This window comes from Poecile atricapillus, chromosome Z, assembly GCF_030490865.1.
Source record: "Poecile atricapillus isolate bPoeAtr1 chromosome Z, bPoeAtr1.hap1, whole genome shotgun sequence".
NCBI lineage: Eukaryota > Metazoa > Chordata > Aves > Passeriformes > Paridae > Poecile > Poecile atricapillus.
Genome location: NC_081289.1, coordinates 3,691,772 through 3,835,950, shown reverse-complemented (window position 1 = coordinate 3,835,950; position 144,179 = coordinate 3,691,772). Strand labels below are relative to the sequence as shown.

The window sequence follows — 144,179 nt, the reverse complement described above, 5'->3', positions numbered from 1 at the left end:
CTGAGGTTGTAGCTTCACACCAGCCTAACTCAGGCTGATAATTGGTGGCTGCAAGATATTCCCCTCCCTTCCCTCCTCCAGCTGCCCATTCCTATCCATTCCTTTTGTGCCAGCCCCAGATTTCACCAGGTTCTGCTCCTTGGAGTGAGTATATGAGTGGGATCAAATCTAGTATCACCTTAAAAAGGATTTTTTAAAGAAAGGGGAATATTTTTGGAATGTGACAATTGTTTTTGGAGCACGAGGTTGCCATATAGTCATCCTAGTCTGGTATAAACTCGTGATGAAGCTAAGAAGGTTGTATGATGGCATGACCCTCCAGTTCCCAGCCCTGCCCTCTCCCTTGGGTGGATACTTCTGGTCCTGTAAGCTCATCAGTTTAAACTTGGAGGTAAATTGGGATTTGTCTGACCATACATGCTTCTTATTTGTTAACACAGTCCATAGTGGATTCTTAGCAGAACCTCAGTTTTAGCAACAGTTTGTAAGTGAGGAAGTCTTGAACTTTATTTGGAGAAGGAGACAAATTTAATTCTGTTGCTGAGACAGAAATTTAGACAGAGGTGGCTTAAAACAGAAACCTCTCCATGATTTAAAGGTCACTCTCACACACAATGTTAGAAAACTTGCACAGGCAAAAGGGAAACCACCTACATTACAGTGATGGTTTCCAGGTTCTTCAGAATTTGCACAGAAACTCAGAGTTCCTGCAGGAAGTCAAGTAAGAGGAGCACAGGAGCCACATTACACATTTTAAAGGGTCAAACCCCAACAAGAGTTAGCAGCTCAGCAGATTTTCTTTTAGGCCAACATGAGAAAGACACCTAATTTGAGCAACACAGAACCCTGCAAGCTTTTGCAGGGATGTTTTATCGCATGCTGGTGGGATAACATGGAAAACAGAGTGAGGACTGCAAGTTTAGGGAAGATCCAGGGTGGTAGCAAAGGACAAAGCTGAAGGCATCTTCTTCAGAGAGATGAAGTGTGGGGGTTATTTCCACCTTTGGCCATAGAAAAGTACCCCCAAGCTTCAGGTCTTTTAGGAGGCATGGACCAACTTCTCAGCATTGTGAGTGTTTGGCTAACTTTTAATTTGAATGGCTGTTTTTTCTTAATCTAGCATGAGTCTGTGGAGCAGGGAGCAGGGTGAGGCACTGCTTGCATGCTTGGGTTGGCATCAGTGCATTTACAAGCCATCCATTCTCCCAGAGTGAGATGGAATTCTCCAGGTTTTGGAAATTATTTTTTCTCCTTCCAAACTAGAGGGAGATTGGGTGACTAAACAAATGCCCAGGTTAGATGGGTTAGGTGTACAAAGTTAGGTGAGTCCCAGCCCTAGGAGTTAAGATGCTGTGAGTGGAAGCAATTTTGCTGGGTCCAGCCAGGGAAACAGGACTGGAATGCTGAGGTGATGGCAGCACAGTGAGTTCTGGGTCAGGAATGGAGTTTCCATGGTGCAGTAACAAAAACAGTAACTTGAACAGGAGATAAGTGCCATAAAAACTTCAAAAAAAAAAAAAATTATCTTCAGAGCCTGAATGAGCCTAAAAGCTTAAAAACTGCTCTCATCAGGATTTTTGCCTTAAGGTGAATCACTGTGATCCTCTTCAAATCCATGAGAAGTCAAATGTTTTCTTTAGTAGCCCATAGAAAGGCATTAGTAATAATGACAGTCAATTAAGGGAAATATTTAGCATTTGATAAAGACTACAGATGGTCTTTATCTTAGCTAATTGCTAAAACTTGCAAATATTCAAGCAGAGAAAGACCCAAGCTGGTAATTTCTCAGTCTCCTGTTGCCTGAAGTCCAGAGCCTTGGTATGAGTAAAGACAGCTGGAGACTTCTTTCAGATTTTCTGTATCTCATTAAAAGTTTTAAAATAGAAGTGGAGAGTCTGTGTAGATCCTTCTTCACACCAACTTTGTGCCAAGGTAAGATCTTTAAAAGTAATGGAGTTACTCCTCATTACTGCTAAGAAGCTGAGTGATTTTATTCATTTTAACCTTTTGCTGCGTGTTGGGAGGTGCCATTTCTCTAGGTTTGACCTTTATCTTGATGAGAGTTATGAAAGTTATAGTAAATACATTTTTATAATAAATAATTTAGAAATACCTATTTATTATATAGTTAGAGCCAGGCTGCATGATAGCAACCCAGTGAAATTTTGTCTGTGCTGTCTATTGAGTAATATGCCATATTTACTTCTCCAGACTGTTCAGGATGCAGACTGAGGGAAGGAAAAACAAGTATTTTGTTCTGTTCTATTACACAAGACACAGATCTATCAAAGGTTTCACTCAAACCATGAGATTTTTATTGGAGATTCTGACTGCTGGCCACCAAAACCTCCTGCTAAGTACCTGAGCACCTGGCACTGAGTATCCGGAGAGGCAGCCAGAAGGACATAAATAATAAACTCGGAAGCAAGCAAGCTCTGAAAGTCAGCCTTGAGGCTGTCACATCCCAGACACCACAAGAATCTCTGACGCAGAAATGAAGACCCTGAGTGGGAGGGAAGGCAAGGAGTCCGTTCTGCTCTTCAGGCAGATGCTCAGGCTGAGGAGCATAAAAATAACACTGGGAGTCTCTCTCAGTGCCACTTGGAGAGGGCAGGCAGCAGTGCTGCTTCCTGAAAGGAGCTGAGTGCCAGGTGTGAGCTCGTAACTTATACATTCCAAAAATTATCCTCATCAAGGCTGTTCTGATTTTGTGTTTTTCTTTTAAAAAGTTCTCTTGTGTTGGTAAGAAACACTGAGAAGAAGCGAACACAGTGAGCATTTGGAGTCTTCTGCCTTGTTCCAGTCAAGTAATTCTAGGGAGGCCACATCATGAGAAATTACTTATTTGATTTATGGCTTAGGAGAGTTTGCCAGCTGATTTATCCTAAGGTCTGATAGGAAAATGGGAGCTGGGAAGAATCCATCACTCGTGCTTTAGCTTGAGATGAATCCTCAAAACACCACGAGACTGGCAGAGGTATTCTACAATGGATTTCACCTGGGAGTGTTTTTTTCTGCACAGTGCTGACTTCTTTGAGCTTCCTGCTGGTACCAAACTAGTCTTTCTTGTACTTTCCACCCTGCATAGAAAAGGAATTTAGGGTTCTTTGTCTCTGCAGCACAGAGAACATAGAGCTGAACTATTAGAACAGTCCAGCTCTATGTCCCAAAAGCCACTGACATAATTTTTGGCTACTTGGAAACCTAATTCAAATTTTGGGCTTTCTGCCCTATTTATATTGGAGATGTAGTAAAGAGAGGCAGGAAAGCAGTGAAATTTCCCCAGTGATGATTCTTTGGAGTGCCCAGGGGTGACCTACCCACATGTGGATGCTTTTATATATTGGATGACATTGATCATGGGTCTCATCATAATGTGCAAACCTCTGGTCTGAGTGGGAAACCCTTTCTAGTGAGCAGTGCTCCGTTCATGCTACATCAGGAATTTTACTACACCCTCCCTGTTACCTTTCCTTATCCTACAAAGGATTCACCTGGAGCACCTGCAGCCAGAATTACCCAGCGGGGCACAGTCCACACTGAAGGTTTTAAAAGGAATTCCAAACTGTGAGCTGATGCCTCCCAACAGGGGGGAAATTGTCATGCACAGAGGTCCCTCCCTGGCTCTAAATCATTCTGCTGGGATGCAGGGATCCAGCCACAAATCCTGTTAGCTCGGGAGAAATCAATGCCTAATGTTTCAGTACCTTTAGATTGTACACTGCCATGCAGAGACACACCTTGAAATTGTTTATAAGTGTATTTAGTTATACATATAATTACACAGGTACATGTAACATATGCATGAAGGTATGTGACACACAGAGTCATTAAATCATCCATATTTTATACTTGTAGAAATGCATATATATGTAAGATAAGATATTTCTCCCTCTTTATATATATATATAAAAAAATATACCTATAAAGTATGTTGAAATAAATATAAATTTAAAAATATAAAATATAAAAAATTAAAATAGTTTAAATATATATAATATATATTAGTATATAAATATATAACATATTACATATCATATATAATATCGTATTACATATATAATATTTCTATTTTATATAGTATACATATATAAACATATATAATATAATACATGTCTATTGTAGATATATATCAGTAATAGATATGATTTATAGGCAATCTTGTGGAAATTAACTTCACTATTCTGCTTCATAATTTGATGCTGTTGAATTTCTCAGGTTTGGTTTGTTTGTTTGAGTTTTTTTTACATGAGGGGGTCTGTGGAGAAATTTGAGATCCTTTTGCAGCTGCCCAGATTTAAGTTTTGTATTCTTATGGAGTAGGAAAGTTTGCCAACCCAGGCAGCTTCCCACTAGAAGCACCAGGGAATTCTTAATCATTGTGTGCAAAACCAATGGATTTTTGTAAAGGATGTTTCTCTGGGTCTTGGTTTATCATTTCTGAGCCATCCCAATTAAAGACCTTGTCACCACAAATGATTTGTGTTGAGCTGGTATCTGTGGAAAAGGATCTCTGCAGCTGAATTCAGCAGGGAAGGATGCACAGCCCAGATGCAATTCCCTTCTCCAGAAGCCACACGGTGTGGAGACTTTTTCTAAAAGAATAGCTAACAAGATTATTTTTTCCTTTAGGAAGTTTTTCTGCTGTATAAAGAAGAACAATTGCTTGTTCCTGGTGCTCCCCAGGGTAAGGCTGACACAACAAGGTTCTGCAAAACTTAACTACAGCTGTGGCATATCCACCTGATGTCACAGTGTCAGAAAACACACCAAAGAGTTTCCTCCAGCTTGAAAACTTCTGTTGACACAGGCTTCTCTCTCAAGAGCCTCTTCTGACACCACACCAGTGGTAGCTGCACTACACAAGAATTAAAGCCCAGAATCCTTCTGAAATATTTACCCAAACCTAAACTAGCTAAGCCATTAGTCTCCAAGCAAAATCCTCTTCAGCTCAGACAGGTGAGACTTCACCTTTTTTTGCCTCTAAAGTTAAACCAAATTAAACTCAAAGAATGGACAATATTTCTGTGGCATCAATTTTCTTATGTTCTTTGTCCTCTGATATAATATTATCATAATTATATATAATAATAATAATATTTAATACTATTATAATAATATTATTATATTTGTTCTCTGACACTGGAGTGCAGGAAAGGATGTTAAAGCAGTAGAAAATATTTGAATTTCTGTTAAAGTTTCAAAATCTCACAAGTATTACCCAAATCTGTAATCCTTTCACTGTCCTTGTGCATTCAAGTTTTGATGTATCAAAACAACTGCCTCTGATTTATCCTTTTAACATGTGAATTTTACTCTGTGATCCATGGGTTTATTCTGGTGTGTTAACTGTATAAAAAAGGTTTGTGAAAGGTTATTAGGAAGATCAATGTTATATTTAATTGGCCAGAATTTCGTTTAGATGGGATTGTTCCTGTAGGAAAATATCAGGAGCCTATAAATAATGCAAATAAAAAAGATAAAATCTCTACAAATTATGCAAAATACCTAGCTTGTATTTTCTGCAAGTCCATCCATATCAACAGATCACTTCATAAAATCTCCAATTTATATTCATGTGCAAGAAGGAAAGAAGCAAATTTTAATGGCCACAAGGATCTGCTGTGATCCAAAATACAGTGAAGTAAATGGAATTTCCTTCCACAAAGGCTAACAGAGCCAATGGTGGGCTCAGAGGAAGTTGTGTGAAGTTGAGCATTTAATAAGCTTTGGGTGATTTCACAGGTCCTTCTCAGGAGCAGTGCCCAGGTTTCTGAGGAGCAATCTTGGGATTTGACCTCAGGCACCTGCAGGTTATAAGGATCATAACTCTGCTCAGGCTTCTGGAAGTCCCTTCAGTCCTTCAGGACTAATAATTCTGGATGTGCTAAAATTAGTAATTCTCACTGTTGTGATGATTCTCTGGCTGCTGGGTGCAGCTTCATTCTTTTCCATCCAGCATTTTCAACACATTATTTCCCTCGTTTATTTATTTAATTACTTTTGTCTGACCCTTGCTGAAACACCAGGAAGATATGTTTTGCTAATTGCTTATGGATTATTTAATTGCTATTTAATACCAGAGCGGTGCTGTCCTCCTCCTGTTTCTGAACATGTTGGGTCACAAGCTCAACCTATTTCTATGTTCTGCTGTTTTGAAAAACCCTTCAGGTTAGAAATAGGGGGAGTAACCAGAGTAACTGTATTAACTACACTGCTGTGATGTAGCACAGAAATGTCTGAACAATCCTCTGCAGAAAGAAACAAAAAAGAAAATCAAGGGGATAACAACCGCCTTAACCACCTTTGGGTTTTGCAGCTAGTAATCTTCAACAGTTTATTGAAAAAAAAAATAATAAAAGAAGTTAAACTGTGTCACAAATATTTGGAAGACAAATAAGCCTGTGAGTTTATCATCCACATGCTGGAAGTTCATGGATAAAGAGGCTCACAGGAAAGTCTGTCTGCAGGCTCAGTAAAACCAGTTCAGGAGAAAGCAGGAAACCACCACTATTGGCATTATCTGATACTTTCTTTGTATTTCATGATGATTCTTTATTATGGTGAAAATTGAGCAGTGATGCTGCTTGGTGCAGTAGAAAATGAGTGTAGAGTGAGCAAACTTTTCACATCCAGAAATACATAGAAACACGAGAAACAGCAAACCAGAAAATTGAAAAGATGAGATCCTGCAGAGATGTTAAACACAGTCTTTACTTTGTAGAGATTTATTAGGCAGTTTAAGTTAATACAGCTTTTCCTAAAAGTCAAAAGGTACAATAAATACTTACACTTCCTAACATCCTCTCTAGGTGCAGTTTCTTTTCAGGGATGCCAGTTTACCTAACTGAACCTCTTGATTTTGAAGTAGAATATATAAGTATTCAGCAAGAGAAACATCTCCAATATTTAGCACTGAAATGGGAAGAAAATAGACTGACCATTATGGCAAACCCAGGAAACCTCCCGTTCTTTTAAATTCTATCCTCATGTCAGGCTGGGAGTTATTATCCATGACATGTGTCATTATGTCACATGAGCTTGCCTAGAGTTTTTTTGACACTCAAATAATTAGTTATCTGCTATTCCCAGCTATTTATAGTCACTGTAAATGCCTGTTTTATTGGGTATGTGTGCTCTTTGAATGGTGCACGAGCAGCTGCTTCAGTTGCTTAGCATTTTATGTCTTTATATCATACTAAGATCACTGTCTCGCATGTCACACAAAGCCAGTGAGCGATAAGAGGCAGGAGCAGAATGAGATTAACTCATGAAAAGACAGATTTCCCAGGGATATGGATGGTGTTTCTGTGATGTCACCTGATGGCAAACATGGTCAGTGGTGTGAGGAGGAATCCCTTTCTCTTTAAGGAGGGAATTTTTCAAAAACAAAAGCCATCACCCACAGAAAAGGATTTTCAAGATGCTATGCCAAGGCTGAGCAGTACTCAAAGAAGATGTGGGTTTTGCTGAAAGGATAAATTGATTGGAGAGATAAGAAAGGATGCTGCCAGGAGAAGTGACTGCATCTCTGTCAGCTTTAATTTACACTGCCCTTGCTGGACCTGATCATTTCTTTGAAAATGCTTCTTAACTTACTAGCAAATAAAATGGACCACGGCTGATTTCTGGGTTTCAGGGAATCACAGTGACACCTGAACTCTCTGCTTCTGAACCCAGAATGGGCCAAGTTCTTCTGTGCTGTATCCACACCCTCCTTGGTATGATGTGAGACCTGGTGCAGGAACAAGTCAGAGCTAAAACATCCAAACAATGACTTGATCAGGCCTGAATAATATCCTTGACATTTTTAGTTGACTATCAAATGTAGTCTGAGAGACACAGCCCTGGAAGGTGATGGATGCTGACCTACAAGTTGCAATCCTTTTCATACCCTTCTCTTAGGACATAAATCCATGTGTTTGTGGCCTCTATTGTCCCACTGCATGTTCTGTGCAAGCCCCAAAGTCCAGCTGAGGTCTTTCCTTTGCCCTCTGCAGCTACTAAAGAAAGAGCTTATTCTCAGCAATGGTGAGAAAGTTTTTGGCATTATTCCCAACAGCAGCAGGGTCGTGTATGCTGGAAAAACAAAGAAGACCTAAGTGGCTTTGCTAAGCTATATTTAAAATAATAAGTCAGGCCACAAAAGTTAAAGAGTGATTGCACAGCACCTTCCTTCATCCCAAACATTGCTGCTGCCTCTGGTCCAGTTCCAACAGGGATGGCTGAGTGCCAGGAACATCAAAAAATGCATATTAGCATTGTTTTATAATGAGATTTTTCCTTCATAATAAATTTGCAGGATATTCCACAGCACTTGTCCAAAATGTGATCCCTCAGGTCCATGTGGGAAACAGAACTGAAGGCAGCCCATTCCACCCTGCCTTGTGACCCTAATTAAACAAAAAAATCACAGCATAGGACCAAATTTTTTGCATGCTAATACTATGGATATAGATAACCTGGAGCAGTGTGGAAGCTATTTATTATCCCCAAGGCCGGAAATGGAATTGGATCATCTTCAATCCAACCCAATCTGTATGATCAGGAGAGGAGCAATGCTGTAAAACCTTAAACTGCAGCTGCAAGCCAGCAGTGGAAGCAGGCAGAGCCATCATTCTCTGGAGAGGAGAACTGACAGAAGTTGCATTTTAATACCTCATTTTACACCACTGGTCCTTGTTTAATCAGATCAACACAGATCAGGCTGGTAATACTGGGAAAGGGAAAAAAAAAAAACCACCAGTCAGCCCAGAATAAACACATTTGTTGAAAAACATCAGAGTGTTTGGTAGATTATATAATGTTGCAGTAAGTAACTGCATAGCTTAATTTTATGGTTTCCATGGAAACCATCAAAATGAAAGGTAAGAGTTCAGTGTTCCTGGCTCTGAGGAGCAAATCTCTTCGTTGAGATGTGCATTTCATCTGTCTTGCCTGGCTTTGGAGTGAAGGGAGCCCTTTGGAAGGAGAAGAGATGGTCTGGGAGGTGCTTGAGCCATTCCCAGCCCCAGCTGGGCTGCACAAGTGTCTCAGATGCAGACAGAGCCTCATGAATTTTACATGTGGTGTGACCTGCTGGAGATCCCAGCCGTGCTCCCACAAGCTCTGCCTGTGACAGTGGGCAGCTTGTTTTCCTGTGGAAACTTCTCATTAATGCAAAAACATCCACTCCCACCTCATTCAGAGGGAAAAACCAGAAAACACCAAAGCTTCCAAGGGTCACTGTAGAAGCAAAAGTTTCTGGCTGTTTCTGTTAGTTTTGGGAAAGACCAGAGCCAGTTATGCTCTTCTCTTTGCTGGGGCTTAGCTCTGCAGATCTCAGTGATGCTGACCTTGGTGAGTTGTGGATCTGATGTCCTTGGGAGAGATAGTTTAGGTCTGTAATTATGTTTAATGTTTAATTCAGGGCTGAGAAGGGGCTTGGGCAAGTCAGACCCATCGTCCCATGGCTTTGTCCCTGACACAGACAGAGGGAGAGTGGCAGGTGGATGTAGCGCACTGACCCAGCCTCTCCAGGCAACATGGGCAAGGAGAGGGTCTGTTTCTGTCATTAAATCACATCATTCTTTTGGGTTGGGAGGGATTTTTGTGTTGTCCCATTTCACGCCCCTGCCAAAGGCAGGGACACCTTCCACTGCTCCAAGACCCCCACCTACCTTGTCCTTGAACACTTCCAGGGATCCACAACTTCTCTGGACAACCTGTTCCATCAGTTTGTCATGCCTGGTGCTGTGTCCCTTTCTGCAGTGCCTGTGCCCAGCTCTCCTCTGTTACATGATACTGCACCACTGCCAGCAGTCACTCAAATAAACTGCTTTTCTGGAACTTTGAAACTCACACAAACTATGTACACAGGTGGATATGCAAGGAATTTGGGGTCCAGCTGTCCTTGCCTCAGCTCTGCTGGGAAGTGACAAATGAATAAAGTGGCTCAGGAGTTCTTCTAGAGCCAAGCTCTAAGGGTTAATCCTTCACTCCAAATTGCCATGTGCCTCCTCACTGTGCATTCAGCTCATTTCTTGCTCTACCCTGTTCTCATCAGAGCTGCAAGCAAGCCACAACTTTAACAACTTTTCCTTCCTAAAGAACTGCAATCATGAGGCAATACCACTTATTATTAGGCTGTGTTATTACGTATTTTTCATGGACTCAGGTCCATGAAAATGACAACAGCCAGGGTCTGGGAGCTCCCCAAGCCATGCTGAGTCCTTCCTGGATCTGAAACCTTGGGTTGGAGCCTCTTTGAGTGAACAGAGAAGAGCAGTTGTATCACATTTGTATTCTGCTTTTAACTGTGCTGTGAAGGACCTCACTCCTTGTCAGTCCTGTGCTCTGATATATTTTTCTTGGAGTGTGGGAAGAAGATGCCCAAAACCATCTGAGTGTCTGAGCTGTAATACCTACACTTGTAATTACTATTTCAAAAGGCTGAGAAAATAAGATTGAAGCAGATGTGCAAGTATTTTCATCCTTATTTACATAATATATCTGCCAGTCTATCCCCCTGTGTAACCCTGATAGCTGAGAAGTGAAAATCTTTAAATCTGACACAGGTTTGATCAGGGGTTTTTTGCTCTGAAGACGTCTTGCTTCATCATTCAGTGTTGCTGCGCTCTTGTCTCCTCTTCTGCTGATAGCTCTCCTCTTTTTGCTCTGTTAATGTATTAAAAATCCAGAATGCAGGATGCTCAAGGTTAATGACAACCTGGTGTCAAAGCTTGGATCTTAAATGGACAGATGTGTCCCTGGGCAGCCTCCTGGTCCTGCATGGAGCCTCTGCTCCTTCTCCCATGGATTCATTTAGGTTGGAAAAGATCTCAAAGTTCACCAAGTCCAACCAGCACTATCACAGCTGCCACTTAATCATGTCCCCAAGTGCCACATCCACACAGCTCTTAATTCTCTCCAGGAATGGTGACTCTGGTGCTTGACCATCTTGCAGTGAATGAAATTTTTCCTGATATCCAACCTAAATCTCCCCTGGTGCAACTTGAGCCAGTTTCCTCTTGTCCTGTCCCTTGTTGCCTGGAAGCAAAGCCTGACCCCCACCTGCACCCTCCTGTCAGGGAGCTGTGGAGAGTGTTCCAGTGTGAGCTGGGAGATTCTTTTTATCACCTCTTATGTGGGGTTAATCAAACTTCCTGCTCCATTCCCAGTAAAACCAGCAAGTCTGGTGTTGGATGTAAGCAATAAAGCTATTCCTCGGGGCTGGGCCCTGGCACCATCACATATGTGTGCCAGAATCAAAAACTGCTTCCCTATTTGCATAGAAGAAAACAAAATTAATGGGGAAAAAAATCTGACAGAAACTTGATGGTTCTGTGTACCTGTAGCAAGTGCACTTTGCAGCCAACCCAAAATAAACACTCAAAATGAAGTTGTTTGTAGTGTAGGATGGGTTTCAGTAAGAGGTGGTCACCCACTGGTGCTGTTGAGCACTGGGAACTTTTACTGATCTCCAGAAAAACTCCACAAAGCCGAAGCTTTCAGCAAATTAAACTGGCAGATGCCAGTAGGATCCTAGGAGAGGAGAGATGGGTAGCTCTTCTCAGAATCTGTACCAAGTTCTGCAATATTTTTCTCAGGTGGATGGGGATGCCATAATGTTACATGGGATCAAAAAAGCAGCAGGAAAAACTCGTGGAAGAAAAAGGTATTGAGGGCAGCTAAATATGAAGAGTCTGACTCTGGTTTGTAATACTTTGAGAAGAAAGCTGTTGGGAGGAGAAAGAATAGCTGGGGAGTCACATTTGTGGATTTGTGCTTGACTTAGTGGTGGAGATGAACTGCTGGCTCAGGACAGAATTTGGGCTGTTCTGGAAAAGTCAGTCTTGCACTACCCTACTTCAGGACCAGCTTTGAGATCCTCAGAGCAAAAAATGGTCTAAAATGTACCTGGGCCCTGTAGGGACCAACACCTTAAGCCAGGTGGATTATTTTAGCCAGGTGGGCTCTTCCACTCACTCCTCATTTCAGGAGGCCTCACCAACTCCAAATACTTCGCATTTAAAAAATCCCAAAAGGGACACCACAGATGGTGATGCTGGAAGCAAGTGTTCCTGTCTCTACCTAGTCTTGTTCACTCTTCGACCTGATTTTATGGATGGGAGGGGCTATTGTCTTCCTCAAGAAATTTCACATGCATGATGGACACTTTGCCAGGGAAAATTGGATCATATGTTCACACCATCCTCCATGGAATACACAGCCCTGTTGCAAAACATTTGCTGCCAGATATTAAGGTGGGAGATCTCTTCTGCCAGTGGCATTATGAAACAGCATGGGGAGAGTTTTGCATCCAAAATCCACCTTAATATTGATGTGTTTGTAGGAACAGATGTCTGCTAGCTTCCTGTGCAATGTGTTATCAGATTAGAGATTTTACAGCAACAGCCTTAATTAGAAACATGCTATTATTCAGCACTAAAAGCCTCTTTTGGAGGTGTAAATCCCTACAATAGAGGGATCCAAACCTGCCTCCTCTCCAGTCTACCTACTGTGAGCAAGAGACTTTTGTCAAAACATTTTGCACCTCAGAGATACATTTATTCATATTTTCAAGGTAGGTCTGTGTGCTGGATTGAATCTGAGCTTGGCCAAGATAAGTGAGAAAATCAGTGTACAGCAGAGCAAGGAATTCAGATCCATGACCCAGAAGGGCTTGGAATGCCCTGGGAGTTTCCTGTTATTGAATAAAGTCAACACTAAGTGAGATGCCAATCCTGCACTGTTGGGATGGTAACAGTGGATTCTTCTTTGCAGGTGGGACTGCCCTGACTTTATTCTGTCCTTGCTGTGAGTATTAGAAAGCTGCTCCCTATATTACCTGTTCTTTCAGTCTCTGCAGTTGCTTCTTTGCTTTCTTTCAAGGAACAGTCTCCAGAAGAAAACCTGGCAATGATGCAAATGATGGGGAAAGGGCAGAAGGGAGAGACATTTAACATCAACTAATTCTGTAAGGTAGGGAATACTGTTAGTTTGAGTAAGAAGCCTTTTTTTGTGTGTGCCCCAACTGAAAAGATTTCCAGGCAGGAAAAGTACTTTCCTTTTTTTTCCTACAGCACCCACTAGCCAGTAGCTCTAATGCCATTTAATGCCTCTAGACACAACCAAAATATAAACTTCAAGTCATTTTTGTTTCTCTTTAGAAACATCAGCTTGCCACATGGATACCTAAACATGAGGAAAATTGAAAAAATGCGTCAGGTGACTTGGCAAACTTCTTTTTTGTTCTCTCATTTTTCTGTGGTAAGTTTTGCCAGTTTGTAGCACAGAATTTTTTAAGAAACTGCTTTTAGTTAGAAAGGATTTTAGATGAACATGTGTAAAAGAAGGTTTTATTTCTCAAATGGGTTTTTAGTTCAGATTTCTTGCTCATTTTCTCACGTTCAAAAATGCCATTCCATATAAAAGAAAAAGAAATCCTTTTGACCTTAAGAAGTTTATTTGGTGTTATAAAATACAGCACAACTGAACATCAACAAAACAAAACAAAAACTTAGTTGAGAATGAACATCAAAACTATCAAGAGAAGGAGTCAGGAGAAATATTTCTGGACATGTTCTGCAAAATGTCTTGTTCAAATCTGATATCTGAAACAACCTGGGATCAGCAGAAATTATCTGAGCATTTACCACTCTAAGCTGGTATCAAGAAAAGAGAGTCCAAGCATTGCACGTTGTCTGGGTGAAAAGATGGGGATATTCCTCAGAGGGTGAAAGATTTGCAACCCCACGGGAGCAAACCTTGGTTTGAGGGTAAAAGGTTCCATTAAGTCTGAGGAGGAGAAAAGCCTGGCATGACCTTCAGTCAGAAGGGAAACATCTCAGATATTTCCTGCATGGACCTTTCAGTGCCAGCACATAAAGACCAGGAGCAATCTCCAGTGAAGCATGTGGGACCTCCAGCTGAGAATGAGGCCGTTCCCAGGAGACTGTGATGCTGCAGAGGTCTCTCTTTCCCTGGGATTACATAGGCTTGGTAGAGGCTCTGCTCTTCTGGACCTTGACCAGTGCTCCTGGCACCCATATCGAGGTTCAGGTCCAAGGAATGGCTCCATATGGAACCAGGTGAACCTGGAAAGAGCTCATAGGGAGGTCTGAAGGCTTCATGGAAACACATATCCTGATCCAGGGCTGAACTGGTGGACTGAGCAGAGCCAGCTCTGTTCTCAGGTTTATCTCCACAAGTTATCTCTTGCTGTGATTATCATGACAATCTAGACTTCATTTCTTCACTGGCAAGATTCCAAACCCTGCTGTGTTTTCTTTGGAAACATTAGGATTCAGTGCTTGTATTGGCTGAGTCCTTAGAAGGATGCTGTCTCTCCTCTCAGAAACCATCTAAGACGTGCTGTTTATTTGAATTTCTTTTCTTGTTTTTAATCCAAACTGGTTTCTTATTCCAAATCTCTAAGGACCCTGGTAGCTCCCTTACAAATGCACTGGCACTTTATAAATAGCCCAGAAGGAAACTTGGGTTGTCTTAGACTTTCAGAATAAATTTGTTCATTTGAATAGCATTTAGAATGCATTTGCATTTCCAAAATATCTTCAAATGATTTCACAGATGCCAGAAAAGCATCAGCTGTTTCAACCTTCTTCTGACTCCTGTTCTTCAGGCAGAAGCCGTGAGAGGGGCAGCATCACTTCCCATCATCCTGGAACTAGAGCAAAACTGTAGTTGGTGGTTTCTCTGCTGGCCTCGACTAAACTCTCCTTTCAGAAGTGCTGAATGGCCTCACCTCCCACCAAAGTCAAGGCAAGGTGAAGATGCTCAGCCCCTTTGCTGGATCAACTCCCTGGTTTCCAAGGCAACTGTTCTTGGGTGAGATTTAATGAGAAGGTGAGGACAACCATGAGGCCCTTTGAACAGGCAGGGGAACGCAGAGCTCACAGAAATGATTGTGCTTTTCAAGGGAAAAGGACAGGCAGGTGGACTGAATGGACAATAAATTATCTGACATTTTAACGGGTTAACATGATATTGCAGAAAATGACCTGAATAAAGTGGCTCAATCCCTGTGGAGAAAAGTAAAATAAAATAGGCATAATGGAAAGAAGACCCATAAAAGGCTGAAATGGGGGTTTATTCAAACTGTCTGAATGGAAGTGAAAGGAGCAAGTTACAACCCTTGTTACAGCCTCTTAGCAGCAGTTGGTCTCAAAATGAATTGGAAAAAAAATGTATCTGTGATAACCTGACATAGAAAAGCTGGTTGGGTAAGCTCCATAAAACACAGCCTTTATATTGGTGCCACAAATCAGAACCTATTTGCAAGAGATTTTACAGCACAGGCAACAGGTACTTCTTGTTCTAATGTCAAGCAGTGTCATCTGTTACAAGAAAAAGTGGAATTGTTGCTTGCACCCAAAATGTCTCAGATCATGTTTATGCTGTCTCATGCATTTCTTCACCTTGGAATTTTCCAGGTTTATTATAAGATGAGTAGACTTACCTTTTAACATCAAGAAAGATCTTGTGAAAATAAAGAGCTATCTATCCTGTGTATGATGCAGCAGAGTTAAGGAAATATAGATTTATAATTCTACAAGAAATACTGATATTTTAATCTTTTTCCCATTGTAATAATTCACCTTTCAGGTGAATTTTATCTTTTCAGGATAAAGTCTGAGCCTTTTCAATTTAGTATTAAAAACCTTCTTTATTTAAAGTCAATCTTGACATGAAAGTAGCTCTGTCCACCACATCTCAAAAGGTTTGAGCAAACTGTAAGAGTAATTGATTCTAACCTTAATAATAATGATTCTATGATTTTTAAAACTCTATTTTGGGGAGATAAAGGGAGAAGAGTCATATAAGTTCAGTTTAGAGGGGAAAAAAGAATTTTTTTAAATTAATTAATAGATGTTTCAAGTTAAAACATTTTGCATGGCTAATGGGGCATTTGTAATGATTTTTGTACCACTTTTAAATGAAGCACTGTCATTTTCAGACTTGAAAACGATTCTTTCACAACTAAAAAAGAGGTATATTTACTTTAAGAAATGCTGAAATAAAATGTTCTAACTGGTGCATGGCTGAAAAAAAAAATTTAAAAGGGAATTTTTGACAGAAAGGTCTTCATCTATTCCACCCAATCAGAAATAATTACAGCCCTGTTGTCATCCTCTGCTACTCTGGAGTCGGGTTTCAGTGAATGAAGTGTTTATAGAATTTTAAATAAGATCAGGAGCTTCAACCTCATTACAGAAAGACATGAAACCATTGTAAGGGCAACTACAGAGCCAGTCTGACTGGTGATAACCACAAATTTTGTGGGTAATGGCAAATAAATGCCACCCTGAACCAACAGCAGACTTATCCAACTACAATTTCCACCAAAGAGCCTCAGCCCTGCACAGGTTAAATCTCCAGGTGCTTCCAGGGTGAAATGAGAGCAAAGATGGAGATGAAAAAACAACTTTTTTCTGTTGTTTTGGTGAGTCTGGTACCACTTTGTCTAGGTAGAATGTCACCTCCTCTGCGTCACAGGCAGACCCTGAATCCCTGGAGGCTCCTGCAGGCCTCAGTGCTCTGTCTTTCAATTTGCAGGCCAGGCTTTACCTCCTTGTTTTCAATCTGATGTTTCGTGTATTTTTATGAAGGCTCCTTGTTACCAGTTCCACAGAGGGTGTCGTGCTTTAATACAGTTGTGGCAGGGAGAGAAGTGAGTGAAGAGTTCTCCCTTCAAACACAATCCTGAAGGTCACAATTTTAGCATCTATGAAATCTTTTTTTGACCATGTCAGCATTTTTTTTGCTCATGCTCCTTTATGGATGACTTTAAAATGGTGTCTCCAACCATAAAATTCTACCAGTGTTTAATCTCATCGAATATTTTCTTGGATGCTGTAGCCAAGATCACTTGACTAATTCAGCTTGCAAAGTACTACTGGGAAGGAGTATTTATGGTAGTCCCAGCAAGGACAACCAAATTAGCTGTAGCAAGCAGCCAGCCTGAAGAAGAAATAAAATGAGGGAGCAAGATAATTTGGAACAAAATGTAAAAGACACACAAATCATTTAATAAAGGTTTTCCCCGGAGGAAACTTTCCAAGCAGCTGAACACCAGGACAGCTGAGAGAAATGAGGTCAATTGTGTTTAGACACAATGTGTACATTTTATTTTTTAAAATGATCATCATTTGTCAAACTTTATGGGCCAGGTTCTTTCCTCAGATTAGGTGATACTGGAATTTAACTCATTACAATAAGGTTTTGTCTTTAGTAGACAGGAAGGTGGAGAGAGTGATTTATTTCAAGGAAACTGTAAAATATTCACTGAGGTAGAATGGTATTGTCTAGAACTGGGAAATAGAAATGGAGTATAAACAGGCAGCAGGATGGAACAGCTCTGCTTTCCCAAGGAGAGCAGCAAACAAGCAACAAATACCTGTAATTCTTAAACAGGAGCCTGGGTTAGAGAACTCTCTTGCACAGGTTCAACATTACATATTTTACATTCCTCTCATTGAACTAATAAATCTATGTCCAGACACACATAATAGAAGCATTGGAGTCCAGAGGTACAAGAGGTTAAAGGAACAAATGCCCTCATTCTCAGAATGAAAATGCCTTTTCCATTTGCAGTGGAAAGGCAGAATTTGAAGACTTGCTTTTATACAATGCTTTTATATTGCATTAACCTAATAATAAACTCTGATTAAGAAAAAAAACCCCAACAACCAGAGCTAGGGCTTATTCACCCTCTCTGAAGCTGATATAACACAATCTGCAGCAGAAAGCACAGTGGTATTCATGAGACAGCTCTGCTGTGAGATTCCAGCATGATTTTATCCTTTCTGGTGTGCATCCTCCTCAATTGCCCCTCCTCTAAAACGAAAACAAATCAAATTAATTTTTGCCATCCAGAATATGGGGGATTATATCCATACTCATGCACTGCAACAATCATAGAATGGCCTTGATCAGAAGGGACCTTGAAAATCATCCAGTTCCACCCCCTGCCATGGGCAGGGACATGTCCCACTATCCCAGGTTGCTCCAAGCCCCATCCAACCTGGCCCTGGACACTTCCAGGGATCCAGGGACAGCCACAGCTTCTCTGGGCAACCAGTCCCAAGGCCTCCCCACCCCCACAGGGAAGAAATTCTTTGGTCTTGGCAAGAGACACTTGAGAAGTTTATGACATGGATATATGGATGGACTGGACCCCTCAACACCTACCAGAGGAATCAGACCCTCCAGTGGGATTTGCCCTTCCCAGCAGTAACCTGTTCCTGCACAAGTAGAGACATTTCAGCAAGGGAGTCCTCATGACCCTGGAAATTGTTCAGCAGAGAGAGGAAAAGCTGTGAAATACAGAGCAGACAAAGCCAAAGCATGGCTGGGACTCATTTGCTGCAAGTTTTCCTCTTTTCTGGGCCACCAGGAAACAGCCAATGAGAGTCACGTTAATTAAAGAGGTTTTGCTGGCCATAAATCACATGGACATTACTGGGAAGGGAAAAACTCCTTAAGCAACCAAACCGTGGTTTCTCCTGCCTCCTCTTGGAGCTGCATGGCCAAAGTGACATCAAGGTGAGTCTCTGTTTGGCAGAGGGTGAACTCTGATGGAAATCCATGGAGAAGGGAAGGGAAGAAACAAAACCAAACAGCATCACTCCAAACCCACATCCTCCTGTTATCCTCTTGCCCACTGCCTTGTTGAACACATTGTGTGTGCATTTGTTTCCTCTTTGAGGCCCATTTTTATTTAATGCCACAAAGATGTGCTGCTTGGAGAGAGCACGAATCCTTTGAACGTTTAATTAGGGGTGAGGGAGGCACTCTCTCCCTCTGCCCACAGACTCTCAGCTCACATCTGGGTGTGCCAGCTTCCCCAGGCACTGGGGGAAATAAGGATACCCTTGAGACTGTGAAATGAAAGCAAAGCAATCCAGGCAGCCTCAGATCTGCACCCACACCAAGCTCTGAGAAACAGCAGTTTAGCTATGCCGATTTTTTTTTTTTCTTTTTAATTGACACAGCCCTACATCCTTTGATCTTTGAAGGGCATGTTTATCCAACATTGTTCAGTGCAGCTATACTGCTTCTGGTTACAAATTGTGAGAGTCATGTTCTGTTTCAGTGAAACAATAGGATTTAATTATTAGCAGCCTTCAAAGACAAATGCAGGGCTCAGTCTTCTCTGATTACAAGGTCAGAGCAGCAGAGCAGTGGCTGGGACCAACAGAGTTAACAATACTGTTTACATTATTCTGGGAGAAAAGGCTTCACTTCCTAATTTTACATTCACTTTTCAAATTTTCTGTATTTGTAAAAACAAACAAAAAATTAATAAGTAATCAACACATAAATCTGAATCTTGATTAAATTTCACTTAAAGGTGAAATTTATTAAAGGTTGATTGTCCTTATGAAATGCAGCTCATTCAGTGACATTGAGTTTGGGTGCTAAATACAGGAATAGAGGGGACAGCTGCTGTGTTTTGCTCACAAGGTGAGCAAAATATTTATTCTGGGCTTTAAAGGTGGGGAAAACATTAGTTAAAAACTTGAGAAATTCTGTTTAAAGGGGAATATACTGACATGCTCTATTCAGAGGAGTAATACACCACAAAATTACTGTAGGTATAAAGACACCCACATGTGATGGATTCTCCATTACTGAAATTTTTAAGAACAGGCAAGGTAAAGATCTTCCAGGAGCAGTTTTGTAAGGGACCCTCTACTGTGGGTGTGTGGGTAGAGATTTCTGCAGTGAAGCTTGGCTCAGGTTTCCCAACATAAACAGGTTTTGCATGTCATGATAACCCAAGGAATATCAGCTTTTACTGCTAATAATTGTAGATCCTAATCATTTAGGCATATGTGTCATTCCAAGCACAAGATGTGCTCAGTTTATGGCCCAGTGAGACATTCAATTAAAGATAAATCATCTTAGACATCAGTCTCTGGAGAAGTATGTGTTTTCCCTGTGTCTGCGGCTATTAAAGATAGAGGTAGTCTAGACTAAAATTCACTAAAGAAAGTGAAATGAATCTGAAACTTAGCTTTCAAATTGCTGCTTCCAACTAATTTTTGGCTTGAAAGTTTTCAAAAATAAGCTGTTAATTGCTTTTCATTTATTTTCTTTTTTTCTCTTAATGAAACAAGGCCTGAAGACACCAATCAAGGAGTGCAGAATGTGCGATAAAGCACAGAAAACAAACAAACAAACAAAAAATAAAAGTTCCTTAACTCAGAAAAAGGGCTATTTTAGATTAATATTTTACTTAAATTGAGTTATTGGAATAATTAATTTTGTACTTTGACCATCCTGCTGTGATAATAACACAGGGTAAGGGGAGAGAGGTGTCCTCTCCAGATGTCAGAGTTCATCATCATCTCAGATCCCAGCAAGGATTTTTGTCCATTGGTTCAGGAACCCCATACTAACCTGATTTTCACCACAGAGTGGCACCCAATACTACTCCTTAAAGGATAAGAGAAAAGCAAGGCAAGAAACTTGTCTGGATAAAGCTGATGTAGAGTGTAATCAAAATGGGAAAAATAGGAAAAAAATTAACAGAGTTATGGAAATCAAAGAATTTTCACCTTGTGCAAACCTAAGTTTCTGCACTGGTGACACCAAAGGTGTAAAGAATGGCAAGTATCAGGGAGAGGAAGGTGATAAAGCTTTGAAGTTCATGTGGTCAACTGAGAATTACTGTGTGTTTACACTGTATGCTGAATTGTGTTCTCTCTTTATGAGGTTCAGACTTGATGATGAAGGTTAGACTTGATCTTGGAGGACTTTTCCAACCTTAATGATTCAATGGGTCTATGAAATTTTTGTTTGTTTGTTTTTTTTGGTTTTTTTTTGTTGGTTTTGTTTGGTTGGTTTGTTTTTTGGGTTTTTCTGTTTGTATTTTTTTGTTTTGGTTTTTTGTGGTTTTTTAATTTGGTTTTGGGGAGGGTTGTGTTTTGTTTTTGTGGTTTTGTTTTTGTTTTGTGTTTTTGTGCTTTTGTTTTTGATTTTAATTTCCAGCTGAGAGAAATGAGAAACTGTTGATCTTGCTGCTTTTTTAGTTTGACTGAGAGCATGAACAGAAGTCTGGGCATGAAAGTATTTGGAAGGAACAAGATCTGGTGTATCTTTGGGTCTTCAGGCTGGTAAGTAGCTAGCAAGATGTTATTTCTATATTATCATATCAGGCAAGAGTGTCTAATTTCCACTGAGACAAGCACCTTTCCCCACTTCCTTCCTCATCTCTGGAAATCTTTGGAACTGTTTGAAGATATCACATAGCAGAGTGTCTTGTTCTGGGATTAGTCCCACTGACCTGCTGTGTTAGAGGAAATCAGGTTAAAGTAAATCAGGTAATTAAGACCCCAATCCACTGAGATTCTTTATTCATTAGCTGCCCAAAGCCTGGTCCAGCAATTAACATTGTATTCCCAATACATTCACCAGAGCAAGCCATGCCAGGGATTTTATTTTAACACACTGAGATGGTTCTGCTGGCACACCCAACATCCACATTTCTGTTTCAGGAGGTGAAGTCCTCAAATCAGTATTCATGGCTTGGGCTGCAATTCTGTGGCAGAAGACAGGATAAAACTTGGAGATAAAGCAAAATCCCCAATCGTATTTATTGCCCTGAAACCACAGCTGGACGATGTCTGGGTTTTGCTTGGTCAGGCTTTTCTTTATTGTGTGTTTTGTCTTAGTGGAGTCCTGTGACACAAACCAGCCTCATTCCACAGAGCATCTCTCATAATCCCAGTCCCCAGAGACATTATCATAGTGGAGATTACAGCAACAGGCAGTGTTGCTGTTTCAAACGCTTCCAGTCACTTTCCCACCGTGACTTTTGATGCCTGTTGTTTGTGCTAAGATTGCTCTGCGTGTGTCAGGCTGTGGAATCTCACAGCAGGAATGATTATTCTTAGCTGATTACACCAGTTCACAGATCTGTGTTCAGCTCCTATCACATATTTGCCAAAAAGATCATGGGCAGATGGATCAGCTCTGTTGGCTTTTTTTTTTCAATTACGTAGGTTCCTAAATCTCATTAATTTCAGTGCTCAAAAATATTGTAAAATTTGGGTTTTGGGCACAAAGTACCCTATGGAATTTTAAGCACCTACCTGAGGATATTATTTCTGAAAATCTATGTCTGCTCCTGGAGAAAGCAGGTATTTTCAGAGGGCAGTGCAAACTGCCCAAGAGATCACTGCTCTCTTGGTCTATGAGTGCACTTTGCACAACAGATATGCACCTACAGACTCATAAATAAAGTTAAATGGAAAGAAAATGTGGGGTTTTTCCTCAGAATTCATCCTACTTTTAGATTTCTGAAGGTTCTGGAACACCAGGAGCAGGTGAGGGAGCTGGGGAAGGGGCTCAGCTTGGAGAAAAGGAGGCTCAGGGGGGCCTTGTGTCTCTGCACAACTCCCTGACAGGAGGGGACAGCCGGGGGTGTTGGGCTCTGCTCCCAGGAATAGGGACAGGAGGAGAGGGAATGGCCTCAAGTAGTCCCAGGGAGTTTGGGATGGGATATTAGGAAGAAATTCTTCACTGAAAGGGTTTCCAAGCATTGGAACTGTTCAGGGAAGTGGTGGAGTCACCATCCCTGGAGATTTGGTGCTTAGAGATCTGGATTAGTGGTGGGTTTGGCAGTGCTGGAGAATGGTTGGACTTCAGGATATTAGATGTCTTTTCCAATCTCAATGATTCTATTATTCTGTGAAATGGGAAGGCTGAGACATCACTGATGCCTCTTGCAGTCACTGAGAATGTGGAGGGGAGCTCAGCTCAGCTTGGACACTCATCCCCAACTCCTTTCAGGCAGTGAAGAGAACCCAACCACATGGCAATTAGTGCTTTAATTAGGATCAGCCTGATCAAATACTTAGGCAAAATACACTGCTCTGCCTGAAAGGCTTCAATGTGAGTTGGCATCAATATCAGTGTGCAGAATTGTTTGTGCTGGATCACGGACAAAGTTATCAAGAAGCCAAATTCAAAGGAATGAATGGAGCTGGGCTGGGAGGAGGAAGAAGGCAGTGAGTATTTTTGCAGGATAAAGACGATTGCTTTAATTATACCCACTCAAAAAAAAAAAAAAAGAAAAAAAAAAAAAGAAACGTTGCTGAGAAACACTCTCTTTCAGGCTTCTGTTTTCCAAACCTAAATAATGATTTTCATATTCATTGACAAGCTTCATTAGCTGGAATTAGAGGCTGTTTCTTACGCATTCTCCCATTACCCCATCCCCAGTACATGGTCCATCAAGAAACAAAGGGAGAGATGTTTGAGATTCCTGTGTCAGAATCTCAGTAGGGGAAATAGAAGTGTGTTTTTCCTGGAGAATGAAAACCACGGCAATAACTACAGAAAAAAATAGCAAACACCCAATAAAATGAACTAGAGAGAAGAAAGGAATATCCTGAGATAATTTGGTGTGGGGTGAATTTAGCTCAACAGCAGGAAAAAAAATGACTAAGACCTTTGTCATAACAACGAAATGTGCACTGTGTCTAATTACAGCGACTTTGGGGTTGTTTTAATGGGGCTTTTTTAGCCGGCATCCATCCCCTCGTGCTGACGACAGTTCTCACTATCCCAGCAGCATCTATTTGTGGCAGGGAAGGGATTGCGGTGCCAAACGCTGAGTGAAAGTCTGCTGCCCTCCTGTGTACATCCTCAAAAAGACACGAGGCGAGGATGCCCTGGATTTGTCTCCCGTGCAGCCCCCGGGGGAGCGGCTGCTGTGTATTTACCCCTGGTCTGTGCCCCTGGTTCAGCCAAGAGTTGATGCAGATTCCTGCTAAAGGATGCGGGGCCTCGCTCTGCCGCCATCTGCTTGCTGTGTCCGCCGCTGTGTTTGGATGCCATTTGTTGCTCCATGTGTGCAGTGGGGAAAAAGGGCTGAGAGTGGGAGGAAAGCTGCTCTGGATTGTGCTCTGGGAGAGGGTGGGCTTGGGGCAGCCTCCAGTTGTGCAGAGGGGCTTTTCCCCGGGGGAATGGGCAGCATTTTCCATCAGGACAAAGCACAGAAATCACCTACCCAAGGCAGTTTTGGCCTCTCCACTGCTGGAAAAAAAGCACCTCAAGTCACATTTTCAGGAACCACTTAAACAGAACTTGGCCTTCCCTGGGGAAGCAGGTAGCTCACAGCATCACTGCCCCTCAGCCCTGTTCCCTGAGATTTGTCTAGGATTTACTTGCAACACAATTAAATGGAACCTGAGTGTTCTGTGTGCTCATTTCTGACCGTGAGAACTCTTCACAAAGTTCCCTCCTTACCTAAGCACGGTTCAGGGTTTAGGGTGAGTGCTTTGATGGTGATCATTTGGCATATTACTCTTACCACTGGCTGGCAGTAAGAAAGTAACATGATGTCCAGAAATACTATGCCTTTTAAACTTTTAAACTACAATGCCTTTTAAACCTTTATATATATATATTAATTTTCTGCATCCTTCCAGTGCTTAAATGGGGCTTATGAAAAAGAGGGACAGTGAATTTTGACATGGACAGATATAGGGGGAAGTAAAAGAAGAGAGATTTAGATTAGAAATTAGGAAGAAATTCTTCCCTGTGAGGGTGGTGAGGACCTGGAAGAGGCTGCCCAGAGAAGCTGTGGCTGCCCCTGGATCCCTGGAAGTGTCCAAGGCCAGGTTGGACGGGGCTTGGAGCAACCTGGGATAGTGGGAGGTGTCCCTGCCCATGGCAGCGGGTAGAATTGGGTGATCTTTAAAGGTATTTTCAATCCAAATCATTCCATGATTCCATGATTTTTCTCAGGTTAAACACACATACACTAAAAAAAAAGTTGTATTACACTATGCAAAACAAATTTCTTTGCTCCTTAAGTTTCCCAGAACATGGGGGAAATTTATTTTATTCAAGACACCTCTGCATGGTTTCATCTTTGGAAGGTGAGTGGGTTTTGAAGAGTTAATTATAAACCTCCTGTTTGAGAAGCGTGAGACCAAATCTTGTTCTTAGATGTGCTACCCCCCTTGGTTTCAACTGAGTGATTTCAATAGGAAATCCAGTCATGCAGGTGTAATCATGGAAAAGAAAAGCACAGCCTATAGGGTTCAACAGTCCTAAAATATCCTTAAAAATTATGGCAGGTAAAAAAAAATCCCAAACCAGTAAACCTGGGAACCTAGATTTTCCTGTTTGATACTGTGTGATTGAGATATATTCAAGTGTTTAATCACAAATACATCTAAAATGAAAATAAAACGAAACTTGCACTTTTATTTTATTTTGGTATCAAAATTTGTGGATTAGAGGGATTTCTTTTATAGAATAATCATTTACATGGCAGAGCTCTGCAAAACGCTGAGACCTGGCAGTTTGATCCATGAATTTCCTGAGCTGAAAAGCTTCCCTGTGGAATAAGATCAGGACAGAACAGCATGACATTACACAACTGTCGTGTAGAGTTAAATAAACAGTGTGGGGATTAAATGCCATTTCTCAGATAGGACTAAGCTGTAATGGTTCTGGCTGCTTTCATGTAGGGTTTTTTATGAGTTGTTGGATGGAGAACCCAGCTGACAAGGACAAGTTTCCAGCTCCATCCCATTTCCTATTCAGCTGCTTTGGCTGAGGGAGTGTGCAGGGCTCTGCTGGGGCAGAGTTATGGAGCTGACACTTTCTTGGCTCCATTTCCGGGCAGAGGGAAGGAAAAAAGAAATCAGTTCTGTGCCAAGACTTTGCAATCTTGTCACATCCTACTGGCACTTCTGCCAAGGGTGTCAGGGAGGAGAGGGGTGAACGGAGGGACCAAGGGAAGGCACGGCAGCGCCTGTCCATCTCTTCCAAGAGCTCACCCAGGCTCTGTGATCTCCATGCCCAAGCTGGGGGGTGAGGAGGAACTGTGAAAAGCCTTGAATAAAGCCCCCACTGTTGAGGGAGGTAAAAGGGCAGGTCAGCTCCTCACACTGGCTACAACGCTTGGTCCCTGGAATGTCCTCAGAAGATAAAGTGACACTGCTTTGAGCTCAGAAAGGCACAGGGATTGCCTCTACCTCAGAAGATCTCTGCCTTGGTTTTTTAGGGGGTTTGGTGGAACTGGCTGACAAGGGTCAATATATCCTTCTAGCAGTATCTGCCTGTGTTGAACTTAGAATGCAACTGGGTGAAGCAAGCCTGGAATCTCCAATTTGTTCCTTCCTGCAGCAGTGCTCAAATTGAAATTCTGCTTTGAGGGAACCCATCCTGAAGGAAAACTCTTCTGTGGTCGATGTGCAGACTTGTACAAGGGAAGAATTAAAGTATTGCTTTTCTTCTCCCAAGTACACAAAAATGTCCATAGGGAGTTTTCCATGGAAAATAGCAGTAAGTGAACTCTAAGGCGTAAAATACTGAATTCAATGGGCCAGCATTTGTCATGAAAACCAGAGTTTTCATCAAGACATTAGATGTGGTGGGACTTGAGCCCTCTTCTCTATTTTTCAATCAATTTGAGATAATTCTGAATCAGAATGAGGGGAGTCACATGAGGAATTCGTTAAATGGCTCCAAACTGTTGACATGGCTACAGAAATAAGAAGGCTGTTTGGATTTCAGAAGGATTAAATTCTATTTATTTATCTCCTGCCTCCTCAGGAATGAAACATTTTGGTTCTGTTGCCTTCTCTTGCTCACTCACTGGTCCACTCTTTACTGGAAGGACCTTCCTGTTACTTTTGGGTGTAGTTTAACATCCGCCACATAAAGGACCTCAATCAACATTTCAGGCAAGATTCTACCACCTTGGAAGCGAAGGAGCAAGGACAGGACAGGCTCTTCCACTCAGGGAAGTAGAAGGAGGAGTTGAAAACAGAAATACAGACCCAGGATGAATCCTAAAGGAATGAGTGGCTTCTCTTCTTGTCATGGGCATGATGATTGTTACTGCGGGTGGCCACACTTAAGCAATGGTCACCAGCCCAAAAGTCCTGGCTGTGCCTTCAGCAGTGGCTGCTTTCCTACCTACCTCATCCTAAACAAGTCCTTTTGTCACTTCTGGTTGCCTTTATTTCTGTTGGAGCTGGAAATACATGCATGGGATTCCATCACATCCACTGGGAACGTCCTGTGGGGGTAGGGTATAGCTGAAGGCAATTCAGGTACTCCAAGGATGCTCCAGGCATGAAAATAATTCCACACATATGTTTTCTCAGAGTGACTCCTTCCTCTTCTCTCTCTGCTCTGGTTTGAATAAGAAAAACTTGCTGAACAGGCACCCCAGGGGGTTGATGTATTCCACGACCAATGGAAAACAATCCCAGAATCTTCCCAACAAATGCTTTTTCCTGCACATGCAGCTTTTTCTTCCAGCCACTGGTTGCAAATAGGCTTTATTGCTCAATGGCTGGCTCAAGTAGACATTTAACAGGCTTTAATTCTTCATCAGGCTTCAGATTTTCCACCCAGGAAATCTTCTTCCTTTTTAGCGCCTCTCTTTTCTTTCCCTTTGTTAAAAACAGGACATGACAGCCTGCAGGGTGATGTCTATTGTTGTGAGTTGAAAGATCTAGCACACTCCAGAGTCTGAGAGCATGAATGAATTATTAACATCCTTCCCCACTGCTGTGGGTAATGTATGCAGCACTTGAAAACCTTTTCTTCCCGCTTAAAGCAGCGTAGATGTTTAGCAGCTATTCAAAACAGCCTGGCAGATGCTGTGTTAATATTGCTCAGCCAGGGCCTGACAGGGGTGAATTTTGGATCCTTCTTGCTGAACAGGAGAAGGACCATGGCCCAGGAGTAGAAGCAGCAGCATTCCAGCAATAATTAAACAGCTTGTCCCAACAGCTGTGCTAATTAGTGTGAGAGAAGGAAGGGCTGCACTATGCGGTTTTCAACTATGGCTGCTGCTGTCCAATTTATCTCAGATTAACAGGACAGATTAACCAAGCACAGTCACCTGTAGATCACTCTGTGGTGCAAGTGGTGCTCATTTACAGAATCACAGAACCATGAAATGGTTTGGGTTGGGAGGGACCTTAAAAATCATCTTGTTCCATGGCAGGGACACCTTCCACTATCCCAGGTTGCTCCAAGCCCTATCCAACCTGGCCTTGGACACTTCCAGGGGTGTGGCAGCCACAGCTCCTCTGGGCACCCTGTGCCAGGTCCTCACCACCCTCTTAGCAAAGAGCTTCTTCCTCATAATTAATCTAAACCTACTCTTCTTCAGCTTAAAGCCATTCCCTCTTGTCCAGTCACCACAGGCTGCTCTGCTTCCTGTAAGCCTCCTTTAGGTACTGGAAGGCGAATTAGCTCCAAAAAATTTGTATCATTCTCCAGTTTTATCTGTCCCTCTCCACTGAGAGGGAGTCTCATTGTCACAGCCTCGTCCTCCTTAGTGACCCTCTTGGACCACATCTCCAGCTCCTGCTCTGCTTGAACTGTGGGTGTCCCCTGTGATGCTCCTCTGCTGAGCACCCCTGCCTGTGGGGATGGTGAACCCAGGATTCAGGAGGGAGCCTGAGCTGGGGACCTTTCCTGGAAGCAGTGGGATGAAAGCCAGCAGACTTAGGTTGGTTGATGTCACTCCAATCAGGCTGCCATGCACACCTGCAAGGTTGTCACGTCTCACGTGCTGAGGACAGAGGATTCCAAACATACTTAGAGCACTTTCTAGCACATGTTTTGAAACCAAAACATGGCAATTGTCTCATACATCAAGAAAGGAAAAGGAAAAGATTGAAAAGGCCTACCCTCTGCTACTTTCATTTTCTTCCTGCATCACGTTTTTCTCTGAAATGCCTCAGCTCTCGTCATGTCCATGAGCTATTTAGTCATGGACTGTGGAGAGTGAGTGTGATGGTCAGGGGATGCAATCACAGCAGAAAAGCCAAAGTGTGTTCTTCTCTTGTGTTCTCTTGTGTTCTTCTCTGCCCCCAGCTATAAACACCTGCAGGACTGCTTGGTAGCACCTCTGAGGCTGCTGTCCTGGTGTTAAGCTCAGTTCCACCGTGTTGGTGGTCCCAGAGTTATCAGAGAGGGCTGGCAGCAGATATGTTCTTGACAGGCACTCTGCTCTCAACCACACCTCTGTCAGAGAGAGATTAAAGAAGTTGAATTCCACCCAGTTTGTCTCCTGTGAGAGATGCTGTTAGCTGACCTGCTGGACCAGAAAGTTTTGTTCCTCAGACCTTCAACACTTCACTTAGCCGTCTGGTCAGAATCATTCCTGCTCCCTGGGCTTTCCTTGTACATGGGAATAATTTAAACATTTTCTTGAGAGAAGAGGCTGGGAGTAGGAAAAGAAGAAATCACAAGCCAGAAACATCTGCATTTTTTTTTATGCTGTTTTTCATGCTGAAAACCAAATCTAGCTCTGCAGCAGCTGAGTGTTGACTTGGTCTGTGATTTCACCTTGAGGGCTGAATTTGTCAAGGCTCCATGAGGGTTTAAACCCCCAGGCTGAAAGCTCTTGTGGTACTGAAGGAGGATGGTGTCAGACAGCCCCTGAGCAGGTGATATCTAGAAGATTTCCTATGCCCATGGTGCCATGAAAGAGGGTCTGGTCTGCACTGCCCTGTCCTCTCTCCGGTGGCACAATCAGAACAATCCAGTGTTTCTGGTCACAGACATGTGGGTCAGGATGTCACAGTGAGATGTGTTTGTCCTGCTCCATACTTGATCCAGATCACAGGTGTGAGAAGTACTGGGAGCCTCCCTCAACAAAGCAAAGTTGGGCTCTCCAGTGCTTGCTCATGGCCAAGCAGGCAACCCCAACTCAGATATTCTTACACAGAATTGCTCTTGTCCCTTTCAATGCCCATGAAGGTGCAGCTGCTCTGTGCTGCAGGAGGGTGACACCCGGTGTCACCAGCTTTGTTGTGAGGGACAGTCTGGAGACACAAAGATAGACATAGCTGGTGAGTGGGGACCCTGAAACACTTCCCTTTGGGGACCCGCTGCACACTCTGGAAGTTTGGACTCCGTGCCTCGCTGTGCAGTGCCAAAAGTGTTTCTTTCTCCTTCTAAAGAGGATTTAAAATACCCAGGATAATAGGCAGTTTTGTTCTTCAAACTTTCTCAGCCTTAAGTCCTTGTTTTGAAACAAATTCTCATTCTCCGTACCCTGTGGACTTAAAGCTAATAACATGTATGAGTACCCACTTTGTTAACAAACATCTCACCCAGACTATGCAAACCATCAAGTTTCCTGAAGAAATTTGGATTTTTCCCTCTGCTTCAGGTCAAGGTAAAGCATTTGGTGGACACCAAGAAGGCTCTTTCAGAGTGCCCAGGCTGCATGAGATGGAACAGCATGAAGCTGACTGAGACCAGAGTAAACATCTGCTTAACCAACTTCTGCCTCCAGCAATGTCCAACAGAAAATGTATAAAGGAAGACCAGAAATATCCTGACATCAAGCAGCTCTGAGTCTTCAGCAGCTACCAAGATGATAAGTCCTGAATTATGTTTTCTTGCCAGAATATATTCTATCACTTTTTGAAACCTTCTAGGTGTTCTCATCCCCTTGTCTTTTGGCAAAGTGCATCACAGCTGTACTTCAACCTGCTACAAGAAATATATCTTGTTTTTTCTGAACTCGTCAGACAGAAATGCTATTTGATGTTCCCCTGGGGGTTAGTATTAGGAAAATTAGATACAAGTTCCTGTATTCATTTGTATCAGATGCCCCCTCAGCTACCTTTTTTTCAGACAAATAAGATCCTAGAGTTTGTAATTCTTCATTACAGAGAAACAATTCTATATTTTAACATTTTGTCACATTGGCACTGTTTCCAGTCCCAGGATATTGTGTTCTCAGGTGGGGAGACGGGACAGCAACAATACATAACATCAGCTGAAGGCCATGGAAAGATTTATATAGTAGTGTAATGATGATTTCTGTTATTGTTCTGTTAGCAAAGGCTGCATCACAAAACAAAAATGGCATTTTCCTGATCACAAAATTTTGTCTTAGAAGAATTAAAAAGCCCGAATTACTCTCACATCCATCATGAACCTTGCAGAAGTGCCACAATTAGTGAGCAGGAGATGTGGTTGCCCATGAATTTCACTGGTCTATTTGAGAGTCCTCAGAAACCCAGATGGTTCATTCTCTGCCACAGCAAGAATTCTAGATGAATAGAAGTTCTCAGGCCAGTGCAGCTCTGGAGCCTGTCTTCCCTTCCTCCCAAAGCTAGTATAAAATCTCTTTCTAATAAATAAATAAAAAAAAAAAAGGCATTTTTCATTAAAATACAAGCATCAAGACAGCATGCTGGAGAGCATAGAATTAGAAATCCAGAGGACACATCTCAATACCTAGACACAGATATGCATAAGACAGAAATGATGTGGCTCTATATTTTGTAAATCCCAAGAGCTTCATATTTTTCAGACAATCCCATATTGTTCCTTTTTCTGAAACCTCAAGCTTGTGTCTCATCAGCTAAAATGGCTTCATTTTCAGAGACACTGGGGTAGAATTCATCCCACCTAATGTCACCTCTGTAGGTGTTAGTCACTCTTTCCCCACTTACAATTTAAGAAAAATATGGTCGTTTTTAAGACATGATTCATCCATCCTGATTTCCACATCTATGATTGTCTGAGTTTAATGTGTTCTGGAAGGGCTTGTCTCTCTCAGGATATAAACCCTGAACTGCAGTGGATGCTGAGCACCCATCAAATTCATAGGCTGGCACTTGCATTCCAAATTTGAACATCTGCATCTCTCAGGGTTCCAAAAAGAGATGCATCATCTCCTTTTGCTTTCTGTATTATATCCATTTGCTTTTCCAGGTGGTTTCATCTTATTTCACCAAGATTTCTATGTGAGGGAAACAGTCTTCCCTGAAGCAAAAAAAAAAAACAAAAACAACAAAAAACAAACCCAACTTCCCTCCAATGCCCAGACAGATTCCCTCAGTGCTAATGTGTGTTTTATGTCAGGCAGTAAAACTCTCGTGTGTCACTGTTTACACATCAACACGACGTACAGGATTAGGCTGTAAAAGGAACATGCTGATTTTGGCTCCTTTTGCCAACAGGGATAAATTACTCCATATGTCAAGTGGCAGTGAAGTCTTGGTGTAGAGTATTAGTGGAACTATCCTTTAATACCTGTGGGCCATGGCCAGAAGAGGATAAACATTTGTTTCTTGATCGTCAGGCAACAGCTGGGAATTAACAGAATTAATAGTGCTTGGAGAAAGAAATATTAAAGGAAATCACAGGGATAAAATGAACACAGGGATTTTAACGATATTTTCAGCTTTTTTTTTCTTTCTTTTTTTTTTTTTTTTTTTTTTTTTTTTTATGGGAGGATATAGAATACAGAACAAATCCAAGCAGGAGGTGACATCAATCCCTCCCTGAGACAGCCTGGAGCCACTTCCTCTTATCCACTGCCATTTATACTCTGGTCTAGTTATGAGCCAGGACTAGTTAGGAGTGACTCAGACCCTCCCAGTACAAAGGTTTTTCAATAATTTTGAGCTACTGATGCATTACTCAGGGAACTGGGATAAACAACCACAAATTAGCTATGGTGGAAAATAAGATAAAAGCACAACTTAAACAATCACAGATCCAACATGTGGTTCTGGCTCCAGCATCACTGACATTCATGTTTGAAATTGTCCTTTTCCAATTTGCCAAAACTACAAGTCCACATCTTAGACTTATTTCCACTAGCCATTGGCTCCCCAACAGCCACAGAATTTCTTCTCAAAATCTAAGAATAACTCTGGGAGCCCCTGTTAGGAAGGTTCATCCATCCAGATTGACATGAAGATGATAACCTAAAGGACAAAAAGCTTTGGAACGAAGTGTTCCTCTTGGCCTTCAGGAAAATCAATCTAAGTGAAAGCAAACCACACACATTATTAGCATTCCTTTAAAAAGGAAAACAAAGCTGGCATGTTTTTGAGAAAATAAGGGACACCTAGGGAAAAACATGTTCTCTTTTTCTCACTCTGAAGAGGAGGTGACTTCAGATTTTGATAGTACACTTTTCTGACCTGAAATGCAGCACATCAGATCTGTGGCACAGCTTTCCCTATCAAATTCTCATTTTATAGGATGATCACTAACGTTCCATCAGTTTGCTTGCATTGAAATTAAATATATGGCAATATAAGGGACACAACACCTTTAAACTTATCACAGGCCATGCCTGAGGTTCAGACCTCCCTAGTTCATGTTATCTACTTTTGCTTTCACTTATAAAAGAAAATGTGACTGTGCATCAAGGAATTTACCTACATTGTCTTGATAAACACCTATTTTTTTATTTCTTTTGCTGAAACAGTGAGTGTCTGCAACATAGTTGAATAGATGGAGATAGATGGAGAAAAATCGAGAAGGTGGTCTTAAGAAATGAGTGTTATGTGGGGAGAAAAACTGTTAATGCTCAGTTGAGCCCCACACTGGTGTGAACTTCAAACCTCCTTTTCTTTGGAGACATCACTGGGACACTGCAAGTACAGAGGTGTCCTGTGTGAGGGTAAAAGGAGATGATTCACTAGATCATGTTCTAAGAATGGGAATCTTGTACCCTGACATCCAGAGAAGTGGCTCACACCACAACTACCCCCCCCTCCCCCGGCCCCCGCAGACCTTCATCACCTCCTGGTGTATTTTTGGTTGGAGGCTGGGTCTGCTTTCTCTGTTCACGCCCTGCACTGATCAATCCACATCCCACACCAGTACCAGCCCAAGTATGCAGCCCCCGAGGCCAAAACTGCTTTAGGTAAATCGATTCCTGATGCACCTTTCCTCTCTTCTCTTCTCTTTGTGCCTCCCTGGCATCTCTGGGAATACAAATGCTTCAATTTGCCATGATCCTTTCATCTTTCAGCGGGTGAGGCCCTGCTATTACAACCCTCTGCATGTTGTGTAATTATTGTAACAGCTCCCTTCAGGCTCAAGTCATTAGAGCTGTCATTTGATTAGGTTTTTGTCACGGGTCTTTTAAAGAATGGCTGTACCCTTCACATATAACATATGTTAATTTATTTCCACAAACATGCAAGTGTCTCTCCTCAGCTTGACAGTGACTTGATCAGATTTTGTGTTTCTTTTGCACATATTACTCTCTTTTAAATGCTGACCAGATGGAAAAGACAATCCCATGCTTGATCATATTTTTTGCTTATAATTTCATCTTATCAACAGATCCAACACATGAATTTAACTTACATATGTGAATCAGCATGGGTTCTTCAGACAGCTCTGTAATCATAAGATTAACATTTAACAACTAGTAATTTTCCCATAAAATTTTATTTGTAGGAAGAAGAAATTTCTCTTTCTCTTCCCTAAACTATGTCAGTGTGCTTTTACAGGATGTTTAAGTTTCCACTGGCTTCAGTAAGTGTTTAACTCTTTCAGCTGTAGCTGTCAGCTCTCTGATGAATCCACACCTGAAACATCTGTAATCAAAACACACTCAATTCCTACATTATCATCTACCATGGATGTTCTTGAAGAGCTTCATATGTTTGAGAAACGTTCATTTCTCTTATTCCATCTGGGCAATTATTAACCTACTACACTCTGACCACAATACCAGTCATTTAAAAGTTTTATAATATTCCTTTATCTGTGTTTGAACAGTATTTGTTAGTAAGGTGGTAAATCCTTAAATATCTTAAATAGGATTTATGCTGTCCTGACCTGCAAACTCAAGTTATTGACCTGTGGGGAGAAATTGTTCCTATGTTCTGAGCTGTTGTGGTCATTCAGTTTTATATAACTCTATTCAGGCAGCTGTTGCCCAAAACCAATTTGGATTAGTTTCTCAGTAGAAGAAAAATAAAAGGAACAGAACTAATACCCTCCAGCCATCACTGCTCAGCACCACGACCTTGTGACCATCACAGCCTGGTAAAAAGCTAAACCAGATGGTTTGGATGTCTGGTATCATTTTCACCTAAGGAAAATACAGGACCTTGCAAAGTGACTGAGTGGCTCACAGGGTCAATAACTGTCCTGCCATTAAGAACCTGATGTTTCTGCACAAATGGACAGAATGGATTTGCTGTTTTGGTGTTCTGCAGTGCCAGTGACAACGCCCAGTGTGACAAATACTCATAACTCAGGTGCATCTGCCTTCGGCTCCACGTTGTCCAAGCACACTGTATCAGAAACAGGGACACGCAGCAGGAATTTACAAAATGGTCCCCGCTGAATCTTCAGGCCCCCAAAAGGGTTGAAGAAAAATGGTTCCTTTAACTTTTCTCACTGATGTGGATGGGTGAGGCAGCAGCACTGAGGGTTTTCGTGATCTGTTCAGCTGCAGAACAAAAATTGTGGTGGCTTCCTGGAAAGGAACCGTCTGCTGAGGCAGAACGTGACAATCTGTGCCCACTTCAAATGCTGCACCCTCTCTCCTGCAGCTTTTGTTCCAGACACCCAACAGCAAGTCAGGAGAAAATTTTAGTTTTTTGTTTTTTAAAAAGTGCTAATTTTATTTTCATTGACATATTTAGGAGCAACCCTTGCTGCATACTCATGATCTCAACCACTTATCACTGTTTGCTCTCAAAAGAAAACTTGAAGTATAAGAATTGTCCCTTCTTCTGGGTCCTGAGTCATGTAGAACCCCAATAAGGGAGCCAGTTACAGGAAATAACTTAAAAGAGACCCCAGAAAGCCAGGACAACATAAAAGCAAGGAATTATCAAGGTTGGAAAAACCGTCTTAGGTCATCAATCCAACCATTAACTGCCAAGGCCACTATTAAACCATGGTGCCATGAGCCACCCTAAGTGCCACATGTCCTTTGAACACTTCCAGGAATGGCAATTCCATCACTTCCTTGGGCAGACTGTTCCAGTACAACTTGATGCCATTTTCTCTCCTCCTGTCCCTGTTCCTGGGAGCACAGCCCGACCCCCCCAGTTGTCCCCTCCTGTCAGGGAGTTGTGCAGAGCCACAAGGTCCCCCCTGAGCCTCCGTTTCTCCAGGCTAAGCCCCTTTCCCAGCTCCCTCAGCTCCTCCTGGTGCTCCAGACCCTTCCCAGCTCTGTTCCCTTCTCTGGACACTCTCCAGCCCCTCAGTGTCTTTCTTGTAGTGAGGGGCCCAGATCTGAACTGAACATACAGACCTGTACCTCTAGCAGAGAGAAACAGGTCAGGACACCTTCTCTGCCCATTGACACGGCCTGTCTGGTGTCTAAACCAAGCACGCAAAGCCAGACCAACCCCTCAGGTGCTGGGACAGCATGGAGAACAGCTGTTTGGGTTGGTGAACAGCTCTGCATGGAGCTGGAAGTTAAGGACCATGGTAGAAAGGACGCTCCTCTAATTCATGTGCTGAAATAATTACAGACAGCTCATGCCTGTATAATGTAAACTGATTGTGTGCCAGACCATGCTTATTTTTCTCAAACCTGCTTTGGTTTCACACATTAAAAAAAAAGAAAAAAAAAAAAAGAAAAAAAGAAAGACCAAACAATTCTTTTTCCTAAAAGTACAGTCAGAAAGTCTGATTTTGGGGGAGCTGCTTTGCTCCTGCTGTCTGCCCTGCTTCTCCAGCACCATGGGCTGCACATCAAGGAGGAGAGATGCTTGAAACCCCCAAAGGTGGGAAAGTTTGCAAGTATCCCTCTTCAGGAGGCAAACAGCTGCTTTTGGGTGTTACATTTTTCCACCTCAAACCAGCCCTCGGTGGGCCAAGCAGATAAAGCTCCACCACAAGCTACAGTGCAGCTCATGTGACAATTTTTTCTACTGAAGACTTGAAGGCAAACGTTTGACACATGTCTGGTTTTCTAACCACAGAGACAATATCTCCTTCCTCTGGGCTCCATGGGGAGGCAGGGGCTGGAGAGTTTCTCACTCTTCCCCCAAGTCCCCTGAATCATTCACCCTCAGAGATACCTGAGCAAGAGGAAAATTAACTCAAGAAGAAACCTCAGGGGCAGTTAGTTTGTGGTCTCCCATCCCAATCAGTCCCAGCTAAGTTCTGGGGCCTTGATCCATGGGACTCTGCAGTTTTCCCAGGTGCAAAAGTCCCAAGTCCCAGTGAATCCACAGTATGGATCCATCTGCTGGTTTCCATCTTCCCCTTCACACCATCACCCCAGGGAATAGTAATGCAATGCAGGAGATGCTGTTGGGGTCTGATAGGTGCTACTGAATCATCTTAAACAGGGTCCAAGAAAAACAATAAAAATGTGTTCCCATACTTCTTTTCTTTTGTTTTTACTTACCACAGGAAATAGGCATCAAAGGGCTGCTCTGAGGAGGCAGAGTGAAAGCAGAACTGCTCTTGTAACAAAGGCCCTCTGTGATTCACGTCCTTCTGCTTTTCCTAGAAGGAAAGTAATATATTATGGTACTTGTTTATGAAAAGTTAAAGAGGAATCACCCTCGTGGTGACCTGATCAGAGGATTTGAACCCTGTGGAAAAGTCTGTGACTCAGGGTCTTCAGGCCCAAATTTGCCATAGTCCCACCGTGCCACCAGCTCTTTCATGGTCTCTGCACAAAAACATCAGGTCACAGAATCTCAGAATACCCTGATTTTGAAGGGACCCACAAGACATTTCACTTGGCTCTGGGAATTATACTCCTAAGGGAGTCTTGAAGAGTAAAGAATGGGAGATCATCATCTGAGGACAGGCACTGACTCTTGGTCCCTGGACCAGGTCGCTCCAGACCTCTGCAGCCTCCAAGCCAGGTGGCACCAGTTCAGATTCATGATGAGTGGAACAAGAAGTGGTGACTGAGACTGATGGGGTGGGTTAACAAAAGACATGGAAATGGGCTCTGGCTGATGAGTGGGAGTGTGTGAGGAAGAAAACAAAAAAATTGGGGTGGCCAAAAGAGCACATCAACTTGGGCAGGATTCAACAAAGAAACTCACCTCTAAAAAAGAGGAGTAGAAGTGTTACGATTTTGTATTTCTGCTTCTCTAAAAGTGAAATGTTGGCACTCTGAGCAGCCTGTTTGCTCTGAGAAGTGGAGTTAACTGTGAACACAGACAGGGAGTTAAATACAGGGGAAATAAAAGAAACCACTGAACCTGGCAAGGAACAAAACATTTCAACCTGACTTAAAGAGACCTTCTCTGGGCGGCTTTGTTGATTTCCAAAGAACTCCCCTCAACACCTTCCTTCAATGAAATCACCTCTCACTCCCCACCTGTATTATTTTTTTATTAATTTCATTTACTAAATCCAGACATTTATGAGTGCCCTGCTTCTGTCCACATCTTAACTCAACTTGAACTCCTATTCTTTGTCACTGGAGGGGCATCTGGGAGGTAAAAGCCCTTCTGCACCTCTTAAAAAAAATACAGTTCTGCATATATTCCCTTCCCAGGCTCATCTGTCCATAATACCAACAGAAGAATGACAAGAGTACCTATAGTCAGTACCAACAGAAAGCAGAACTTGAAATTACCTCAGCTGGTCATGGGGATTCATGATGTCAAGTTCAGGCGTCACAGTTATGGCTGTGTCCCCCAGTTCTTCCTTAATGTCTCCTAACCACACTGTCAAGGCTGAATTCTCAATCTGCCAATACTTTTTCTGATGTTTCAGTTCTTGATTACCACCACACTCTGAGCTCCTATCAAGGGACCTAGACTCCCACAAAGCAAGAATTTCTCTTCAATCTTAGATAAGTCATAAAGTCTTCTGTGTTTTCAGCTTCTTTTGATAATAGCTGGTTTAAAGGATCACTCTCACGTCTTGATGTGGAGTGCAGCACTCCTCCCATGCCTGCTTCACGCTTTTGTCGTTAATTTCCTCTGCCTGAGTTAGCTGAAAAACATTAAAAGAATGAAGTGTTTCACAGCCAGCTGCTGTCAGAAATGTTTTCCTTCCATGGCATGCTTACCTAGGTGATACAAAATTAAGCAGTCACTCTCCTCTCTCCCTGAAGATGCAGCTCATTTAGTGCTTATATCCAGGCTCATCTTCCAGGCACTGCATTAGTCATTTACATCACTTTAGTTAACTCCTTACACCATTAAATATTCACTAATCATGCTCAATGGCTGTGCCAGGACTCTGTTTTCTCCAGAGTCTGAGTTTCAGTTATTTCTCACTGTGGAACCAGGATGTTTTCACACTTGAGGATTACTGTACACCATCCTGTTACCATATATTAGCTGCTTCTGATTGATTGCTTGTGTTTCCACATTTTCCAGTTACTGGGAGCTTGCCAAACCAGTGCTCTCCAAATGCAAGGCTCTTTGTTTCCTTTATTTAGAACCACTGAGCTGTCTTGCTTATACCTGGTGGTTTTCAGCTACTGTGATGTGGCTACATGTCCGTGTTCATCCTAGAATATTGATTCCAGGATAAAGGCTCTCATTGTTGGGAAAAACGTGTAAAACTCACTTGGTGTATTGATTGGCTCGTTACTGTCTTGTGAAATGAGATTCATGACCTGACTTCTGCTGCTGCATTCAATACACATGTGAATGAGACTGCTGCTGGAATAAAGTTTGAGCTGCCTGCCAGCCCTGTCAGACAATAAATCAAGGCCAGAAAAGATTTCAAAAGTTTGAAAAGTTGAGAAGAGTTTCAGTCCTTCATTCTCAGTCCTTCAGTCCCTGCAGAGAATCTTCACAAGGACTCTCCTCCAGAACCTCTCCTAAGATCTGATAAGCTGCCAGTGTTTAGGGAAGCTTCATTTTTGGGTCCTCAGCAAAGAATTTTAAGAGAGCCTCATTTTCAGGGCTTGATACCCAGCCTTTTTTGACGCTTATCCCTATCATATACACAAAAACCCATCGACCGCTTCAAAGTATTTCTGAAAGTCCTGTCCTAAGAGGACTGCTTGAGTTCCTACTTTTTGCTTTGACTTCCAGGACTGGAACTCTGGCTCTCCAGACATGTTCAGCAAGAATGAATTTGACTCCAAGTGAACAAGTCTCTGACATTTCATGGTCAATCTATTTCAATGACAATTTCAGTGTGACCTTAGTGCTGCTGACCATGTCTGTTTAATGCTGCTGCTTCCTCTCTAGTGCCCATCTTTCTGAAACAGTACATCACTCATCATAATAAGATCAAAAAGGAGAAACTCTCCCTCATTGTCAGGAGAGAAACTTTATAAAATTCAGAAAGTAAATGAGTCGTTTACATACTGCAGTAGGTTTTTCATGCAGTGTTCCTTTGTCCCATTTAATTTCAGGCAAGTTAAATATAACCAGTTTAAGTATTTTGAACTCAGGATTTACTGCTCACAAGCTAACAGTAAAATTTTGTTACATTAATTGTAATTAAAACTTTTCTTAATTCACCATCCACATGTACAGGCAGTCTGCAAACATCTTTTATTTTCTGTGATGTTGTTTGGTCTGTAACTTGGATGCATAATTTCCATTAAATGTGACTTGGGTTGGAAACTTACGTTGCCCACTGAAACCCACTGAGGTTCCTATCTACAGTAATTGCTCTTATTTGTGCTGTACACAAATATTTACAGAAAAATATAGATCCAAACTCAGGGGTGGTGTGAGTGTGTTCAGAGAAATCACAGAATTGCAGTGAATTAGGATGTGAAGAGATCATGTCTTCCTTCATCTGTCTCAGAGTGGGATCAACCCTACCTGTTCAGTTCTCTATAGCACAGAATCACAAAATGGGATGGGTTGGAAGGGACTTTAAAGACTCTCCAGCTCCACCACCTGCCATGGGCAGGGACAGCTTCCCATGTCCTAGTGTGCTCCAAGCCCCATCCAGCCTGGTCCTGGACACTTCCAGGGATGGGACATCCACAGCTTCTCTGGACAACTTGTGCCAGGGCCTCCCCACCCTCACAGCAAAGGATTTGTTTATGATATCTAATCTAGATCTCCCATTTTCCAGTTTGAAGCTATCCCCCCTTGTCCCAAGCCTTAATTCCCCATTGAAGGAAGTACATATTTCACCTCATTGAAGCTCTTGTTCACATGCAGGTTCACCTGACTTGTTCTTCAGACCTCAGGTGATGGTTCCTCCAACAAACCTGCTCAGACTGTCTTGGTCACCTCTGATGAAACAGCTCCAATGTTTGCCTTAATTCCCCTTTGCTGGAGTTTAAACCCATTACTTCCAGTCCTGTCCATGTCATTGAAGCCAGTGAATGCAGCCCACAGCAAATGTCCTTTGGTGTTTTAGGGTAATAATTGCCTTATTGTGGGTCCTTTTTTACAAAGGAAAAATATATAACAAGGCACCATTTTTTTCTTCCTAAACACTTGCTGTGAAAGAGAGACAGAAAGTGATACTCTGACAGCAAGGTGGTGTGTCATACATTACCCCATATGACTTCTTATTTAATTAATAGCTCCATCCTGAAAATATTTGCACAATTTTATTCCAGTAATCTTGTGGACACATAAATATTGGCAACATTAATTCAAAGAAACATCTTTCTTCATTTTTAGAGATTATGTGCTGCTCATGCTGTTACAAATCAGGCCTGATTTGTAAGTCCAAACAGCTGAAGTCTGAACTGATCCTCATATTTCTGTAGAAGTGTGCTGGAAAACAGCCTTTCCTTGAATTATTGCATTAAAAAACAATTAAAAAGAAAAAGAAGGAGAAGAATATACACATATACAAAACCCTACATGAATAATGAGTTACCAGGATGTGCCATTATCCAGTCAGTTTTAGAGATTGCATCATCTGTTTTATTTTGGCATGTCATGCTGTCAAACAATCTTCAAACTTTCACATTTGAGATCTATCTCAAACATAAATCCTCTTCAAGTGGTGCATTTCAAGAGCCTGTCAAAACCCCCCCAGGATTCAATGTATTTTACTGAAATTCAAAAGAAAGTACACATCCATACACATGCAAACACATGTATATATGTATATGCATATAAATGTGTATATAGATATTTAATTTATGCAGTTTGAAATCCAGATTTAGCCATAAAAACTCAGTTCACTGTTTTTCTCTTTGTATGGGAAAAGATGAGTCAATCATCAACCCAGTGCTTGTGTCTGAATCTCTTCTCTCCAAATCTGGCTCAAACAGAAGTAACACAAATGAATTATTTGGAACTATACCAACATGAAAGTATAGCAATGGAGGAAAGAATAATAACCCTCTGTGCATGAAGCTGAAGAGGTTTATTTTAGTTTCATTTATTCCCAGGCTTTTCAGCTGGGAGTGCTGGGGTTTTTTTAACTTCATATGGTGTAACTTGAGTGTTGTAGTTAGGGCCTTGCGCTGCGGAAGAACTCGGGATGTAACGAGAAAGTTAGAAACCCACCCCTCTCTATTAGGATAGCAGGGCCCCCCTGCAATTAGCCAATAGCACCCAGGTGTGACGTATGCAGATGGGAGTAACACAGTGACCCCCAGGCTATAAAATGTTAAGTTTCCCTGCAATAAATCGCCATATTCGCCATCCATCACATTGATGCAGTGGGATATGGACCGCGCGGCTGAGGATAGCCGCCCGTGCTGGTTCCAGCCAGGGTACCCACCTTGCTTGGACACCCACATATGGTGCCAGAAACCCGGGAGGAAGAAAAGTGGGACAAGAAGAAAGCAAGGATACCCTGAGTCAAGGAACAGCGGTCAAGATAGTGAGTCTATTCTTGACGGAAGAGCCTGGGCCCAGAAGGATGATGGAATCATCGAAAAGGTTAGATTGTAAGTTGTAAATTAAGTTGTAAACCTAATTCGCTTGTTATTACAAGGCTTTGGGTTGTTGAAGTCGTAAATCGGCTTGTAAGGTTTATCCACCCTAAGGTGTGGGACAGATGTACTAAAATGCTTGCCAAAGAGATCTGGGGAACAACAAGGAACTGTATGCTGGCTACCCTGAAATTTAGGGTTAGACCTTTACAGCCCCCAGAAGGGAGAAGCTCAACTGAGCCGGGAGAGGGGCCGGGAGTCCCCTCAGTCCCTAAATTCTTATCTGCTCTCAGAGAAACAGCGAAGAGCAGAAGATTTTTGGAAAAAGTTAACAGAAATAGCCAGAGGTGTGGCAGAAAAAATAAGAAGAAAACATCCCTCCAAAGACATAAAGATGGCGCAGAGAAAGAAGTTGTACCGCGGGAAAAATATGTCTCTAACAAAGAAAGAGGAACGTGGTCGGGGGGATGGGAAAGGAAAAGAATGTGAAGAAGAAAGATAAGGAATGTGAAAGAGATAAGACACGGGAGGCACAGGGATTGGAATGCAGGAGAGGAGAGAGGGGGGAGCAGAAGGTGGAAGGAAAGGTGGGATGGAGGCGGAGTGGAACCAGGGGGGAGGGAACAGCCTGCCCACGGGGGTGGTAGCGAGGCCGGGGCCCAAGAAAAGGCACGGCAAACAGGAAGCAACCGACCAGTTTTGACTTTGACTGAGATACGAGAGGTTCGCACACCCCCCCCCCCCCCCCCCCCCACTCCCTCTCTGAGAAGCGGCGGGACAATACCGAGTTTGTTACAAAGTCATAATTTACTGAGTTTTTAAAAGGTGTTTATGTACCCTTTTGGAGTTAATTTTGTGTTTTAAGTAATTATGAGTTTATGCAGTTGGAGTTTTCAGAGTTTTTCTCAGATTTAAAAAGTAGCCCGGCACGGCCCAGTTCAGGAAAACACACGGCAGTACGCTGTCGCCATGGCAACCACCGCTGAAACAAGTAACAGCTGCTTCAATGAAACCACGGAAAGTAAAACTACAAAACAAAATAAGAACAACAGAAAGCTGGACATTTTTGAGAAGGATAAGAAAAAGAGAGAGTTTTAATTAGACAATTTAAAAATTAGAAGCTTTGTAAATTGTATTGTTTATAAATTAGCAAATTGTTGTAATTAAAATTGAGATTTAAAAATAAGTTTCTATTGAATTAAGTGCCTTTAAAAATAGATTAAAAAGTTTAAATGTTGTATTTTTGCATCCCAAGAAACTTAAAAGATTCTTGTTTTGTTTCAGTAATTTCAAAGTTATGTTAATCATATATCACCCATTTGCTGAGTTTTTGACAATTTTAATAAGGAAATTTTAATGTGAATCTTTTTGTTATATAAAACACATATAACAGCATATATATCAATTCGGATTTTAGATTTTAATTTAAAAATTAGACTTGATGTTTTTGAGAAGTGCTACAAAAGCTAAATGACAACTTGCCCAATCCTGTGTTGTGGCTTTTTTTTAGAGAAGCTGCACTTTAGAATTTTAACTAATTTGAACATATATTAGGCAAATTCTTGTTGTGAATGAGTATTTTTAGTAATATTTGCAGTTATTGTGGGTTATTCTCAAAGCTAGATAACATAGAATTGTAATGTATTTGTTACATTTTTATAATTTTTATAGTGAATCCATGTTACCGTTGGCTTGAATGTTTTTAAGTTAAGCTGTATAACTTGGATATTCTTTTAAAGTTAGGTTTTGTTATTTCCTTTTGTTATAAATAATTATTGTTAAGTTTAAATTTTTGTTTAATTTGAATTGTTTTATGTTTTATTGAAGACACTTGTTTAAATTGCAAAGTATAGTTATTTTTCTAGAAATATGAAGACAGCTACAACTGAAGCAACTGTGATAAACCACTGATGAACACCTGCTTGTGGACAGAAATGAATGCAGACTGTGACACCCTAGACTTCATTGAGAGTTCTATTTAGTTGTTGTAATTTTTGCAGTTTTGTTTGCTATAACTTTTTATTTTTTAGTGTTTTCAAAATTTTAAGATGTACCATTGCTGAAGATCAGCTGCCATTGAATAAGCCTCAGATTAAACCAACTGCTGAATAATTTAATTAGTCTGGTACCTAAAATTTTTAATCATTTGCTTTGTATAAATGCATTTTGACAATTTGCTGTGCTGTAAGCATCTCATAGCTGTTGCTATTGAAAACCTTGTTTTAAAAATGAGTTAAGAGGCATCTTTCCAGTTTAAAGCCAGGCCCTGGCCAAGCCTTGACTTTACCTGGACAGAATGTTTGCCAGCAGATCCAGATGTTTTCTGTCCCAAATCAGTATTTGAGTCACTTTTTGACTTTGCAATTTGACCCTATTAGTACGACAGCTGGATAAATTTTAAAGTGAGCTTGGAGAATCATTTCCGGAGATGATGATCCAATCCTTCACTGATGATTTTTGGTTTTGTTTGTTTATTAACTATGGGATGCTGGTGCAGTGTTTTAATAATTAACAGTACTTTTATATTAATTGATTTTTAACTGTTATAGGTTTTTACTGATTGTGTATAAGGTTTTGTGTTAATGTTGAACAGAAATACAACTCATTTTTATTTTTAGAAAACGGGGGAAATTGATTCCCTAAAAGCAATTTGATTAGTGTAATTCATTAACTTTAAGGAGAGAAGTGCCTGTGTTTTGTTGGCAGGTTCAGAAAAGTCACCTGTTCATCTGACCAGACTGTCTGCCTCTGAACACATGAGATCCAGTGAACAGAGAAGTCATCACACAGCCTTGGTACTCCAGACTTGGATCAGAAGTGGACCTGTCAGGACACAGTTGTGTCTGAACACTATACAGACAGCTGCCAACAGAAATTTTATACTGTTATTATGATGTGGTGTTTCTATTAATTTTTCAGTTGTCCTTTGTTTTAAGATTTAGAAGGGTTTGAGGAACAACTTAAACATCAAAGCCCTCAGTCACCGATCAGCTACCAGCTGACATCATGGGAGCAGTGAACATTCCAGGACTAAATCGTGTTAGAGAAATTCTGTAAAAGATTTGAAAGGTGTAGAGACTCCATCTAACTATATACAAAGCAAATAGTAATTGTGTGTTTATCCTTTTAGCAAATTGTTTTCACGCTTAGACTACATATATACCAGAACACGTATGTTAAAAGTAGTTAGATAATAGTTTAAGGTAAAGTGTTTAGTCTGTATAGTAATTGTTATGTTAGTATAAAATATAAGTATTTTCCTTTAAGAGGTAGTATAAGTATCTTTGAAGGTTCATTTAACGTTAAAGTTTTAGCTGTAAGTTTGTAAGCATGGTGTCATTTACATGGTAAACTGCTTATAGTAATTGTACTGTTTATAGTTATAACACCTGAAGCAGTGAGCCCCAACCTTATGGTATAGGCTGAGAACCCATGATCTAATAGTCAAGCCCTTGCATTTATACCCAAAGCTTTAACTCCTCTGCTGACTTTTGTGTGTATTAGCTGTTATCATCCCCAGAGTTCTGTACCACCTGGATGAAGAGTTGAGCCTGCAAGTGGAGAGACTCACCCGGCTTCAGAAAAGAGAAGTGGTGACAGGTGTAACCATAGCGATGCTGCTTAACCTGAGAGCAACTGGTGCTGCCACAGGTGTCTCTGACATCGTGACCCAACAACAGAGACTGCTTTAGCTACAGATGACTGTAGATGAAGATCTACAGAGAATTGAGAAATCCATATCCTTTCTAGAAAAATCAGTCTCCTCACTCTCTGAAGTTGTTTTACAGAACAGGCGAGGTCTCGACCTTCTATTCATGCAGCAAGGAGGCCTCTGCATCGCCCTGAATGAAGAATGCTGCTTCTACGCTGACCACACCGGGGTAGTGAGAGACACCATGGCAGACCTACAAGACAGGCTGTCTCAACGAAAAGCAGAGAGAGAAGCCCAGCAAAGCTGGTTCCAATCCTGGTTCGATCAGTCTTCGTGGCTAACCACCCTGGTGTCTATCCTGATTGGACCAGTTGTGATGATTTTACTTGTGTTAATCTTTGAACTCAATTTTATATTATCCATTTTTAAAACTTTTATAATATAGATAAGTTAGATGAAGTGTTAAAAATACGTATATAACAAATAACATTAGAATTTTTGAGACTAATATACCTTATGTTTTAGCAAATTAGTTATTCATAGAGAGAGGGGATATGTTGTAGTTAGGGCCTTGCGCTGCGGAAGAACTCGGGATGTAACGAGAAAGTTAGAAACCCACCCCTCTCTATTAGGATAGCAGGGCCCCCCTGCAATTAGCCAATAGCACCCAGGTGTGACGTATGCAGATGGGAGTAACACAGTGACCCCCAGGCTATAAAATGTTAAGTTTCCCTGCAATAAATCGCCATATTCGCCATCCATCACATTGATGCAGTGGGATATGGACCGCGCGGCTGAGGATAGCCGCCCGTGCTGGTTCCAGCCAGGGTACCCACCTTGCTTGGACACCCACACTTGAGGCTGCTGTAAAAACTCCTTTATTCATTTAAATATTCTTTCTTCTTCCTTTGTAGCATCTATAACCCTTGACTCTCTCATGGAAAATGTGTCCCTCAAAGACTCCTCACAAGAGAGATTGACTCAAGGCTGGTTTCATCTTGACTGCATTTTGTAGGACAGGAAATATAAGCAACATTGACCTAATCCTATGACCTGAGGTATGAAAAAACAAATAAATTAAGGGGAAAGATTTGCATTTGGCTGTTTGCTCGTGGGGTCAGTTTTAAGGAGTTAATGGCCCCACCTCCTGCAGGACCTTGGAGCAATATCTACACAACTTTTGCATAAGTCCAGGTCTGACTTATCCAGTTTGGATCCAATGCACCCAGTGCAGATATCCGGAGCTCAGCTCACTCAGCACCCTGCTGTTACCTGGTTCATTAGCAAGTTCCAAAAAATACCCATGTCACCTTCCTCCACTTATATCCCAGCATTGTTTAAGGCCATTCCTGCAATTTCAGACCAAAATGTCTTGTCCTCAGCAGACACAGAGAAGGGATACATCTCTTTCTTTGCTTTTATTGACTATTTTGAAAGAAGCTTGTGTATTATGCTTGCTGCTCACTTCTCTTGACCTGAATATTGTTACATTAATTGTAATTAAAGCCTTTCTTAATTCAACATCCAGTTGTACAGGCAGTCTGCAAACGTCTTTTATTTTCTGTGGTGTTGTTTTGTTGTTTTATGTTCTGTGGTGTTGTTTGGGATTTGGGTGTAGGGAACATGGCAGTAGAAATAAATGGAAGTTATTCCATCTATTTCCATGGCCATGTTCCCTACACCTTAATCCCTGTTACCATCCTCTGGCCTCCTCAAAAAACACATTGGACCCCACCTGGCACTCACTGCAGTCAAAGAGAAGATGACACCTAGATGGTCCAGTCTTTTAATACGGGTTTTCCAGCCTGCATTAAAACAGCAGTTTTTCCTTTCCATGGAGCCTGTTTCAGTGGGATTTGTCCATTATATCCAGCCTGGCTGGATTTTTACTCTTCAAGCTGCAAACTAATCTTTGGTTGAAAGTATTCCCCCAATATTTTGCTTTCCTCTTCTGTTCCTGATCCCCTCATTTATTTTGCTTCATTTACTATCTCAGGATGATTCAGGAACTCACAGGGGCCCAAGGGAATTCCAGCCACCACAACTGACCTGTTGCAGCAGCCCTGGAAGCAGCACAGAGCACCAAGTTGAGTGTTGTGCTGTGTTCCAGATCCTGCCTTCTCTTCCTGCCTGTTGCTCTGTTTCCACCAGATATTCCCATCCCTGGAGCAGAGTTGGTGGAATGAATGGCAGGACGGGTCCTTATCCTGTGACATCACACTCTGAAGTGATGCCATCTATTCTAAAAATCTATTTAGTGAAAGCTGTGGGGTAGGATAGTAAAACCAGATGGAGTTTTTAACTTTTGAAAGGTTTATAATCATAGACTCACAGAAGGGCTTGGGACCTTAAAGGCCATCTAGCTCAAAGCCCCTGCCATGGGCAGGGACATCTTCCACTAGACCAGGTTGCTTCAACCTGGTTGTTTTGATATAGCACACAGTTATAATTCATCTCAAACATCAGAAAAAAATGCCAAAGTGAAATCTCATTCCCAAGGAATGTGCACTTTAAGCAGATTCATACTCTGTGGATCTTCTTATTGTATTTTAAAATGACATTAATTTTATTTGCTTATCTTTTGACATGACATGCTTAGAATATGACATGCATTTATCTCATCACCACTTAATACTCATCAATGCAGATTCACAGGTCCAAATTAGTCAGCATGAGGATGCTACTATGTCACTGTTGAAGGTGCAAAGTGGAATCAACAGAGTAAAATCAGCACAAATTTTGAAATGGACACTTATTTTTATGCAGGTAATCTCTGACAGAGTAAATCCATGAGGAGAGGTTAATGGCAACCCCAAATACATAAGCCTGTCAATGAAAGACATGCACCATCCCAGCAGTTTGCATTGACATGAGTATGAGGTTAATTAGCTTGGTAGCCAACAGCATTGCACAGCTTTTAACCTTTGCATTGAGCACCTTTTCTATGTAAAAAAACAAAACAAAACAAAAAAACAGTGTGGGGAAAGATGTCAAATCTTGTATGGCTATAGTTAGTAACTGGAACATAGATAAGTTCATACTCACAAAAACCATTCTCAAAAGGGTTTTAAGCTGGTATGGTTTAATCTGGCAGGAAGCAGAACAGAGCTGCTCACCCTCAGAGGGATGGGGGAGAGAATCAGAAATAGGGTAAAATTATTGGTTAAGATAAAGACAGTTTAATAGCACAAAAAAAGGAAGGAAAATTAATAAGAATAAGAATAAGAAAATAATAAGAATAAGAATAAGAATAAGAATAAGAATAAGAATAAGAATAAGAATAAGAATAAGAATAAATACGAAACAAGTAATGCACATTGCAATTGTCACCTCTTACTGACTGAGGCCCAGCAAGTGTTGGAGCAGCAGCTGCCACCCCCAGGACAATTCCCCCCTCTTCATTTTCCTGTTCAGAGAGATGCTGTATGGTCTGGAATATCCCTTTGGCCACTTTGGGTCTCCTGTCCTGGCTTTGTCCCCTCCCACTTCCTTTTTTCCCCCAGGCTCCTCACTGCCAGGACAGTATGAGAAGCTGAAAAGTCCTTGACTTAGTGGAAGCACTGCTCAACAATAGCTAAAACATCAATATGTTATTAACTCATCTCATCCTAAATCCAAAATCCAGCCCTGTACCAGCTACTAGAAAGAAAAACAACTCCATCCCATCATAACCCAAGAAATACATCCAAAACTGGGTGGGTTTTTCACCTCTTTAAATCTATCCATTGCTCTAATGAAAACATTACCTCTCTCTACAAACCTCGTGTTACTGATATCCTCAGGATGTCAGGGCTACAGAAACACTTCTAGTAAAAAGTCAAATGAATAATACATTAAGGAGAATTTCTCTGTAAATATGTCTTTCAGGTCTTGTGTTTACTCACTTGAAAAAAAAACATGAAAGAGAGAGCTTTGCTTTACAGCTCAAGAAAGGTGCAGAGAAAGATGACAAAGATGATAAAAAAATAACCTTGGACTCACTTCCAGACTGAGGAGGTGGCTGAGGAGTACAAGAAGGGTCTATCACACTTCTATCCCTCTCCTAAATGTTTTCCCTTGTTTGACATCAGACTGACACACTGCAAGAACTCCCACAGCATCTCCCCTGGCCCTGCAGATGTTGTAAAAATGAAAGAGGGGTGGGGAAAAAGCTCAAGAATGGGTTGCTGCTTGCTAGCTTCATGCCCACCAATATATCCTCACAGTACATCCCAAGGGACAAAACCCTTGTTGACAGGTTCCTGCTGTGGAACCTGCATCAGACTCCACTGTAGTCTGGTTGTTGTGATCTTGGCCTGAAAACAAGACCCTAAAGGGACATCTCAGAACCACAGGAACGTAAGGCATGTGATGGAGAAGAGCCAGACCCAGGTGCAATGCAGTGTGGACATAGCCAGGAGCATTCCCAGGACAGGCACACAGTGCCTGGCTTGGTTAGGTACTAATAAATATTTTTAGTGTTTCTGCACAGAGCAACAACCTCAGCTTCTGGTTGAGACCAGTTTCTGGCCAAAAAAAAAACCAATAAAAAAACAACAAACAACACTCTACAGCAAAAAATACCTTTTATTCCCTTGCCTGTGGGCTGAAGACTCTGTTAGGTGCTGAAGTTGACTCCCAGCTCCTTCTTCCAAGCCTCTGCTATTTCTTAAATGTTACTCTCCTGCGTTTCCAGACACTTCTATGTGTGCTACATTTTGGCCATGCAAACATTGTGCTTCCTTGAGACAGACCCATGGTCCTGGGCATCTGTTTTTTATTTCAGCCTCATAAGGGGACCTATAATACTGCAGCAGTGGAAACAATTCATTACCACAATTAAATCAGTGTTTTATTTCTCAGTTTAATCTGATTTTTCCTGGCCTGCAAAGGCACCTCTGGGATTTATCTCAGTGTTGGACATGGCTGAGGAACATTTCTTTGCTGTGTCCCTGACTTACAGGGCAATAATTCCTCATACTTGGAGCCACACCTCAGCTGCATTCCACATAAAAATAGGGCTTGTAGAGCCATATCTTGTGTGTATAGCTTGCTCCACACCTTTGGGTCAGTTTGAAGATCAGCCTGAGGGCTCTAAGAATTTCACATTTCACAGAAAGATACAGACAGTGGAAGATGGAGATCCATCCCCACCTACAAAGGTTGTAGTAGCAAACACAACCTTTATCAGATCTTGGAGAATCCACACAGACAAAACCTCTGTACTGCTCCTTGCACCTTGCAAGTGGGTGAAAGAAACAAGTTCCCTGCAGAAAATCCACAGGTAATTCATGGAATGACTTCTTCCCTCCTCAAACTGTCACCTCTGAAATAACCCAGCCCACCAATGCATTCTACTTCTGTGGGAAAGGGGGAAATGGGAAACAGGGAAACTGAGGCAAGGATCTTCCTTTGTGCTGTTGAAGGGAAGAAGACCCTAGATTTCCTAAGCTGCATGGTTTATCCCTCACCTCATCCCACTGTGCAACACCTTAGGCTGTACAATTGCCACCTCTGCTTTTGTGGGTCAGAGGAGCAGGGGGTGGTTACAGAGAACAGCCCCAAAAACCCCTTTTGGCAGCTCTTGTGTCATCTGCCTGCACCAAGACAGTTCTCAGCTTCCCCTGTCTGAAACAATTCCCCCACCAACATCAAATATTCATTTCCTTGAGCTGGGGGGAGGCCAGTTAACTTTTGTGGAGAGGAGGAAGGCAGTGCTTGGCTAGAATGTGGGAGAAGGCCAAATATGAAAGATCATGGTAGAAATTATGGGTGAAAACCCAGAAGAAGACAGGATGTCATCTTCACTAGACATAGGTAAGGGCTTTGTTTGAATGTCAAAGAATTGGTCAATCTATTTTTTTGCCATCCAGGAAAATTGTGTGGCAGGATTTTGGTTTATACCTGAGAAAACAAATTTATTTCTAACTGCAGGTGTAAGACTGAGAGGTGTGAGGGACATATGAACCCAAGTGATATCCTGCATATTCATGGAGCATCAGGGAGCCTTTCTGACAGGGAGTTTGTGCCATTCCCTTCCAAGACTCTCTGAGGATCAGTGATGACAGGCTAGAATCAAAAAGTGTGGGGAAGCATCTGGAGATTATAATTTCAATGAAGAACACAGATCATGCTTTAATTGCCTTTTTATTTCTAGATTTCAGTGGAATGCTCCTAAAGCAACCACTGACAAATTGAATTCTCATGAGAAAGAGGCAGGGCTTTATTCACTGACCTAAACTTAGATGCCTGGAACCATCTGAGGATACCTGAGACATTCAGGTGAGGCTGGCTACGTCCAACCTGTGCCTTTTCAGAATTGGCACCCAGGCCCATCTGAAATTGCACCAGACACCCAAAAAGAACAACAGTCTGGCACCCTTGGAGTCCAGGCCCCACAAAATCATCTCCATTTTCTGCCGAGGATGTGACATTTCAGTGTAATGCAGCAAGTGCTGAGCCTCTAAATGCCAAGGAAAGTTAAAGAGCAGTCTGGCACTTCACAGCCAGCCAGCAAATCCCTAAAGCAAAGTATTTTACTAACTTTCATTTTAAGCTTTCCTTTAGCAAACATAGCATGTCTGAATACAAATTATCACAAAGATCAAGATGTTCAGATCTGAAAATACCTCAAAACAACTGTCTGCTTTAACCTTTGCATATTTTACACATTTTTTCCTGATAATCAGATTCCGCCCACTAAAGGATTTCAGAAGCACTGGAAGGCAATGCTTCTATAGACGGCATTTTTTGGGACATAATATCTCCTATAAAATGTAGCTGGGAATTATTAAATAGTGTCCTGAAATAGATGTTCCTCATTAGACCTATGCTAATTTAGAGAGAGAGAATTTAGAGAGAATATACCATTTTTAAACAAGACGGTATATGCAAATAACATCTGTCTCATCTCTAGAAAATGGCTCCAAGCTTAAAAATTTGAGTCTGGATCTAGATATTACACCTCAGGAGCTGTCAAGAGCTCCAGGCTTGGGATCTTGCTGAATAAAAGAAAAAAGAAATAGAGATAATATTAACACAGAGGTCCCAGACACCCAAGGTCCCTGATAAGCCCAGCAAGGAAGGCAGATGTGGAGTCACAAGTACGAGATAAATTCAGTGGTTGGTTCATTCACTGAGTCTTTCTCAGCTGCAGGAATTAATTGCAGATGTGCTGCACCTCTCTACTGGGTTTTTCACCATATAAGTGACATTTCTTCCCAGATTTACCAGAGATGAGGTGCTATGTGGTGAGGACAGCTAGAGGTGGATGACTAAACCTTCCCAGGAATTGAATACCTGGTAAAACCATAGGACTCCAAATCCCTCTCTTTTCTCCCCCCATCAGCTTAAAATAAAGATCAGAAGGTGAGATAAGCCTCTTGTTTGTGATGGGTTTTTTTTTGTACCCATGGAGGGTGAGGTCCAGCCTAAAGCCTGCTCTTTGAGAAAGGAAATGCTGGCACAAACACCTCAGACGCTAAGAAAGCATCACCTACAAGAAAAAGTAGAATGAGTTGGAGCAATTTAGTGTTAAGAGAAGACAAATTCAGTGCAGGAAAGACGGTGTCCAGTCTCTGAAAGTTACTAACACCCAAAGAAATAAGAAAAATTATAATAAGCCAAACACACACATTTTCTTTGATATTTTCTGCCTACAGGAATTTGCATTTCCAGCACTTCCTAAACCAGAGAGAGACTACTGGAATTTAATAACCCTCAATGAATTTTTATCTGTGCATTTGTCTAAGTGCTTTTTGAACCTGCCTAAGTTTTCAGCGGTCACAACATCCTCCAGTGAGAGGTTTCATAACTTAATTACAGGCCTTGCATGCTGCAAGAGGAACTGCATCTGCTGTTTATCTGAACCTATTTCTTTCATATAATTTGATGGTAATTTGGTATTCTTGTGCTAGAAAAGACTGTGGACAATCATATTTTACAAGTTGTCTCGATGGCACTTGTGGTTTCTAGAGGTCTGCATCACAGGATAAGAAGTCAGAGGCTTATCATGATGGATTTGGATTGCATGTTAATGATAAATTGTCTTTTTGTGGTAAAGGGAACAAGGTGGTGAAATAGATTGTATGGTAGGAGGATAAGCTTGATTGCATGTGTCAAGAAGGCAGGCAATCAATGCTGTTCATGATGCAGTTTATCCCATTCTGAAGTAAATGTCCACATTCAGTCAATTAAATTGCACTTTAAATTCCACTGACTATTGACTGGGTCTTCAGTGACAACCATGAAGCTCCAGCAGCCTCACCTACAGAAAGATAACTAAAGTTAGAGGAGAAAAATATCACTCATTTGAGTCTACCCAGGCAAACAGGACTGACAAGCTTTCATCTTAAGCAAAACTGTAGAATTATTGGAAGCTACAAAAATGCCACAATGATGATTTGAGTTATTGCTACAAAAACTAACTTTTCCTGTGTTTTCTTTGCCAGGCTCACAGCACCAGTACAAATCCCATATATTTTGACTTTGCAAATTGTGCAGGGCAGCAGAAAACACTGGCTGAGCTCTGCCAGGTCATGGAGGGGAAGTGAAGCCAAGAAACTGAACTGTGGCAGGAAAAGACGGAATCACTTGAGCTCCTTGTTCTCAGCAAAGCCTGTAACAGGTATTTTTCCCATTGAGAGTTCAGTGCTGTGGCTCTGCACACCAGATGCTCTTTCCTTTCCCAAACCTCCAGACTTGAGGGATCAGGAGTTGATGTTCAATCAAAAGGGCAGGCATTGACTTTGGATGGGCTTAACTCACCCAAAATTATGTCCACGCTGTAAATGACTAAAAGATGACCTTGGCTTTGACAGGCACCACCATCTCAGCTGTGACACAGCCATGGAGATCAGCACCAAGGACTGACCTGGAGTCCACACAAATTCCTTCATATCCACACAAGTATTCGGGTTCCTAAATCAGGGCTACATTCACAGCAACACAAAGGTGAAGCCTCCAGGGTCCACCATGGAGCTGATTCCTCAGTCAGTACCATCACTATAACTAATTCCATCCCAGCTGGTTAATTCACCACCTTTCCACTCCTTCCAGGTGCATTTCATTATCCCTATATCTAATTAGCCAGATCTAAACAAATGCTATTTTTTAATTTTTTTATTTTTTTATTTTTTTTTGTGAATAATGGCCACTCTTAAATCTATGTACCATAATAATGGTAATTAACATGAGCAGGCCATTTAACAACCATTGTATTGAGCTCAGCACAAGCCCAATTGACATGCAGGAGCCTTTTACAACCAGGTACTCTCTGCACTACCATCAATTATCTCCTAATTAAACAACAAAATTCCCTTGAAATGCCCTGGTTAGACATCATTACTAAACATTTTGCCATCACTTAGCAAATTAATGTGTCTAATTAAATAACTTGCAGCGTGGAGGCAGGATCATGGCATGATACTTGAAATGAGGTGTGCAAACCTCTATAAATTGTTTGAAGTCAAAACCTGCTTGGCTTGTATTGACAGAAAGGATTACTTTAAAAATCAATAGCTTTCTTCTGTTGGATTTTTTCTCCATCTGGGTGAATAAAAACAAAGAAACTGCACACAAACTCCAGTGACAAATTGCTACTGGCTTTTCCATGCCCAGAGAATGGCTCATTTGCTCAATGTTTTCAGGGGTGGGAGTCTGAGGATTTTAAAGCAAGGACTTGATAAAATTTTCCAATTAACTTTCCATCAGTGATGAAATCTGAATCTTGAGCTTCACCTATGCACCTTCTGGTATGTAACTCCATACTGGAGCCTAACTTCATCTGTAATTGTGAATTCCTACACTGTTCATATGATACTATGCACACCAGAAAGAATTTGGGGATGATCTTCTCCTGGGAGTGACCAAACCCAGGCTACTACTGCTGTGATCCCAGGAGTATGTCTAGATCCAATCTACTTCCAGGAAACTTGTGGGTTTGCAGGTGCAGCTTCAGCAGCTACCAGCTTTCCAGCTAGTGATACAGACTGTAAAAAAGCTCTTTTAGGATGAGATTACCCTTTGGAGCTGGGGACTATTCACATATTGCATTGACCCTGAGGACAATATTGACCCTCAAATCCATGACAGCAAAGGGCAAACTCAAATCACTCTTCCTCTACCCTAGGAAGCAATAAACCAACAGCCTGTTGGTGAAGAAAAAAAAAAAAAACTGAGAAAAACATGATTAGGTGGTAAGATATTTTCATGTCCTGAAGATGTACAGAGGGTTCAGATTTGTATTCAGATAAAGTGATCACAGTGAAACTGAAACTCCCTGCATGGTAACTACTTCTGACTAATGTCAAGGATGTTGCCTGAATTATTATAAACTCTGAGGCACCTACCAGAAGCAAGTGTGTCCCAGATGCTGTTTGGCTGGATGGGGTCCTGAGCCACCTGCTCTAGTGGAAGGTGTCCCTGCCCAAAGCAGAAAGTTGGAAATAAATGATCTTTAAGGTCCCTTCAAACCCAAAGCATTCTGTGACTCTGTGATTATGTTGTTGGCTGACACTCCAAAAATACAATGCAATGACTTACACACTGTCCACCAGGAGGCAGACATTAAATCCCTTTTAATTTGCAGTTGATGACCTTGAATTTTCACTTAATCTGCCCTGTTGGGTTGAGCAGAAGCTCCTGTGTTCTTATCTTTCTGCCAAACTGAGAGCAGAAGGATTCAAAGTGAAAGTCACACACACACACATATGAAAATGATCCCTTTGGCTTTCCTGTGGTCTGCAGTTTGATCACTGAACTGCTTTGGAAAATTGACTGGCACACGAGTGCACCTCTGGCAGGTTGGGAGGAGATATCCTGGTTATCCCTCTCTGTTCTGCTGTGGTTTTTGTGTGCTCACTGCCCTAGGACACCGCTGCCTGCCCTCAGGCCTGTGTTGTCATAGGTCACATGAATTAGATTCAAACCTACTCATCTCCAAACAAGCACTTCCTGCCTTCCCTTCAGCCTTGCATGTGTCATCATCTTCTGCTTATTATAGTGCCCAGTGCTCCATCACAAGTGATCAGTTCCCCTTTCTCCCCTTGCACTGCAGATACCACACAAAGAGAAAACCAGAGGGGACAAACAGGTCACAGGGAGGCTGCATTTAATTTGGGCAAGGGGTAAAAGCTCTTGCTAGTGAAAGCCTGATGAAAAGCAGGCAAACAAATCTGTACAATGTTCAAAGTGATGCCTCAGAGTTTAGGCTGGAGGAGGCTGTGGCTGCTGAAAGGCTTGGCAGTGTCAGTGGCACAGCTCCTCCAAGGTGTAGGTGACAGCCCTCTCTTTAGTCAGCTGGAGAGACAGTGCCACCTCTGCTGCAAGGAACCTGGAGAATAGAGTGTGAAAGAGAACTGGAGAAGGACTTTTTACTTGTAGTGATAGAACAAGGGACAATGGCTTCAAACTGAAAAGGGAGATATTTTGATGAGATATTAGGAAGAAATTCTTTCTTGTGAGGGTGGTGAGGCCCTGGCACAGGTTGCCCAGAGAAGCTGTGGCTGCACTATCCCTGGAAGTGTTCAGGGCCAGGTTGGATGGGGCTTGGAGCACTTTGGGATAGTGGAAGATGTCCTTGACCATGGCATGGGATTAGAACAGAATGGTGTTTAAACCAAACCATTCTATGTTTGGGGACACTTGGGCTGGTTAGACAGGAGCAGCCACCTCCTCCACAACCCCACAGACCTCAGAAGGAGCAGCAAAAGGTAAATTACATCAACTCTGCTCAAGTGAGAAGGAAATAGCTGTGCAACTCCAACCTGGAATAGAGCTATAGTTGTTGGTCGTCTCCACCTCCTGCTCCACATTGTCTAGATTATCTCCCAAAAGCAGACTCTCACCTTCTGAAGTGTCTCCTACATCATCTCTAGCAGCACATGGCTGTGCTCATTTCTGCATTTTTCTCATTTTCCCTTGTATCCATCAGTCTCCTCAGCTGAGGGACTGGAGCTGACTCAGACACTGTGCTGAGTTACTCGAGCAAGGACTAAGGGTTCAAGCATGGAAAAGCCAGTCCATCCACTTCCACAATTCTTTCACATTAGAGAAGGGGAAGTGTCTGCAGAGGAATAACAGCCTGGATCAGCTTCCATGGCTCTGTTACTGGCATGGCACAGCACATGCCCCTGGCTTCCAATATCTGGAAAATGCATTGAGAAGATTTGCAAAATTAATAGTGAGAGTGCTGGGGAATGCAAATAAACACATGCATAAATACTCACATGGGCAGATGGGACACAAGACTGTTCTGTTCCTGCAATTCTCTTTATTCCCTAACTTGATGTCACCTCCTGCTTGCCCTGCTGCTGCAGGTGACAAGGCCCTCTCCTCGATTTTAGATGCAGTCTAAATTTTTAGATTTTTACTTCTAGATTTTTATGTGGTCATACCCTGGGGTGTCTGGGGGTGTGTATTTGCAGGATCCTCTGATATCCTGTGTAGGTTATGCCCCTGTTACCCCCTTCTAAATCATCTAAACATTTCTGCAGAGTGCGTACGGATATGGCTTGGCAGTGTTAAATTTACAGTTGGACCCCATGATCTAAAAAGTGTTTCACCAACCTAAGTGATTCTATGTAGGAATATGAATTTGCATGCATAAAAACCTTGGGGTTTGTTACTTGTATGCCTCTAGATTAATGCACAATGTTTTCAACATTCTGTTTTCTGACTCCTAAAAAGCATAGTTTTTACTCTTAAATTAAGCTCCTGACCTTAACTCTTAAATTAAGATCTTACTCTTAGTTAAGCTCTTGACTTACTTTCCCAGCAAACCTCAAATACAAACCAGTCCATGTAACTCTTTGCTCCAGCACATTCCTTCTATCCTCAGACTCAAACAAAACAAACCCTTCCACTGACACTGAGCTAAACTCATGCAAGTATTCCTCTTGATCTAGACTTCTAAAATGTTTGGAGATGTTCCTGCTGTGGTTTAAATTAGCACAAACCTCTTCAAGTCAATGAACGTTTTCTGATTTACAAGGAGCTGCCTCTTTGACTTCACCTTGACAAGATGGATCTGAAGCTGACTGAAAGTTCCTCATGGAAGAGAAATTCTACATGAATTTCAGAAGGAAAAGACATAATTCCTAAAAGGAATATACACTGCCTCAGCATCACAGTTATTATTTAGCATTCCTATTTCACCAGCACCTTGGTTAAAAACCCTCATGCTAGGATGTGTTCAGACCTGGAGAAGTGAAGATTGCTGCCCCACAGGGCTCAAAGATCCAAATCAAAAGAAGTGGGGGAAGAAAGGCACACCACTGTAATGAAATTACAAAAATAGAGGCATAGTCTTCATACCCAGTGCTAAGTGTAGTGACATTACAAAAAGTCAAGGCCCCGTGCACCTCATGACCTTCCAATTGCAATACAGAGCTGATTCCCCATTACTGAACGTGCAAGGGCATAAGAAATAACATAAATTAGGAGTTTGTGCAGTGACATTTTTAAACATTCACTGACTTTTAGGGGAAGCCCACAATGAATATTAAACAAGCCCCTGCCTTTCCTAGGGTTGGTGGGTAAGACCCGGCTTTCTCAGTTATGTGCAGTGACCTTTCAAAATCATTTTTGTTGCTGCACTATTCCCCTGTTCCCCTGGTTCTGCAGCCTTAAGTACTCTGGGACTTCAAGAGAATTAAGTCTCTTCCATTGTTAATAAATGGAGCCCTGCATTCCCTCACCTGGAAAAGGACTTTTGACAAATGCTGCTGTGCACAGAAGAGTGCTCACAAATTATAAGAGCATTTGAGTGCAAAGCAGAGGCACCAATGTAAGGAATTGCTGGTTTCAATTGTTACATTTAGTGCTACAACACCTTGATGCCTTGCACAACACCCAGATTAAGTCCAAATCTGCAAGGCTGTACTCAAAGATAAAACACAAAGACTTCTTATCACCAAAGTCCCACTTGAGCCTTCAAAATAGATTTCAAGTACAACTGGAGTGCTGCACTCAACTCCTGTGTGGGACACCCTCTATAATACAGTCATTTAATTTCAGGGCATGTTTGAGCTTTTTCTTATGTATCCTGAAGGAAATCATAGGATCAACCTCTTGGGATCAGAAAGCAAGAAACAGATTGTAGTTTTGTTTTTCCTCTCCATCTTTTGTTCCTCCTCTCATTAGTAGGCACTGCTCAGCAGGCTCCCAGCCACCTAATCCTCTCTGAGAGCTCTCTCTAAGAATCAGACAAAGCTGGAGGTAAAAAAAAAGATTCATACACAGATGTGTTTGTCATTGTCTGAAAAGCAAAATGTTCAAATTCACCAGAGACAAAACAGCCTGAGCTGACACCGTGATGACCTATTTTTAATAATAAATGAAAGTTTCAGGACTTGTGTTTGGGGTAAATGTGTGAGGCCTCTAGAGCACAGCTAGAAGATATCCTACAGGAAGGATGCTGTGGGATATTTCCACTCTTCAGGTCCTGACCTTCTCCAGAAAGAGAAGATAATACAGCATCACCATGGCTTTCATTTGTTACCAACATACAACAAGAGCACTGATGGACAGAGAATCATTAAGACTAGGAAATACCCCCAAAACCATTAAGTCCAACTTTCAGTGAAGCAGCCCAGGATTCTTTTCATGCCAGGGGTCCAGAGTACTTGCAGCCAATTATTAGGTTATCCCAAAGTTGCATTTTCATTGCTGTAGTGACAAGGACCATATACAAAGACTGTGATCCAACGCACAGATATCAGTGATCAACCAGCCCTTCTTCCACATCTGTATTGTCACAGAGCAGCTCCCTGAGCAGCCACAAGAGCTCATTTCAGCTGAGCTCAGCTATTTCTGCACTGCACCGAGGGCAGCAGCACCGGCATCCCCAAATCACCCTGAGTGAGGTGATATCCTTTGTGTTCACACCACAGCAGTGTCCCTGCTGTGTGCTGCCCCAAACCCTCACCTCCTGCACAGGAGCTCTTCCTGTGCCTCCCTCACAACCCTTTGCTCTTCCCAAGGCTTTGACAGGGTACTAAAGGTCACCTGCAGCAATAATCTGTCCTTAATTGCGTTTTTCTTTTCTCCCCCTGGTCTCCTAACAGGAGTGTGGAGCTCTAGGTGCTTCTGTCCACACTGCAATACCTCCTGACCACCATGGACATGTGTCACACCAAGCTAAGTTTCAAAGGGGTTGATGGAGTGGCCTTCAGCCATTTCTAGGAAAATAGTAATGAACAGTGAGCACCACAGCCATGAAATGCTTGGAGATGCCCCATGTATTTTTTATCTTTGCTGAAATCCCATTTCTGCTCCAGCTATCGATGCTGCAGACACTTGGGAACCAGGTGGGTTATGATCAATTGGCTGTGGACAGTGACAGAGAGGATCATAGCTTACGTTATCTTCAGGTACCTTCCAAATCTGGAATTGCTCAGGACATTGCCCCAAGCATGTCCCTCTGAGCCTAGCTGAGAACTCTGGAGCATCTACCTCTGAGGGACAGCTCTCCTGGCAGAGTTGGCCTGAGGCCACTTGGTTTTCTGAGGGAAAAACCATCTGACACCACCTTATTTTGCTCGTTTCCATGCTGCTGAAAATTGACTCCAGTTTATCTCTTTCTGTGTCACAAAGCTGAGATCATTGATGGAAAAAGTATCCTGGACACACAGTGTCTTCCAGGGAACTGAGGTTACTGTGGCAAGTCAACATTTGGAGAATTTTATGGCCATAATAGAAGGGACCACAGAATCACAGAATCACAGAAATCACAGAATCACAGAATCACGGAATCAATTAGGTTGTAAAAGACCTCTGAGATCATCAAGTCCAACCTATGAACAAATACCACCAAAAATCACAGAATTAATTAATGCAGAGTCACAGAATTGATTAAAACGTGTGGCAATGATGTGACAATGGTTCCCTTAACCAAACCCTGACATGTTTCCACCAGCCAGCCCTGATGGTAAATGCACTCACATCAGACATTTTCATAGCACCGAGAAAATGTTTTGACCTTTCACCTTAACCACTAAGAGAAAGCAAGCCAGCAAATCCATTCCTCACCCAAAATATTCACCACACAGAGGTCAGGTCTGAAATGTTACTGTCAGCAGCCTCTCTCACCCTGGCTTACGTTAACTCTGCAGCAGAGAGGGACAATTTCTGGGAAACCTTGAAGGAGCATGCAGACCACAATACCAACTGACTAACTCACTATTAGCAAAATTTCACTGGGAAACAACACTGTCTGGCAGCACCTTTGTTTCTTGTGAACAGGGCACTTCACAAGAACTAATAACTGAGCTTGCCTGAAAAACACAGAATTCAAAGAAACACAACAAGCACCCTCACAGATAATTTTTGGCTCTCAGCTGCCTGTAGTGGGTTACAGAGGAGGGGTAAAACTCACAGAAGGGGCAGGGGTTCAGGTGGCTGGTCCCAGCTGAGGGATGGCACTGGTAAAGCAAGCAGAAGGGGCAGATCAAAGCTCATTTTGCAGCACCAAGAAGGTGCCAGCACGGCCTCAGCACACAGAGGGGAAGCGGGATGGGAGTGGAGCAAGGGGCTGCTGACCACCCTGTGTTGAGCTGGGGGAGACAGAATGGGCTGAGTCAGCTTTAGCACCTTCCAAACTCTGTCTCAGTTTCACAGACCCATTTCCTAAACTAATGATGACTTGTCTCAAAGCCTTTCTTGGAAAAAGCACTACTGAGCATAAAGGCCTCTAATGAGTGCCTGATATAATTTTGGTGAAGGGGTCAGTTTGGTACTTACATCTTCATCAGTGCTGTATGCACATCTACCAGATCCTGCTACATCTCCTCAAGTTTTCCCTTGCTAAATCAGCTCTTCCTTTGACTAAATCTTCACCATCTGCAGCAGTTTCCCTCATTCTTTAAGCAGCAGGTGGTGAGGCCCTGGCACAGGGTGCCCAGAGAAGCTGTCCAGGAAGTGTCCAGGGCCAGGCTGGATGGGGCTTGGAGCAACCTGGGATAGTGGAAGGTGTCCCTGTCCATGGCAGGACAGGGAGATCTTTAAGGTCCTTTCCAAACCAAACCATTATGTCATTAACTTATGCCACACCTCAGGAAAGACTCCCCAGTGGGACAGGTCTCCACCTTTCTCCTGTCAGGCCTGACTTGTCAGTTCTCACCACACGCCTTACAGACATGTGCAAGTGCAAAAGACACCTGGAAATAAAATATCCTGGGACTTACAAGGTGGAGATGTGTGCTTGATTACACAAGATCCAGAAATTGCCCTTCTGTGTCCTGAGGCTTTGATTCCTTGTCTGTAAAAGAGGCAAGGCTGATCCTTTTCAGGATCAGTGAGGATAAATGCATGAAAAACTAGGAGATACTAATATAATGTACGTGGAAACCTTTGGTCCTGCCTTAAACATCTTGTTCTCTCTGTCTTTCCCCATCCAGATTATTTGCTGTTAGAAGCTGGTCCCTTTTAGGACCCAGCACAAGGGGTTTTTGTATTGGACACTCAGCACTTCCCAATTCTGAGTGATAAACTGCTTTGATTTACTACAGTGTACAGCCCAGAACCAAAGTTATCATGCAAAACCTCTCACCTCCTCACCATAATATGAGATGGGCAGGCACCTAAGATCTAAATTTACTATCTTATTGTTCTTTCTGGCCAATTATTTCAACTGTGTTTCTGCTGAAATTGTACAGATTAAACAAAAAGAAAAAAATTTTGGATTTGTGGGAAGAGCTTTCAAACCTGCTGTGAGTGCACACACACTACATCAAATGCAAGAGCCCTTACCAGCTTTTAGTTTGAAGGAGGTGACTCCAAGGACCCCTTGTCCCACCTCTGCAAGCATCAGCAGCATCTTCCAGCCATGATATTCATTTTGGATTTCAGTTATGCTGCAGATTCAATCTTGGCACAGACCTCAGTCACGGGAAGACATCATGGTGTGAGTTGTTGGCAGAAAGGGACAAAATTCATGCAGCCAAATCTAAAACTGAAAATTAAAAAAAATAACATAAAATAAAAAATCAGCTTCACAGTTACCTTTTGAGTACCCTCTAGAGGGGTAAGAAGGATAACAAAGATAGTGGAAATCTTGCTGATCTCTTAACCTCTGTGACCTCCCTGGGCAATGCCTTCTACTGATTCCAAATGAAACTAAAAGGTCTTTTAATTAGCAATACAGGGGTTGTATAAATACACAACAAAAAGAACCCAGTGTGACTCAGATGGACTCTCCATCCTTGGAGACATTCAGAGGCTGTCTGGGCACGGTCCTGGGCACTCAGGTCTCTGTGGCCCTGCTTGAGCAAAGAGGTTGGACAAGGTGACTTCCAGAGGTCACTTCCAAGCTCAGCCATTCTGTGACTCTGTTGATTTCTAAACTGATTTTTGTCTGTTGACTTTGCTTCAGATTCCCTGTGTTATTAGTTAATGTCATCAAAAGGGACAGAAATGGTCCTGCAGCCCTCAGACCAGGGACTTTGTCTCCAAGCATGGTCATGAGTAATGTCCAGTCCAGGCTTGGAGTGGCTTTCCATGATCCCCATTTCAGGAAGAATTCTTGAGGAAGAATTATCTGGGGTGGTGTCTCTGCAGGAGTCAGAGGGAGGATGTTGTTTCCACACAAGCAATAGGAGACTGCTCTCCAGGACAAGAGAGGAGCTTTCAATCACAAGTGACTTAGCATTTTTCCAGCAGTTTCAAAGCAGCTCACCTCTCATGCAGGGTCACCTGCAGTGTACCCTCACACACCATGAACCTTGTGGAAATGTGGAGGTTTTCACCCACTCCCACCCCTCCACCTCTCTCCCCCCATCACTCTGATCACTCAGCCCTTCACTTGGCCATTTCCTGTGAAAATGATGCCTCTTACAGGCAAAAGGTAACACCTATTTTTTTTTGTTTTATTTTGTTTTGTTTTGTGTTTTTTTTGTTGGGTGGTTTGGGTTTTTTTTTCATTTTTCAGTTTTGCTTTGCTTGTGTTTCTTACATCCAGGCTGTTGTGCTGCTCTAGCTGAGAGCACGGTGAGGTGATGGGTTGAGTCAGCAAAGTGAGGGAGCCACAGCCTGGAGTGGGGAGGCAGGAGACAGGCAGGAGCAAGGCAGAGTGTGGAAACCAGCAGGTGAAGGTAGGCAGAGGCTTTGTCTCCCTCAACCTGTGCTCTAAAATTAATTTTATACACCTGCTTAAATTGATTATTTTGAGTGCTGCTGACAAACCAGAGTATTGAGCCCAAAATGGCAGATAAAAAGCTTTGAAACTTTATAAAATCACAAATGAGAAAACTTTATGGGCTGGGAAGACAGTTAGCACCATATGTTCAGTTGATCCTTGGCATGAGACTAATAACCTGATGGATTTTTTTAACACCACCAGTGATAGGACCAGCACCACTGTTGATTTACTTGTCTTTATAGCTTGAAAGGGACAACTCATATCTCCAGTCAAGGAGTTCCAAGGAAGCAAAGTCAGGCTGGACGCTGTAGAAAGATTTAATCAATGTTTTCTGGTGAAGCCTGGGTGATGGGCATGGTCACACAGCATTTTGCAAGTGGTTTGATTTGCTCACTGCACTTCCTGTCCTCTTCTGGGCAGGCCAGGGAACCCCTGAGCTGGAATTGTGTAACCTCCAGCTGGGCAGACTTCTCATGGGAACAGGGGGGTTTGGGAAGTGCTGGACCCTCTGTATGATAAAAGGGATGAAGTGACCTCTGTGCTCCTTTCTAAGACATTTTTGTTGTCACTGCTAGAAGAGACTGAAATGCAAAATAAACCTGATGGTAACATGCAGTGCACACTTATGGAAGAAATAGAAACCTTTGAGGGTGAAAAGAAAATAAACCAAAAATACTCTGAAAATAGCTTGACCTGATATATTTTATTCTTTATTTTTCAAACACATTAATTCATTTATTTCAATGAATTCAAAGCCCAGACCAAGAGGAATACTGAATCTGCTTTCACAGCAGTTATTAAATATGTTCCGTTGTTATTCCCCTACTTCCTCCTCTAAATTAACAATAAATTGCAAACAACAACCCTTAAAAAAACAAACAACAGAAACCAAATATTTTGAGAATGAAACTCTTCAGAAAGGCCCACTACCCAGGCGAAATGCTCAATCAGTTTTGGATTTTTTTATTCTACTTTTTTTTTTCTTACTGAAAATGTGGGTGGTTTTCAAATACAGGAAAGAAAACACGATGACTTGTGGTGATATTTTCCACCAGAAAGATGCAGCTTTAAGGGCTTTTGGTTTCCAGATACCTCCACCCACAGGAGTGGCCTTGTCTGTTGTAGAAAGCGACGCCTGATTAGTTTTAAGAGTCAAGTTAAATGACAATAACAATGCACAGCAGTCACTGTGTGTTTCAGTGGAAGTTCTGTGTCAGCTAGGTAATTATCCTGAGTCTGGGTAATTAATATGGCAGCTGCCTCCCAGACCACAGAGCTTTTAAATACGATAAAAAGTTGCCATGGCAAAAAAAAAATAAAAAAAAAAATAAAAAAAAGAAGTGGAAAATCTGTTCTCTCTATCCCTGGTGGACAGGATGGAGCAGAAGATGATCCTGATCATTGCAGGGGGTGTGGACTTGACAGCTTTCAAAGATCCTTTCCAATCCAAACCTTCCTGTGGTTCTGTGTCCCCGTAAGAGGAAATGGGCTTAAATCCCAGCAAGGAAGGTTTAGGTTACACATGAAGGGCAGTGAAGGACAACTTTGGGACAGGCTGTGGCAGGCAGGTGTGGAACTGTCACTAGAGGTCAGGAGTGACAAGATGGGTGAATGCCCCTTCAGGACGGGCTCATGTTGATTTATTTTCCCTTGCAGCAGGCATTTGAATCCTCAGCTTGTCTGGCCAACAGTTTTCCCTAATCTGAGATCTTGTTGCTGCACAGTCAAATGTTTTGCTGGGGGAGGATGCAGGCTCAAACCTTCTTCTGCTAGGCTGGAGGTAAGTGGCCTGGTGCACTGTTTTGTGTGTGACACATGGACAGTAACCCTGAGCCTAAAAGTTTACACATCTGCCAAGTTCCTACAGGCAAAGTGATGCTCACAGAACCACTTGCTGTGTCATGCTCTGCCCCCCAGATCACAGAGTCACAGAATCCTAGGATGGTTTGGGTTGGAAAGGATTTTAAAAATCATCACATTAAAACCCCCTGCCGTGGTCAGGGAAACCTTCCACTAGACCAGGTTACTCAGAGCCCCATCCAACCTGGTGTTCAACACTTCCAGGGATGGGATCTGACCTATGTGAGTGAAGCAATGGGGTCAGAGAATGGGGGACAGACCATGGGGCTGCATCTCAGCTGTGGATGTGTACACCTCCCAAAGCTTGTGCCCAGCCTAAGTGCAGGTGGACATGGTCCTCTAAACACCAGGTTCCTGTGTAAATTTCAGCAACAGCATCAGCAACCAATAGAGCTGAAAGCTTAAGTTTGGGATGGGAATACACAGAGTTTTAATTATCTACAACTCACCTTCAGTTGGGGTGAAAGATCCTATTCTATATACTTTTGGTATCAACAGCCCAGTATAATGGACTCTGATACAGACAGGAAGGATGGATATGTAAGTTAATGGGGTGTGAGCAATTAAAATCCAAAATCATCTGCCTCATGAAACGTCTTTTTCTCTCCTGCCAGTGATAGGAATAGGTACTACAGCCACCTCAAATTGTCCTAGAAAATAGGAAAGAACCACTCTTTGAAAGCAATTAATTTTCCTGGATTTCCAAAATCCCAGCAGCCTTTCCCTTTGCCTTGCGTCCCTTTTCTTTATTTTAATGCATAATTTACATTTTAGAGATCAGCATCAATGGCAAAATAATCACAATAATATTCAAAGTCCATCCCAGCCTGCTCAAAGTGAATATTTACAGGCCCTAAAATTTTTAGACACCTCATTTGGGTGATCTGAAACAAAACAGATCTCAAATCTCACAGAACTGGCAGGTGTCCTGTTCTGTACATTGGCCTTTTAGAGAAACACTGTTTGAGATCCTTCACTGGAGCTGTAGGAGCCACAGAAGGTGGCTGAACATAGTCCCATATTTTCTGTGGGTACACCAGGGAGCTGAAGGACATCTTTAGATCTCCTTGCTGCAGCTGTGATCATACTGATTTGTCTGTCAGCAAAGCCCACAAGTCTCACAGAGCTGGTGTGGCTCTGGAGGATGGGGGGATTTCCCACTGTCTTCTCCAGAATCCCTTGCCATCACATTTCTGGGGTTTCCTTTCCTTCTTATGGCTCCTCTCCCATGTTCCTGGGCCAGCTTCCTGCTCCAGATCCATCCACCCATGACCGCCAGCATCACAGCTTTTCTGAGAGCACAGGAATTGAGAAGATCTCCTAGGAAATATCCTGAGCACAACTCACTTTTGACACCCTGAAAGGAGTGCACCAACCAGGTACCACCCGTCCTTCCGCACAACAACCTGAAGTTTCTAACGCCTGTGTCCGAGAACACAACACAAAGGGAGACAGGAATGAGGAAAGGACTTCTCTGCAGCCATTCCCTCTGCACCCCTCAGCAATCCCGCTGCTGCCAGCCACAACAACGCCTCGCAGCGTGGAAAAAAACCCAGGTTGTCCTATATCATTATTCTGGGAGAGAGTTTCACTGCAGCCGCTGGTTCCCTGCCGGCAGAGCAGGGTCCTGTGCAGGGCGGCCACCACGCCGGGCTCCCGGGATGCGAGAGGCAAACTCGGGAGGACACCGGGGGCGGGGAGGGGGTGGTGCCGAGGAAGAGGAGGAGGAGGAAGAGGCGGCCGGGGCTGCCCCGCTGGTGGCTGCGGACGGCCCGGAGTGCGCTGCTTCCCTGCGGGGGCGGCGGGAGCGCTGAGCCGGGCTGGGCTGGGCTAAACTGAGCTGAGCTGGGCTGGGCTGGGCTGGGCTGGGCTGTGCCGGGCGGAGCTCAGCTGAGCCGAGCTGTGCCGGGCTGAACCGAGCCGAGCTGTGCCGGGCGGAGCTCAGTTGAGCCGGGCTGAACCGAGCCGGGCAGAGCAGAGCCGGGCTGTGCAGGGAGGGACCGGGCTTAAACCAAGCCGAGCTGAACTGAGACGAACCGGACTGAGCCGAGCCGCGCTGCGCGGGCAGCAGGTACCGCCGGCGGAGCGGAGCGGGATGCGGAGGATGCTCGGGGGATGCTCGAGGGATGCGCGGGGGATGCGGAGGATGCTCGGGGGATGCGCGGAGGATGCCCGGAGATGCCCGGGGATGCGCGGGCAGGGCCGGGCAGGGTGTCCCGCTGCAGGGCGGTGTGCCGGGGCCGGGTGGGACCTCCGGAGGGAGAACCTGTGCAGCAGCACCGGGAAAGTTGAGGGCGCTGCTTGGTGCAGTAGGCATTTCACTGTCCCTGAGCGCTCCGCTGCAGCCATCGGCTCTGCTGGTACGGGATTTTAAAGGTGGCAACTTGACGTCTGTCCAGAGAGTTATGTTTTATTATTTTGCCTTTTTCCCCTTAAATAAGAGTCTAAATTACTTTCTGATGTCTCTAGCGAGTGTTTGTGGTTTCACCATCACATTTTCCTGCCTTTAGAAAGAGCGTTGTTTTCTTCATATAACAGAGAAAAGGAGAAAGCGAGAAATACAATGAAAACCGACTACAAACAGTTTTAGTCAACAGAGTGAACAAACTGGGGAAAATAGAGAGGGAAAACCCTTTCTCCTGCTGGGCTCAGTGACGATTTGGAAGTGTTTCATGGTTACAGCACTATGTGATAAGACAGCCAGCCAGAAGTGTAGTTCTAGATGCGATGTTGTATCTTTGGGCTGCAGTTTGTAATGCTCTAGAAACGAGAGCTGCCATAAGTTTGAGAGCAGATTTGGGCAGTTAAAGAGGCATGAACGGCCTCCTTCCCTCCATCAAACTCCGCCGTGTTTGAACTACATTTCCTTTCGGAGGAGGGGGCTCGAAGCCCAGCCTGGCTGAGCTCCCTGCGGGCAGCTTGGACACGAGTGGAGTTAAACTCGTGGGTGTAATCGCATCCTTCCTAATTGCAGCTACAAGACGAGTAACCAACTTCTCGGCTGCACTTTAATCTCCAGGAGTGTGATACTTTTCAGTATCACAGATACTTTTTTTACAAGCCTTTTTTTTTTTTTTTTTTTTCATTTGCACCGATGAAAGAACAGTAGCAAAAAAAAAACTTCAGCAGCTGAAAGCCACTCAATTGAGTCATGCTAACAGGAGATTATTTAGTAGGGTTACTAGGGCAGGAAGAGATAAAGTTTCACTGAACTGGTTATTAAAAAAAAAAAAAAAAAAAGGCGGGGGGAGCAGCAGAACTATTTGCAGTGAAAAGGGCAACGTTCGAACTTTTGTATTCTTGAACAGCCAAGTCCTTGAGGCCCTGCACACGTGTTTGGTTTTTTTTGTATTTCTCATTTTGTCCTTCTTTTTAATTGAAGAAAAAACTTCACATCCCTGTTGAGGCCACCTGGCATTGTGAGTTTCTAGGGAATGAGCTTTAGGAGCAGAGTTGAGGGACCAGCAAGGAGCACCTGCTCCAGGGAGGTTCTTGTCCCACCTGGTTGTGGTGGAGCAGGACTGCATTCATGTGGGAGTATCAGACGGCCTCCTAAGCTGCTGCTTTCCTGGAGTTCACCATGCCTGAACCCCTGACATCAGAGTTGAATCTGTATCCCAGTGTTGTTGCCTCTGTCTCTTTTTTCCTGTCTCGGCTGAGCATGAGACTTTGGTGTCTGCCAGCCTTTACTTGCCAAGTCTCCCTGAGCCCTGCTGGACCTCTCGTTTTCCTCACATGACTCTTTAGCCAAGCCCTGTGTGGACTTGAGGTGAATTTAGCAAATGATTCTTAGCCTATGCAGGGGTTTTGGCCTGGACAGACTCTCTGCCTTAAGATAATGCCACAGCTGCACTGGCACAGGCAATGCAGAGTTTGGTTAGACTTTCCCCTCTCTTTGACATGTATTTTATGATTTTGTTTTTTAATACCCTATTGAAGATTCAGATCTCCCTCTGCCCTGCAGCTCAGCAGCCCCCTGTACCCAGGCTGGTTTTATACTCATGCTGCTACCCCTGGGAAACCCTATCATTTTTTTTCCACCCTGAGGAGAGCTTGTGAGGGTTATTACGCTGCCATGGCGGAGCTAACTTTTTTTTTCTTTCCTGCCTCAAGTGTGTTTTCTTTCAAAGAAAGTCACTCAGAGCTTCTCACAGAAGCAGCACGTGGCTCAGTATCCCATCAGAGGTGGGGAGCTCAAAGGAAAGAGGGAGAGACAAGGAAGGAAGGATGGAGGGAACAAGAGAAGTGGCTTACCTTTCCCAGTATGCCAAGTTTTTATTTTTCTTCCTTGGGATATTTTCCAGTTTAGCCTCTGTTTATCCTTCCACTTTGTTCTGAAGAAAGTGATATGCTGAATATAACTTCTGATGGCAACTCTTTGGTTTCTTCCTGTATTATCTGAGTTTAATTGCAACGAGCTCTGCTGCAGCCTGGGAGGGGGGTGAAGTATGAAGCACCTTCCAGGGCTTTGCCAGGAAGGCTGTTCTGCTCTTGGCTTTTTTAATGCATATGTTTGTGCATCCAAGTTAAAACACTTGGCTGCAAGTTCTGCTGTTGCTTCCCATTTTGCTGAAGCCAGGATTTGTGTAAACAGAGTGTTGTTCTTTGCCTAAGCTTTGAGAAAGTGACTCTTAAAATAGAAAAGGAAGAGAAAGTCAACACAGGAGTATGAACATCCAAAACCTGTATGTGTGAAACCATGGAAAGGATTAATCAGAGCCTTGAGCCTGTAGTTGCAGGTACCAGGAGCTTTGCACAGCTCCCTCCCAGGGTTGCTCATGTGCCTGTTCTCACACAGAAATGTTCCCTGGATCTTGCTGGTGATTGACATCAGAAGCAGCCTGCAAACACTCACTGACAATGTTTCCATCCCGTGCTGTTCTCTGTTTGCCTCCTTGCCTTGCATGCAGCTCCTGGTTGGGAGGAAAACATTGGCAAAGGCAGTCCAAACTGCAAACCCATCTCTGTAGCAAATTGCACAGTGTTTTTATTGTATCATGGCTTGTTTGTGTCAATTTTGTGATTTATCTGCATTGTTGCTTCTTTGTGTTAATACTGTTATTTATCAGGCCTGTTGGAGATTTTTCATCTCTCACCACCAGCCAGATCACATCCAGCAGCAGAGATAATATTTATTAACTGTGGTGGTGACAGTGGAAGGGACCCAAATTACTTTTCAAACCACTCCCAGCTGTCTTAGCAATGGATAGTTCCTCTGGTTTGTATCGTACCTTTTAGTAACACCATTGCTTTGGAGCAGTTTTCTGGAGCAGAGTGATGACATCCCTTTTGGGGATATTTTTGTCTCCACCTATGCGTAAGAACATGTGCTGTGTTTGCTCCTTTGGGGCAGAAATGCTGAGTGGAGTAAGTGTATGGTTTTAAAGGATGTACCCAGGGTGAGATGAAAAGAAACTGGTGCAGCTTTTGTTAAACTGTGCCCCATCTCTGACACCACAGTGCCACGAGTACTGAGGATGCAGGGCTCTATTATCCCTCAAGTGAATTTCTTGATATTTTATCTGAGCCGTAAAGACCCATGAGATGTCCAGGGGGTAGCCCAACATGACTTATTTCTATTAATGCCTTAATTTCATCTTTTAACCCAAAAAAAAACCCCCAAAAAGTAAAAGAGAGAGAATTGATAGAGGGTGGCAGCAGAATTGTCATAGAACCATCGAATCACAAAATGGTTTGGGTTGGAAGGCTTCTTAAAGATTGTTCCAACCCCCCTGCCATGGTCAAGGACACCTTCCACTAGGCCAGGTTGCTCAGATTCTGGCCTAGAACACTTCTAGGAATGGGGAAGGAGATCACACACACTCACATAAAGCTGGAGTGACTTTCCTGAGCCATGCAAGTGTGTCACATCTTTGCCTTGGTATAAGTGAAGCCCCGATTCAGCTTGGTCTTTTAATGACCACAGGATTTTGTAAATAGCAGGTATCAATCCCCAGGGATACTCAGGGACACCACAGCCAGCAGCAGGATGGCTATCACATTCCCATAGAGGCCAAGATTTGGGATCACCTGGTGCCATAAATCCCCAGGAACCGGACTCCAGATTGTGGAGGAAGCAGAAGCTTTACCTCTCTCTTGTTTCAAATCTAAACTTACACATAATTAATTTTTCACCTGGATCCGAGCATTTTCTTCCGAGGAGGTTTTTGATGTGGTCGTTTCACTTTGCTGTGCAGTTTCTGTGTGCTGGTGAGGCTGCTCCGCTTTCTCACCTAAATCAGCAGCAGAAGCCAGGGACAGCTGAGGTGGGAGGAGAACCCGAGTGAGAGGGGAGGCATTTTGGGGCTGACATGTCAGGAACAGAAAGAACAGAAAGAGCAGCTGAGGCTTATGGAGATCTGCTCTGACTTGTGAATGGGATTTGAACAAGGTGGTGCCCTGCTTATCCACAGAGAACAGAGACAAGTGCAGTTGTGGGAGTCACTGTTGCTTGTCTTGAAGGACTGTGCACGTGTTGAGGGCTGATTTTACCCAGGTTTTCCCCTCCCACCCTTACAGTAACATTTGCTATTTATGTTTTGATTTACAGCAGGGGTGAAATAATAAAAAACGTGCATCCTCCAGCTTCCGTTTTCTGCTCCCCTGTCCCTCCTCCCCCTCGTGCCAGGGGAGGGTGTCAGGACAACTACAGCCATTGTTATTAAAACAATTAAAATATTGTTTAAGTAAATAAAATCTCCTGAAAACAGCTTTTCTTCTCCCTGCCCTCTTCCCCACCCCTCCCATCAAAACAAGGTGATTCTCTGCAATGTATTTTGTAATGAAATTGGAGAGGATGGTGCTTTAACCAAATCTCTCCATTAGAAAATTCAATTATACAGCTTCTGTCAGTTTTCCCAGTTCCTAGTCATTAGCATTGTCCTTCTGCCTTATTTATAGACCAGAGTCAAACGCCGTGGAAAGTAAATAAAGGTTTCAGTGCATTTTGATTCAGTCTGTTGTTGGGAGAGCTGTAAACCATCCTGTCCTCAGCTTATTTGTCCCTGTCTGCAATACCTGTGATAGCTCATGGGGGTTTCAATGCAGAAAAAACACCCATAAGCCGATCTCTGAATTAACTCAGCTTCTGGCAGGTGAGACCCCTCCATGTGGGAGCCATCCCCTCTTGTCTCAGAGGCTCCACCTGAACCAGGTTCCCCCCAGCCGTGGGGGAAGGAGGCATTTGAGGTCACCAGGCATTTGACCCATTTCAGTCAGCGGCATGGAGATAATGGAAATTGAAAACCCAGCAGATCTCTTTCTTTCTGCTGTTTGTGAAGGGGCCCAGGGTGAACAGTCCACATGCAAATGTGTATGGAGGGGGTAGGAGAGCTAATTTCTAAAGCTGGGTGTCAGGAATTGGTTTATTTGGGTGAAGAGGAGTGGGAAGGGGCCTTCAGTGTGTCCCATTTTGGGATTGTGAGTGCACCTGGACATCTGGGTGTGTGACCGAGCTTTTCTCTGGCCAGTGGTCTGTGAGGAGGAGCAGCACATTCCCTGGGCTCTGCTGAGCTGGGACAGTGATGCTGAGGTGAAGCAGATATTGTCTGCATGTTCATGATTTAGCTTTTCTCACAGTGTGAAGATGAATTCATGAAGGTTTGCTTAAGCAGCTATATGGTAATATAAAAAAAAAAAAAAAAAAAACCCAAACCAAAAAGTCCCCAAACCCCAGAAACTAAATTAAAAACTAAAACAACAACAAAACATCCCAAAAACCTGATTCTCACCATTTTGGTCTAAAATTAATATTCTGTCTTTTATATTTCATTCTTCATCCCACTGTGTGTCCTCTATCCCTCCCAGGCAGAGAGACAACTAAGGGCAGAAGCACAGATAGAAACTGGTGGACGAATGATAAAGTTGATGTGAGTGGAATGGGAAGATATGGAGAGGTGAAAAGTCTCCCAGGAATTGATCTGGAACTCCCAGGAACTCTGACACTGAGAATAGGACACCAGACTATAAATGGGAAGGGGACTTTCAGCATAACTAGAGCCAGAGATCCTTTATTTAAGTAGAAGTTCAGTTTTAAATTGGATTTGATTGAAGAAGAGGAAGTGATATATCTGAGTTTATGCAAGTAGGTGGCTGGAGTCCGGAGGCAGTGGGAGTGGGAAAGATGTAGAAGGTGGAGTTGGGATGGTGTTGACAGGAGATGGCACAGATGTGGCACCTGAAATTGATGGAAACAACAACAACAACAAATTGGGGGTGATTGTGGTGAAGCCATGGCAGCAAAAATTGATGGAGCAGAGAATGAAGGCAGAAACTGTAGGTCTGCCAGCATCTGCTGTGCAAAAGAAATATTTCTGATTTTAATATATATTTAAGTAATTATATTTAGCAGAATAAACATGAAACTGCAGAGGTGTGTAAAAGACTAAATTATCTGAGATATCCCTGGTGCTGTTCAGTGTAAAATGTGAGCTGGGCCAGGTGCTCGCAGGAGCAGAGGTTACTGCAGACTTCCTGGGAGGATTTCAGGTGAGGAGGAGGCAGCTCAGGCCTGTGGACCAGAGCTGGGTTCATGGTGTTGGGGTGCCTAAAATGAATTACCTGGGTGGTCAGACATTTTTTGCAGTTCCTGTCTGCTGAGCCTGATAAAAAAATGCCAGTGCTGCAGAGGAGTGAGGAGAAAACAGTGATTCTCTTTAAATAGTGGTGCAAGCTCTGGAGAAACATGAGACAATCCTAGATCAAAATTAGTTTCCTAAAATACATAGAATCATGGAATGGTTTGGGTTGGAAGGGACCTTAAAGACCATCTCATTCCAAGCCCCTGCCATGGGCAGGGACACCTTTCACTATCCCAGGTTGCTCCAAGCCCCATCCAGCCTGACCAACATCTCCAAAGTCATTTTGTCACACAGAAATCAGGTGTGCATGTCCAGTGGGGACTCCAGTTATGATCTGTGACTCCTGTGACAAATCTGCCCACTTTTCTGAGCCCTGTGTGGTGACACCAAGCACAGAAGAAGCTTCAGTGCTGACAGATGGCCAGACAGACACCTCAAGGATGAGGTAGACATGGTCTGCTGGGTGACAGAGAGGTGAGTGAAATGCCCTTTTCCAGCCCAACATTTCTGTAATCCAGGGTCCAAATACCCTGAGCAGATTTCTGGATTAAACAAAAACCTTAAATGCCTGCACTGCTGAATTGGGTTCATCACAGCATGAAACTGCACAAGGAAGGATGTTCATAAATCTGCACACCTCTCTGGGACTTTTCTCTTTCTTTTTAATAGAAAGAAAATAAAAAATAGGTGCAGATGCTGGCACTGGCAGGAAGTCAGCACATTAAAAGACGTCCTGGTACAAAGTGGTGAAGTATTTAAGGAACACTCCACCTGTGTCATTAAAAAAAGCACCAAAAAACCCCCAAAAAGACAGAAAGATATCTGTGAACCTGTGCCAAAATCATGCAGAAATAGAGAAATTGCTGTGCTAATGAACAGGAGGCAAAAGGAAAGGATATATTGTAGCTACATCTCAGTTCAGGATATTTTTTATTTTCCTCATTACATTGAAAAGCTCTTGAAAGGATTTTCTGTTTGGTGTTTGTTAATGTTCTGCCACTTCTAGTCTGGTCTGTATTTGTTAGCAGACAATTAAAACCTGAAAATATAGATGAAAAATTATAAACAGGTATAATAGGGATAATTACTTTGAAAACATTTATTTTGAGCTTGTGTGGTCCAGGTGTTACAGAAATGAAGGGATACAGGAAAATGAATTAACCAGAAGTTTTTCAGGAAAATAGAGAAACAACACTGACAAATTGCTCTTAATACATTGGACCCCAAAAATGCACAAAAAAAGGAGAATGTTTTAGAAAGGGGATTTTTCCAACAGTACAAGTCAGAAAGATTGCTTTGCTTCAGAACCACACGTGAAAAAATTCATTAAATGTGAGGAAAAAAGGGATCTGACCTGCCTTCAGGGACAGGACCTGGAGGGGTTTAATCAAAATAAAGATTTGGTGGATCTGCTCTGCTTCTCTTTCCAGTGTGCACAATTAACAAGGATTTCAGCTTTAAAAGCCCTGCCAAGGTAGATAAATTCAACTGTGTGCTGGAAAACAAAAAGGATGCCTGAGATCCTTCTTTTGGTGTAAGAATTTGTCTCCTTGATGAGCAAATTAAAAAGCGCTCAGGGGTGTTCCTGTGCATTGGACCCTTTTTCCTTTTCTAAGCAGATTCCAGAGTGGATGGTTTTGGTGTGGCCCTCACACAGATGTTTTTCAGTCTCTCCAAGCTGTCATCACCATTAGACATGAATGCATCTGCTCCTGGATCAAACCCTAAAATCTGGGTTCTTTTCACTGTACAGCTGAACATCAGTGCTAGGACTGACCTTGGCCACCTTTATGGAGCAGAAACAGCAGTTCCAGGATAGGTTTGGCTTTATCTGAAATACCCTCTTTAGGATGGGAAGATGCACCCCCTACAAATGTTTCTCTCTCTCTACTGGATGTTCTGGGAGCTAGGCTAGCAGTGCACTGCAGTTGTCTCTGTACATTTCTCTGAATCCACCCTTAATCTCTTCACAGGCAGCCAGGCAAGGATTTCCCACTCTTTATCTCAACCAAAGGGCAGTTGCTGCACAACCCCCCCGCCCCCCCCCCCATATCATCATCATCATCATCATCATCATCATCATCATCATCATCATCATCATCATCATCATCATCATCATCATCATCATCATCACTCCTGCTTAGGACAGGCCCCATGTCCCTGCTGGATCAGTCAGAACAGGGGATGGCTGCAGCTGCAAACTTGGCTGGTCAAGCAGAGAAAAGAGGGGTTGCTTTTAGAGAAATCTGCTCTAGAGAGACATCAGGCTTGACAGGGGATGAAAAGCTGAACAAAATCCTTGGGCATAGGCTGTGTTTAGGTCATGTTGAAGGAATTGTTACGTGGAGAGCCAAGGGGATAGCAAAGCACAAATTGGTTTGAAGGCCCAGCTATAAATGTGTCTCTAGAAAGAGAAGTCCATCCTGGAGTCCATGGGTGGATGTAGTGACCAGTGGCATTCCCAGCACCTATTTCCTGCTATTCCCCAGTGGGATGGACACCAACCCTTCTGCAGGTGTAAATCTGTTCACCTGTGTTAACTCCACTGTGGCTTAATCATGTTTAAGATCTGAAAACAGACCTGAGGCTCTGGTCTTGCCTTGTGCACCACAAATGCAACAAAAGAAAACCCCGGTTCAGCAGAGTCCAGACAGAGTTTGCAGGGTATACACAGGAGCTAGGTACTACCGTACACCACTCACTCAAAACACAGCTTCACAAGACATCCCAGAGAGTTTTAAAGAGAAATGCCCATCCCTGTGCCTGGCACTGGTCCTAAAAAAGCCTGCAAGCCTCATTTCCAGAGGGAATGAAATGCTTTGCTCAGGTCTGCCACATCTGTAAGTGGTGGGAAGGGGTTTGTGTGGGAAACACCACCTCTGTTTTGAAATCAAGTGGTTTCAGGAAGTTTTGGGAGGCTCTTCAGTTGCATGGAGTCTGGTATTGTGCCAATCCCATCAGAGACTGCTGGTCCTGGCTTGCCTCACTCTCTCCCTCCTCAGCTTTTGTGAGATGTTGGAGGTGGGGTGGCTGACTACAAAGAGAGGGAAAATCAAAGGGCTCTGCAAATTCCCTTCCTTTTTCTCCTCTGATCCACATCCCTATCAAAAGAAAGTGGGAGAAATGTTGGATGGCACCCAGAGGGGTTCTGAACTTCCTCCTTCATGAGCAGGCTGGTTTGATCTCCTTTGAAATAACAGCTGATAGAGGCACCCAGAATGAGTCAGGGGAGTTATTTAGAACCCCATTCCCTCCTGCTTGGTCTGTGGGATAGGAGGACTCAGGGGGTGGAGAAAGGGTCTTCAGCCATCACTGCTGCTGTTCAATGTTGCTCTTGAAACCTGCAGGAAGGCCTTGAGGTGTGTAATGCTCATGTGCAGATTTCTACCAGCCTTACAAACAGATCTCTGATGGGTCAGAACCTGCCTCGGGGATGCCTTGGAAAGGGGGTGAAAGAAAGTTCATACCCTCCAGCTATAATTTCTGGATCCTTTCCCTCTTAGTGATGCTGATATGGAGATTATGAACTCATTTTGTAAGCAGCTTTGCACGAAAAAAAAAGGAGAGAGAGCTGGAAATATTCCCTTCGACCTCAAGAAAATGACAGTTTGATGACATTAAGAAATCAGCATCTCAAATCCAGAAATATTTCCCTTTTCAGTTGGCCCTTGTTCAGTAAATTGCCATCTTTACTGTGTCATACATGCATCCTTTTTCAGTCAGTGAAAGGCAAAAGCACAAATCCCATCACAGGCAGCTGTGCTCCATCCAGATCTTCTGCTGGCTGGGAGCAGGAGCTCATTTCTTCCTCTCTACTTAACCACAATTGATTAAGGATATTAAGGAGTTTATTACTTCCTAATATCATCTGGAAATGATTTCCATATGTTACATTATTCTCCAGAGTGGGCAGAGCTCCCTTGTGCCAGCAAAGTGGGGTGCAGCATTGCTGAACCCCAATTACGCTGTGTTTAATGTTTCACTGTAGGAGAGGTTGCAGGTGGCCTCTTACAGAAAGCTGCATTTCATCCTTGGTTTTCAGATTCCTCACAGTATCCTTTCCACTGGGAAATTAAGCAGACACTCTCCATATCCAGTGCAGCTGTTTCTGGTGTTAAATTAAACTGCTGCTATTACAGTGAGCCGTGCTGGAGCTGTGTTGTTGCTTAATTGTTTATGGCCGTGGATGCCAGCCAAGTAGCAGTCCTGTAGTGGCAAACACTGGAAATCTGACCTGGAAAACAGATGTTTGGGCCAAAGCCAAGGTGGTTTCAGGAAAGAGTGGGAGAGAAGCAGGAAACCAGTTATCTGTCTGATTTATTGGGCAGGGTAAAGAAATCCACCCCAGAGCAGAGTGCTCACACGAGGCTGGTATGGCAGTAAACTCTGGTTTTAGCAAGCTTGAGCCAGCCTTTGCAAAGCTTAGAAGGGCAGCTGTTGGTATCAGTGCTGACTCTGGCTGTGCCAAACCCACGTGCTTTGCAGCTGGTGAAAAATTCTCACCTGTTTGCTGGAGGCTGCAGAGCATCTCCTGCAATAAACTGGTTTGTGTGAAGTCCCAGCACAAGTCTTTTAGATTTGATACATTGAAGGGATCCATTGAAATTTTAATGGTTTGAGGAATCAGATCAAAACCAGATCTTGCAGTGAAGGTGCTTCCTGTGAACAGATCATCCCCAGATATTCCCACTGGCTCTCAAAGGAGGGGAATCTCACACAGGTGGTTCCAGCTCAGGATCTGAGGGTGCCAATTCCCCTCTGTTCCACTCTCAGGAGTGCAGGTGACTGCCTGACATGGGGATGCAGATGCTGCAGACATCTGGCTCTTGGTGAGATCTATCCCACTATGTCTTCACAAAACCACGGGCTGTGTCAGCTTTGAAGTGACCTCTCTGTGTCCCACTCTTCCATCCAAACAGGGACACTGGGAGCTGCCCTGGATCCTGCCCAGATGGCTTTTGAATATTTCAGGAGTGAAGATTCCACAACATCTCTGGGATACCTGATCAGGAGGTGCTTGATTGCACAGAGCCAAAATGAAGTGTTGCACTGGAGGGGAGGGAGGGAACATCCAGCACTTAAGATGAAGGAAAATTTTAAATGTCACTGCTTGTGGAACTGATCCACAGACCTGAACAGGTGCTTTGAGCACATCCAAGCAGTAATTTTTGGAGCAGTGGTAGGAGTATTTAGCAGGACAAGATGCTTTCACAGTTCTACCTATGTTGTGAATACATTGATTTAATTGAAGTGTGATGAATTTCAACTCAGACATTTAGTCCTGATTTTATTACTTTAGCACCTGAGTCGATAGTGTCACCACATTTTATTGCTGAGGAGCCATCAAAAGATCTTTGGATTCTTTTAGCAGCACTCATGTTCTTAGATGACCAGCATACTGACTAATAATTCTGACTGGCACTCTGAGCTTTTAAAGGTGAATTTGGAAAGTCCTGGTAAGGGAATGCTTAACCCCTTGCACTTTCTCCTGCTCCTGCTTGTGGAACAACAGGTTCCTAAAGCCAGAGGTGTAGGAATTAGGGATTTGGAAGAAGATCATAATTTTCTCTTGCCCAGCAGTGACCAGAATCGGTGGAGTATGGTAAAGGCAGAGAAGATATTTCGGTTCACACAGAGTTTCAATGAAGATGTTTTACCTTTTGGTTTTAGTCTTTGGCCATTCCACACTGATGCTATAGAATATACAGCTCCTTGAATTTCTTTTCTGCTGCCAGAAACCCTTTGATTTGTTTTTCCTTTAGTCTTTAGACTTCATAGGCTTCTTGTTTTTTGAAACAAAGAAAATGTCTAAGTAATAATAAATGTCTGCATCACACAGAGAGAGAAAATAAACATACATATATTTCTTTCCACTGAAGAGATTTTTCCTTTCTTAATTTGATCAGGTTTCTCTGCTTCTGACAGCTGAGGCAGAACTTCTAGCCTTTTCTTGCCATGGGGCACTCACAAACCACTCACTGTACTTCTCGGTCTCTGCTCAAGGATCTATCTAAATGCAAGTGGCTCTCCAAAGCAGCTTCATCGGGCACTTGGCTAATGTGAAACATCCTTCAGAGATGCTTCCCTCATTCAGAGGAGAACAGGATTGTTCTGATTGCCTATATCCAGCACCACCTGATGCTTTGCCTTCCCCACCAGCTTCTGGGAATTTGCAGAAGCGTGATGTTTTCCTGGTCTAGGGCAATGCCACATGCAGAGATCCATGACCTCTGCATTCCTAGAGATACACAATGGACATGAGTCACAGGACATTTTCCTCTTTCTTTGCTCCATTCTCTCTTCCCCAGAATGATGGTTTTCTTCTCTTTTAAGTGCAGTATCCAAGAGAGTTTGTGACTATTTCTTGTTTTCCTGAAAACTCAGCCTCGTTGTTGGCTAACACATCCAGGAGCTCAAATGGGAATGAGAGTCTTCAGATGCTGTTTATCATATAAATTGGCCTGATGTATAGTAGTAAATTCAGGGAAACCTTCTGGGAAGGCAAATTCTTTGTCAGAGAACATGGACAGTTGGCTTCATGAGCCATCTGTGTCGGAAAATGTTGGAATGTGAGTGCTCAGTGCTTGTGAATACTCAGCCAGAAGATTTGTTGTTCCAGACCAAGCAATAACTGCAACTGTTTGTTTTATAAAACAGGAAGGAAGGAGAAGATCTCATCAGATCCAGGATACAACTGGAACAACAACCTGCTGCAACCTGGCCGTGCGCTGATGAAAAGTTGTTCTGGGTTTTGTAGTAGCCCCAGACTTTTGTACAAGGGGCTGATGGAAACTCATTGCTCCACACTGCTGGGGAGGAGAGAAGACACTCAAGCAAAAGGGTTCCTCTTGGTTCCTCAAGTTTTCCTCTCTCCTTGATGGTCTTGCCTCCTGTGTCCTTGAACAGAGAGGCAGGTTTTGAAGTCAGCCTGGCCAGAGGAGCAGTTATTTCTTCAGCTGAGAAAAACCTTTCCATGCTGTCCACAACAGTGATGAAAAGAGAAGCCCCTCTCAGAGACTGAACTTATCTGTCAGGAGAATACCATTTACAGGTAAGAAAATGCTGTTCCCAGCAAAGAACCTGGAACTTCATCCATGTGAGGCTAGAGAAGCTTCCCTTCAGAAAGATCATTTTTATGTGTAAAATGCAGAAGAGAGTTGGCTGCATCCCACACCACAAGTCATTCATCCTTTTGCTGTTGTGCTTGAACAATGTGTCATTGTCAATATATTTGACAGATAACAGCTGGTGATAGAACTGATGTCTTTTAACTCTGGTGGTCCAAGACAGACATCTGCAGCTGAGTTCAAAGTGCCTCTTGCTCCCCATTGATTGGAAGAGAATCCAGAAATGACAAGCTCAGATGATGAGACAAAAGTTGGGTGGTAAATCCCAATTTTGGGCCCAGATGGTACAATGATGGGCACTAGCTGCAGCAGTTAATAATTTCTGGTTTCACTAAATCTTCTCTCTGAAGGCTTTGAAAGACCAGGCAGAGAAAGTTTTGTAGTGTTTCAAGTCAAAGGTTTTTGTAGTGTTTCCTGGCACCTTGACTGTATTTGTTTCTGTTTTCAGCTGCTTAGAATAAATCCCAAAGTGCTGTTTTTTCTGGTGGGGTATTTTGTTTCACTGTCTATACAACATGGTTCATATGCTCTGAACTTTCTCTTTATAGCTTCACTTGTGAATATGGTTCAGCACCCAGGAATGCCTGAGCTCCTTTCCATGCTGTATATAAATAGTGCACAGTTATTTCACAGTTTCACGTTCAGCTTGCAGGCTTCCAGCAGTATTCCTAAACCCCTCTCTGTTCCCATAGCATTCAGGCTCTTGATGTGACTCAACATAAATTACAGCAGAGGTTTATCCCAAGCCAAGAAAGCTCTGATTTGTGACTCCTGTGCATTGTCATCCTCGTTCCCGACGGTCAGTGTGAAGTCATCAGTGCTCAGAGCTGCTCCTGTGGGTTTTTCCAGTCCTGTGATGAGTTCAGCTCCGTGGTTAAGCCGGCAGCTGAGTTTCAGTACCTTGGGCACATCCAGCAGGGCCGGGTCAGTCGGTGGAAGGAAGTCAGAGAGGCTCCAGCTGGATGGATAACTAGCGGCCGGCGTCCCGCTGTCCGACGGAGATAAGGGGCTGGCTAAAACCAGGGCAATTTTTAGACTGTCTCCCAAGTGTTGCCTGTCTTTTGTTTGGCACAGGACTTGTCATGTCTCCCTTCCTGCGTATTGGTTTGTCCAACTATGACAGCGGCCCTTACCTGCCGTCCCAGGGGGAGGTGATTAACCCCTACTGTGCTGTGATGGTTAAAGAAGCCGTGGAGTCAGGTGAGTGGGGAAGGGTGAAGTGTGGATGGGGGCTTTTATAAGTCATGTCTGTGCTTTTCTGTCATTTCCTGTGTGTGGGTAACGCACTGGTAAATGATAGAATGAACCATAAAATAGGTTGGCTTGGAAGAGACCTCAAAGATCATCCATTTCTAACCCCACGTTAAAAAGATTTGTGAAGCCCTTTGTGGGTCCCAGCACAGTGCAAGTTTGGGTTTGGTGTGGTCTATAAGGCAATCTGACTTTAAGATGATGCCAAACAAATCTGTGTCTTCAATCTGAGGATATTATCAGCCGCATTACAAGCCCCAGCATGTGACAGAGCAGATGAGCTGTATTTGGTTTCACCCTTCCACGAGCAGTTGTTGGTTTGACAGTGGTACAAACCAGACAGGTGAAATCTGAATGTGCTAAAATATTCTGGCAGGGCCATCTTTGTTAATCTTTGTTTTTTGGGGGAAACTGACAGACCCATCCACTTCCATAATTAATTAAAAAAAAAAAAAAAAAAAAAAAAAAAGAAGACACTCAAACAGCCCAGTCTCTGCAGAGAGAGTTAATTTCTTTGTGTAATTGCTGTGCTGTGTAAAAGGTTGGAAAATGAAACCTCATGAAAAGCTGTTTGCTGTGTCTGGATCTACGGATTGTTGCACATTTATCCTGATTGAACAACACTGATGAGTCCTCCTTTGGAAAACATTTATCATATGTCTTATGCATGAGAATAACTCCAGTGGAAGGATGAAAAGTTCTCTGGTTGTGCTTTTGAAGAATCATGAAGAGCAAGACCTTCAGTGTTAGAGAATTACTCTATTGGCTGATATTTAGCTTATATCTTTGATAAATTTCTAATTTGACTGCTGTGATACTTTGAAAAATAAAATCCACTCAGAAATCCCTATTTATTGAGAATCCCTATGACTGTAATCCCCAGAGGATGTTAAAGTAGTTAAAAAAAATTAGAATTTTAAAATAGTTCAATATTTCACCAGGGTTCATTTTTTGTTTAAGAGTCAGGATTTATCACATTGAACTTTGTCTTGCCTTAAATGATACTTTAAATAATAATGGAAGATGTGGTGAATAGGAAATTCAAAAGGAAAGAAAATACTGCATGACAAGATATCCCTAAGATCTCACTTTTATCAGAAAATACGTTCTATTTTAGCTTTGTGCAGAGTTTGGCTGTTTGCTTTAATGAGGCTTTTGAAAGCCATAACTCAAATTGAAATCTCTGCCAGTTCAAAAGTGTATAAAACCAATTTGGTCAGAACAGACCTATATTTATTTGTCTGACACAGAGCTGAAAGTGTTTTCTGGTATCCAACAAGCACAAAAATATTTTATGAGGGATGTTACTTTTGTGCTCCTCAGAGTCAATAATCATAATTATTATAATAATTATTGTAATTTTATTTATTACTGTAATCATTATAATTATTTTAATTGTTATTCTAATAAATCCACTACCAAAAATAAATAAAAAATTGCATTTGAGGGAACTTTTCCCCATTAGTGAGGGCTGAGTGTAGGAAAAGTGACTTTCTGCTATGAGGAGATTTCTGTTTGCTGGGATGTAATTTCATCTGGTGCTGGCTCATAGCATGGTGGGACAGCCAGAGGGACTCATCTAATCCATGAACCTCCTAGGACTGATTCACCTCCGACTCCCCTCCTGGGGTGGGCTGAAGACCCTTGGGAGGTGTTAATCTGCTGCTGCTGGAGGGTATTTAAATGTGTGGGTGGCAAACTTTATCTTAAGGGTGAGAAAAGTGAGGCCACCACAGAATCCATCCTCCCTGTAATTCCCAGGTGCTGATGCGTGAGCCATCCCAGCCCTAGGTGAGTGTGGTGAATCACACCTGGAAAAGGCCTGTGCAGCACAGACCACTCCAAGGTTTGTGTCTGACCTGCAGGGAGATGAGCCTGGCTCTAAATGCCAGGAACGCTCTCAGTGTCACCTTCCCAAGGAGCTGTCATGCTCTTAACAGGCTTCATGAAAGCAAAAGGTTTCCAGACAAACATTAACTATATTTGAGGTAGAATAATGAAATCATTAAGATTGGGCAAGACCTCCAAGAACATCAAGTCCAGCTGTTAATCCAACACTGCCAGTTTCACCACTAAACTGTGTCTTATCCCTGCTTCATGATTATTTTTCTTTTGGTCATGATTTGCTCTCCAGCTCTCTGGTTTGACCAAACACTTGCTACTCAGTTGTAATGGGATTAAAAAAAAAATTTAAAAAAATATATACATATGTATAGGCTAAAAATTTGGCATGACCAAGGAGTAGGAGTGGACCAGCTGCGCAGCTGGAGAGAGATGCAAATCATCCTGACCACCAGCCTTGTGCTCTGACACTTGGCCATGAAGAATTTTTTCACAGCAGAAATGATTGCTGAGCAGGGCAGGACATGCCTAAGTGTCCAAAGCCAGGTTGGACAGGGCTTGGGGCAACCTGGGATAGTGGAAGTCGTCCCTGCCCGTGTCAGGGAGGTGGAACTGGATGGCTTTTAAGGTCCCTTACAAAATAAACCATTCTGTGGTTCTACATTTAGCACTGGCAAAGTGTGGGGTTTTTTGGTGGTTTTTTTTGTTGGTTGGGATTTTGCAAACAGAACAATGGTAGATGATAAATGTATTTGGTTTCCAAAAACAGGGAGTTTGACTTTGTGTTCATGCCAAAGGCTGTCCCTTGTCAACCAGCCATAGTGACAATGTCATTGGGACAGAAGTCCCCAGGGATCTGGGAGTTATGAACATCCTCTGTGGACACAAGGATGTCACAGCAAGACCACAGTGAAGAATTTCAGAAGTTCTGGATAGATCTTTGGCAGCCTTTTACATTTTTCCACTTGTTTATTTTGTAAAAGGGACCCTGGCACATTATAATACAATCTTTAAAAAAAAAAACAACAAAAGAAACTCCAAAAAACAAACCATACCTCCATACAGTTGGAGGTGTTACAGTAATTTATAACTGAAGACAAAATATTTCAGAACTTATATGTGCCTCTGAGATATAAAAAGAGTCTGCCCTTTAAAAGTGGCTTCTGCCTTCACAAGCCACCTGGCCAAGTGCCATTTTGCCACCTGCCTTGGTGACATTTGCTTCATGAAGGATCCTGCTCTGGGTTTGAACTCAGCAAAGCCTCCAGGAAAAGCGCTCCCAGCTACAGTGGAAGCTGCTCCCCAGGAAAGACAGTTGCTATTTCATTTTTCAGGAACCCGGGGTTGGATTAATCCCTGGCAGAATTCCACAGCCGTCAGCGGGGACACACCAGGGGTGACTGTCTGATCCCATCTATCGGGCAGCTCATTCACATTCCAGGGTTTGTTTATTTAAGCCTAGTGTCCTGGAGTGCAAGGCAAATTAAAGCACTCGTTTTGCAAGCGCTGTGTCTCACATCTGTGGCTTTTTCACTGATGCATTAAAGAAATAATGGTCCTTTACTGAGATTTCTGTTTCCTGGGATGCTGGAAAGTTTATGTCTCATTTTTGTCTCTGATATTTTGTGAATTAGTCTTCTCATTTAGGGAAAGATTTTCTTCAGCACATGTCACATTCCAGGCTATCAGCTGCATGTTCTTTTCCATCTGGGATTATTGGAAATAGGAGCAGGGTCTTTAGACAGGGATCACAGGTTGCTGCTTTTTTTTTATTCCTTCAGCTTCAGCATTTGACGGTTGGACATTTGCAGAGGGTAACTGTGAATTAGAGTTTAGAATATAGAATTTACCCTGAGTAAGACTTTTACAGGGCTGTATAAAGTAAACCTGGCTCTGTGAGATAAATAAATCTGGCTGAGACTCTTCAGAGAGACCCAGTTAGAAAGAACCTTCTGCAAACTTCAGAGATACCCATTATTTTAGCTATCACCATATTAAGATGCTGTGAAGGAAGAGGAATTAAAGCATTAGGGAGAGTTTGTTTCATTGAAAACTCTACATCCCTGAGGGATAGTTAAAGGTCTGCAGGACAGTTCATGTTTTAACATCCCTTAGCTGGCTACTGGACTGGACATTAATCCCAAAGTGCACCCAGTTTTTGGGGGGTTTGAAGCACACCTGTCATTTTGCAGTGCCTTGGGACAGATAATTGTTGTGGTTTTAAAGCAGCAGCTAAAAAAATCATTAGAAAACTTACTTATTTTTTGCTGTGAGATATGGATTAGAATAAGAGCAAAACAGGCTTAAAACTTAAAAGGAATAAAGAAAGTTTATTAACAAAACTACAAGAATAAGAAAACCAGAATAAAATTTCCAGAAAATCTTTTTTTCCCTCACTACCCAACCATTCTCTTGTTCACATGACAACATAGAGACAAAAAAACTTTGGTGTTTACAACAGTCTCAATTCTTACTATAGTCTTTCCATCAGTCTTTGTAGAGAAACAGAAGTCGTCTTCTGCTAATCTATGGAGTTTCTCACAAGAAAACTATTTCTGTTATAGCTTTTTATTTCTCTGATGCCAGCTGCCCGGAAAAATCTGCCATCAGTTCACTCTTCCCATTTCACAACACTCTGAGGTGTGTTATGGGTCAAATGAGTCTAGGGATGTCATTTTTTAAGGATGAGTTATTCAAAGGCAAAAGTTCTCTTCTTCTGTCTCTGTGAGCCTCCCTGGAATCAGAAGTTTTCTCTTTGCCTCTACAAAGCTACAAATCTTCCACTATTACTTCTCCCTCTCTGTTCCAGCACTTCACTGTATCACAATCACTTTACTTTTTGCTCAAAATCCACACTTTGAACTACTCTATTCCTCCCAATATACTCTGTCATGAATTGAAGGAGTTTTTTCAGAACACTATTGTCCATCTCCATAGCTTTAACAGAAAAATACTTCAGTTTATTAAAGCATCTCCTTATTCTCTACCTCTTCTGAAGCTTAATTTCTTTCTTTACTGTCTCTGATAGTTTATAAAGTCTTTTTACATGTTGACTACTCTCTCTTTCTCTGGAAAAAAAGGATTAATCTGCAAGTCTCATCTGGGTAGTGAAAGAGTTAAAATCTTGCCCAGGCTTTGTAGATGGTTCTGTGATCTCTGCCAGAGCAGCAGCTGGAGCTGTCTGCGATGGAAGATTATTCATGGCTGCTCTGGAGAGTGTGGTCACTGTCTCAGCATGCCACAGGTCAAGAGCTTTTTCTTTTCTTTACTCAACAGTCTCTGGTGAATTCCGTCACAGCAAAAACTGCAGCCGAGGCAGGGACCGGCCTGGCCCCGGGGCAAGCCCCGCAGGCCCCATCTCCCAGCCCTCAGGCCACATGGCCTGGGCAGGGAACTGGAGGCCAGCTAAAGCTCTGTGACCTTTCACAGCCAGGAAACAAAGAGACAAAGAAATTCCCAGGCTTAGGTCTTAAGGTGGTGTTCACAGGTTGATCTCACTTTTCAATGGTCAAAACTGCTGTCACTTCTTAGAAATGGCCAGTTGTTGGCTGGGAGAAAAACTCCCACCAGCCTCCAGCAGCTTTAACTTCTTTAGGTGTTTCTCTTTGTTTTCTTAAATGCTAATCTATCACAATGATAAACAAGGGAGTGGTCTGGGATGGGATTCACCTGATTAGAAGTGGGTATTTATGGTGTTGGATTCAGCATTAGAGATCTCCTCAACAGAACTGATGGAGTCAAGGGTGGAAATTATTATTTTTAGGGTAAGTATCTGTATTTGGTCTCATGAACCACCCTCCTCACTGCATGGATTTGTACTCTCCCTCTTGACAGAGAATGGCCAAGTGTACGTGCAGAAGAAGCCCACCATGTACCCACCCTGGAACAGCACTTTTGATGCCCACATTAACAATGGCCGGGTCATGCACATCGTGGTCAAGGATAAAAGTGCTGAAATGGTCTCAGAGACCACAGTGGAGCTCAAGGTGCTGGCAGAGAGGTGCAAAAAGAGCAATGGGAAGACAGAGATATGGGTGAGCATCACTCTCTCCTCCTGCAGGATGTGCTGGGGAGCTGCTGCAGGGTAAGGGGATGTGTCCTTGTGCCCATGCCAGGCTATGGCTGTCACCAGTGGAGACTGGCTGGAATAATGTTTTCAGACTACTTGGGTGCGATTTGAGGAAAAGACTTGTCAGAGGAGAAGAGCTTGGCACTTTTATTTTAATTGAAACCTGCCCTGTGCTAGTGAGGATCCTGCTTTAGGTGAGCTGTGCCCACGTATTAATCTTTGCTGAGGAAACCCACTGGGAATAAGTGCTAGTATGACTGGCTGAACATGAGTTATTTTATATTCTCTGGGGCAACAGCTTTAAAAATTTTATCTAATATCAAGTAGCTGATTCACAGCTGCCTGAGTTCAGAGTTATGTCAGAGCAACTCCTTAAAAATCACTGAAGTTACGGTGGCGTAAATTTGAACATTCTTCACAAGAATGCTAAGTGCAAAGCTGTGGTCCCTGGTAGTCCAAGCAAGAAAGATCTTGGCAGAAATCTTTAAGCTGTAGTATCCAGATTATGCATAATCCAGTGGATTCAGATTTGCAAAGGTACTTATGGATGATGAGTCAGGCAGGTGGGAATTGCTAAGTCCCAGAAAGTGCCTGAATAAGCTTGTAGCATCCCTCAGGTTGACTGTAAAGAAGTTAGGCTTGCAGAACTGAGTGCCTAAAAGATTTCAGCATCACCTGTCTGAAACTGGCTGGGGTTTTTGAACAGCTCCCACTTTCCCCTTACAGGATCCATTGGGAACAAGTGTTCTCTATAGATAGTGCTGGTCCTAATTTGGCATCTAAAAAGCTGCCTACGTCTTCTGTGGTTTAATCACATTCATCTCTCCTATCATGCTGCTCTGAGTGTTTGATATGAGGTGATCAGCCCTCCTCTCTCTGTAGTTGCTCCTACCCTGCCTTGTTGCCTCACATGGGTATGAGCAACCTGAAAATTAGCATTCATTGCTATTCATCAGCTCCCACTGGGAAAAGGAGATCGCTTGAAAGTCATCTGAAATGATTTTTCCTTCTCTGAATGACTGTTTAATGGACTTTTTTTCTTATTTTTCACTTATCTCAACCAGCTAGAACTGAAGCCTCAAGGGCGAATGCTGATGAATGCAAGATACTTCCTGGAAATAAGTGGCAAGTGATTCTGTTTGTTAATTTATAGCTGTGATTTCTGGGCTGTGGGGCAGACATGGTGTCTTCACTAAAAGCAGTGCCTATGTTATTACTGACTGATCCATAAGAACAAACACAACTGTTTGAAAAGAAAACTCCTGAAAAGTAATTTTTATTGCATGGTGACTATTCTTCTGAGATTTGCAAGGCAGATTTTTTGGCTGATTTACCATTAAATGGCAGATATTCCCATTATGCTAAACAAGACAGAAGAGATACAGAAGGAGCCAGCTCTCTCTGAAATCATTCTGCTTTATGTAGCACAAGAAATACATGGAGGTGCTGGAGCATGTCCAGAGAAGGGAATGGAGCTGAGGAAAGGTCTGGAGCACCAGGAGGGGTTGAGGGAGCTGGGGGGGCTCAGCCTGGAGAAAAGGGGGATCAGGAGGACCTTGTGGCTCTGCACAACTCCCTGACAGGAGGGAACAGCCGGGGGATCAGACTCTGCTCCCAGGGGACAGGAGGAGAGGGAACAGCCTCAGGCTGGGCCAGGGGAAGGTTCAGGTTGGCTGTTAGGAAAAATTTCTTGTCGAAAGGGCTGCATTCTGCTTTGTTGAAGAAAATGGGTTTAATTCAAATGCTTGGTCTTATTCTCCCATCTTTGTTGCAAAAATTCTCATATCCTCAGGTGCAGGGTGAAGCTGTGAGATGCAGACATCTGGAAGGCTCTTCTGTTTATAGAAACAGAGAAGCACTGAAAGCAGTCATGGCCATGCTGATATTTTCTTTACTATCCCTACCTTTAATATAGATTGGACTGCTGTTTGTGTGTTATAAGGTGTTATGGAGGCCAAAGCACAGAAAATGCAAGTTGTGCTTTGATTACAAATATCAAGATCAGCATCAGATCACACAGGGGGGCAGTTCCCACAGGTCACCTGTGTGATTCACTGTGCAGTGCAGAGTGAAACAGACACTGATTTCCTGCGTGAATATCAGATTTGTTGGCACGAGTGCATGTAGCACGTGAAGTCAGAATTGGTTTGTTTGCTGTCCCAAAAAGTTTAAATAACTGTGAATAACAGCAAGGACACAGCAAACAGCAAAGTAAGTGTTGGCATGGAAACATAACAAGGAGAATATCCTAGGGACATAAATATCTGCTTAGTGACACATGTATATGCACACAGAAAGGATTCTGTTATATATATATATATATATATATACACACATACACAAGTGTGTTTGTGCCCATATATCAGTAATAATTAATTTTTATGTAATTTCATCCTTTTTAGGGTGTGCTTCTTCAGTGCCATACAGAGTTAGAATTTTATGTTTAAATTACCTCTCCTTGGGAAATTTTCATTCTGCGTTCCAAAAGCAGCATTATTAATAGTCAAGGGAGCTCAGACACTCAAATCTAAAGTCGTTTTAGTGTAGGAATGGTGGATAAAAACTATCCAAATGAGACTTTTGTAGGTTTCATAAAATGGTATTTCTTTGAGTATTCATTATTGTGAGTGAATCATCAGCTTCAGTCATGTTGTATTTGGGCAACTGCATTTTCTCAAGGCGCCTGATCAGGACAGTGTACACTTAAATATCTTTTTTCTCCTCCCAGATGCGAAGGACCTGGCTGACTGTGAGACTGAAGGCTTCTTCTCCTTGCACCAGCGCAGGGGAGCCATCAAGCAGGCCAAAATCCACAACGTCAAGTGTCATGAGTTTACAGCCACCTTCTTTCCACAACCCACCTTCTGCTCTGTGTGCCACGAGTTTGTGTGGTAAATGGAAAAGGATCTGTGCTTCTTCTCCTTGCAGCCCTAGGAAGCAGTTCTGGTGTCAGTGTGGCACTTGGGAATGTGGTTTAGTGTTGGATATGGCAGATCTGGGTTAATGGTTGGACTCGATGACTTTAAAGGTCTTTTCCAACCCAAAAGATTCCATGATTCCCTGATGAATATCTGTGCTCCTCCTGTAAGACCCTTGGCATTTTACGTGTAGAGTTATTGCATCACTTTAAGGATGTGGTTTGCAGTTGCAATTCCAACAGTGATAATTCCCCTCACTTTTAAATTTATTGTGTACCAATATTTTTGGGTTTGGAGAAATGCACAGGCATTTCTCATCAGTCCAGTTTGCTGTTAGGATATCGTGAAATTCAGGACGTGAATGTGTGCTGAAAAGGCTGTGAGAACCACAGAGAATCACTCCACCGTTAGATTGAATGAAGATAATGAAATTAAATAATCTCTACAAAGACTGATAGAAAGCAAAGTGATTTTATTCTCCTTCTTTGATAATTATTGCTCTCCTTTATTCTACTGAGGCTTTCAGACAACTCATCTAACCACTGCTCTGTTCATTTCAGGGGTCTGAATAAACAAGGCTATCAATGCAGACGTAAGAAACTTTTTTTTGTTTTTTATTGTCATTATTTACTTCATCTTTTCTTAAGGAATTTCTTTATTAACACCATGACACACTTGCTGTTGCAGAATGTAACGCTGCCATTCATAAGAAGTGCATTGACAAAGTAATAGCCAAGTGTACAGGATCAGCAATCAATAGCAGAGAAACAATGGTAGGTGGTGCTATTATTATTATTATTGTTGTTGTTGTTGTTATTTTATTTTATTATTATGATTCCTTTTTAAAAAACTTGAGTGTCATTCAGATCTCTCCTACATCGCTGCAAAGCAACTTCTGATGAAGCAAAAAGGTCCTGAGCTAAGGACTCTGTGATCTGATCTGTGCCCTGTGCTTTTTATGTTCCCTGTGATTTCATTACCTCCTACTTAAGATTTACTCAAATGCAGCTGCAAAATAAGCAGTTGCTGAATCAGAACTGACATTTTTCTAATTCATAAAGTATAACTCAGAGGCAAGTCATGGACACAAGGTGGAGATTTACTGGAGAAAATTCTTCACTATCCAGTGTTAGGCTGGACATCAGATTTTCAGATTTATGCTTGAACATCCCATTCTGTGTTATCTGAAACAGTCAGTGAGAGATCTGATAACTCTGCTATTATTTGCTCTATTTTTCTCAGGTCAGTTTATTCTAAACTTTTCTTTTTGGTAGGCAAAAAAAGATTTTAAACTCCTGGTAGGACTATTACCTTTACTTTGTGTCCTACAGGTTCTTTTCACTCTCAGTCCCACCCTGTTCTCCTTCTACAATTTTTATAGATGAGATTGCTCTCACTTCTCTTCTGACATCTCCAGGGTAGATGTAACCAACTTTGTCATCAGCTTTTGTACTAAAAGAATTACAACAGGCTCTTCCAAGGAGTGATTCATGATAACAAATGTAGACATCCATTGAAGGATGAGGTGAATAATGTTTAAAAGTATCAATGTTTTCCCATTGAGCATTAGGGGAGCCTGGGTATGTAAATGAGGCACAAGCAGTCCTTTGGTCAAGGCCAGGGAGGAAATGACCCTCCCTGTAATTCCCTCTGAATTGCAGTTACTATATATCAAAATTTGGGTTTGTGGGCCTGATAGACAGTTTCTGCCTGGCAGTCACACCCGAGGATAAGAGGGCAATGGACAAACCAACATTTGTGGCACATGTTTGGTTTTCAATGTGGAGCTGAGGTGGAAATGAGGGTTTTCAGCCTGGCTTTTGTCTTGCAGTTCCACAAGGAGAGGTTCAAGATAGACATGCCCCACCGCTTCAAAGTCTACAACTACAAGAGCCCCACCTTCTGTGAGCACTGTGGCACCCTCCTCTGGGGCCTGGCACGGCAGGGGCTGAAGTGTGATGGTGAGTCCCTGGCAAAGGTGGCACCAGCTGAGCATGGCACTCATGACAGACCCTTTGTTGTCTCTGGAGGGTGGCAGTCTGAAAATCCAAATCTCATTTATCGCTCTTCTCTGCAAAATCAGTATGAGGTGGCACCCAGGAGGGTGAAGGAGTGGTCTGCAGGACTGTCCTTCAAGGAGGATCATTCTTCAAGAGTGAGGACAACTGTCCATATACTGTGAGATATTTGATCCAGAAGGATGATGAGTTGCTTCCTAAAGAGACAAAGAACATTACAGTGACACTGTTGATCTTCCCAAATCACTCTCAGTATGAACATGCAAGCTCTGTTTCCCCTGTCAGGCACAAGACATTTCACTGTCTTCATAATCCTAAACCAATGGGACAATCCTATTCTGTGATTACAGTTTATCTCTGAGGTAATGGCTTGTAGTTTTGGTAGCCTGTGCCTGCAAATGCTGATGGATGTGGAAATGCAACCTCTGGCCAGAAGAAAATACAAAAATAGTCTCCATAGGGAACCAAATAATCACCTGAGTGCCATTTCAATAACTCTAAAGGTGGCTGATCTCTGCCCCTGACCAACAGCAGCGCTTGCTCCCGCCCAACCCTTTACAGCCTTCACTGTCCTGACACCTCGTGTGCTTTCTTTCAGAGTGTGGCATGAACGTCCACCACAAGTGCCAGACAAAAGTAGCAAATCTTTGTGGAGTGAACCAGAAATTAATGGCTGAAGCTCTGGCAATGATAGAGAGCACTCAGCAGGTAAATGGTTTAAGCATTTTTAGTTGCTTTTCTCATAAGCAAAGACCTCTTCTAGATCTTGGTTTTTGTGAGTCACGCTCAAGAAGTCATGGTGTTGTTCATAAGCTCAGCACGAGACTTCTGGCTCAAAAATTTGCTGCTTTTTGTGCCCCAGGCTCGCTGCCAGCGTGACAGTGAACAGATCTCCAGGGATGGACCTCTGGAAATCGGCTTCCCTGTCCCTGTGAAGGATGTGACACCACTTCAGGCCTTGCCAGCATCCACAAAAAAAGGTAATTCCTCCTGGTAATACGGAGCAGCAGCTTTATTGTTGTTTGGTTGGTACATGGTTAGTTGGAGGGGAGAGGATAATTTATTACCGATCTCTAAACAGGATATTTGGAATTCTTCTGATCACCATGGAAAATTTTCTTTTTGATTTCATACTTTTGGGTGGAGGTTGACTTCTGGTAGCTTTGAAAATCACTGATAGACCTCCACTCACCCAGGAGCTGATCTAGGTGTCACAGCCCTCTATGCTACAAGAACAGATGTGTAGGAGGGTACATGAGAGACTGTCTCCTTTGGACCCCAAGGAGAAAAAAATGATGTCCCTATCTCTGTTTCTTTTTGTTCTGTTCAACAAGTAGAATTGGCTATGCTGATGTGAAACAGTAAAGCCTCAGGTGGCTTCACAACTGTTTCACATGTTCACTGTTTGTCTGCTGGGTAGTGTTCTGTGGGTTACAGCAATGGGATAGATCCAGTGGTCTCTTACAAGTTCTTATAAATCCAGGTTAGTGGAGTATTGAAAAAACTCTGAGTGATTCTACTCCAGGCTGGCTGGAATGGTTGCTCTGGAATGCTTCATATCCAGAATGCCATCCCACCTTTTCATCTAGTTTTGCCTAGGGTTTTGAAAAGACCTTGAAAAAATGGAACCACATTGTAATGGCAAGCAGCAAGGACTGGCCAAGATAGGTGGCCAGAAATTAAGGATTTGGTACCACAAAATAGACAGACAGATAAAGGAGTTTATAAAGTGGTTTGTAAATTTAAAAAAAAAGCTACTGAAGAAGATGCAGTTTCCACTGGAGTAAAGCTTCCTCTGGAGAGAAAATAGTGTGGGAGCAGAGCCAATCTACTTAGAGATGGCCACCACACTTCCATTTGATTGAAATACCCTTTTAAACCTCTAAGCAGAAAACCTGTGAATGTTCTGGGGATTTTCTGCTCCTGTCCAGGGGTTTATTTGAGTGCTTTGATGTGTTTTGCAGAGCCACAAGGCATCTCCTGGGAGACTCCAGTGGAGGGCACAGTGAAGGGGGAGTCTCTCATAGAGTCAGACTTGGGAGGACAGTCCCAGGAACAGCAGGAGCACCAAGTGCAGTTAAAACTGACCATTGAAGATTTTGTCCTGCACAAGATGCTGGGGAAGGGCAGTTTTGGCAAGGTAAGCACTGGGACTGGGACACTACTATGTGCTTTCACATGTTGCTTTGTGTGGCACTAAGTAACATCTGGTTTGAAGGGACACTTAGGAAAAAGCATGGAATCATTTCGGTTGGAAAAGACCTCTAAGGTTATTGCATACAACTGCTAAGCCAGCACTGCCAAGCCCACCACTAAACTGTGTCCCCAAGTGCCACATCCATGTGTTTTCTGAACACTTTCAGAGAAGGTGACTCCACCATTTCCCTGGCCAGCCCCTTCCAATGCCTGACCACTCTTCCAGCAAAGAAATTTTTTCTAATATCTCATCTCAGCCTCCCTTGGAACAACTTGAGGCCTTTTTGTCTTGTTCTGTCCCTGTTCCCTGGGAGCAGGGCCTGACCCCAACACCAGCTGTCCCCTCCTGTCAGGGAGCTGTGCAGAGCCACAAGATCCCTCCTGAACCTCCTTTTCTCCAGGCTAAGCCCCTTTCCCAGCTCCCTCAGCCCCTTCTGGTGCTCCAGCCCCTTCCCCAGCTCCATTCCCTTCTCTGGACACACTCCAGCACCTCAGTGTCTTTCTTGTAGTGACAGAGCCAAAACTGAATACAGGATATGAGGTGTGGCCTCTCCAGTGCCCAGTACAGGTCACTGCCTCAGTCCTGCTGCCACACAATGGCTGATAATTCTCCAAGTCTTCATAAAATCCTTGCTCTGGCTGAATCCTGAACTCCATCTTCTCCTCGCCTTGTCCTTCTCCCTGTCCCATTAGTTGCTCTCTCATGACTGCCCATGACAGGACAGGAATGCCCCAGGTAGGGCTTCAACTTACCCTTCTGTGCAGGTTGATGGATCCTGGATGTCCCCAGAGAGCTGGTGGGAAATGTGTCCATGCTGTCCCTCTTCACAGGGAGGTGGCATCATGAGCTGAGAAGCTGAGTGTGGATCACCTCTGCTCTCCAGAGCAGCAGGTCCCCAGCTGGGAACAGTAACTGCTCTTTCCCAGCTCTAATCTGTGCTGGAGCCCAAAGCAAATTTTGCAACAGCCAAGAATTTGTGATTTTGAAACAAGAATGTTCTGTTTTCAGTGGATTCATTAATCCTGATGAATTGTGGATTGTTCTTCCCTGCTGCAGATATCCCCTGTGAGGGGACTTATGTTACTCAGTGTCAGCACAAAGCTGCGAAAAGTGATTTCAGAGGGACTCCGTGTTGTATTTTCACAGCCAATAAGGAGAAGGAGTATGGATCACATTGCTTGCATCCCACACCTTTCCAAGGGGGAAACTGTGCCTTGACAAAGGGCTGCTTTTTGCCTGCTAAATGATCTGGAGCAATTGCTGCAGCCAGTTCCTCAGCTGGTGGAATATTTCCTGTGTTGGCCTTTCATACTTGAAAGTAATAGAATCATAGAATGCTTTGGGTTGAAGGGGACCTTAAAGACCATCTAGTTCCAACTCAGTGGACATAGAAACTTTCTACTAGAAAGTGTTGTGTCTACTTGTTATGTCCACAGTTTGCATGGGAACCAGAGCTGAGGCATCTCACAGCTAAACCAGAATATCCCAAACCCACATTCCAGACGATCCTGAAACCAAGAGCTCAGATATAATAGAAGCATTTTTATTGGAAGGAAAGCATCTCTGGAGGTCTTCTAATCTAAACATTCCTCAAAATAGGTCTATGAGATGAGGTTGCTCAGGTGTTCATCTATTCAAGTCTTGAATGTCTCCATTGAAGAACATTCTGTACCTTGTTTTAGCCCTCATGCTGACACAGACTCTCCAAGTCTGCAAGCTTCTGCATCTCTCTAAAGTGCACATTGTGGGTGTGGAGAAGATGGGCCATTTTGTGCCTTTCTGCAACAAAAACTCACCCACAGGTTTCCTGTGTTGGTGTCGCTCCTGGTGCCCTCATTTGCTTGGAGCGAGATTCACTTCCCCATAGAGGGGACAGGATGTGCAGATCTCAGTGCCCAAGGGGTCTCTCCAGCTCTGCGTGATCCTGGGAGGTTGAGGGGAAGATCCATGAGGATATCTCCCACTACCACCTCTGTATGTGATCTGGCATTGCCTATCTGCTCCTTGTAAGTCACAGCACAGGTCACAAATGCAGCACATTCCCCAGTTTCCCCAGGAGAGCAGTGCCCAGCATAAACATCAGGGTAAAAGGGTGCCTGCAGCATCAGCACTGTGAGCATTTCTGGTCATTCAGTGCAGAGACAGAGGGAGGCTCTACTCTCTGTCTGGTGCTACAAAGTGAAATGCAGCAGTAGCCAAAAGGGTAAATAAAACTTTTGTCAGGGCTAAAACGTGTCCGAGCTTACTCAGTAAATAGTGTCTGGTAGAGAACTTCAAAGACCTCTTTGATGAATCTTATACATTTATTCAGCCTATAGAAATAGGGTCAGCGGGCTGTTAGTGTGAAGATCAGGGCTGTCACTGCCTTCCAGCAGAGATCTCTTTGCTCTGTGGTCTCTAGAAAACTCTTTGCTGCTCCAGGGCTCATTTTCCCTGCCTATAAAAATAGACAGAGATCATAATTCCTCTGGGATGTATTTTCCCATTTTCAGAGAAGAACTCTGGCAAAAGCATGGGAGACCCAGCCTGTGTACTCAGATCTGAAAACTGTGAGGAAGGAGAGAAAGACATCTTATATAAAACTAGTCTAGATACTGGTGGACATAATTTTCCACCTGCTGAAGATCTGGTGCAGGGTATTTGCATTTCAAATGCTGACAAAGCAATATTCTGTGTTTTGTTATTTGAAGTCAGAACACAGGAAATGTATCTCAGGAGCATTTGCATTAAGATGGTTTTTGTTATCATGGGTGTTTGGCTCTCTGGCATGTCCTGTCCATCCAAGCATGTAGGACCCTGCTCCTGTAGTTGCCAAGAACTTCTCGTCCTTCTCCAGGACTTCATAAAACTATTCTGGGTCTGGGGATAAAACTCAAAGTCTTCAATGGCAGAATGGGGCCTTAAGGATCAAGGTTTTTAAGGTGTACCCCAGTGAATTCCCAGGAGCTCAGTTCCCATGCTCACATGGCTGTTCTGAGAGGAGATAATCCCTCTTTCTGAGCAGCTGTTTCCATTTTAGGTGTTCCTGGCCGAGCTGAAGAGCACAGACCAGTATTTTGCTGTGAAAGCCCTGAAGAAGGACGTGGTGCTGATGGATGATGATGTTGAGTGTACGATGGTGGAGAAGAGAGTCCTCTCCTTGGCTTGGGAGCATCCATTCCTCACTCATGTCTTCTGCACGTTCCAGACCAAGGTAAGACAAGGATCTGCCACATTCTTCCACAGGCTGAGAACACATTACTGAAATACAAATACTTAGTGAAGGGCTTCATCCTGCTGGGGTCCACCTGTGACATGAAGTGGTGCTGAGGGAAGGGATCTTCAGATTAATCACGCAAGAAATGGCTCCAGAAATTTAATCTACTTTCCCAACATCAGTCTGGGGATGGGATGGTGTATTTGAGGATTATGGCATCCAAGACTCATTGAGGTAAAATCTGCTGGTAAAATCTGCATCCTGGTACCCTGGGCCAAGGCTGCACCTACAGCCAGGGTAAGGTGCCCACGCTGATGTGTTATCTGAACCTCTTGTACCATGAAGCATTGTGCTGCAGCTAGCCTGGATCAAAGCCAACTCAAGGAACACTGGTTTTGGAGGATAAACACACTGCCATTCACTTCTTTGCCCCCAGTTACTGTTAAGTGGTGTCAGACACTGGTGGTTCTGCAATTCAGAGGGGCAGCACAGAGCACCACCTGAAATCTCACTTGTGACTCCAAACCAAAACCAAAGGGACATTTAAGTAATACACATATTTTCATGGCCCTACATGCCAACAAGCACCAACTGCTTAGCTTCCCAGAGCCACAGCCAACAGCCATAACACCAAAGCACAAGGCATAGAAAGAAACAAGGGAAGTTTGAGTTTGTCTTCTCTGTCCAACCTACTCAATCCATTCCTGAGACATGATTGATATCTCCTAGCTCAAATTCAGAGCAGCACTCCCTCATGGCTGCTTGTTCAGGGTTTTGTTAGGTTGCTCCCAGTCCCTGCTCAGCCCCAGGATTTAGTGACACAAGGCACTGCTCAATGTAAGGTTAGGACCTGCTCAGTAGGAGCTTCTTCTGCAGGGTCAGGAGGAACAAACATAACCTCTGTGGTACATCCCAGTCATCTGTGGGATGTGGCACCTGTTTCAAGACAGGTTAAATTTATAACAGGGAACATCTAGGAAGTGCTGTGACACTGAGCCCAGGCATTCATGTTTAACACCTTTGGGACTGACAATGAGGATAACGTGTCCTGGGAATGGATCCTTGCCCGGCAAGGAAAGGAATTAACTTCCTACTTGGGAGAAGGAGGGGGGTGATGGCTAGTTTTCAGAGGAAAATACAAGTGCCACAACTCCAAAAGCAAAGCAAATCAAGATTTAATTGAAGAGATAAAACATTCACAACAGTCACAGCTCTAAGAAGGAGCTTTTCCTCCAGGGATTGCTGCCTGTATCTCCAGAGGGATTCTGACTGAGGCCAGCAGCTGAACTATGCTGTCTGTAGTCCAGCCTGGTCTGGAAGCTGTAGATCAGGCTCAGGATGGACACAGCAGGGACAGTCTGCAGCTTTAGGCTCAGGCAGTGCAGGCATGCAAGTGTCCCCTTCCCTCATGAGACCACAGCAAAAAGAGGAGAGACCAAATGGAGTCGTGTCAGGATCCAGGTGGGATTTACTGTCTGTTCAAGGGGGTGCTTCCAGCCACGGAAAACCTGAAGGATGGAAAAGCAGTGAGTGTCTGCAAAATTCATGGGTGCCAGGCTCAAAAAGCCAGATTATTTTTCTTCTGCACTTCTGGGCAGCAGAACAGAATTGCCCTCCTGTCATGGAGAAAGAATGTCCATCCATCTCATCCCAAGCCATCGTTGCCAGTAAAAAGCTGTGTGATCTCCCCATCTTGATTTCACAGAGAGACAAGCTGGAATGGGGCTGCCCAGGCCAAAGCTGCTCTGGGCTCTGATTGATTTTCAGCTCGTTTTTTCTCCTCTGACCTTTGCAAGCCAGCAGCGATCACTCACTGCGGGAAGGTCACCCAGAGCAGGGGAGCTGTGACAACCTTGGATGGTTTTCCACAGCTCAAAGGACATTGTGGCTGTCAGAATGTCTTTTATGGCGATCATTTTAGGATTATGGAATGGTTTGGGTTGGAAGGGACCTTAAAGATCACCTGTTTCCAACTCCCCTGCCATGGGCAGAAGCCATGGTACTGCTGTGTAGAGTCCCTCTATGGATTTTAATATTAAAAAGATGACATTTTTTGTTTCTTCAAGTTTCATTGGATAGATAAGGAGTTTCAAACAGAAACATATGGGCTGGTGCCTTTCCGAATCCCTCATGCTTTAGCTTACCTGAACTGCTCCAGGTGCTGAGTGTCTCTGCAAAGAACAGTAAAAACAGGAATATTCCTACACCAAAACAAGGACCTTGATAGTCCACTTGTTTCCAGACGAAAATAAAAAAGTCCTTTAATCTATTGACAGTTCTCTGAGCTGTGGGATGAGTTTCTTCCTCATCTCCACCCAGGTTATGAGTGACTGCTCAATTATATAAAGCTGGATAGCCCTTCTGACAGGTTTTAGATGGCACCAGGCACTTAATGCTCCACCCTGTTCCAGTGGAGTCTGAATGATCAGTGCTTTCAAAACTCAGAATACATTTCTTGTTTTATTGCATGAGAATAAATGCAAGCCCATGGTGTTTGGGTTTTTTTGTCCAATCTCTTTTTGAATTATTCTGTTTTATTTTACTGCAGTCATCTTTGTATCCAGATATTCAGCTGACATAACTACATAGTGTGAATTTTAGCAATAAGCTCAGAGAGCTATTCTGCTATATTAGATTTAAAGGGACGCTGTTATGCTAAAGAGGAGGAAAAACATGTTTATAATTCTGTGAAATCCCAAAATCAGTAATGCCAAAACAGTGACTAGCATCCCAGTGCTTATGGTTTTATTCTTTTTTGCATTTCACTGATCTTCTGCCATAAAAATAGGCTTTCCCTTTTTGAAAGTCACTTTTATTTCTGTTTCTTTACTTCATTGACCAAGTTTTATTAACACCCTTTACCTAAATGCAAATTAAATCTTGAGGCAGTTTGACTTGCAGCACAAAATAGCAACACACTATCTCAACCCAAAAGAGAAGTAACGTTACTGTAATTTAAAAGAAAATATTACAGAAATGTTTATTTTCTGCTTTACTCTTGTATTATATCTGTTCTGGTGGTGAGCCTTTTTCACATGCTCTGTTGATTTTGTGTGCTTAATACTGACTGAAAAAATCTCTTACACTGGCAGAAAGGAAAAAAGAATTGTGAAACAGGAGTGTGGTCCTCATTTGAAAATTCTTAGGCTCTGTTTTACTTGAGTATTTTCAGATTTCTCATTCAAATATCTCCTCAGAGGTTATTTCAATTCCTGGAATTACTTTTTTTCCCAAGTGCAATTTCAGTTTTCTTCTCTCTCTAACTGGCTGTTGAAGGGCAGGGCTGATTTCTTTGCCCTGGATCAGAGCATGGGGTTGGCATGTGGGCATTTCACACCTTTTGGATGTTCAGCTCCACTGCCTGGTTGTGCCATGGACCTCCTGAACAGCCCTAGCTCCATCCTCCTACTTCTTTTGGGGGTGATACATCAGCTTGGAAACATCTGTCCATCCTCATAGTATTTTGAGTACTTTGCACTTGGGAAAAATCTGATTCAAGGCCAAATTTGAAGCCGCTGATGGGAACGTTTAGGAAAGCATTGAGGATTTTGCCTCTTGCAACCAACAGGCAGGAAAACTGGCAAGGTCTCGTTCAATCCTGGCCAAAATTGCAACGTGGTTTAGCAGAAATAGCAGCATCTCAGAAGAGCTTTGGGATTTTACGAGGTTGTGCCAGAGAAGGTGTGAGCAGCTGTAATTATAACATCAAATATATGAAGTTTTTGCAAGACACTTCTAGGTGATGTCAGCCCATGTGGTGTGAACAGGGGAAAGGCATTGGCCAGGAAAAGAGGAGGACAGCTCACAAGTGGGAATTTTTAAGTAAAAGATGATTGCCATATTCAATACACATATTGTCATTGCCTCCTCATTGTTCAGCCTGAGGAAAATCAGCCCAAAATACATTCAGCTTTGTCTGAGGTTTCTAAAAATCTGCAGTCTACCTGCACTTTATCCTGAAAAAAAAAAAATTACTTCCTAAAATAAAAACTTGAACATTTTTTCTGTTTTTCAACTGCTAAAATATTTATGTTTCAGGGATTTGGCTGCTTTTTGTTTAGTTTTTGGTCTGGTGATTTTTTATTTTTTTTTTTAATGTGCAAAACTTCAGACAAATCTTTCTCTAGCCTTGAGAAAATTAATCTCTCTCCAAGATTCTGCTGGACACTGATAGGGAAGACCACTTCCTCTTGGAAGACATGGGCTGATAGTGCCTCAGTTTATCAGTGAGGGATGGACTCTGTCTGCTCTGAGTGTGAGTAAAGGTCTTGGGATCTCAGAGCTCAGAGTGGAAGCCAAATCTGCACCTTTATCTCTGCAAATGTATTTTATTTATGTGTATAAATATATTCCTATGCTTTGTAGCAAGCAGATGGGCACACCACGCTGAGCATCCCAAATGAGCAGCTCAACCCGCAGCTAGAAATGCTGACAGTGCAAGGATCAGAACGAGGAATAAACAGTGAGAGCAGGGACTGGACAGGATTATTGGACAGCTGTAAGAAATGCTGCCATCTCCAGAAGATAGGCTGATATTACACAGGAGGAAGGAAAAAGTCTTTAAACCAGAGAACAGAATTAAAACTTGGATTGCCCTGGTGCAAATTTCAGTGCAGGTGAACTGTAGTCACCTCCTAGTACGGGGTAACCCTGTGTTAACTGTTCCTTGTGACAGGAGATGCAGTGAGGAGTGCATTGCCCTCTTTCCCACTGGGTGGGATGCTCTGAAGGTATTGCAACACGCAGGGATGTGGTGGAAAAGGCCTGAGAGGCTTTTGGCTGCCAACTATCCCAGGAAATAAAATAGATCCAAAGTGTGAATCAGCACCCAGACTGTGCTGAGTTGCCTGAAAAGTTGAGACCAGAATCAGCTGCAGGAATTGCATCAAGTCCAGTCTTTCTCTTGGCTAGGAACAGCCTAATTCAATGTGAATTAGAATTAAAAAGGATTCAGTCACTTATTCCGGAGCCTTTTCCACTTGGAGACATTTGTTAGGGTACCTGCTCTAAACACAGGTATAGCCCACTGTCCTGCAGCATTAATTGTTCTGACATTTATCCTCCTGGAATCCCTGGGAAGAATTTTTGCTCCTCAATAAATGGTGTTAAATTGTCTATTTGTATGTATGCAAGCGCTTTCAAAGTGCAAAGAAAACAAAATCTGAAAATCTCTGCAGAAAAGTGCTCTGGAGGGCTTCCAGCTGGTTAAAGGATTTTAAGAGCCTGTTAAAGGATGTACCTTCAAAAGATCAATTTAAATGCTGCCTGCTTTATACTCATTGTTTATAAAGTTGAAAGCATCTCTGATAGTGACTATTCATTCTCACAGCAGTCGCCCAGAGCAGGAGCAGGTTGGTTTAACTCCATCCCTGCCGTGTCCTGGAGAGGGAGAGGGAGCAGGTGGCTCTGTAGGGAGGAGCTCAGCTCAGGCACTGAGGGATTGAAAGGGCAGGAAATTGAGTCTTTGTAGTAATCCAGGCTTTCAGCACCTGACAGGACTGGCTCAGCTGGGGAACAGTGTTATTTTGTGTGCAGGAGCTGTGTTATTTTGTGCAGGACACAGCTGCCATGTCTGTGTGCTGGACACCCTCCTGTTGTAGGGCTCTGTCTGCTGTAGGAGCAGCACTTCACCCTCCCACAGAAGGGTTTGTCCTGTTCCTCATGCTGCAATGGAAAAAGCCCCTGGAAGATGGTCTAGAAGAAGGGAATGGCTGATACATGGATGTTCTTAAGACAATGTGTCAAATGCATCAGGAAGTGTTTGGACAATGCTCCCAGGCACATGGTGTGATTCTCAGGGGTGTCCTGTGCAGGGCCAGGAGCTGGATTTTGATGATCCTTGTGATCCTTTCCAACTCAGATGTTTTTATTTTATAACTATCCTGGTGCCGTGACCATCCCTGAGTGCAGTAAGTGCCTTTCCAGTCCTCCTTAAGCTCTGTGGTTGTAAAAGATGCTCCTGAGGTCTGCCATGAGACCAAACATTTTCTGTTGTGTGAGTCTAGAGCCATGACCAAAAGTTTGGCTTGAGCATTTCCCACACATGGATCGTCCTGCAGGTGCTCAGCAAGCTGTCACCTGCCTGCAGGACAGAGGGGCAGGGCACTCTTTCCAGGCCTCCTGCAGAGCTGTGGGGGTCTCATCACTGAGAAACAACACTCCTGCTTGTTTGCTCAACATCCACAGGCAGGGCCATTGCAGGGGATAAGGGCATGGCAGAGCCTTGAGAATCAGAGAATGGTTTGGGTTAGAAAGGATCTTTAAAGGCCATCTAGTCCAACTGCCCTGCAGTGAGCAGAGACATTTTTAACCAGATAATACCCTCTTAACCCCCCTTGCCTGCTCCAAGTGCTGACAGACTCCAGAGCCTCTCAGCAGCAGGCAGGAGTCATCAGTGAGCTTTCCCAGGACAAGAGGAAGTGGAGCTGGAGCCTGTCTGCAAGAACATCCTCTGCACCACTCTGACCCTTTGACCTCTATAACTCTCTTGAAATTTTGGTAGTTTCAAGAATGGGTTTTGCCGCTTCCCATATTTAATGTGCTCTGTGGCTCTGTAGATCTCAGACATAGGAAGCTGACTCCAATAAGTTGTTGCACTTTGCCCTTCTTGGTGACACCTCCGCACTCATAATGACGTAGGGCTGCTCTCAACCAGTTCTCCTCCACAAGCTCTTCCAGACATCTGCACTTCTTAAGAACCAAGAGGGACTTCCAAACCCCAGAGCAGGAAAGTCAGAGTGATCCTGTCTGTCTTTTCAGTAGGGTTTATGTACCACTCAAGAGCACCTGATACATTACAAACTTCAGTACTAAACATTCCTAAGTTTGTATTCTCCAGCTTCATAGCTAAAGGCAGTTGAGCAACAGGGTTTGTATATGTGGATGTAAATTAATCTGAGGGGTTGCTCCATCTTTTCTTCCCTCGAGGATGCTGCCAGACTCCACAGTTTCAAGTCAGAGTCTCTGGGTTCAGTTAAACAACTACATCAGATGGTTGCTCAAACCCATGAACAAGCAGAGCGTGACTGCTCATTCTACTGGATAAATATGGATATCAAGTTACAGTTAGAGATGTGCGATAAAGTGCAGCCAAAATCAGTGGACTTTACAGAGGAACTGAGGAGTTTTCTCCTTCCTAGCCCACTAAAGCTGAGTCTGGCCCATTTCAAGACCCATGAGGTTTCTTCAGTCCCAGCAGGACACGTGTGGTTGCTGGTGTATTGTTGGCTAAACCCCATCACCTCCCTGTGTGCCCTCCCAAAGAGCATCTGTTCAAGTATTTTCCTGAATGGGCTCGTGAGCTTGCACTGCTTCCAAGATTTATACATGTCTTCAGTAAGTTTCCCACCTTTCTTTGGTCTTTTTATTTGCTGGAACTCATTTATGTGCACAGCCCCCTGCAGATACAAAAAATACTGAAAACCTGCACCCTTTTGGTTTAGTGATGGAATTTGTATTCTTTCCCCAGGAGGCCAGATCTGGCTTTGAGCTTGTTGGATGACAGGTGGGGTTTCCAGTGAGTCCATTTAAATAAGAGTGCTGTAATTAAGAGGATCTGGCTAAAGAAATTGCACAAATTAGAGCAGACAGCTGTTGTTTGAAAGGAACAAGCACTTTTGTGGTTTTTCAACATAGCCAGCTCTTGGCTTGTTTCCAGAGATACTTACATTAGGTCTTATGGATAAAAACCTTCGACTGTTAAAAATATAAGTGAAAATAACTCTATTTCCCCCCCAGAAAAAATGTAATGGGCAATAGGCAACACAAGGAAGATATTCATAACCTTTATAGCACAGCCTAGAGATGACTAACTTCAGGTGTGTACAGAACTGAGAGAGGTTTTTGAGGGGAAAAAATACCACATTCATTTTGTTTTATTCCTGCATTTTTGCACAAAAGGTGAGATTCCCAAAACAGAAGTTTAATCTGCGAGCATATCTCAGTGTGCAGATCCTTTTCCTCCAGAAAAAAAACCTGTCCTTTCTGCTTTGTAGAGACAATTCAGCATGGAAGGGATCAATCTAAACCAGCTTCTACAGGGTTCTGGCTGTGAAGTTCTGGCTGATAAGCTGTGAGAGGATCAGTGTCATGTCATGAGCAGACTGGTCTAGTGGGAGGTGTCCTTTCCCATAGCAGGGGATTGGAACTTTAGGGGTCTTTAAGGTCCTTTCCAACCCAAACCATTCTGTGATTCCATGATTCTGTATCAAGGATTGGAAAAGAAACCTCAGTGATCAGCTCTGCTTATTATATAGAGAGAGATTCTGTAATTTCTATGTACCAGGAGAGATTTTCACTGCCCTGGTCGAAGAACTGATGGTTGCATGCAACCAGGGAGAAGAACTCAACTTTTTCCCAGGTTTCTCTGAGCCTGGAAAAATTGCAGGATGCAAGTTCTCAATGGGTATCTAGAAATATGATTAATTCATTACTTTTCCCACCAGTGAGTTACACAGAGCAGCTTTCAGGCTTAAAATCAAGCATGTGCTTAAAACAAATTGCTTTGTCTGGTCAGTGTCTCTGATAACTTGAAAAAGTCAGACCACAGCTCCACAGAAGCTGTGCAGGAATGCAGGTGACACCACTGGATGGATATTGTACTGGGATGGGCACCAGAGGAGGGATTTTTGCCTTTTCCACTAGTCCCTTGCTTGTCCACCTGTCCTTCCGCTATACAGGCACTGTAAAGTTACTGAGCCCTTTCTGTGAGCCTGGAGCTCTGCTGGTGAAAATCCGCGGCCCCAGCTGGTTATGAAGTGGCTTTGTAGTGTTTGCTAATGGTGTTTATAGAAATCAGAGCAGGGAGTGTGAGTATGGGCTTAGGGAACTAAGAGGAGAAATGAGGAATCTAAAAAAGAAACTGTTTTCTTTTGAACACCCTCACAGTAATACTTTCCTTCCTCTTTTTGAGTGCTTTCTGAGCAATTTTTATTTTTTTTTAAGTATTAGAACTTTTACCTCACTCTTCACCACTCCTTATTTATTCTCACCTTATCTTCTTCTCTAGGAAAACCTCTTTTTTGTGATGGAATACCTCAATGGAGGAGACCTCATGTTCCATATCCAGAGCTGCCATAAGTTCGACCTTCCCAGAGCAACGTAAGACATTTATCATTGCCTTTGGGTCTGCAGGGTGCACACGAGACAGGAGCAAACCGAGGACTTGACTTTATTCCCAGCTCTGCTACAAGGCATTGTAGAGGAAATCTTGGGCAGATTATTTGACCTCTCTTCACCTTGCCCAGCTGCAAAGTGGGGATGATGCTTGTGCTGGAAGCCAAGTCCCTCTCTGTCCCAGCTGTCTCCAAACTCAACAAAACCATACAGGCCATCCTTCCAGCTCAGTGAAGGACCTGGAATGAGTCACGTCCCATCCTCTTTTCCCTCCCACAGAAGGCTTTTAGGCTCCATCCACACAGTTGGTTTCTCTCAGACATGACCTTGCTTCTTTACAACACTCTGTAGCCAAGCTGCAGGACCTGCTTAAGCTGAGGTTCCCAGCCCAGTGGTCAGAGGTGAAACTGTTGTTTGTTAGAAGTAATGGGATTTTCCCTTTTTTCCCCTTAAAGTTCAAGGAGGTGGGGTGAAAACTATCAAAAGCACAAAAGGTAAATTTAAACAAAAAATTAATACACCAGCAGGGAATTAAAAATGTATTTAGCTTTGATTAAAGTAAATACAAGAATTAGAATAAATGAAAGGTGCTTTTGATCCTTCTGCAAGCAAAAGGTATTTTGAAAGTCAATATTGAAACCCCTATAGGAATTACATTATTTAATAATTTAATAATAAAACCCACACTGTCATTTAAATCAATGTTTGATGATTTTTTTCAAATGCATTTGAATGTCCAGAACTAAGGTCCAATGCATTGAAGAGTGAGGGAGCAGAGCTGTGCCACACAGGGAGGGAATATGATCCTCTGGTTTCATTCTCTTCTGGGACAGCACTTTCACTCTTCACACTGATGCTGCCTCTTTGCAGCAGGGTGTGGTGGTGTCCTTTAGGTAAAAATGTGCTGAGAACAACGACTTCAAGCTCAAAAAAACTCCAGAGAAAGGCCACCAACCTGCTGCATAGTCCATATTACGGATAAGCTTTCAGAATCAGAAAAAAATTTCTTCACTGAGTGTGTGGTCAGTCACTGCAACAGGCTGTCCAGGGAAGTGGTGGAATCACTGTCCCTGTAAGTGTTCAAGAAATGTGGCACTTGGGGATGTGGTTTAGTGGTAGTTTTCGCAGTGCTGAGTTAATGGCTGGACTCGATGCTAGAGGGGTTTTCCAGCCTAAATAATGCCAGAATTTGGGGATTCTTTGGAAAGCAGGTCATAAATCTGGGCAGGGAAGAGGGCAGTTCAACAAGCCAGGGAGTGAGTCTGTGCTCCCCATCCCAGACTCCCACCTGCTTTTGGGAATCTCACATCAACCATCAGTAAAACACAGTCACTCCAAGCCTTCTGGAGATACTCCAAACCTTCTGGGAACCTAAAAAAAATGAAATTTTGGGTCTTGTGGACACAAGGTTTCCATCTTTTTCAGTCTATTTGAAAAAACTTTTGGTAAGCTCCTGTTCTAACGCGTGCCTTCTGTCATTCAGGTTTTATGCTGCTGAAATAATTTGTGGGCTCCAGTTCCTCCATTCCAAGGGCATAATATACAGGTAATTTTACTCTTTAGTGTAATTAATATGCTAAATGCTAAACCTTTTCTGCTTTCCCCTGCAAGCACCAATGGCAACAGAGAGGCTATTTCTTGGCTGTACTTACTGGCATTCTCTGCAGATTTCCCTTTTACAGAGTTTGGGTGTTTTATTTTGAAGACAGTGTATAGAAAAGGCAGTTTTGGTCCTTGTTTCAGAACCCAGTCCTATTTCATTTAACATTAAAACAAGTCCTTGGATGCATTTACAGGGAGTAAATGTAAATACACCCAGTGTAAGCATCTTGTTTAAGCTTTCAATATCTCAAGGTATATTAAGGTCAAGTCAGACACAAGAAATTTGGTCCCTCTGCTGTGCTGGTTACTTTGGGACAGTGGTGACAAGCTCAACTCAAGTAACAAAAGCAGGGAGACAGTGATGTATCTTAATTTTGGATTAATCTTGTGCACAATGGGGAGATGAGATTCATCTCACCATCATGAATCTGAGTTGTCTGTTAAGTTCTTCTTGTAGTAAGCAGAGAGCAGAGAGCATTTTTAGGTTCATTAAGCCTGTGTTAAAATGTGTATGGGAACTACCCAGTTCTACCAGAAATTAGGCCACAGTCTGATTTCCCATGGCCAAAAGGAGGAACTGAATTTCTGAGGAGCTCTGGTTAAGCTGAACTTCATGACAAAATTCAGTTACTACATTGCAGCCTTCTTTAAAAGCAGAAAGCAAATAACTCATCACAAATAAATAAGAATGCTCCTTACAGCACTGATGTTTGCTGAACCCAAAATAAGTTTGTTCAATGTTTGTCATGTAGTGTGAACATTAGAGCAAACGCTGAAAGTTGATGACTTGCTCTCAATCCATTCTTCCTTTAAAACATGAGCTTTGATTCTTGTTATTACTCATGGGGGAGCCATTTATAGTCTTTATTGACCGATAATGGTGACTGCATAAACATGAGATCAATGTCAGTGGCATTAAGCTAAGATGATCTCAGGGGCTTCAGCAATTTTTCTGGCTCTAATTATTATTCTCCATGAGTGATGGGAAAAAATTTCTGAAGTGCCCAAATCACTTGCCCGTGTCTGTTATTTTTAGTCAGTCTTCTCAGAAAATCTGATTAAAAATATCTGCAGGACATAGTGACTTTATGGCAGGACAGCTAATGCTGACATTTTATTTATAATTCACCTTTTACTTGGAATCACTGCAGCAGTGCTGTGTTGGGGTTTGGGACCCATTTCCTCCTGAAAGGAGAGGGGTGTTTAGAGTCTGGAGCCTTGGGAATTGAGGGAAAACTGGGACATCTGGGCACTGGGTAGCATGTGGATAGGAAGAAATACCTCATTCCCAGGAGTTGGTGATATTGCTTTGGGTATCAAGCATTCAGAGAAAAGGTTTAATCAGTCCTACTTTCTTTTCCTTTTTTCACTGAGGACAATGACAAGGAGGTCAGCTGCGAACACAGAGTCATCAGTATCTTTGTCAGAGCAAACTAAGCACTTAGAAAAGTGAATAGTAATAATTTTTGAAACTACATCTCTTGTGATGTCGTAAGGATAATGAATCCAGCTGTTCTATCTCATGCACCCACGTTTGGAAACATTGGCTTAAATTTTAACAAATGAGCCAAGGCATTTTTTGGCAGAAACTCCAGTCCCTGGAGCCAATGAATTTGAGACTCATCAAAATAATGAAAGCAAACTGTAGGTGATGGGTTTTTTTGTTTTGCTTCGATCTACTGGATGAATAAAAGCAGTGCTGGCAGCCTGAGATTGATCTCAACGTTGTAACTAAAATAAGTCATTCCAGCTGGAAATTGTGACAACATGAGTGTCTGCCACTTGGAAGGCAAATGTCTCCGTTTTCTCTGTATTTCTCTTTGATTGATGACTCCCATTTTGTCTTGGGCCATATTCTTGCAGCAGAGAACAATTTCCCCATGACAACAATTTAGTGTATAAACACTGCAATGTCCCCTGCCCTGATGAGGACCTGGCCCAAGCTAGACAAGGAGCTTTGCACAGAGGGAAGCTGAAAAATCATCTTCCCTGCAATTGCAGGCCCTCATCCCAAGAGCATCAAGCATTAGATGCCTTCTTTAAGGAATATTTCTGAAAAGAACCCCGCATCATAAAGCAGTTGTCGGCAGGAGGGTCCGTGTCCATGAAGTAGCCTTGTGGTTAGGCCTCTTGCCTGAGATGTGGAAAACCACAGAATCACAGATTCACAGAGTGGTTTGGTTTGAGATTACCCTTAAAAGTCACCTGGTTCCAGCCATGGGCAGGGATGGCATCCACTGGATCAGGCCCCATTCCACTTGGCCTTTTGGCCAAAATATGTGTAGGCTGTGAATTAGCATGAATAATGAAAGTTACATCCTCAGCTGTGGCTACAAGCAGATGTGTCTGGATGCCTTGGGAGCCCTGAGAAGGAGCAGTGATTGACAACACAAACCAGGCAGTGCAGGAATGTGTGTGCTCATAGACCAGATGACCCAAATTCTACCCACATCCTTGGTTAAGTGCAGCATCACTGATCCAAACATTTTACCTGGATCATTATCTTAGATAAAACCTTTAGGTGACATTTAAGAAAATTAACATGGAAACCATGCCAGCCTTCATTTCTCTCTGCCTTTTTCTTCTTTACAAGCTTTTCTCTCCTTTCAGAGTTAGTTCCCACTTGAGGACCTCTTTGTTCTCCACCAATGGTCATGAGTCATCAGCTCATTTGCTTTTATTGAAAATGAACAATAAATAATATAATAATTGCAAATAATATTTGCTTTTATTTTATATTCTTCTTTGAGCATTTCTGTTTTCTTCTTCTCTCTGGGCTCTTTGCTTCCCAGAGTAGCTCAGAGCCTGAAAGCTCAGGCAACAGCTTGGCAGCTGAGTGTGAAAGGCTTTGTAAATCCTGGGGTTCAGATGGTGCAGCCCAGCAGTGGTGAGGGCTTTGCTGATGTCTGGGATTACTCTGACCCTCTACAGGGCTTGTGGATCCCTATCTCTTGTGACATTTGTAGATCCTGCACTACGAGGGAGATCTGCAGGGACATTTGTAGATCCTGCACTACGAGGGAGATCTGGCAGCAGCTTCAGAGAGAATATTGAGATTCCCAGGGGAGGAGAGAGTGAGAGTTACCTACTCTGATCCTCCAGGCTGTGTTGGGGCAGAAGCACCACCTGGCACAAAGCCCTTCTTAGCTTCACTATTCTGCATCCTCAAAGGAAACAGCTTTTAGAAGATATCTTGGGTCATGTGATCCCTGGAAGTGTTCAAGGCCAGGCTGGATGTGGCTTGGAGAAACCTGGTCTAGTGGGAGGTGTCCCTGCCCATGGCAGGGGGTTGGAACTGGGTGATCTTTAAGGTCCCTTCCAAGTCAAACATTTCTGTGATTCCATGATTCTGTGTCTTCTCCAGCAGATAAATCAGTGCTGGGACAAGAGAAATGCAGAAGAGGGAAGCTGAAGCCCAAGGGAGCAGTTGGGAGCAGCTGATTTAGTCCTCAGCCTTCCTTTGTATTTCCAGTATGTAGGCACTACATAGAGGCAGAGAACAAGTGCAGAGAGTGTAACCTGCTAAAATAACTTGTGTGCTTTACACTTTGAAGAACGGGGTTTTTTTCTCTTCCTCCACAGAGACTTGAAGCTGGACAATGTCCTCCTGGACAATGAGGGGCACATCAAAATTGCTGACTTTGGGATGTGCAAGGAGAACATGTTTGGAGATGCAAAGACAAGCACTTTCTGTGGGACTCCTGACTACATTGCCCCTGAGGTAGGTGTGGGGCACAGGGAGGTCATCAAGTGCTGTGGGAACAGGAAACATATCTTACGTAAGACGTGACCGTTGTGCAGTGGTGGAGGTTGCAAAGAGTAATAACCTGGTTTGGAGCAGTTCCAGGCCAGAAACTGGATTTCAGCATGGCTTGGAGTCTGTGTTGCTGTTAGGCATTGCTTATTTTTGTGGCTAATTCATTTTTTGGTGCAAGTGGAACTTGATTTAAACCAAGAAAGAGAATGCTTAACGGAAATTATTTTTGGGACATGGCAGAAGAAACTCCAAGGGCTCCTGCAATTGAGGGACAGACACAGCATGAGGAATGATGACTGTGCCCTTTCCCTTATTTCTTTCAGTTTTTAAACAGACAGAAACTTGGTTTTTTTTACCCAAGAAATTTTAGAACTAGATCCTTCCAGAAAAGAGAAAGTTTCCCTAGCCTGATGACTTCACACAATGATAGATCTTACTATGGAAAAGCTTTGACTAATTAGGTGGCCAAAGAAAATATTTTTTAGCTCAGACAAAAACCTGCAAGTCGTCCATGCATCATGTCTGACATCAGTCTGAAATCCATTTATTTACCTTTCAAGATCCCATTTCATAATTTTAGTGTTTTCATGATGGATATTGGTATTTTCCAAAGAGCTGTCAAAGCCTTTAGGGCTTTTTTCTCTCTACTGTAATTCATTGGTCCTTCACTGTGCACTAAGGGCTCGATTCTGGCTGAGGTTACACCACTGCTGGCTCAAGGGTCTCTTCAAATCAATTTGATTTCTATTGCCTAAGAATGGGTGTAAGTGTGCTTTGCAATCAAGCTGCAATTGTCTTTTATCCCACTTCAGTATGCCTTTATTTAAGAAAAAAAATGCTGGTTTTTGGTCCTAAAAAAAAAAAATAGTCAACTGTTGATCCATTATCTGTGATTTTATTTTATAGAAAAGAGAGAAACTGAAATAGCTCAGAGTTTCATTTCTGCACCTTGTTTATTTTAGGGATTCAACGAGTGCATATAAAACATTTTGCCTCTAAATTGAAAGCACTTCTAAGTTTATGGATCATCTCTCCTACCACAGGCAGGAGCACTGGACTCTGTCAGTATTTCACTGCAGTTGCTACCACTGTAATTTGTTACAGACCCAGCACCTTGGCCACAGCCATGCAGATAAGGGGGGGCTTGGGTCAGTAGACAAGCAAATTTTTTTCATTTCAAAAACTACCTGGCAAAAAGAAAAAAAAAAAAAAAGCCTGAAATTAAATTGAGTTTATTTCTTTTTTCCCAGAGAACTGCAAAATAAACCTTTTTCTTTCTGACTGCCATAAAACACTTCAATTTCAATTTCCAGATACTTTAGACTTTAAAAGATAAAGCCTTATAAAATAATTTCTCTTTTCAGAAGGAAAGGCTGGGATGATTTTGTTTGTAAGTGATCCAGAAAAAATATATTAAGGGGTCTTGCTGATTTATTTTTTGGCTCTGAGTAGAACTCATTGCATATATTACATCATATATTCAAATCTCTTTTTTGTCTTTTTGGCATCTCCTCTTTTGGAGACAGATGTAGTACAGATTATCCCATTGCAACCAAGATGTGGGCTCAAGAGTAAAGACTGTGTCTCAAAATTAAATTTGCCCCTCTATAGCTCTCAAATTCTGATAAGAATCCTACACACCACAGTCATCATGTGAACCATTAGATATCTGCAACACAAAAATCTATATATGAGCAAGTTTTTGAAGATCTTTGAGAACCAAAGGAGACAAACAGGGGTTATATTTTACAGTAGGTAGATATTTATCTGAATGTTTAAAATTGGGCAAATTGCTTTCCTTGGCTAGGAGCTAGTGATAGCTGGTTCAGCTCTAGATATCTTAACAACAGATACCTAAAGGCAGGTGAGATTAATTTTGTTTCTTCATAGAGGAAGTTTGAGAACTTGGTGATGGTCCTTTAAACCCTGGGGAGGTCATCCCTCCAGCTGGATGTCATTTTATAGGTGACACTGAAAGGCAAAAACCAAGGGACTGACTGAGGACAAATTCCCATTCCTCCATCTAAAGCCCAGTTGGTCTCAAGAGGACAGATCAGCAACCCCTTTCGTTTTTCCTGGGTGAACATTTTGCTGGGGTAGAGTCACACCGTTTTAAGTGACTGATAGTCCTGAAGTACCTTAATGCTGTCACATTTGCAATTTTGAAACTCAGCTTGTGTCACTGGAATCAATCCCAAAATGCTAATACCTGGCCATTTGCCTTCTTGAACTTCACAAGCCTGATTTGAACCCTTGGAGAGAAGGCTAAAGATGACTTGTCTCATCTTTTAAATTTGAGATCTCTCTGGTAGCCAAGGATTTGTTCAAGTAACTTAAGGGTTACATGCAGCCTGTTGTCTGTACTACCAGGGACTGTTTTGGCACCCAGGCGTGGCTGTTCCTCGTTGCTCCAGGAGCCACAGGCCCTGCACCACTGGCAGATTTCTGGCTCCTGCTGCAGGCAGTGGGAAGCACTCTGAAAGCCCACTCTGCAGAGCAGCTGTTGCAAGGCCATGGTCTGGGCCTTCTCCTGAAATTGAAAAACTCATGTCAGATATTTTACTTCTGCCTTTGTGGCTCCTCTTTCTGGGCAGATACTGCTGGGGCAGAAGTACAACACCTCCGTTGACTGGTGGTCCTTTGGTGTCCTCCTGTATGAGATGCTCATTGGCCAATCCCCTTTCCACGGCCAAGATGAGGAGGAGCTTTTCCAGTCCATCCGTATGGATAACCCCTTCTACCCTCGCTGGCTGAACAAGGATGCAAAGGACATTTTGGTGAAGGTAAGAATCACCACCCACCAAATGAAAAGTCTTTCTGCCAGAATTATTGTCTTCAATTTGTTTATTTTCAGCTGTTGTAGAGAGCAACAGATTTAATTTAGTCACTGTCTTTCCAGTGGGCATCAAACCACACCTCTCCCATAAGGACGTTTGTGTGTCTTCCTTCTCCTGATTTGTGATGGTGGCTCCTCACAGACACCAGCAGAGATCAGTTTCTTTGCAGAAGAGTCCCTAAGGTGCAAGGCTTATTAACTCCCAGAAAAAACCTCAAACTAAGAAATATATCAGACTGAGATGTTGAACATCTCTTTTTGGGGCACATGCTGCCATCTTTCTGCCCAAACAGCCTGTACTTCTGTCAGAATTGGAGGTAGTAATCATCTTTACACCAATCGGTAAACTGCCTGGTTTAGGAAAAAAAAAATCCCAATGTTTTCTCCATTATGGCCTCTTTCCATTGCACTGAGTCTGGATAATTACACATTCCACCCTGCTTTATGCTTGTATTATCATCAGAGAATTTAACCTATGGAATCAACATTCCAGCTTTTCGTAAGAGAGCCTGAGAGGAGACTGGGAGCAAGAGGGAACATCCGCCAGCACGCCTTTTTCCAGGAAATCAACTGGGAAGCTTTAGAAGAGAGAAAGATGGAGCCTCCTTTCAAACCAAGAGTGGTAAGGATGGATCTTCTTTCAGTTCCACCCATCTCAGGTCTTCTAAACTCTGCATTTCTACTGGTTGCCTGACCTGATTCTCGCACTACAGCTTTGTGGTGGCTGCAAGCCCAGGTCTGGCATGCCCATACCTGAGAAACCATAAATTACTTATTGCTTTCTCAGTTACTGTAGCAGGGTAACACCTTCCCTTCACCCATTCACCATTCACCCTGCAGCCCATTCTGAAGGGATTATCTTTCATAGCACTGCAGAAGGTAAAACAATTCAAGAACCAGATGTTTGGCTAAATCAGAATAATTCTGACTATTAGTCTTATTAAATTATTAAAGTCCTATTAATAACAATAATAGAACTTAATTTGACAAGCACGTCATACTTTCATTTTACAGTCTTCTACAACTGTTATACAATTGGTGAGTTCAGTCTGCCATGTTACAAAGCTGTAACATTCCTGCCTGGCAGAATTCCTGGATCACAGGCTCAGTGCCTCCTTTATTATATTTATATTTATATTTATATTTATATTTATATTTATATTTATATTTATATTTATATTTATATTTATATTTATATTTATATTTATATTTATATTTATATTTATATTTATATTTATATTTATATTTACTGGCTCCCAACTAAAGGTTGAGCTGAGCCCATAGGAAGCAGCCTGATAGGGCCAGTACTATGGTAATAAAGATCTAACTGTTAGTGGTTTGACATCAATTTTTTTTTCTTTTCTTGAAGAAATCTCCAAGTGACTGTAGCAACTTCGACAAGGAATTCCTAAATGAAAAACCCAGACTGTCCTGTGCTGACAGAGCACTGATTAACAGCATGGACCAAAATATGTTCAGCAACTTCTCTTTTGTGAACCCTAAAATGGAGAAAATATTTTCCTGAGATCTGCCTTACTGAAGGAATTCTCTGTAATAATTTGAGTAGCACTTTGTCAACTGAAGACTGTGCATGGTTATTTTTATCAAGAACCCTCCAGAAAGAAAGCACCTCAGTGAAAGTTTGTACTGTGTCTGGAGGCTTCTGACTTATTCCAGTCTATAGCAGAAGCCAGCCCACTCCTCAGTGATGATAAAGTTTCTTTGTGGTATCTTTTGGTCTCTCTTCTCTCTCTTCCCAATGCTCTGAAAATGTGGAGTTGCCAAAATGTGTTCCTCACTACTTGTACACAGAGCCAACAGGTTTCTCTGTAAGGAAAAATAAGTATATTTGAGCTTCTGGTGATGTCAGTGCCTATTTCTGCAACTCTGACCCAGACCCACCTTTTTCTGAAGGAAAAGTGGTTTGATCAAGGCCTGAGGGTGTCGCAGGAGACTCAGGTTGGATGCTTTGGTAACCCCCACTTGTACATGTGCAGAATTGTCAAAGTGTGCACAGCTTTGAAGAAGAAATTTGCTCCCTACACCCTTTAAAAATGCTGTTCACAGGTGTTAGGACTCAATTTTTTTCCATGGGATGAAGAGACTTTTTTCAGGTGCCCATTCCACCATCTGCACCTCTCAATGGATTGCTACCAATGGAAGTGCCAAGTTTGGTACAGAAAACCAGAGGTTTACACTTAGTGCCGCCTGAGCAGGAAGAATGAGAGGTTGCACAATGCTTTGAGAACCCTATTCTAAAGCTTTAAGTGTCTTCTCACACACCAGACTCAGGGCAAGATCTCCATGGGGCTTTCTGGCATTTTAACCTAAAACCACATGAGAAAAATGCAATATGTTTTCTCAAACCATTGTTTAAGCATTGTAAAAGTGGCCTTCCAGTCACAGAATTGGGGTATTTCACTTGAAATTTCACTAATGGGTCCTCCAAAGGCTGATTTAACTTTCTCTAAATGATGTCCCAGCTCTATGGCACAGGTCAATGAGCTGCACACGATGGTCACAGGGCAGGAGGCACATCAGGTGAGGGTGGCCCTCACCGCCACCTTGTGACATTTTGCTGTGTGTTCTATCCCTTTGAAGTCTGTGGGAATGTAGGTGGGTTTAAAAAAAAAGTCTTTCCTGTGATCCTTTCATCATGGGATCCTTTTAAATAAAGATGCACTGTTTCCTGAGGCTGGAGATTTGTGAAACCACACAGTTACTGCTTGTCACTGAGATATCCATGAAAAATTGTCAAAATCATGTCAGAGCTTAAAAAGAAAATTTTGTAACAATTTAGGCTTAGGCAGTCACTCGAATTGGTGTTCGGATCTATTCGAAGGTCATACATTTGAAGCTTTGTTGCATCAACCTCCAGTCCATGGAGAAGAAAAGCTCCAGAAGGTAAGTTATCCCAAAATCAGGTTCCCTTCAGAGGTGCCTTCCTAGTTCTGCTGGTTCAGGCTGTCAATTTGGACCTCACAACAGGCTGAATGCAGCCTTGCAAGCAGTCCTGGGATATCACTGGCAGTGACTGCAGGCACAGAATCCAGGAGCAAGGCCTGAAGTGCCTGAAGTCAACAAGAAGAGCAGAACACACTGAGAAAGGTTTCAGTCCAGTGACTCTGATGAAATCCTTATTTGTGCTCTATGAAATGCAGGAGGGGGCATCTGTGCTTGCAGTTTGTGGAGCTGGTCATCATGTTTAATTAGAACGGTTAACATGAACTTTTTAAATGCCAGTGCTGTTTGTACAGTTTAATAAAATGTTGTGTATAATTGGGAAATGGGCATTGAAGTGATTAAATAGGGACAAAGAAAAGAGATGCTTAGAAAAGCCATTAAAATGACTCTGTGCTGTCTGGGGAACATTCCCATGGGGAATTTCGACCCCTAAATGCATAGCAGCAGCAAGCACTTGAACAACTGTAACTACTCCACAAGGCAGTATCTAAACCAAGCATTTGGTGCTGTGCAAAGGTATCCAGGAAGAGAGTGAAATGTTCCTTTTTACTACCAGAAGGTGACACAGCTCTGAATAGGGTCTGGTATCTCAGAGGGGTTGCAGAGGAGATGTGCAGAGGTCATTATTAAAAGAGAGTGACTTAGGACATCTTCCTTTGACACCCGAATGAGGCTGGGCCAGACAAGTCCTGTGAGGGCCTGAGTGTGTCCATGACTCTGTTGGAGTCTGGCCAGTCTGATCCAGACTAGAGACTGCATTTCTAAGTGTTTGAATACTGGCAGTATCTCTGAAGGACTATTAGGGATGTTCTCTTTGCAGTGGCACAGCAGTTTGGTCTTGACACCATTCAGGGACAGCCCAAGAGCAAAGACAAAGGAAGTAGGGTGCTGGTTCACCTCTCATGGTTAAGTCACAGAAGAGAAGCAGGTTTTAACACCTCTCTGATCAGAAGGAGGGCTCTCTGCACTCCAGCTGTAGTCCTACAGAACCACAAGTAAGTATGACTTGTGAAGGAACTCGTTGAGTAACTGCTAGAGCAGGCACAGCATTAGGATTAGTGTGAAGCTTTTGATACAAACCACAAGAAGCACCTGCTTCTCTGCAAGGCATCTTCAGCTTGAAAACCCAAAAAACCCATTGAGGATGGGGGCAGGGAGATGGGGGGAGGTGGGTACAAGCCACCACAAACATGCTCACTGTACGTTCCAGCTGTGCCTGTGGGGTGTGAAGGGTGACGTGGAAGCAGCAAACGCTTTCCTGTGGTGACAGTGATTGGGAGATAACAGCCAGGGAGGGCTGAAAGCCAAACACCCATGCAGAAATGAGCAGCCCAGGTACCCAGAGATGATCCTTTGCCTTAGCTGAACCTGGCACCTCCATTCCCATCTTATTTCTCTTTCTTTCTCTTCCCTCTGCCATAAAATGTTCATTTTATGGCATAGTAGATGGGGCTTGACAAGTTTGGTTATTCGTTTGCTGAAGGCTCAGTCCTGTTCTGGAGCCCCATGAGATCACAGTACTACTGCAGGACCACGGTACCAGCAAATATCAGGGTTTGACTTCCAGCACCACCTGCTTCAACTCAAGTTTTGGGAGACCCCAGCACCCAAACGTTCCTTCCTCAGTCTTGCTGCCTCGCTTGATGGATGTATGAATTCCTACTTGTTAGCATCCACCAAATCAGGATGAGTGGGAGACACCTGTAAATGACAGCCCTGATTTCAGCATCTTCCTGCAAAGACTTCCAAGAGGAGGTGGGTTGCTCTCACAGCTCCTCAGCATTCAGAGAAGACCAAGCTCTGTCCTGCACCCCACCATGCTCCTTGCAGCCTGTGCTGAAAGACAACTTTGCCCAGCTGTTACAGGACACTCTTACAGTACAGAGGTGTCACCAAAAGTCCCTGTCTGACAACACAACCTTGAAGAGTGGGTCCTGGCAGTTGAAACGCTCCTCTGTTTGTAGTTATATTTCTACTTTAGACATCTAAAACCCACATTAGAGATCCCAACTGGGACCTAAGCTGCTCCCTCACTCCAGGGATGCCACATCACCTGCAGCCACCAGATCATCATCAGTGTGTGCCTCAAAGCGTGCCTTGTGGTGTGAAGCCAGCGGAGGAAGCTTTTCTACCTTCCTTGCTTACAGAAATTTTATCTCTGCTACACACAGCACAAGTAGAGCTGGTGAAATACAGGAAATAAGTGTCTTTTTGGCTCTGCTGTAACTGGCACTGGGTGTAGCGCAGTGACTGTATCTGCTGTAGTGGGGTCCATTCCACTGTTGTTAAAAGGCACTGTGGAGTCCTTTATCTTCTACATCACCTCAATGCTTATGTATGCAAAGACAGAATTGAAAAATAGATGAGATATGAAACAAAAAAACAGTGTTGAGGAAGGTGAAGCAAGTGCACAAAGGGCAAGTAAGTAAGAAAAGAGGGATATAGGTTGGTGTAGTTATGTAATACTTCCCTTCATCCACTGGTTTCAATTAGAGCTCTACTGTTTTCCTTCAAAGCCATCAGTACAATCCTAGAGTTGCTTTTCTAGCCAAAGCACAGAACTTTCGAAGATTTCAGATGGGACAGCCTGAGACCAGAATGGCTCTGATCTGGCCTCCCAGTGTCATGGGGTGACTTTACCTTTAAGATAGCTTCGGGAGCTGGGAGGAAGTTGAAGCTGCGAGAGGCTGATGGGAGTCTTTTCTTGTGACCAATTATTAGTAATTTCTAAGAACTGACAGCAGTTTTGACCATTGAAAAGTGAGATCAACTTGTGAACACCACCTTAAGATGTAAAGCTAGGATTTTCTTGTTTTCTTTTGTTTCCAGCTTCTGTAAAGATAATAGTCTCTGTCTCGGCCTCCTCCCCCCCATCCAGGCCGGACAAGGCCGCAGAGGGCGGGGAGGGAGAAACGGAGCCGGCCGGCCTGGCTTGGTTTGTAGTTTCTGCTGCTGGACTGAATCCTGACACCATGAACACCTGCAGCTTTCCAAGACTTTAACTCTTGTACTACCTGGATGAGACTTACAGATTACTCTTTTTTCCCAGAGAGAGAGAGACAATCAACATGAAGAAAACATCATAAAACCATCAAAGACAGTGAAGAAAAGAGTTAAGTTTTAGATGGAGAAGAGAAAATAAGAGGATGCTTTATAAGCTGAAATATTTTTCTGTTAAAGCTATGGAGATAGACAATAGTGTTCTGAAAAAACTCCTTTAATTCATGACAGAGTATATTGGGAGGAATAGTGTTCAAAGTGTAGATTTTGAGCAAACAGTGGAGTAGTTGTGATACAGTGAGGTGCTGGAACAGAAAGAGGGAAGTAATAGTTTAAGATTTGGGGCCGCTTGAGGCAAAGAGAAAACTTCTGTTTTCCAGGAAGGCTCACAGACACAGATGAAGAGAACTTTTGCCTTTGAATAACTCATCCTTGAAAATGACATCCCTAGACTCATGACCCATACACACTTTAGAGTGATGTGAAATGGGAAGAGTGAACTGATGGCAGGATTTCCGGGCAGCTGGCATCAGAGAAATAAGAAACTATAACAGAAATAGTTTTCTTGTGAAAGACTCCATAAATTAGCAGAGGAAGACTTCTGTTTCTCTACAAAGACTGATGAAAAGACTCTAACAGGAATTGGGACTGATTTAAACACCACAGTTCCGAAGTTTTTTGTCTCTATATTGTCATGTGAACAAAGATTGTTGAATATGTGAACAAACGGTTGAGTAGTGGGGGAGAAAGAGGTTTTCTGGAAGTTATTCTGGTTTTCTTATTCTTGTATTTCTGTTAATAAACTTTTTTTATTCCTTTTAGGTTTTAAGCCTGTTTTGCTCTTGTTCTAATCCATATCTCACAGCAAGAAATAAATAAGTTTTCTAGTAATTTTTTAGTTACTGCTTTAAAACCACAACATTTATTTGGTGCATTGGCCATGAAACAAAATTGGCAAAACTAAACCACTACACCCAGGTAGCACAGAACTGCGATTCCTGCTCTGACATCTCCCCTAGAAATCCAAATATTTCTGTTTTGAATCTGGATTCAGGTCCCAATTCAAGTATTTTAATTAGGCTGTCTATAGCAGAGGAATGAAGTTTAACTGCTTGCTTTTAGTCAAGTAGCATGTCAGAGACACCTTGGGCTATCCTGGAGGACTTTTGCTAAATATGGGTCTGTCCTACAACCTGTGACTTACCCTATAGCCCTATTTCCCCAAAATACCCCCAGCAGCCATGGGCACCTCTCTGTAAACAGCAAATCAGGCCTAGAGTTCATCCTCCAGCAGGCACCTGCACTCAACCAGTCAAGTCTTGTAAAAACAAACATCAAAAATTAGTTATCACCATGTTTTCTGCAGTTGCTAAAGAAACTTCATGAAGGAAATCCTCCATCCTCCTGGTACATCTTTGTTAAGCGGGACCAGAGGGCACTGCATTCCCGTTTTCACTGGCAAGCATATTCCCTTCTCCCATACTAAAGCAGTGATGAGAGAGACACCACGCTCAGTAGTTATGGTGTTTTGAGAAGTGTTTTGCTCTTGAAGGGAAACAAATTTAAGCTAAAAGAAGGTAGGTTTATATCAGATGTTAAGAATTTATTTTTTTTTCACTCAGATGGTAGTGAGGCCACGGCCGAGGCTGTACCTGGATCCCTGGAAGTGTCCAAGGCAAGGCTTCATGGGACATGGAGCAACCTGGGATAGTGGAAGGTGTCCCTGCCCATGGCAGGGGGTGGAATGAAATGGGCTGTAAGGTCCTTTCCAACCCAAACCATTCTGTGATTCAAGCAGAGGAGATAGATCGTAGGAGATGCTCAGTTACGATTAAGCTCAAGGGCATCAGCTCTTTCTCATTCTGCATTTTTACATATTGAATTTAAAAAAAAAAACAACCCTTAATCTCTGTTCCAAGTGTCAAATGGATTCTGCCTGTCTGGGACCCAGCTATTGCCCAACTCCTGCTGCTCCTCTGCCTAAACAAAAACCTGCCAGTGCACAGCAGCTGGGGAGGTGAATCATTATTTTAATAATCACCTAGAGGAAAACATGCTGCTTGAATGGAGAGAAAATAAAAATTAAGTATCACATTTAATTTATGATGTGGCCTTTTATTTTAAAGGAACATAAACTGAAAATATTCAGACATCAAAGGAAGAATCTTAGCTTTCAGTTCTAAATTATATTTTATTATTGTTGTTAGCCTCCCAGTAGCAAAGGGAATGAGTTCTTCAGTAATCATTTCCATTTAATTTTCAGCTCCCTTCTGTTGATAGCATCGTGTGTAACCTTTTTCTAACAGTTACTTTAAATTGTGTATTTTCATATTCCATTCAGTTGGTGGAGAAAGAAAAATCAGTTCTAAAAAAGCCATTTTATCTCTGCTGTACATGAGCTCAGCAGGATAATGTGATGTCTCAGTGAGCATATTTATTTTAAGTTATTGGTATTTTCCACCAGGGTGAAATTGTTCAAGATATAACCTCTCATTGCCTCCCCTCTTCCTGCCCAAAAAATGTCATGGGGCCAAAGCAGTGGAGAAAAAGGTACAGAATAACAATGCTCATTGAAAAAGGAACAATAATCCACACAGCAAATCAACTCAGTTCTGGTAATTCTGGGCAGAATGAAAAGAGTGAAAAAAACCTGACAAAATGGGGGAAATGGAGCACACACTCATCATAGGGATAATAAATCCCTGGGCACAGTGGCATTTTTGAGATAGTGAGGTAGAGGTCAGCAGTGACACCAAGTGACCTTTCTCATAAAGATGTTAAAGCTTAATAATGTGGTTTGGTTCTTCAGGAGATCCAGTGACACTGGAATTCAGATGGGAAGAGGAATCCTAGTTTTTCCCTTTGTGCTGAGCTGTCTCTACACCAAATCAGAGACTTGCTTCTTATTCTTTGGGTGTACTGAAAAGAAAGGAATAAATAGAAAACCTCCACAAAAGACCACAGCAGCTTTGGCTGAAAAAAAGCAAAAAGCAGGGCTTGAACTTTCTGAAATGAGGACTGAGTGCCTTAATATTTCAATTAAATGCCTTGAGAATCAGCAACACTTGCAGAGAGTTATGTGGAATAACCACTAAAGAGAGACAGCTGTAACAGCTCAAGCCACTGCTTTTAGGAGCAGCAACCATCTTGCAGCACTTCCCAAGTTGCAAATTCAGGGTCTCCAATGGAGCTCTGGGCACAGGAACATATGGGAGATTAAGATCTTGTGCTTCCAAAGCCTTCCAAAGTCTTACATCTAGACATAGCTGAGAAGGTGACAAGGAGAATTCAAGGCTGAGGCTACAGAAGGACACTGCAGGAGAAAATGTGCATTTTTTCATGGTACAAAGAAATAAAGACTGGTCGCTGTGGAGTCACTCTCTGAACTACACATTTCTTCCCTGCTATCAGTGCTCAGCCAAACACTGAAAAGTGGTGAAACTGTGACCAAGTTCTTCATTTTTGGAAGAAATAACTCAGCACTCCAGTGGAGGCAGCTTTCCACCTTGAGTTACCACAGGTGTAGCTCAGTGTCCCTGGCACAATGCCTGATTTACACCTGGGAATCAGCCTCAAACATCTGCCTGTTCATTTGATTTGAGATTTTGGATTAATTTTGTGCTTCTTCTGCCGCTACAGAGGAGAGGCCTGGAAAGTGTTTTTATTTGAGTATGACTCTGCAAACTATACCTTGCTTAATGTGGTAAGGTTCCCTTTTCTTCACAGTCTGTAGATCTGAATTGGATTTTAAGTTTGGAATCTATTTTCCATGATAGGACAAGCCTTATTTTTTTCATCTGTCTTTAGCTGTAGGGATCATGGAATCACAGGGTTGTTTAGATTGAAAAAGACCTCTAATGCCATGGAGTCCAGCCATTAACCCAATACTGCCAGGTACTCCAAGGGTCCAGCTCAACAAGACAGGGAGTTTTCCCACAGGATCAGCAGAGGCACAGGGAGAGGAAGGCTGATTCCATCCCTAACAGGGGATCAACAAACAACTCCAATGAAACACTCCCCAGCTTCCTGTGGACCAACACCAGGACTGAGCCAATATTGTATCTCTGACACATTTGCAGCCCAGGTAACATTAAAGTGTTATAGAAATCAAGTCTGTGATTTATACCTGTACTAGAGTGTGTATAGTGTAGGTGTTTAGGTGACTAAGCAGAACCTCAGCTCCCTCTACAGTCACTAAGGACTAATTATTACTGTCAGAGAAACTTAAAACCCTCTTACAGCCTGCCCCTGGAGTCCTAAGTGTTTATTACCTTGATAGCAAGCACCAAAAATGCTGTGAAGTAAACCCAGGTGTGATCCCTGGTATGTTCTGGCTAAGTTCCTGGTGACAGTGTCAACAGGCTGAAGATGCTGCCCTGATCCCTCTCTTCCTAGACCTGCCATGTCCAAATAAGGAGAAATCAGCCCATGCTGAAGTAAGCACATCCAAAAAGTTTAGAGTTACTATTCCAGATTTACACCACTGTTAAAATATTCCAGGTATCTGCTGAGTCCTTGACAATGGCAGGGCAGCAATGAGCTAAGACCTCTTCCCCTTGGCTCAACCCTCTGCTCTTCTGTACCCCTCTGCACTTGTACGTGTTCATCCTTACCTCATATTTCAGCTCACAGAGAGGGGATTTCATCTCCCCAGATTTATTTCAGAAGTTACTTTGTGCCAGCTGTGCACTTGGAAATGCCTGGTGAAGCCTCTGGGTCTGTTCCAGGGCAAAGAAAAGAAAAATCCAGACACCTCAAAAAATTAACTTGAAATAAAATTTATTCAAATAGCTTTAATGAGTATCAAAATATTTTTCCTGCATGGGAAAGAAACCACTTTTATCTACTCTGATTCCTAGCATCTTCCTTCAATGCTCTCAGCCACGTCCTTAACAAGTTGAGGATTTGGATCCACAATTCCTGCATGTCTGGCCATCTTTGGACATGGAGATTTAGTTCATCTCAGTCTCTCTTGGGCTCTTTTTTTCTCTCATTCACTCACTGTGTTTAAATTATTCCTTCCTTTTCACTCCCTCAGCAGAGTACTGAAATTTGCTGATGTCGGGATCTTGGAACAGATGGGAGAGCAGTATTGATTAGGCAGTTGAGAGCAGGACATAAATAGCTTGTTAAAAGTAAATAATAATAGTTTAAATGCTGTGTACAAACCTTTATAAAACCTAGTGAAGCAGATCAAGTGTTTTAGCAAGGTGATGAAATTCAAGAGCCTTTTTCACTTACTTATGTTAGAGCTGATGTAAGAGCTGATTGAATCAACAGTCTGGAACTGCCAGAGATGAGCCTGACATCAGCATCCCAGCCAAATGAGATGTTTGCAGCTGATGTGTGAAAGGGAAAAGAGAATTGATGAGGAAGAGAGAGCAGGAGGACAGGAGCTGCAGAGTGTGAGTGACTTTCGTTCGGAGTGGGGAGGGAAATTTATTTTTCATCATAAATTCAGTCTGGGCCCAAACTTACTGCTGTGTGTGACATCCAAATTGGAGTCTAAGGCAGGGCATGGTATAAAGCCATGGATAAGATGTATCCTTATTGATTTTGGTTAGGGTTTGATATGTACAAAGCCCTTCAGAATTGGGAATTTTGTGAAGTCTGTGCTTAAAATCCATCTGTTCCTCCATCCACAAACCACACAGTACTCAGCTGGTTGTAACTCCCAGTTATCATGGTAGACATAAAAAACAGATCAAAATTCTAAGGTTATGTATCAAAGAGGAGATGTGGAGAAAAAAAATCATTTTGAGCTTGGGCTGCTATTCTCCCTTATCTAAATGCTGTGTTTTCCTGATCCATGTCTCTGCTGATAAATCAGATAAATCAGTCTCTGCAGCAGAGACTGAGTCACTTCAGGAGAAGTGTTCAAAATTATACAGCTCAAGATGAGGGACAGGATGTTTAAAGAAAAAACAAAAAGCAGGGAGGGGAGGGGGGAAGAAAGGAAAAAAATAATCTCAATTTCAAAGTTATTTGTTAGGGAGAAAAGAGGATTTTCCAGTGGACCCATTCCCTATTCCTGTCGATCTATTTCAGCCAAGAAGGTGCACAAGGATGAGGTGCACCCACACTGATGGCAGGGCTAGCCCTGGAATGCTGGAGATGCCTCCTCTGAAAGGACATTGCTTCCCTCGTGTGTTCATCAGTGCTGCTGCAGAAGGAAATGCTGGAGTCTCACTGCCTTCATCCCCTGAGCCCTGAATTTCACCCTCCATGTGAGGCTGGACACCATGAAGTGGGTCCCTGCCTTTTTCCCATCCTTGCGCAGTGGGCCAGGAGAAAAATCTCTCCTTTGCACTTATGGCTCCTTCAAGGTTTTCAGTGATTTCAGAAAAACTGAAATGCCCTGAACAGATTCTGTTGGGATGTTTTCAGGTGAAATTTCTTAGATTCAAAGCACTTTGGAAAAAAATTCCCATTTGAAGAAAAAGTGAGAGATCCCAATGACTTTTAAAGCAGATTCCACCTCTTAGGGTAGAGATAAATTAAATATCTGGCCCCAGGACTTTCAGCAGAAGTGACAGTATAGGAATTTGAGATATGGGCACCCTGGAATACACAGCACTGCAGGGAAGCAAAATTTCTTACACAGCCTCAGAGCCAAAAAGATAAATCAATTAAAGATTTTGAAACAGCTACATGCAATGAATAATTAACTTGTGGAAATGAGTGCTGAAGGATAATGTGGAGTTTAACAGAACACCAAATGCTTTAATAATCTTGAACGAAAACACTTGTAGAACAGGAAAAGAATAAAAAGAGAAAACTCACAACTGGGTCAGATCAATAGAACTCATGGTGCACAATCAGCTTCCCAACCATAGTGAGGTGTCCTTGTGCAGGGAAAATCTACGAAAAAAAGAATCTTCCACATTTCCCCTCCCTTTCAGCTCCAAATTTAATGTAAAGAAAGAATAGAATATCAGCAGAAAATAATTTTTTTTGGCAATGGCAATACAGAAGAGACTTGGGTTTAATCACATTTTCCAGATCTGCCTTTTCTAAAGGGCAAATATTACCTCTGCACACTTCCTTTCCTGTGAAAAAGAGATTACCACTCTTCCTTAAAAAGCAGGTGTGGTAATAAAGAGCCAAAGCATTTTGGAGATTATCTGCTGATATGATTATGAAAAACACAGATATCAGATAAAAAGACCAATAAAAGAAAAGTTAAATTAGGTTACTCTTTATTCACATGAAAAAAAAGGCAGAAAATTCCCAGAGTGAACAATTTTCCTTATGAGCAGAAGGTTGCTGTGTAAACACTAAGGCATCACAGCAACATTAAAGAGAATTGCTGCAATAAACAAGTTATTTGATGTATTGAAAATGTTTTGTTTGCCTTAATTATTCAAAAACAGGTGGTATTTTTACTAATTTCTTTTTTGTGGAACATATTTTTCTGTTCTGTTTGAACATAATTTTGTCTCTTGGATAGCACATCAGTAGTGCTCACATTAGTCCTTCCTGGATATTTGTGTCATGGTAGGATATGAAATCACAAATCAGAAATTATGATTTTGCCATTACAGCATAAGCTGCGTCACAAAAATATAAGAAGAGGCAAAAAATGTCCGTTCCCTTTTTGTTGCCAAATTATCTGCAAGAAGTTGAGCATTGTTTGAATAATAAAAAAAGCTTTTACATTTCACAGCAAAAGTGCTTGAAACGAAACTATTCTCATGAATATTTATTCTCAACAATTCTCCTGACAACATAACTTTCTATACACATTCTTACAAGTAAACAGTCTCCAAAAAACAGATAAAAAGGATTTGCACATAAATACAATAACACTCACAGACCTTTCTTTAGCAGCAGTATCAGGAAATCCCACTCAGAAGAAAAGCAATTGTGTGTTCACATCTGTAGACGCACAGATAAAAAATCACCTCCTTACATGAGAGCGTGGCCTAAGACCAAAAAGCAAAAAAACCCACAAATGCAGTCCTAATTTTCCAAACACGGGAGACAACTATGGAAAAACCAGGCCCTGTAGCAGGACACAAAAGACACACCACAAAAACAAAAAACAAGTCATGCGTTGCTACACGCACCTACCATTCTCCCAGGATGTCCAGGAAAAAAAGGAACCACAAGTTCAGTCATAGGCACACAGCAAAAAAAGGCCCACAGAACACATCCACCACCACACTGAAAGCCGCAACAGGACCAAACACCACACCGACAACACAAGGCAGAAAAGCCACACCAGGCAAGACACGCAAGGCCCAGAAAGCACATAACACTAAAGGCATACAAGCCACGCATGCCCACGCTTTCCTCGCTCTCACCAAGGCTCCGCAGAAAAAAAACAAGGCAACTTTCATTCCCGCCGCCGGCATGCAGCAAAAACAGCCTACCGGCAACCTGGTTTTCCATGGAGGTCGCCTATCCATGTTCTGACCGGGGCCCATCCTGCTTAGCTTCCCACAACCTCCGGGGTCGGGCGCCAGCAGGCCGGTCCAGCCCTAGGCACCAGACTTGCCTCCGGCAGCCCTCTTCAGCGCCAGGCGCGCCACCTTCTCGCCCTCACTCACTCGCCACAAGTACTGCACGCACCCACCACCACACCAGAAGCTGCGGCCAGACCAAACACCACACCCGCCACACCAGGCACAAAAAGCCACACCAGGCAAGGCACACAAGGCCCACAACCACACATGAACTCGCCCTCCTCCTCCTCCTGGCCACGGTGGCGCAGGCAAAAGGAGAGGCTTTCCGTCCAGTCGCCAGCGCACAGAAAAAAAAGGCCAAAATCACCCGAAATTCCCAGGCACTCTCCCATCTATCATAGACGGGATCGGGTGTTCTCAGGGTGCTATGGCCGTAGGCACCACACTTGCCTCCAGCAGCGCTCTCCAGCACAAGCCACCACCTTCCCGCCCTCACTCATTCGGCACGGGAACCAGAGGCACCCACGACTAGCCCGCAACCTGGAGTTGCAACTAACAACGCACAAGCCACGCAGGCAAAAAAAAAAAAAAAAAAAACCCACACCCGTAAAGGCACGCAAGGCCCAGAAAGCACGTAACACTAAAGGCATACAAGCCACGTCTGCCCACGCATTCCTCCCCCTCGCCAAGGCTCCGCAGAAAAAAAAGAAGACAACTTTCATTCCCGCCGCCGGCATGCAGCAAAAACAGCCTACCGGCAACCTGGTTTTCCATGGCGGTCACCCATCCATGTAAAAACCGGGCACCATCCTGCTTAGCATCCGACGCTTCCGGCGTCAGCTGCCAGCAGGCCGGCCCTGCCCTAGGCACCAGACTTGCCTCCGGCAGCCCTCTTCAGCGCCAGGCGCGCCACCTTCTCGCCCTCACTCACTCGCCACAGGTACCGCACGCACCCACCACCACACCGGAAGCCGCAGATGATACTAACACTACACCGGCCATACGCGGCACAAAAAGCCACACCAGGCAAGGCACACAAGGCCCACAACCACGCATGAACTCGCCCTCCTCCTCCTCCTGGCCACGGTGCCACAGGCAAAAGGAGAGGCTTTCCGTCCGGTCGCCAGCGCACAGCAAAATAAGGCCAACAGCACCCGAAATTCCCGGGCGCTCTCCCATCTATCATAGACGGGATCGGGACTTCTCAGGGTGCTATGGCCGTAGGCACCACACTTGCCTCCAGCAGCGCTCTCCAGCACAAGCCACCACCTTCCCGCCCTCACTCATTCGGCACGGGAACCAGAGGCACCCACGACTAGCCCGCAACCTGGAGCCGCACCTAACAACACAGAAGCCACGCAGGCAAAAAAAAAAAAAAAAAAAAAAAAAACCCACACCCGCAAAGGCACGCAAGGCCCAGAAAGCACGTAACACTAAAGGCATACAAGCCACGTCTGCCCACGCATTCCTCCCCCTCGCCAAGGCTCCGCAGAAAAAAAAAGAAGACAACTTTCATTCCCGCCGCCGGCATGCAGCAAAAACAGCCTACCGGCAACCTGGTTTTCCATGGCGGTCACCCATCCATGTAAAAACCGGGCACCATCCTGCTTAGCTTCCGACGCTTCCGGCGTCAGCTGCCAGCAGGCCGGCCCTGCCCTAGGCACCAGACTTGCCTCCGGCAGCCCTCTTCAGCGCCAGGCGCGCCACCTTCTCGCCCTCACTCACTCGCCACGGGTACCGCACGCACCCACCACCACACCGGAAGCCGCAGACGCAACTAACACCACAGCGGCCACACGCGGCACAAAAAGCCACACCAGGCAAGGCACACAAGGCCCACAACCACGCATGAACTCGCCCTCCTCCTCCTCCTGGCCACGGTGGCACAGGCAAAAGGAGAGGCTTTCCGTCCGGTCGCCAGCGCACAGAAAAAAAAGGCCAAAATCACCCGAAATTCCCAGGCGCTCTCCCATCTATCATAGACGGGATCGGGACTTCTCAGGGTGCTATGGCCGTAGGCACCACACTTGCCTCCAGCAGCGCTCTCCAGCACAAGCCACCACCTTCCTGCCCTCACTCATTCGGCACGGGAACCAGAGGCACCCACGACTAGCCCGCAACCTGGAGCCGCACCTAACAACACAGAAGCCACGCAGGCAAAAAAAAAAAAAAAAAAAAAAAAAACCCACACCCGCAAAGGCACGCAAGGCCCAGAAAGCACGTAACACTAAAGGCATACAAGCCACGTCTGCCCACGCATTCCTCCCCCTCGCCAAGGCTCCGCAGAAAAAAAAAGAAGACAACTTTCATTCCCGCCGCCGGCATGCAGCAAAAACAGCCTACCGGCAACCTGGTTTTCCATGGCGGTCACCCATCCATGTAAAAACCGGGCACCATCCTGCTTAGCTTCCGACGCTTCCGGCGTCAGCTGCCAGCAGGCCGGCCCTGCCCTAGGCACCAGACTTGCCTCCGGCAGCCCTCTTCAGCGCCAGGCGCGCCACCTTCTCGCCCTCACTCACTCGCCACGGGTACCGCACGCACCCACCACCACACCGGAAGCCGCAGACGCAACTAACACCACAGCGGCCACACGCGGCACAAAAAGCCACACCAGGCAAGGCACACAAGGCCCACAACCACGCATGAACTCGCCCTCCTCCTCCTCCTGGCCACGGTGGCACAGGCAAAAGGAGAGGCTTTCCGTCCGGTCGCCAGCGCACAGAAAAAAAAGGCCAAAATCACCCGAAATTCCCGGGCGCTCTCCCATCTATCATAGACGGGATCGGGACTTCTCAGGGTGCTATGGCCGTAGGCACCACACTTGCCTCCAGCAGCGCTCTCCAGCACAAGCCACCACCTTCCCGCCCTCACTCATTCGGCACGGGAACCAGAGGCACCCACGACTAGCCCGCAACCTGGAGCCGCACCTAACAACACAGAAGCCACGCAGGCAAAAAAAAAAAAAAAAAAAAAAAAGCCACACCCGCAAAGGCACGCAAGGCCCAGAAAGCACGTAACACTAAAGGCATACAAGCCACGCGTGCCCAGGCTTTCCTCCCTTTCGCCAAGGCTCCGCAGAAAAAAAAAGAAGACAACTTTCATTCCCGCCGCCGGCATGCAGCAAAAACAGCCTACCGGCAACCTGGTTTTCCATGGCGGTCACCCATCCATGTAAAAACCGGGCCCCATCCTGCTTAGCTACCGACGCTTCCGGCGTCAGCTGCCAGCAGGCCGGCCCTGCCCTAGGCACCAGACTTGCCTCCGGCAGCCCTCTTCAGCGCCAGGCGCGCCACCTTCTCGCCCTCGCTCACTCGCTACGGGTACCGCACGCACCCACCACCACACCGGAAGCCGCAGACGCAACTAACACTACACCGGCCACACGCGGCACAAAAAGCCACACCAGGCAAGGCACACAAGGCCCACAACCACGCATGAACTCGCCCTCCTCCTCCTCCTGGCCACGGTGGCGCAGGCAAAAGGAGAGGCTTTCTGTCCGGTCGCCAGCGCACAGCAAGATAAGGCCAACAGCACCCGAAATTCCCGGGCGCTCTCCCATCTATCATAGACGGGATCGGGACTTCTCAGGGTGCTATGGCCGTAGGCACCACACTTGCCTCCAGCAGCGCTCTCCAGCACAAGCCACCACATTCCCGCCCTCACTCATTCGGCACGGGAACCAGAGGCACCCACGACTAGCCCGCAACCTGGAGCCGCACCTAACAACACAGAAGCCACGCAGGCAAAAAAAAAAAAACAAACAAAAAAAAAACCCCACACCCGCAAAGGCACGCAAGGCCCAGAAAGCACGTAACACTAAAGGCATACAATCCACGCGTGCCCAGGCTTTCCTCCCCTTCGCCAAGGCTCCGCAGAAAAAAAAAGAAGACAACTTTCATTCCCGCCGCCGGCATGCAGCCAAAACAGCCTACCGGCAACCTGGTTTTCCATGGCGGTCACCCATCCATGTAAAAACCGGGCCCCATCCTGCTTAGCTTCCGACGCTTCCGGCGTCAGCTGCCAGCAGGCCGGCCCTGCCCTAGGCACCAGACTTGCCTCCGGCAGCCCTCTTCAGCGCCAGGCGCGCCACCTTCTCGCCCTCACTCACTCGCCACGGGTACCGCACGCACCCACCACCACACCGGAAGCCGCAGACGCAACTAACACTACACCGGCCACACGCGGCACAAAAAGCCACACCAGCCAAGGCACACAAGGCCCACAACCACGCATGAACTCGCCCTCCTCCTCCTCCTGGCCACGGTGGCGCAGGCAAAAGGAGAGGCTTTCCGTCCGGTCGCCAGCGCACAGCAAGATAAGGCCAACAGCACCCGAAATTCCCGGGCGCTCTCCCATCTATCATAGACGGGATCGGGACTTCTCAGGGTGCTATGGCCGTAGGCACCACACTTGCCTCCAGCAGCGCTCTCCAGCACAAGCCACCACCTTCCCGCCCTCACTCATTCGGCACGGGAACCAGAGGCACCCACGACTAGCCCACAACCTGGAGTTGCAACTAACAACGCACAAGCCACGCAGGCAAAAAAAAAAAAAAAAAAAACCCACACCCGTAAAGGCACGCAAGGCCCAGAAAGCACGTAACACTAAAGGCATACAAGCCACGCGTGCCCACGCTTTCCTCCCCCTCGCCAAGGCTCCGCAGAAAAAAAAGAAGACAACTTTCATTCCCGCCGCCGGCATGCAGCAAAAACAGCCTACCGGCAACCTGGTTTTCCATGGCAGTCACCCATCCATGTAAAAACCGGGCCCCATCCTGCTTAGCTACCGACGCTTCCGGCATCAGCTGCCAGCAGGCCGGCCCTGCCCTAGGCACCAGACTTGCCTCCGGCAGCCCTCTTCAGCGCCAGGCGCGCCACCTTCTCGCCCTCACTCACTCGCCACGGGTACCGCACGCACCCACCACCACACCGGAAGCCGCAGACGCAACTAACACTACACCGGCCACACGCGGCACAAAAAGCCACACCAGCCAAGGCACACAAGGCCCACAACCACGCATGAACTCGCCCTCCTCCTCCTCCTGGCCACGGTGGCGCAGGCAAAAGGAGAGGCTTTCCGTCCGGTCGCCAGCGCACAGCAAGATAAGGCCAACAGCACCCGAAATTCCCGGGCGCTCTCCCATCTATCATAGACGGGATCGGGACTTCTCAGGGTGCTATGGCCGTAGGCACCACACTTGCCTCCAGCAGCGCTCTCCAGCACAAGCCACCACCTTCCCGCCCTCACTCATTCGGCACGGGAACCAGAGGCACCCACGACTAGCCCACAACCTGGAGTTGCAACTAACAACGCACAAGCCACGCAGGCAAAAAAAAAAAAAAAAAAAACCCACACCCGTAAAGGCACGCAAGGCCCAGAAAGCACGTAACACTAAAGGCATACAAGCCACGCGTGCCCACGCTTTCCTCCCCCTCGCCAAGGCTCCGCAGAAAAAAAAAGAAGACAACTTTCATTCCCGCCGTTGGCATGCAGCAAAAACAGCCTACCGGCAACCTGGTTTTCAATGGCGGTCACCCATCCATGTAAAAACCGGGCCCCATCCTGCTTAGCTACCGACGCTTCCGGCGTCAGCTGCCAGCAGGCCGGCCCTGCCCTAGGCACCAGACTTGCCTCCGGCAGCCCTCTTCAGCGCCAGACGCGCCACCTTCTCGCCCTCACTCACTCGCCACGGGTACCGCACGCACCCACCACCACACCGGAAGCCGCAGACGCAACTAACACTACACCGGCCACACGCGGCACAAAAAGCCACACCAGCCAAGGCACACAAGGCCCACAACCACGCATGAACTCGCCCTCCTCCTCCTCCTGGCCACGGTGGCGCAGGCAAAAGGAGAGGCTTTCCGTCCGGTCGCCAGCGCACAGCAAGATAAGGCCAACAGCACCCGAAATTCCCGGGCGCTCTCCCATCTATCATAGACGGGATCGGGACTTCTCAGGGTGCTATGGCCGTAGGCACCACACTTGCCTCCAGCAGCGCTCTCCAGCACAAGCCACCACCTTCCCGCCCTCACTCATTCGGCACGGGAACCAGAGGCACCCACGACTAGCCCACAACCTGGAGTTGCAACTAACAACGCACAAGCCACGCAGGCAAAAAAAAAAAAAAAAAAAACCCACACCCGTAAAGGCACGCAAGGCCCAGAAAGCACGTAACACTAAAGGCATACAAGCCACGCGTGCCCACGCTTTCCTCCCCCTCGCCAAGGCTCCGCAGAAAAAAAAAGAAGACAACTTTCATTCCCGCCGTTGGCATGCAGCAAAAACAGCCTACCGGCAACCTGGTTTTCCATGGCGGTCACCCATCCATGTAAAAACCGGGCCCCATCCTGCTTAGCTACCGACGCTTCCGGCGTCAGCTGCCAGCAGGCCGGCCCTGCCCTAGGCACCAGACTTGCCTCCGGCAGCCCTCTTCAGCGCCAGGCGCGCCACCTTCTCGCCCTCACTCACTCGCCACGGGTACCGCACGCACCCACCACCACACCGGAAGCCGCAGACGCAACTAACACTACACCGGCCACACGCGGCACAAAAAGCCACACCAGCCAAGGCACACAAGGCCCACAACCACGCATGAACTCGCCCTCCTCCTCCTCCTGGCCACGGTGGCGCAGGCAAAAGGAGAGGCTTTCCGTCCGGTCGCCAGCGCACAGCAAGATAAGGCCAACAGCACCCGAAATTCCCGGGCGCTCTCCCATCTATCATAGACGGGATCGGGACTTCTCAGGGTGCTATGGCCGTAGGCACCACACTTGCCTCCAGCAGCGCTCTCCAGCACAAGCCACCACCTTCCCGCCCTCACTCATTCGGCACGGGAACCAGAGGCACCCACGACTAGCCCACAACCTGGAGTTGCAACTAACAACGCACAAGCCACGCAGGCAAAAAAAAAAAAAAAAAAAACCCACACCCGTAAAGGCACGCAAGGCCCAGAAAGCACGTAACACTAAAGGCATACAAGCCACGCGTGCCCACGCTTTCCTCCCCCTCGCCAAGGCTCCGCAGAAAAAAAAAGAAGACAACTTTCATTCCCGCCGTTGGCATGCAGCAAAAACAGCCTACCGGCAACCTGGTTTTCCATGGCGGTCACCCATCCATGTAAAAACCGGGCCCCATCCTGCTTAGCTACCGACGCTTCCGGCGTCAGCTGCCAGCAGGCCGGCCCTGCCCTAGGCACCAGACTTGCCTCCGGCAGCCCTCTTCAGCGCCAGACGCGCCACCTTCTCGCCCTCACTCACTCGCCACGGGTACCGCACGCACCCACCACCACACCGGAAGCCGCAGACGCAACTAACACTACACCGGCCACACGCGGCACAAAAAGCCACACCAGCCAAGGCACACAAGGCCCACAACCACGCATGAACTCGCCCTCCTCCTCCTCCTGGCCACGGTGGCGCAGGCAAAAGGAGAGGCTTTCCGTCCGGTCGCCAGCGCACAGCAAGATAAGGCCAACAGCACCCGAAATTCCCGGGCGCTCTCCCATCTATCATAGACGGGATCGGGACTTCTCAGGGTGCTATGGCCGTAGGCACCACACTTGCCTCCAGCAGCGCTCTCCAGCACAAGCCACCACCTTCCCGCCCTCACTCATTCGGCACGGGAACCAGAGGCACCCACGACTAGCCCACAACCTGGAGTTGCAACTAACAACGCACAAGCCACGCAGGCAAAAAAGAAAAAAAAAAAACCCACACCCGTAAAGGCACGCAAGGCCCAGAAAGCACGTAACACTAAAGGCATACAAGCCACGCGTGCCCACGCTTTCCTCCCCCTCGCCAAGGCTCCGCAGAAAAAAAAAGAAGACAACTTTCATTCCCGCCGTTGGCATGCAGCAAAAACAGCCTACCGGCAACCTGGTTTTCCATGGCGGTCACCCATCCATGTAAAAACCGGGCCCCATCCTGCTTAGCTACCGACGCTTCCGGCGTCAGCTGCCAGCAGGCCGGCCCTGCCCTAGGCACCAGACTTGCCTCCGGCAGCCCTCTTCAGCGCCAGGCGCGCCACCTTCTCGCCCTCACTCACTCGCCACAAGTACCGCACGCACCCACCACCACACCGGAAGCCGCAGACGCAACTAACACTACACCGGCCACACGCGGCACAAAAAGCCACACCAGGCAAGGCACACAAGGCCCACAACCACGCATGAACTCGCCCTCCTCCTCCTCCTGGCCACGGTGGCGCAGGCAAAAGGAGAGGCTTTCCGTCCGGTCGCCAGCGCACAGCAAGATAAGGCCAACAGCACCCGAAATTCCCGGGCGCTCTCCCATCTATCATAGACGGGATCGGGACTTCTCAGGGTGCTATGGCCGTAGGCACCACACTTGCCTCCAGCAGCGCTCTCCAGCACAAGCCACCACCTTCCCGCCCTCACTCATTCGGCACGGGAACCAGAGGCACCCACGACTAGCCCGCAACCTGGAGTTGCAACTAACAACGCACAAGCCACGCAGGCAAAAAAAAAAAAAAAAAAACCCACACCCGTAAAGGCACGCAAGGCCCAGAAAGCACGTAACACTAAAGGCATACAAGCCACGCGTGCCCACGCTTTCCTCCCCTTCGCCAAGGCTCCGCAGAAAAAAAAGAAGACAACTTTCATTCCCGCCGCCGGCATGCAGCAAAAACAGCCTACCGGCAACCTGGTTTTCCATGGCGGTCACCCATCCATGTAAAAACCGGGCCCCATCCTGCTTAGCTACCGACGCTTCCGGCGTCAGCTGCCAGCAGGCCGGCCCTGCCCTAGGCACCAGACTTGCCTCCGGCAGCCCTCTTCAGCGCCAGGCGCGCCACCTTCTCGCCCTCACTCACTCGCCACGGGTACCGCACGCACCCACCACCACACCGGAAGCCGCAGACGCAACTAACACTACACCGGCCACACGCGGCACAAAAAGCCACACCAGCCAAGGCACACAAGGCCCACAACCACGCATGAACTCGCCCTCCTCCTCCTCCTGGCCACGGTGGCGCAGGCAAAAGGAGAGGCTTTCCGTCCGGTCGCCAGCGCACAGCAAGATTAGGCCAACAGCACCCGAAATTCCCAGGCGCTCTCCCATCTATCATAGACGGGATCGGGACTTCTCAGGGTGCTATGGCCGTAGGCACCACACTTGCCTCCAGCAGCGCTCTCCAGCACAAGCCACCACCTTCCCGCCCTCACTCATTCGGCACGGGAACCAGAGGCACCCACGACTAGCCCGCAACCTGGAGCCGCACCTAACAACACAGAAGCCACGCAGGCAAAAAAAAAAAAAAAAAAAAAAAAAAAGCCACACTCGCAAAGGCACGCAAGGCCCAGAAAGCACGTAACACTAAAGGCATACAAGCCACGCGTGCCCACGCTTTCCTCCCCCTCGCCAAGGCTCCGCAGAAAAAAAAGAAGACAACTTTCATTCCCGCCGCCGGCATGCAGCAAAAACAGCCTACCGGCAACCTGGTTTTCCATGGCGGTCACCCATCCATGTAAAAACCGGGCCCCATCCTGCTTAGCTACCGACGCTTCCGGCGTCAGCTGCCAGCAGGCCGGCCCTGCCCTAGGCACCAGACTTGCCTCCGGCAGCCCTCTTCAGCGCCAGGCGCGCCACCTTCTCGCCCTCACTCACTCGCCACAAGTACCGCACGCACCCACCACCACACCGGAAGCCGCAGACGCAACTAACACTACACCGGCCACACGCGGCACAAAAAGCCACACCAGCCAAGGCACACAAGGCCCACAACCACGCATGAACTCGCCCTCCTCCTCCTCCTGGCCACGGTGGCGCAGGCAAAAGGAGAGGCTTTCCGTCCGGTCGCCAGCGCACAGCAAGATAAGGCCAACAGCACCCGAAATTCCCGGGCGCTCTCCCATCTATCATAGACGGGATCGGGACTTCTCAGGGTGCTATGGCCGTAGGCACCACACTTGCCTCCAGCAGCGCTCTCCAGCACAAGCCACCACCTTCCCGCCCTCACTCATTCGGCACGGGAACCAGAGGCACCCACGACTAGCCCACAACCTGGAGTTGCAACTAACAACGCACAAGCCACGCAGGCAAAAAAAAAAAAAAAAAAAACCCACACCCGTAAAGGCACGCAAGGCCCAGAAAGCACGTAACACTAAAGGCATACAAGCCACGCGTGCCCACGCTTTCCTCCCCCTCGCCAAGGCTCCGCAGAAAAAAAAAGAAGACAACTTTCATTCCCGCCGTTGGCATGCAGCAAAAACAGCCTACCGGCAACCTGGTTTTCAATGGCGGTCACCCATCCATGTAAAAACCGGGCCCCATCCTGCTTAGCTACCGACGCTTCCGGCGTCAGCTGCCAGCAGGCCGGCCCTGCCCTAGGCACCAGACTTGCCTCCGGCAGCCCTCTTCAGCGCCAGACGCGCCACCTTCTCGCCCTCACTCACTCGCCACGGGTACCGCACGCACCCACCACCACACCGGAAGCCGCAGACGCAACTAACACTACACCGGCCACACGCGGCACAAAAAGCCACACCAGCCAAGGCACACAAGGCCCACAACCACGCATGAACTCGCCCTCCTCCTCCTCCTGGCCACGGTGGCGCAGGCAAAAGGAGAGGCTTTCCGTCCGGTCGCCAGCGCACAGCAAGATAAGGCCAACAGCACCCGAAATTCCCGGGCGCTCTCCCATCTATCATAGACGGGATCGGGACTTCTCAGGGTGCTATGGCCGTAGGCACCACACTTGCCTCCAGCAGCGCTCTCCAGCACAAGCCACCACCTTCCCGCCCTCACTCATTCGGCACGGGAACCAGAGGCACCCACGACTAGCCCACAACCTGGAGTTGCAACTAACAACGCACAAGCCACGCAGGCAAAAAAAAAAAAAAAAAAAACCCACACCCGTAAAGGCACGCAAGGCCCAGAAAGCACGTAACACTAAAGGCATACAAGCCACGCGTGCCCACGCTTTCCTCCCCCTCGCCAAGGCTCCGCAGAAAAAAAAAGAAGACAACTTTCATTCCCGCCGTTGGCATGCAGCAAAAACAGCCTACCGGCAACCTGGTTTTCCATGGCGGTCACCCATCCATGTAAAAACCGGGCCCCATCCTGCTTAGCTACCGACGCTTCCGGCGTCAGCTGCCAGCAGGCCGGCCCTGCCCTAGGCACCAGACTTGCCTCCGGCAGCCCTCTTCAGCGCCAGGCGCGCCACCTTCTCGCCCTCACTCACTCGCCACGGGTACCGCACGCACCCACCACCACACCGGAAGCCGCAGACGCAACTAACACTACACCGGCCACACGCGGCACAAAAAGCCACACCAGCCAAGGCACACAAGGCCCACAACCACGCATGAACTCGCCCTCCTCCTCCTCCTGGCCACGGTGGCGCAGGCAAAAGGAGAGGCTTTCCGTCCGGTCGCCAGCGCACAGCAAGATAAGGCCAACAGCACCCGAAATTCCCGGGCGCTCTCCCATCTATCATAGACGGGATCGGGACTTCTCAGGGTGCTATGGCCGTAGGCACCACACTTGCCTCCAGCAGCGCTCTCCAGCACAAGCCACCACCTTCCCGCCCTCACTCATTCGGCACGGGAACCAGAGGCACCCACGACTAGCCCACAACCTGGAGTTGCAACTAACAACGCACAAGCCACGCAGGCAAAAAAAAAAAAAAAAAAAACCCACACCCGTAAAGGCACGCAAGGCCCAGAAAGCACGTAACACTAAAGGCATACAAGCCACGCGTGCCCACGCTTTCCTCCCCCTCGCCAAGGCTCCGCAGAAAAAAAAAGAAGACAACTTTCATTCCCGCCGTTGGCATGCAGCAAAAACAGCCTACCGGCAACCTGGTTTTCCATGGCGGTCACCCATCCATGTAAAAACCGGGCCCCATCCTGCTTAGCTACCGACGCTTCCGGCGTCAGCTGCCAGCAGGCCGGCCCTGCCCTAGGCACCAGACTTGCCTCCGGCAGCCCTCTTCAGCGCCAGACGCGCCACCTTCTCGCCCTCACTCACTCGCCACGGGTACCGCACGCACCCACCACCACACCGGAAGCCGCAGACGCAACTAACACTACACCGGCCACACGCGGCACAAAAAGCCACACCAGCCAAGGCACACAAGGCCCACAACCACGCATGAACTCGCCCTCCTCCTCCTCCTGGCCA

General features: G+C 44.2%; 1 protein-coding gene across 3 annotated transcripts; it reads left to right on the top strand.

Moving 5' to 3' along the window:
* Positions 1-69,096: 69,096 nt before the first annotated feature.
* On the top strand, positions 69,097-122,566 carry LOC131573170 (protein kinase C theta type-like). 3 transcript variants are annotated; one of them, XM_058826868.1, is made up of 19 exons: positions 69,097-69,229; positions 82,395-82,788; positions 83,939-84,064; positions 89,792-89,991; positions 91,091-91,151; positions 92,755-92,917; positions 93,505-93,536; positions 93,632-93,717; positions 94,776-94,905; positions 95,561-95,670; positions 95,825-95,942; positions 96,927-97,102; positions 100,179-100,352; positions 109,363-109,454; positions 110,953-111,015; positions 114,654-114,792; positions 117,423-117,611; positions 118,158-118,286; positions 119,034-122,566. In XM_058826868.1, exons 3-19 carry the CDS (start codon positions 83,947-83,949, stop codon positions 119,187-119,189), a joined length of 2,136 nt encoding a protein of 711 aa, XP_058682851.1. In that variant the 5' UTR covers positions 69,097-69,229; positions 82,395-82,788; positions 83,939-83,946; the 3' UTR covers positions 119,190-122,566. The 3 variants fall into 3 exon arrangements, with proteins under 3 accessions (XP_058682851.1, XP_058682853.1, XP_058682854.1); XM_058826870.1 differs by lacking the exons at positions 69,097-69,229; positions 82,395-82,788 and adding an exon at positions 83,510-83,663; XM_058826871.1 differs by lacking the exons at positions 69,097-69,229; positions 82,395-82,788 and adding an exon at positions 83,510-83,788.
* Positions 122,567-144,179: the final 21,613 nt, after the last annotated feature.

Coding starts and splice junctions, on each gene's coding strand:
- LOC131573170 (XM_058826868.1), top strand. CDS start 83,947: ATGTCTCCCTTCCTGCGTATTGGTTTGTCCAACTATGACAGCGGCCCT. Junction 91,152..92,754: donor ATACTTCCTGGAAATAAGTG/GCAAGTGATTCT, acceptor TTCTCCTCCCAG/ATGCGAAGGACCTGGCTGAC. Junction 92,918..93,504: donor GTGTGCCACGAGTTTGTGTG/GTAAATGGAAAA, acceptor TGTTCATTTCAG/GGGTCTGAATAAACAAGGCT.